Source organism: Pituophis catenifer, unplaced genomic scaffold (genome assembly GCF_029215685.1).
Source record: "Pituophis catenifer annectens isolate HBS135680 unplaced genomic scaffold, rPitCat1.0.hap2 SCAF_2, whole genome shotgun sequence".
Lineage (NCBI taxonomy): Eukaryota > Metazoa > Chordata > Lepidosauria > Squamata > Colubridae > Pituophis > Pituophis catenifer.
This window is the reverse complement of record NW_027256882.1, coordinates 201,213,340-201,357,518: the sequence shown is the minus strand read 5'-3', so window position 1 is coordinate 201,357,518 and position 144,179 is coordinate 201,213,340. Positions and strand designations below refer to the sequence as shown.

The 144,179-nt window shown below is 39.2% G+C and overlaps 1 protein-coding gene across 4 annotated transcripts; it reads right to left on the bottom strand.

Annotated features, from left to right (window-relative positions):
• Nucleotides 1-51,512: 51,512 nt before the first annotated feature.
• Nucleotides 51,513-127,790, bottom strand: PIGG (phosphatidylinositol glycan anchor biosynthesis class G (EMM blood group)). Of its 4 annotated transcripts, none has more exons than XM_070935452.1 (13): nt 127,637-127,790; nt 116,842-117,047; nt 115,794-116,003; nt 113,313-113,501; nt 111,717-111,861; nt 110,612-110,824; nt 108,738-108,955; nt 106,737-107,015; nt 95,519-95,976; nt 90,987-91,178; nt 83,473-83,782; nt 68,915-69,078; nt 51,513-51,865 (listed from the first exon to the last, which is right to left on the bottom strand). In XM_070935452.1, the coding sequence occupies exons 1-13, from the start codon at nt 127,788-127,790 to the stop codon at nt 51,649-51,651; spliced, it is 2,955 nt and encodes a 984-aa protein (XP_070791553.1). In that variant the 3' UTR covers nt 51,513-51,648. The 4 variants fall into 4 exon arrangements, with proteins under 4 accessions (XP_070791553.1, XP_070791554.1, XP_070791555.1 ...); XM_070935453.1 differs by having other exon boundaries at nt 51,513-51,867; nt 68,923-69,078; XM_070935454.1 differs by having other exon boundaries at nt 106,737-107,016; nt 108,763-108,955.
• Nucleotides 127,791-144,179: the final 16,389 nt, after the last annotated feature.

The window sequence follows — 144,179 nt, the reverse complement described above, 5'->3', positions numbered from 1 at the left end:
GAATCAAAACTGAACTAGGTCTCTGTAAATGGAAACGAAAGCCTGAAATAGTATGCTGCCTCTATTTTGAGTGATATTCAGCTTCTAACAAAAAAAGATCTCACATATATAATCTTTCTATATACAACACCACAGACGGATCTGATTTGGCATCGGAGGAAATATCGGAAAGATGTAAATTATTTCTGTGGAAGAGTTCTTGAAAATGGGTCAATTCATTCAGTTGATTCAAATTGACTTAATCTGTTCTCATAAAGGAGTTATTGTGGCTTTAAGTTCTGAGACACTCTTACTTAGGGAGGAAAATGTTTAGCAAACTATATATTTTAGGACATCTATGGAAATTCTGCTTCAAATCATGAATAAGAGCTTTTAAGATCAGAAGCTTTTCCAAAGTAGATGGATCCTCCTGGGTCTCTGACTCTTCACTGAAATCCAGAATTAAAACAGTTCTTTGAAGTTCCTCAAAGACTGAAATACTTACATCAGGATAGTTATAGTTGGTGTAGTTACTGTAGCTGCAGCAATTTCTTGATCTACATCATTTGAGGCAACAAAAAAAAATAATGCATTGGAGATTAATTCTTTAGTTTTTCAATGATTTAAAATCCATAATTCCTTCCAAACAGATGTGAGTTAAAAGTAACTAATATACAAGCTAATGACATTAACTACTTTCCAACTGATTTATGAAAACAATCCAATCTTAAGTGACAACTTCAAAGTCAGAGAGATCCTGGTATTGTAGACCAGGGAGCCATCATCCCAAACCATAAGTCCCTTGCCAACTCTTCTCATTAGTCAGAATATAAATTTTATTTTTTCTTCTTTGTCCTGGATACTCCGATACACTGCCTCTAGATTGATGGGAGGAATAGCATGGATAGACTAGCATGAGCATGTTTGAGATAATATGCTGTGGTTGCCCTTGTGGCACACTGGCCAAAATGTGCCAAAGCCTGAGTCAATGATATCTGAAGAAATGGAAAGGATTGTCTACATTGTTAATTTGGTTGTCTGTTTATTAGAAACAAATAGCCATCTGGTTTGTTAATTGTAGTGGAATACTGCTGGAATGTCAACCTCATTGAGAGAGGGATAGTACCTTCAACCTCCTTAAATGGTTGAGCTTGGACCAAACTGTTTTGGACAACTATTGTACTGTCACTAATCTTCCCTTTTGGAGGGAAGGTTGTCAAGAAAGTGGTGAGCCTGCAGTTGTAGAGTATCTTGGAGGAAGCGGATTATCTAGACCAGGGGTCAGCAATCTGAGGCTCTGGAGCCACATGTGGCTCTTTCATCCCTCTGCTGCGGCTCCCTTTCGCCAGCCAGCACCACAATTGATAGGGCTTTCAGTTAGGATAGGTAGAGGAAAAAGAACACCGCACTAGGAGGAGACTCTATGGTGGGGGAACCGGACTTCCGGTTGGCTCCAGAATTGAACAGGGGGCTTCCAGTTAGGGCCTTTGTGGCTCTTTGAGTGTTTAAGGGTGCCAACCCCTGATTTAGACCAGGGTTCCGCAATCCCCGGGCAGCAGATCAGTACTGGTCGGCAACATACCAGAAATAGGGCTGCACAAATGAGCAAAGCCCTATCCAGGCACACATGGGATGCAGACAGCATGTGAAACCACACTCTCCCAAGTCCACAGAAAGAACTCTCTCCACAGAACTGGTCCCTGGCGCCCAGAAGGTTGGGAGCCACTGATTTAGACCTATTTCAGTGAAATTCAGTACAGAGGCAGCTTTGGCGATGCTTGTTGATGACATGTAAAGGAGGCTGGATGGAGATGGTTCATCCATCCTTATGCTCCTTGATTTTTCAGCAGACTTCAATAATGTTGATCATACTCTTGATTCTCTTCCTTCCTCCATGCTGGTTCAAGTTGGTATTGTGTGTAAGAGGTCTAGAAACTGTCCCTTAGGGTTCAACACTCTCTCCCCTCATTTTACATAAGCATTTAGTGCTGAATAAAAGTTCATCCACCATTTAGGTTTGATATAATCAATCTGCTGAGGATACCCAATTATATCTTTTCATCATAGGTTGGCCAAGTTAGACTGTTTTGGTCCTGTCTCAATGCCTGGAGTCTGTGTGGACCTAGATGGAGAAGAACCAACTCCGATTCAATCCTACTTAAAAATCAATGGCTGTGAATATTAGGGCCCTCTGGACATGAAGATTTTTCATTTATACTCTTGGATGTGAGACCATCTGGCTGTCCTAGCTGTTGCTCAAGACGTCGTGGGCAAGGGAGACTTTGCGCAACATCTGCACCTTCCTATATCAAGAGTCCCTTCACACAGTCACCTTATCGTCTAGTCACCTCACAGCTCTGGTGCAATGGGTCCTACATGGGGCTGACCTTGAAAACCACTTAGAGGTTTCCACTAGTCCAGAATGCAGTAGTCTGAGCAGCAATGGGCAAACTTTAGTATGTCCATGTATCACCTCAACTCTGCAAGCTGCACTGGTGTAACTGGGCCAATTAAAGAAGATGGTCATCATGGCATAGGCCAGGTTATTTGAGGAACTACTTACCTACCATGGTTTCTGCCATATACAGAGGCGATACACAGAGGTTCCTTCAATTAAACTTTGATTAAACAGATCCATCTAGTGGAACCCAGGAGGGATGCCTTCTCTATTATGGTATCTTCTGAAATGAGATGCCCCTGAAAACCATATGGCTGCCACTCTGTTGAGAGTGTAAGAGCCTGAAGACTGATTGTTTTCCCAGGTCTTTGATTAGGAGGATCAGAGATCTTGTTGACTATGTTTTTGATTAGAGTGACTGGATCCCATCTTGTTTTTAATTCTGGTTTTATTGTTGATTAAGTTATGGGTGTCCCAGAGTCAGTTTCAAGTCATGCAGCACCTAAATTGAATTATATAATAATATATAAACTGATTGGTATTTCCCTTACCATTAGCAGAGAAAGCTGTATGTGGCATAAATGCAACTAAAGCCGGTAACCTCATTTATCTTGCTAAAACAGAAGATGCTGTCACAAATGGTAGGAAAGGCCAATACATACGAGCCCAGCAGTTATGGAAGACTGCAAATTGTGGTGTAAGAACCAGTGGTGAAATCCAATTTTTTTACTACCGGTTATGTGGCTTGATGGGTATGGTGTGGCTTAGTGGGCATGGCTTGGTGGGCGTGACAGGGGAAGGATATTATAAAATCTCCATTCCCACCCTACTCTGTGGCCAGTGAGAAGTGGCATTTACCGGTTCTCTGAACTACTCAAAATTTCCGCTACCGGTTCTCCAGAACCCTGTCAGAACCTGCTGGATTTCACCCCTGGTAAGAACAGTAAATAGTAGAGTGAATTAATATATCAAACCAAAGAAATTGCAACAGGTATATTAGTGTCTAAGAGAAGGAAGAATAAAAGTAAAGGAAGGTGGTCTGGGATAAAGTAAATTTCTAGAATATATGTTCTGAAGTGAAAGTAGGTTCACTTTCATAAAGGAAAGAGATAAATGTACTGGTATGTCAGAAAGCTCAATGAAGAAAATTAAGTGAAGGATTTAAAGTTACATAAAAGCGAAAAATTAGAATAAGTAGATGAATTATGTATTTTGATAGAATGTTTATTAAATATGGGGAAATTGGTATATATTTAAATATGGACAAGGGCTGAAAGAATGGTAAATAGTAATGTGTATAATTATTGTGGGAATAAAAGTCAAAAGAAGTGGAAAAAGGCTGTGTATACACATTTGCCTTTTTTGTTTTATGGGATTCAAAATTGGATATGTCAGGAGAAACATAAGGAAATTGAGTACAGTGAGAATAGAATATTTTGGGAGTGTGTTACATAAAACAAGAAATGTACAGGGCTGAATAAATGTGAGCTGAATACAAATGTGAGCAGCTTGTATGAAAAAAAAATCATTCAGTAGGTTGGGTCATGTAGAGAAAATGAATGAGGGTCAAAGTGCAAACCAAAAATAGGAAGGAAGAGTGCATGAATCAAGAAGAATATCAAGGATGCTGTATTTAGATGGAATTGATGAGATCCTAAAAAAGAGAGAGGTTTAAAAACAAGAGGTAACATTTAAAGGAATATTCAAATATTGAGGAGAAAAGGTTTTTTGTTTTTTTGTTAGAATGCAAAGGTACAGAGAAAATATGCTGAATAGAGTTGGTGTAAACTAGTTTTAGTTTTTTTATATATATTGTTCTTATTTTAGGCCTTTACTTTATTTGGATTGCTAAGTCTTCCTTTTTCTCTGGCTTTGCATACAGTTGCTTACCTCAGAAGGGAACAACAGGATGGATATGTATGTATGTATTTTAAAATGCTTTATACCAGGGGCATCAAACCAGGCCGGTGGGCCGGATCTGGCCCATAAGGTGCTTAAACCCTGGAAACAGGGAAGGACCGGCCCACAGTGCCTCTGCCAGCAAAAACAGAGTTCAGGAGGGCCCCATGCCCCTCCCTAGGCTCTGTTTTTGCTAGCAGAGGGCTAGCAAAACAAACTAAAAACAAAACAAACAGAGAAATGTTTCCCCTTTTGCATTTGTGCATCCAAGAAGGGACAGGACAGGAAAGGAGAAGGGGAAAGAGGAAGGACAAAGAAAAAGAAGGAAAGATGGGAAGAGAGCAAGGAAAGAAAAAGAAGAAAAGAGGGGAAGGAAGAAGAAAGGAGAAGGAAGGAAGGAAGGAAGGAAGGAAGGAAGGAAGGAAGGAAGGAAGGAAGGAAGGAAGGAGATTATAATGAGAGGGAGAGAGGGTCTGAGGGAAGTGCCTCAGTACTTGGCCATCACAGGTGCCCCCGACATGTGCCGTCAAGCTGGCCATGCCCCCCACCCCCATCCCAAGGTCAAACACAACCCTGATGGAGCCCTCAGTGAAATCAAGTTTGACGCTCCTGCTTTAGACCACTTCTCTAAACAAGCAAAGTAAGCCTGGATTTCTTGGTGTTTGAAATCAATTAGAACTAGCTGTATCATATGAAGACCTTGGCCACCAGACAATCAAAATCTAGTCACCTTAAGAGCTACAAGTACTGTAGAGTTCCATTGCTGGACGCACAGTAGGAAAACAAGTTCAGGCTAGTTGGGATTTTCTTGACTGATAATGTTCCATCAAGTCATTTTTTCACTCCTAGTGATCACGCAGATAGACTTTCTCCATGACAATCTATTCTTGATTTAGTCTTTCAGGTTTTCCAATGGTGAAGTCATCCCCCCTGTAACAGAGTCTATCCACCTGGCTGCCGGTCACTCTCTTTTTTCCTTTCCTTCCACCTTTCTCAGTATCAGAGACTTTTCCAGAGTACTGGGTGTTTACGTAATGTGTCCAAAACAGGATAATTTAAGCCTGGTCATTTCTGGCTTGCCTGAGAACTCTGGATTGGTGGGATTTTCTAGGCTACTGGGGGGAAAAAACTTAATAACTGTCTGACCCAGTTTTAAATATATTTGAGAAAATTTGGAGAACCAGTGAAGTGCCAGACAATCAAAAGAGGGCAAGGGTTGTTCCTATCTTCCCAAATAGGAAATATTAGAATCCAGGGAAGTACAGACCAATCAGATTGAGATCAATACCTAGGAAGATTTTGAAGCCAATTTTAAATGGAATAATCTGTACTTACTAAGAAATCAATGTGGTAATTATTGGAAGTCCAGATTAATTTTAGCCAAACAATCTCATTGTTTGATTGGATAATTACCTTAGTGCATTATGTGAGTGCTGTAGACATCTTAATTTCAATAAAGCATGGAAGGAGGAGGAGGAGGAGGAGGAGGAGGAGGAGGAGGAGGAGGAGGAGAAGAAGAAGAAGAAGAAGAAGAAGAAGAAGAAGAAGAAGAAGAAGAAGAAGAAGAAGAAGAAGAAGAAGAAGAAGAAGAAGAAGAAGAAGAAGAAGAAGAAGAAGAAGAAGAAGAAGAAGAAAGCATGTAGTGTTATTACTGTTATGCTTGGGTGGTTGATATCACAATGGTGAATACCCAGGTTGTTCAAAAATCATATTCAAGAAGAGTGTGAATAGTTGCCTCATCATAAGGCAATAAGGCACTGAGTGAAATGCCATGAAGTTCAGGTCTGAACCGTAGCATCAATAACTCTACTTTCTTAGATGGTGAAGAAATGAAGGAAATGCATATCAAATCTACAGAAGTCTTCCGACAAAAAAATGCTTTTAAAAGTAAAAAAAAAAAGCCTCTGATGATCGTGCGGCTCAGCTGGGATCGTCAGAGACTTTTCAAAGCATTTTTTCCTGCAACCTCTTGGCCAAAGAGGTGGTTTAAAAAATGCTTTGAAAAGTCTCTGACGATCCCAGATGAGTTGCCTGATTGGCAGAGGCTTTTCAAAGCATTAGAAAAAATGCTTTGAAAAGTTTAAAATAAAAAAGTTGGCCATGCCCACCCAGTAACATTACCCCTCCCTCATCAAGCCACACCCACAGAACCCGTAGTAACAAATTTTACATTTCACCCCTGGAATACTTGGCTTTTTAATAGTGCTTGTGAAAAGATCCTGGAATGGATTACAAACATCATGATGTGGATGTAAAGAATGCAATTTTAAATTGCATAAACAGAAATCTAATTTCTAAATCCTAAGAAAAGCTCTATTTGACACACCTTATTGTGTCCAGATAGTTCTGGTCATTGGAACAGGATTTATCCACACTATGTTATCAATTTAATTTGATTTTGATTTATTGTTTGGATTACAACATGTGCATGTGAATGTGTGTGATAATAAACAAGAATCAAAAGACAGTCTGGTGTAGCGGTTAAGGTGCTGAACCAGGAATGAGAGACCATGAATTCTAGTCCTGTTTTAGGCATGAGGCCAGTTGGGTCATCTAGGGTAGTCCCTAAGTGTTGAAGAAACCATCTCTGAAGCTGCCACGTTCCTGTAGTCACCCCCTAAAGCAGGGGTGTCAAACTGGCAGCCCGCAGGCCAGATGTGTCACGTGCAAGCCACACCCACCCCAACTCCACAAAAGCAAAGGATACGTCACGATATGTCATGTGATGTGATCGAGTTGGGGTCGACCCAGTGGTGGGTCACCATTGTCATGTTATTGACCTAGCTAGCATTCTTGTGGCTAGCACTTCCACTCTCTAGTAACTGCTGGCACCATTCTTCCCTCTATAACAGCATAACTTAAGATAACAGAAAAATATTTTCCTTGAATTACTGGAAAGTAAGAGACCGGTGTCAAGAAGTTTGTGTGATTTATATTCAGCATTTTTTCAACTCATTTTTTCCCCCTGCTTCTTCTGGTCTAATCACCAAGAAGGAAGTTCTTTGCATTATGAGAACTCTTCTACCCTACAGTAATAATTAGAAAGGTTTGGGTGAATTTCTTTAATGGTCAGACTGGCTCTGTCATTAAGCAGAGGGAGGCAGCACCCTTAGGCTGCAGATCTTGAAGCGTACAAATGATATTGCTGTATGTTGTAGAAGTTTGTTTTTGCCTCCAAAGGGAAGCAAAAGGGAAGTTGTTAGGGGTTGTAAAATCCAGGGCTCATCTAAATAGTTTCCTTGCTCCACCATAAACACACTCTACTTACTGTTGGCCAAGGACATTATCTTGTCAGCTTGGCTCTTTGCTGAACTAAGCTGAACCTGATCTGTTCTGGCAGGAAAGTAGAGCTTTCCTAGCTACCATTAGTAGACAACCTCCCAATGGAAAAGGGGCCTTTTGTCATGAAATCAAGTTGTGAATAGAAGTTATTATAATTCAGATAAGGTTATAAGTTAAGATAGAAATAGATAGTAGTAGAATTTGTGTATAGAAGTTAATTAGGATAGAGATACCAATGTAGAAAAGCTGTACTAGTGTTTAAATTTTGATGTGTTTGTTTTTGTTTGTTTGTTTTTGTTGTGTTATGGTTTTCTATTTTTTGGTTTTTTTCCATTTTTTGTACTGTGTATTTTAATGTGTGAAAATTTAATAAATATTATTTTTTTTAAAAAAAGGAAGAGGGGCCTTTGTAACTCATTAGTCCCTTTGGCTGTAATTGCAACTGGGGCAATTTGTAGGTGTCAGAAAGAATTCTTTCTCTTTCTCCCCCCTCACGCGAGGGCAGGGCGCACACATACACAGGAGGATTTTTTTTTAGAGTGAGAAGTTTGTCCAACGACACGTGATTTCTTTTGTTGTCATTGTGGACCTACAGATAAGGTCCTGAGCTGGCCACTTTAATTTCCTCCAACACAGTGTTAACTTTTGTGCTTTAGAATTTCAGTGCTTCTTATCCTACCAGAATAATTTTGACTTGGACCTGCCAGGAAAGTACATATTTAATTTAATACAAAGTATATGGATTCTTAATTTAAGGCAGAAATTTAAAGGTGGGGAGATACGAAAGATCAGAGGAAAACCTCAGACCAAAAAAAGGTGAATTATTGGTTTAATGTCATCATATTGGCTTTAGAAATCATCCGTTCTTTGGATTCAGTTGTAGAGTAGTATATGTCCATGTTGTCTGGAGAACACTCACATACAATCTCTCTCTTTGGCATGCTTCCTATGAAATCATTAAAAAGTGGTTCTGGGGAATCACTTCGCTCAAATCTGTATACAGATAAGCAGAGTCGTCTCCCCAAAAGCATCAGGATCTACAGAGAATACAAGGGCTAACAGGCAAAGTATCACAAGAGGAACAAACATGAGATTTGTGTCATGCATTAGGGAAATTAGGGAAATCCAGGCAGTTCAAATATGTGTAAGAATTTATTGTAAGGTTAAGCTCTCTACAAGAATCTGAACTACTAACCGTCAAGGCAAATTGGCAGTAGATAATAGTCAATGGAATTCAAGGAAAGAAGGATGGACTTATATCTCTTGTGGGCACAAAGGGACTCATGACTGATAATACGTTTGACTCGTCTCTTGGGCTCACCCTGGTCATCTCCTACAATTTGGAGACTAAGGAAAGAGAAGAGCAGAGAGGAAGTATTGTAACAGATTGTTTTCTACTGCACCTAAACTTTATTAAACCACAGAAATTGAGCCAGCATCTGTAGAAATGGAGTACTAATAGCTCAGGGACTCTGGTGCTCATGCACACATTTCTATTGTTCTTTTTGTTTTTTATTTTCCAACCAATATTTGGATTCAGTAGGGCTTCTACTTTTTCAACCTCAGATATATTATTATTATTATTTATTTGTCATATGGCGGATTCACATCACATGTCGATGAATACACAAGGGATAAAAATACAACATAGGAAATATAAAATCTATAATGTTATAAACACATGTCTATATTACAGATATAATTTCGTGCTTCATTTGTCACAGCCAGGAAATCAACAAATTCTTCAGTATAAGCTATATTTTGGCCCTAAATGTTGAATAGTTTGTTTTTCGGCCCCACAGTCACAATTCGGTGGTCGTATTCTGCCACACTTACAGAGGGCGTATGCACATCTATCCATGGCAAGTGGAATTCAGTTCAGTGTTGTCGATATTGCACTGAGCTGATCAAATCAGCCTCAGATAATTCATTCTTTTAAGAGGAACTCATTATGGTAACATCAATCGAGACCACTTCCACTACAACAGATATTACAGGGCTCTGATTCAGAGGTGGTATTCTGACGGTTTGTACCGGTTCGTGTGAACTGGTAGCAGCGACTGCGAGTGTAATGCCGTCCTATTTAGCTATATTTTTGAGGCCGGGCGCATGCGCGGAAAGCGCACATGTGAGCAAAGCGCATGCTTGGAAGGCGTGCATGCTCGCTAAGAGAGAGAGAGAGAGAGAGAGTGGCAAACCAATGGTAAGCATTTCTGAAACCCACCGCTGCTCTGATTGTACCCCAACATCCAACTCCAACAAGAAGACCAAAAAGAGGAGGAAACTGTGGGAGGATCAAAGTGTTACCAGGATGGTAACACTCATAATTAATTCTCTGGTTGCCTAGATAACCAATCACATGTCCCTGGTGCATTTTATAAAGCCTGGTTAGCAGCTTTACTTCACAGTGTGAATGAATCCATGAGCTCTACTAAAGCATGACAGGACAAAAATCCCTTTCTGTGGTAATTAGGTGAGGTGGCATTAGATTTAATTAATGAGAAGACAGGCAACATTGGTTAAGAGAGCTACAAGCAGAAGTTCTAGACGCATATTGTAAGGTTACTGGATAACAATCAGAAGCAGCAACATAATTATCTCTCTTCATAAAGACCTTGCAGGATAGGACAAGGAGATTATTCCTCTTGCAGAAGGTGAAATAGTGACTTGCTTAAATATGGCTGGTGAATCTTTAGCAGCAGAGATAATAAAATTTGAACCGGAGACCTCCACCATTTTAATTCCTGTTCTCAGCCTTGAATTAGCAATTGAGAAGCTGATTGATGCTGAAATTGGGAGCTTGGAGCAAATGTTTAACAGACCCAACCAATGCTTATTCAAAGAAATTAATTTCACTGCCATCTCCTTCCCTAAGACTTCCAGCCACGAACAAACAGCCATGTAACCTTTCAATTCAAATCCAACCAGTCTTCAATTTTTTTTTTTCCTTTTTTGTAAGTATTAAATTTTAAGTTTCGCATGAATGATGCGCTACTTTGGGTACACTCAGTTGTTGCTTTAGTGTTTATACCCTGCTGGTCATTGACTACAATTAAATACTTTTGGATAACTCAATTATTTATTTATTTATTTATTTATTTATTTATTTATTTATTTATTTATTTATTTATTTATTTATTTATTTATTGGTTTGTTTGTTTGTTTATTTGTTTATTTATTTATTTATTTATTTGTTTGTTTGTTTATTTATTTATTTATTTATTTATTTATTTATTTATTCCGGGGGGGGGTACCTTCTCTAAATTCCAAAGGAATAATTTTGCCAACTGGGGGAAGAATACTGCAAATTGGTTTTCAGCCCCAGACACATCTAGGGTAATATCCTGATACATGTTTGATATCCACAGTACGGATGGTTGCTCAGTTCCTGTTCACTTTTATAATTCCATTCACCATCCACAGCTAAATATCTATGGAGATTCTCAATCATCCAGGTCATGGTTGTCCCAAAAGTGCTTTTCCAAAAGGCAACTGGATTTGGATTTTTAAATTTATTATTATTATTTTATTATTATTAATTAAATTTCTATACCGCCCTTCTCCAAATAGGACTCAGGGCGGTGCACAGCCTAAGTAAAAACAGAACATACAAAATTTAAAAAACAGTATTAAAATAATTAAATATTTTGGCCGTAAATTAAAACAACCCAATTTAAAATCAATTTAAAATTTAGCTTTGAAAACGTTTTGAAAACGTTTCGCTTCTCATCCAAGAAGCTAAATCAATTCTTCTGCTAGAATTGAAGAAGCTTCTTGGAGGAGGAGGAGAGAAATGTTTTCAAACAAAAAAACCAAGACAGTCCCGTTGCCTTTTGGAAAAGCTCCTTTGGGACATTCACTGCTAAAGCAAGTTGCAAGAAATTAGCTCATCCCAGTGGTGAAATCCAAATTTTTTTACTACCGATTCTGTGGGCATAGCTTGGTGGGCATGGTGTGGCTTGGTGGGTGTGGCAGGAGAAGGATACTCCAAAATCTCCATTTCCACCCCACTCCAGGGGGAAGGATATTGCAAAATCTGCATTCCCACCCTACTCCTGGGCCAGCCAGAGATGGTATTTGCTGGTTCTCCGAACTACTCAAAATTTCCGCTACCGGTTCTCCAGAACCTGCTGGATTTCACCCCGGCTCATTCCATTATAAAATAGAACTATCAATCTCTTACTATTTGATAAACGTATCAGCCACCCTAATAAAGTTAGCAGAAGAAGCCTCCTCTATTACCTTTGCTTACAGCAGAATTATCCCATTCTTTTCTCATTTTCATTTCCAACATGAAAAATATGCATTTTAGACTTACGGTAAGTATAAACTTTTCCTCCTTATCACCACACTGTACCTCAAAACATAGCAGTAAGCATTGCAAGTGAAAAGATTTTCACACGATAAGGCTCTTATAGTGATAAAACAGACAGCTTTACAAAAACGCACAATTGCATCTTTTTCAATAAGAAAGCTTACAAAAGCTATGAATGTTTGATAAGTGTGATCTATAAGTAAATTATGTAGAATAATGCTTACTTTACGCAGTAGGTTGGCTTGGAAGCCAGATATAAAAATGATGAATGCTATATAATAAAAGTCTCTGACACAGCTATAATATTTATTGCTGAAAAGCAACAATTCTTAGAAAAACTGTAGATTAGTTATTGCTGCCTGAGTAGAATTGTTCAAGAGGGATGACTTTGGAAAAAATGACAAATTCCATTAGTGGCTTCTATTCATCGGTTTTTTTAAAAAAAATAGATTATTTTTATTTTATGAACTCTTCATTACTTCATCAATGTTGCTTATTTAGAGAAAGCACAGAAGCAATGTGGACATTAAGCAATCATCACTAAATCAGAAATTCAAGAGCAAAAAAACCCACATAGAAATGGTACACAATCCCTAACAGTTAGGTATAGATTGAAAAAGTTAATTCTGGCCAGATTAAGTATAAATCAAAACTAGCACTTGTTTAATCCCTCCCATCCCCAAATCATCTCTATCGTGCACATTCAACATTCCAAAAATGTGTTTTTGAACATTTCTGATTGGCACATCTACCCTCCATCAACTCTCTATTTTAGCAGTGATTTCCTGCTGCAAACATCATGCCCAATTGAGGGACAATGAAGGGATGGTTAAGGAATCCATGTGCCCTTAAGGGCATCATCAAAAATACAGCCCCGTTGTTTAATATATGGAAACAACCCCCCTTTGCTGGATTAATTCAGAGAAGGGACGCCATCGTCTCTTGCAATTTGGGGGGGTGGGGTTCGTTCCACCTTGTTTTTTGTGACTTTCTGCAGTATTAGATACATCTGCCACATTGAATAGTTTGGCAGGATATAAATAAAATAAATAAATGAAACTCAACCATTCAAAACCCAATGAAATTAAATGATTGGTTAGCAGAGGAACAAACGCAGGCACTTGGCCACACTGGACCCTGTATAGAATCTCTAATATCAACCCCAGGTGCCTCACTGATTTACAAGATCCAAGTCCTTATTGTACACCGACTGACATTTGCTATCAAGAACTTGGAGCCAAGGTCTGCAGTCATTCTAAGAATGAGGACACTAGGCAGGAAGTAGGGACCAACAACAAATGCTTGATCTCCCTTCTTTTGGAGTAGTCAACTTGGTGATTCCTGAAACTAGATTCTGCAAATCTCTTTCAATCCACCACAAGTGAACTATATCTGTCTTATCCCCTTCCTTCATATGAAAATTCCCTGATTGCACTCAGGCTTCCTAGTAATCTTAACATCCACAGAATGTCACTCAGATACCTAACTTTTCAATCCATCAATCTAGCACAGGGGTCTCCAACCTTGGCAACTTTAAGACTTGAGGACTTCAACTCCCAGAGTTCATCAGCCAGCTTTGCTTTGCTGGCTGAGGAATTCTGGGAGTTGAAGTCCACAAGTCTTAAAGTTGCCAAGGTTGGAGACCCCTGATCTAGCATATTAACTTTTCCACTACCTTCATCCATCCATCCCCAACTCTAGAAGGGAAGGGTCCTTTCTGTCAAGGCACACATCCCAATGATGCATCCTACTAGATTCCCCCCACCCCCTTGCTACAAGTCAGAGTTCAACTCAAGCCATCTCCCATACAAAACAGCCACTTCCCTGCCCTCTGCCTCATGGGTGGCATCATGACACCCTTGTGGAGCCAGTCTATAAATGGAATCCCCAGAGGAATCCATCCAACTGGCCCGCTGTGTCTTCAAATCCCAGGCCTCTGAAATCATTTTCAAATCTGTCAGAACCATGCAATCCAACCATGTGACCCTCTTTCCTAAATCCTCCAGCCAAAAGACAATGACCTGAAATTTCCCAAGAGTGGTCTCCACTCTCAACAATTTCTTGATCTCTGCCTGATTCATTGGGATGACTGGGACTTCATGCAATTTCATCCAAGGAGCCATTACTTTAATGTAATGGACTGTGAGAATAACCATGGGAGCAGGATGAAGAGGAGTTGCAGCCTAGGCAATGTTCAGGCAAGAGATATCTCAGCCCATAGGAGGAATGGAAGTGAAGAAAAAGCATCTCAGAAGGAACCCTCCCTAGTCCTCTGGAAAGTAAAGTCAAGGGAGGGGAGAAGTGCTTGTAGACTTGCAAGATTCATTTACTGTAACATTGCAATAAAAGTAGTAGTATATGATTTTGGTTTCTTGTCTGGACTACCTTGAAGAACTTCAGTCTAGAGCCCTCGCTTCTGCCCTTCCATCTTGGCCCAAGTGATAATAGTGGTTGCCACATCTGGGGGACTTCCAGCAGTTTGACTGCAGTCTGGCCAACCAAACATTCCTTCTGGTTGCTGATTGTTCTGTGGTTGCTCTGTCACCTGGACCAACTAACTCTGAAGGAAACCAGGTTCCACAAGGCTCCAATCAAACTCTGCCTGGTGAGGCATAATAAATCAGTTTCCCAACCTCTTCCTTCTTGGCCTCTTTCTTCCACATCCATCCAAGATGCTAGTCTTCCCAATGCAATCTCAGTTCATTCATGCCAGGAAACCATTCCATTATCTCCCTTTTTTTCTCCTAACTTTTACCCAAAGCCAAAACATTCAGCCCAACCTTTCACTTCCCTGTCATCTCAGCAACGGTCTAATCCACCTCCACCTCCTAACCGGCTCCCACAGTCACCACCATACAAATCCACCTTAACAGCAGCAGCAGCAATAGTGGCCAAGCACATTGCAAAGAGTCTCCAGATGTTCTCTCCGTTAGAAACGTTATTTGCACAGTCAGATACAGTAAGTAGAGTCAACTTCTTTCCCTATCGATTTCCTGTAAGCCTATTTGCACAAGATAAGAAGCGGGTAGCCTTGACTTTCCAACCAATTTTCTACTTTAACAGCTTGAAAGCCATCAGCGACTCGCTCCCTTCTGCATTTCTGTAGTAGAAGGTCAAATGTGAAGCTTAAGAGCTCTGCTCTGCCCTGCCTATTATTTTATTATTTTAATATGTTCTGCTCTGCCTTTTAAGGCTCATCCTCGGATGAAGGACAAAGGACTTGAGGAATTGCTTTGAAACCTGTACTTACTTTCGGCTTGCTCCTTTGAAACTTGTTCCTTGAGCTTATATCATTATCTGGTCTCTGCCTAATGGGAAATATACCCTTAAAAATATGTGTCTGGCTTTTCTGCTTTGATTTTCTAGGCAGCAATCTCATTTTTATATATATATTATTTTTTATTATACATTTTCCTTTATTATACATCACGTTTCCATTTCTGCAATGACAGTGTACTGTTTGTATCAAGTTTCTTTTAAGTATACATAGTGTTACACACCCTGATTATAACCATTGTTCTCATAATTATACAATGCAGTCTCTTTTAAATATACATAATCTTGTACATCCTAGTTATAATCATTATTCTCATAGTTATACCATAACATTCTATTCACTTGTCACTCTAAACACTTTAATCTATCTATAGTCAAGTACAAATGGTAATGTTACTTATAATATATATGCTTATATATATGCATTTATTTCTATTTTGTTAATCTTCTTTCATTATTAAATTGCTAATCTCTGCACCTGTTATCTAACCATTTGTATAATATGTCCCATGTTAAGTAATGCTCCATTTCCTCTTTATCCTTAATTTCCATTGTTAACCTTCCATTTCGGCGCATTCTAATATTTTCTTTATTACCTTTTCATCTATCGGTATACTTTCATTTTTCCAATTTTGTGCATATGTGATTCTCGCTGCTGTTATTACATGTAACGTTAAGTATGTAATTCTATTGTTGAATTTCCCCGGTAGTGTACCTAGTAAGAACAGTTCTGGTTTTAGATCTATTTGTTCTGCTGTCATCTCTTTTTATCTTTGACCAAAAATTTTTTGCCATTGGACAGGTCCACCACATATGGTAATAGAATCCTGGTACCTGTTTAGATTTCCAGCACTCTGGTGACATATTTTGGAACATTTTTGCCATTCTTGCTGGTGGCAAGTGCCATCTATAGAACATTTTGTACAGGTTTCCTTTGTATGCTGTTGACATCGTTAATTTGTTATTTCTTTCCCACAATTTTTGCCAATTGTCTAATTCTATGGTATACCCAAAATTTGTTGCCCATACTATTACATATTCTTCTTCCATTTTAAAGTTCAATAAGTAATTATAAATTTTCTTTATTAATTTATCATCTGTCCCTAGCCATATCCTGTCCAATTCTCGAGGTTCCTTATAAAATCCATATCTTTCTGCATCTTTCTTATGTTTCATTTGTATTTGGATATATGGTCACCAGTCCAAATCAATTCCTTGAGATTGGGCAGCAATCTCATAGGGGAGATTTTCCTCAGATTCCCTAATGCGGGAAGCAACTCTGAACTTTAAGCCAAGATGTACAAACATTGTCAGATATGCTTGCTATTTTTTATTTCAGATGGGTTCCGGGGCACTTGCTGAGGGGTGGAGGAAGAAGAGAGGTGACAAACACCAGCCCTGTCATACTACAGTATATTTGCCCTGTAAAATCACTCTGGAATCCCTCCATCTGAAATCCAGAACAACGGAAACATTCTAGCTTGTGCTCTGGCTCATAGCCAATCTGGAATAGTTTGGCAAATTATCCAGAATGTAGTGCATTTCTTCAGGTTTGAATCAAAACCACGTTTCCTTTCCCTGTGCACTTCTTTTAATAACAGCCCTAATAATTAATTCCAGCCAGCCGTTGGCTTCTGCCACTTGCCAAGTGCAGAGTCGTCAAAGGGAGAGGATGCTTTGTGTTCCAAAAGATTTGTTTAGACATATGCAAATCAGTGCAGGTTTTATCAATTAATTATAGGCACACGATTAATCAGTTCCGACTTCTCTAATTGGATGGGAACTCCAACATTTAGCATTGTTTCCCTTTTCCGACTATGCAAGTTTGGGGAGGAGATTTCTAGAGGCACAGATTGTTCTGAATCGGTGTCCTTCTGCAGAGAACTTGTTTTGATTTGATTTCTTATGCTTTGTAATGCCTCTGTTTGAACAAGAAAAACCAAGCAGATACCTGGGGAGGCTCTGCTAGGCTTTTGAAAGTATCAGCCTCAGGGCACAGCTGCAAAATTCATCCAGGATTCACCTTTGCCAGCTGTGGTCGTGCTAGAAGACATTGACTGAGCCATAGGAGCAGATGCCATGTGCTGTAAGCATCTTAAAATGTCTCAGTGGAATGGAATAACACCTCTTTTTATTTATTCGTTTTAAGATTTATAATGCCTCTTGACTCAGACAGTGTGACTCTGAGCTGCATACAGCCTAAACACAATAATAGTCGTAAAATATGAAGAAGCTAAAGTGCTGTGGAACCGATGGGCATCTGCCATATAACACCCCAGACTTAACAATTATTGATAAGAAAGACTAAAAAAAAGTCTGGATAATAGACATGGCAGCACCTGGAGACAGCAGAATAAAAGAGAAAGAACCGGACAAAATACAAAGACTTGCAAATAGAAATAGAACCACTGTGGCAAAAAAAAAAAAAGGCAAGGATCGTACCAATAGTAATAGGCCCTTGAGTGCAATCCCAAAATAACTGAAGCACCATCGGCATTGACCATGGGTGAAATGCTCCCGGTTCGGACCGGATCGCCCAATCCGGTAGCGATGGAAGTGGGTGGTTCGGAGAACCAGTAGCAAAAATCCCTGCCCCCCCCCATGCCCAGCTGAACCGCGTGATCATCAGAGGGTTTTTTTCTTTTAAATGGCTCTGACGATCCAAGCTCTGATGATCCCAGCAGAGTTGCCTGATCGGCAATCAGGCAACTCAGCTGGGATCGTCAGAACCATTTAAAAGAAAAAAAGTTTTTTTCTTTTAAATGCCTCTGACGATCCAAGCTCTGATGATCCAAGCTGAGTTGCCTGATCGGCAGAGGATTTTTTAAAAACCCTCTGATGATCAGGCAACTCAGCTGGGATCATCAGAGCCTTTTGAAAGCATTTTTTTTACAACCTTTCGCCGAAGAGGTTGTAGAAAAAATGGTTTTAAAAGTAAAAAAAAAAAAATTGGCCACGCCCACCCAGTCACATTAACCCCCCACCACCAAGCGACACCCACAGAACCGGTAGTAACAAATTTTACATTTCACCACTGGCATTGACCAATTCTCCATCAATCAATTGTAAAAGCAGTGGTGGGTTGCTCCCGGTTCACACCGGTTCGCAAGAACCAATAGTAAAAATTTGTAGTAGTTTGGAGAACCAGTAATAACATTGGCTGGCCACACCCCTGAACCGGTCCCCAGCCCGATCGCCGCTCGCTTACCCTGCCCACCTCATCAGAGGCTTTTTTTAAAAAAAACTTTTAAGAGCATTTTTTCTACAACCTCTTCGGCCAAAGAGATTGTAGGGAAAAAAATGCCTTTAAAAGCCTCTGGTGATCCCAGCTGAGTTGCCTGATCGTCAGAGGCTTCTAAAAGCATTTGTTTCTGCAACTTCTTAAGGTTGTAGAAAAAATGCTTTTAAAAGTTAAAAAAAAAAAGTTAGCCACGCCCACAGAACCGGTAGTAAAAAATAAACCCACCCCTGTGCAAAAGTTTCACTTGGAACAGCTTACAACCTGTGACAGTATTAGTAACACCATCAAACATCCACATCTACCTATCTGAGATCTATCTATCGATTAGATGGATAAAAATGCTAACTCCAGCCTGAACATCTATCTGGCTGACTGTGCAACAAACCATAACAACAACAACAACAACAACAACAACCAAACAATATATAAATATAAAAGTTAAAATGTAAAATGGCAACCAAGTACAGAACAGAGCAAACCACGGACTCCCACTCAAGTAACCTCTAATGCCTGAGGGAAGAGATAGGTCTTGAGGCTTTCCTAAAGGCAAAGAAAGTTGGGAGTTTTGTATATTGGAGGGGAGGGGTTGGTTAAGAAAGCAGGAGCAGCCACAAAAAATAGTCACCCTTCCTAGGTCCCATAAGATGACAAGATCTAAAAGAAAGAATCTGGAGCATGCTTTCTTTGTGGGAGAATGTGGAGCAGGCAGATGTCCATAGGAGAAGGCAGTCCCTCAGATGACCTGGTCCTATATCATATAGGGCTTTAAAGATAAACCACTGGCATCTTCAGTTGCACCCAGAGGTTTATCAGAAGCCAGCATAGCTTGCAGAGTAGCAGTGTTAAGTGTTTAAGTATTTAGGTGTTTACTCTGCTACTTGCAGAGTAGCAGTATTACGTGAGCATAACAACATGCACCAGTGGTGGGTTGCCCCCCGTTTGCCCCGGTTGTATAGAACCAATAGTAAAACCGGCGGGAGGCTCTGCCGACCGACCCCGACATCATCAGAACACTTCTGCGCATGTGCAGAAGCTTCTGCACTTGCGCGCGGCCCCGCTATAAATCGGTAGTAAAGATAAGTAGAACCCAGCCCTGACATGCACCCATAATTATCTGCACTGCTGCATTCTGGACCAACTGATGTTTCTAGATAGTTTTCAGGGACAGCCCTACATAAAACATGTTGCAATAGTCCAACTGGGAGGTGACCAAGGCATGAGTATCCATGAGCAGGACCAGGAATGGGCACAATTGATGCATAATACACAGTTATAGCAACTCCCAGATCTGGGGGACCAAAAACTCAGAGCCACTTAATCTTAGCAAGGTTGAGCCACAACCTGTTGATTGCGATTTCTAAATCTGCAGATTCCTTTGTATGTGTGTGCACATGTATAAGGAGACTGCATACATTCTTTTAGGCTGAAGGTCATTTTTTTTTAACTTTTAAAGGCCTGGTGGAGCAAGTAAAAAAGGTGAATAGGGTGCTCCCCAAACTATATTAGAATTAATTTAAGCTTGAGTTGATTATTAAATGAATGAAATTCAGTTAGTAGGAATTATTATCAATAGGTACTATCAAGTTGTTGTCTCTTAGCAATCACATAGATATTCTTCGTGAATAAGATTACTTTCTCTCTCTCTCTCTCCTCTCTCTCTCTCTCTCTCTCTCTCTCTGTGTGTGTGTGTGTGTGTGTGTGTGTGTGTGTGTGTGTGTACACACACACACAAATCTTTAAAAAAAACTAGAAAAAGTGGTAAAACATTAATTAAATAATACAGAGAAATACAAGTTATTTCAAGATTAACTAAATCTATCACAATATCTTGAATATTTAGATTAACTAAATCTATCACAAATCTATCACTTTTAGCTGACAAGTTAAATATTCATTAAGGCTGGCTTGAGGCACAGGTCATCATCTGCATATATGCACTATCTCTTTCTCATATCCAGAGACACCCTCATCCACACTTACCACTGTCCATCTCAACTGTCGAGCATTAGCTAGAGGGATGGAAGCCACCAAGGACCAAAAGTCCTTGCTTTTGTTGATTCACCAAACTGACAGTAATTCTTGCCTTGTTATTTTACAAGTCTGTTAGCTGTTGATGGGACTTAAGGACAAGGGAGAGTTTCGTGTACTCAGGCCCAACTTCCTTTGTCCGCTTCAAGTAACGTTTTTCTTCCTTTTGTTTCCTCAGCAGCTTGGTTCCTTCTTAACTACTTCCCCAAAGGGAATCTTTTAGACAAGATTACTGGCTTTTGTCCACTCTGCTTATGTGTCTGCTTCATCTTTAGCCATGGCAATTTCGGTCTAGTCTGACAGAGGCTGCAGCTCACATAGCCCCTAGGGATTCCGGTCGTGCAGCCTGGTACATCACATTTAAGAGATAGTTTGAAAACAGCATCTGAGGCTGGGATTTCTTTCAATTATTTTTTAGCGGCGTTTTGCTAAAAGGGCTTATACAGACAAGTGAATATTCAGCTATTACTAATACTTTCAGCCACTTCTTCTGGAAGACTAGAATGGCCAGTTCAAGGACATAGGCACATCAGTTTAGCCTCTTTGTTCATGTCATGCCCCCGTCAGAGCCCAAATCTGCGGAGGAGGACAGCCAGAGCTGGAGCTGATGGAGATTGAGGGGGTAGCTTCGTTGGCCTTGGAGGAATGTGGGGAGGAGCAGGATGAGGCAGTCCAGGTCCCCTCAGGATTGGGACAGCTTGTTAGCAGGGAGGAAGAGAGGGCAGGATGACCAAGAGAGGGCAAGCAGTGGAAATGAGGAGCAACGGAGCTCAGGCGATGAGCAAGGACCTCCTCCTCCTGATCCCCAAACACAGAGAGTGGAGAGAAGGCAGGAACAGCACAGGCTGACTCAAAGATTTCACAAGGTGTGCCTTGTAGGACTGAGATTTAAGGAGATGCTGTGGGAAGGGGTGTTTGTTGGGAACAAATGCTGAATTTATAGAGTTTTGTGTGCCATTGCAGGCTGTTTGCTTCTTCCTTGCTTCATGGACTCAGTGCCTTGTTCCTTACTTCGTGGATTCATTTCCCTGTTCCTTTGCTTTGCTGGACTGCTCGCAGCCAGACGCTGCTGTGTGCGCGCGCACACACATTGCTCTGGGACTTGCTAAGAACGTGGGAACATTTGGGGAAAATTTGGAGCATTAAAGGGGAGTTTGAACTCTCAGCTGGCCGTGTGGCCTTCATGCCTTGTCCCGGGTCATCACAGTTCATCCAAGAGTGTCTGTGGAGAAGGGAGTGACAAAACCTCAAGATGATGGTCATGACTGCGAGATCAAAATCCTACGCACTTTTTATACATAGCTGCTATCTTCCTTGCTGCTTTACTCCTCACCCCTCACTTGTATCCTGGGAAACTCAGGATCCAAATACAGATAGTCCTCGACTTACAACAGTTCATTTAGTGACTGTCTGAAGTTACAACAACACTGAAAAAAGTGACTTATGACCATTTTTCACACTTATGACCATTGCAGCATCCCCATGGTCACATGTGATCCCCCTTTATGTCCTTCTTTCAAGCAAAGTCAATAAGGAAGCCAGATTCACTTAACAGCCATGTTGCCATCTTAACAACTGCAGTGTTTCACTTAACAGCTGTGGCAAGAAAGCTCGTAAAATGGGGCAAAATTCACTTCTCAGTTGTCTCACTTAGCAACAGAAATTTTGGCCTCAATTGTGGTCATAAGTGGAGGACTATCTGTACCACTTAGGTTCCTGGAAAATTGTTTACTTGTAATAGAAACAATTTTAAAGTGACTACCACTGAAGTTTTAGCATTGTATGGAAATAACATTTGTACAGTATAGGACTAAAACTTTTGCCTCTATTTGATACTTTGTAAGTTTCAGGTGGGTTGAAGCTGCATAATGCAGCAAAACTTTGCCAACATAGATACCTCAATTGGGCTAACTTATAGAATGCCAGGATCATTACGCCTGAGGGAATGAAATTTGGGGAAATTGTAGCTGCTTCAGCTGCTGCTGCCCTGCTGTGGTCAAATGAGCCTAATTTTCAATGTTTCTTGACAGCTTCCTTGCCATTTGTGTAATTTCTTGCTCCTATGGAAGGGAAGGAGGGAGGCATTTACCTGCCTGATGGGAAGGGAGGAGAGCATAGAGGAGGGAAGAGAGAAGGAAGAGAGGGAGGGAGGGAGGGGGGAAGGAAGGAAGGAAGGAAGGAAGGAAGGAAGGAAGGAAGGAAGGAAGGAAGGAAGGAAGGAAGGAAGGAAGGAAGGAAGGAAGTCTATGACACCTCAGCCAGCTTACCACGGCCAACTTGCCATGGCCAAATTGCTGCAGCCAACTTGTGGGCAACTTACCACTGTCAGCTCACTGCAGGACAACTCACTGGGGGACAAGAGTTACACCAATATTGAAGAAATAGTGGAACAGAATCATTAAAGAAAGGATGTCAAAGGACGGACAAAATGAAATGTGAATGACAAAAATTAAAATAATGTTTTAATTATTTTAAATATTTAAATTGAATTGTTGAATTGTCCTGCAGAGAATTTTCCCATGGTGAGTTGGCCCTGGCACGTTGCCCCACAGCGAGTTGGCTGTGGTGAGTTGGCATGGTTAATTGGCCGTGGTGTGTTGACCGTAGCAAATTGGCCATGGCAGGTTGGCTGCAATGAGTTGTCCCATTCCAGGGGGAGGGAGGGAGGGAGGGAGGGAGGAAGGAAGATCCTTGACACCTACTGCCAGCTTCTCACAAGGAGATTCAATGGGGAAGCCAGCAGGAAGTCATCAGTTGCTCCCACTTCCACTGATTTTTTTGCCCACCTGAAGTCATTCGTTTTCTCTAGATAAGGAAATATCTCTATGACTAAGCAAAGCACAAACTGTTTGTTACAGTTGAAAATACCTAACTTGCTCTCTGTAAATATGTGTATTTGTATATACATTATTATGTGATGTCATTATGTCCCTTGCCATTGGTCCCTACTTACCTTTTGCCCCGCCTCCTCTGTATATAAGCCTTTGCTCCTGTCAGAACTCTCGCTCTCCAAATGTATTCCTGAGGAAGACAAGAAATAAATACCTTTGATATAAGAAAGTCTTCAGTCTATTATATTGGGCCTAACCAGAATAATCAAACTAGCAACAAATTGGTAGCAAGAGGATGGTTTGGTAGGCCCAACCAAACATAAAGATGCAAGAATCACAAAAAGACAAAAGAAGACCTGCCACTAGATATATAACAAAAAGAATGCAGCTCAACTGACTCCTGACAAAAAATACACTAATTGAAGACATGAAGAAACAAACACAATTACAAGAAAATGAACTGCTAACACAATACAAACAACCACTAGCTGGAGCAGAAGAAACTTTTTCAACTTCAAACAAAGAAGATGAAGTAAAAAGAAAAATACTAGAACTAATAGAAACAACTACAGTTGAATCAAATCTGCTTGTGAAAATCTGCAGCATGATAAACAACCACGGAACAGCAGCAGATAACGAAAATAATGAACAAGAAAAATCCAAGGTAGGAAAGTCAACCCCTGACTTTAAAAACGACACTGAAGATGGCGATAGTTTCCCGCTTTTTTCATGGCGGCCATCTTATCTATCTAATACTCCCAAAATGGCTGACCAATCACTAAAGGAATCCCAAACCTCAAACTACAAAGCGGGAAACAAACCCTACCAAGAAGATGCCTACCCGAATTCAGAAATAAATAAAAAACAACTATTTAAACAATACAACGCTCAACCTACTGAACTAGAAATAGACAATGCTATACAAGTATTAACTGCAGCATTTGGGACTAAACTAAAAATACCAAACAAACAATCAGAAAATGAAAAAGAAAATTCTAAACTATCACCCACCAAAAGTCAAAAAGAAATAAACTGTCTAAAAGAAGACCCAATCACCCAAGAAAAGACGCACTGGCAATCATACTTACCTGCCGAAGAACACCTCGCTGAGCGACCTGGCTTCACCACCAATGGCAGCCCGCTCCAAGCTCCGCTTCCTGACCGCTTCAAAGAAAATGGCCGACAAGCCTCCGGTGGCTTCTTCTTTGATCGCCGCGACCTCGGAGACTTCCCGATGAGCAGGACAGCATCCCGGGCATTCTTCAGTCACCAGAGGCCCTCCGGAAACAAAGCTGAAGAACAGAAGGCCGACTGGGACTTCATCCCGGGAGCTGCAAGCACAGGATCCTCCCTTGTCGACTGCTGGGGAAGAATGAGGACTGAGCATGCGCAGAACGAACCTGCAGAGAAGAAAAAAGAAGAAGACATAAATACAAGTCAGCACAGATCCAACCAGAACATAGAGATAAGTAAATACAGACATGCATCTACCATACCTAAACCTTATTGCGAGTATGCTAAGGTCTTAAACCATGGACAGCTCCTGAACATAAATAACACCTCACAACACTCAGGGACACTATCTTCAGACTTTATAAAGTTAAAATTAGATGGAAGCAACTTAATGGAATGGAGCCAGTGTTTACAAATTACATATTTGAAAGAAAATGTTTTATTTTTTATTGATAATCCACCAAACAAACCTTGGACTTATGAAATAGACTGCCTCCATCATAAAGCATATTATATATTAATTGCTTCTATTTCCCCAAGTATACTTCCCAGTATTGAACATAATCTAACCGTATCTGAAACATACCAAAAATTATTTAATTTGTTCTATAGCAAAAGTGTAGCCACAACCACTAAAATTTCAAGAGATTTCTATTCTACCAGACTAAAACATGATACATCTATGAGTGAACATATCCTGAATCTGAATGCAATCAGAGCAGATCTTATACAAAGGGGGGAAATTATTTCTGAAAACACTATGAAAAGCATTATAATCAATTCATTAGACCACAGCTGGGATAACTATATTACTTTAATCGATAACTTAAGTGTAGAACAAATTACCTTAGAAAACCTTACCAATAAACTTATTGCTGAAGACAGACTTAGAAAGGAACAATATGCACAACAAAGGGAAGGTAGAAATCAAAAAAGGACAGATTTTAGAGTCAGAGACAGATACCCACATGAATGTTCAATATGTGGATCTGAAAGACATCAAAAAAGAGATTGCCCCAAGAACACAGGATACAGTGATACATATCATCACAAAGATAGGAGAATACATTTCTTAGACAGAACTTCCCCTGACTACAGATATAAACGCAGGGAATCACCACATTCTAGAGAAAGACAAATGTACAGAAATAACCCTAGGGAAAACAAAAAAGGATCACTATATGGAATAAAAGACAGTGATACATTAACATCAGATTCAATCAACACTTGGCTCATCGATTCTGGGGCCACATGTCACACAACTTACAATAGAAAAATATTAAACAATTTCACTGAAAAGGAATATTACATAAAAGTAGCAAACCAAAATGAAGTCCTAGTAAGAGGAATAGGTGACACGCATATAAAAGGTATAGGAAAAATAGAGGGGGTGCTATTTGTACCCGAAATTCCAAATAACATATTAGCAACTCTAAAATTAAGCATAGATAATGAAGTAGAAACCACATTCAGAGGTGGAAAGGTATTTATGACTAAAAACAACAGAAACATTGGCAAACTATTCACAAATGAAGGACTAACATATCTACTACCACAAAGTAACGAATTAATCTACGCAAACTATCAATTAAAAAACAAAGACGCAAAGCAAGATAGTCATAAAACGGGTAATAATAATATACCAACTGCTGATACTAATATATCTGAAAGTTTACACAATGGAAAACCTATACAGGACAACTGTAGCCATTTACTCCACAGAAAGCTAGGACACGCAAGTTTTCCTGTCATACAAAAAATGTTAGAATGTTCCGAAGATTTAAAAATAAAAAATTGTAAAAATTATTTGGAATGCTCCGTGTGCAATTCATCCAAACTTAAAAATAAACCTAAACCCAAGAAAGCCACTCGCACCACACACTCAATTTTTCAGCTAGTTCATATGGATGTAGTAGGCCCAATGAAACCTTCAATTAAATATAGAAAAAGATACTTTCTGACCATAGTCGATGACTACAGTAGGTTTGGTTTTGTATACACCCTTAATCATAAAAGTGAAGTTTTCAAAAAATTTAAGGAATTCTTTAAAATGATAGAAACCCAACATAATATTAAAATTAAGCAAATAATGACCGACAGGGGGTCGGAATTTTTATCCAACGAATTTTCAAATTGGCTAAAATCACAAGGAATATTGCACTTTAAATCTTGTCCCTTCTCCCCTTTTCAAAATGGAGTATCTGAAAGAAAAAATGGTTTGCTACAAACCATGGTTAAATGTGTGTTAGACGATGCTGGTTTAAGCCAATCATTCTGGGCTGAAGCTCTTACTTATTCCAATTATACTCTAAACCGCTTATGGTCAAGTACACTCAACAAAACCCCATATGAGCTCATGTATGGAAGAAAACCAAAAATTGGGCATTTACACGTATTTGGTGTAACTGCTGATGTATATGTCCCCACACAATTGAGGTGCAAAGGAGAGAAAGTTTCCAAAAGACTAATATTTATGGGATACGAATCAGGAACCAAGGGATATCGCTTCATTGATAAAAATAACCATTTCATTGTATCCAGATCTGCCGTGTTTCATGAACACGCGAACTGGTCAAAAATACATCTCAACGAGATATATCCAGAATCAAAAAACACTACTCACACACACAGAACATTATTCAACAGATACCAACCCCAAAATTATAACAACAAACAAACTCAAATACCCAAAAATAATTAATGATGAATGGAAGAAAGGACATCCCACATTGAAAGTAGATCAATTAACTGAAAAAGAAACCAAATATATGCACAGCAATGAACAAACCCAAAATAGACCCATTAGATCTAATAGGGGCACAATTCCTAAGAGATTAGATGATTACGTACTGTCTATCCAAGCTAAATACCTGACTCCCAATACATATGATGACGTACTCAAGTTACCTCTAGAAGAAAAAAATAAGTGGGAGGAAGCAATGAAAAAAGAGATGGACAGTTTGAAAGAACTAAATGTATACTCACCAACAGATCTACCCACAGAAAAGTCCCCCATTGGCACCAAATGGATTTATAAAATCAAAGAGCTATAGGATGGTAAATTCCTATATAAAGCTAGGTTAGTAGCTCAAGGCTTTGCCCAAAGATTTCCAGATGACTATGAGGACACATACTCTCCAACCGTTAGATCAGAAAGTGTGAAGACAGCATTGGTATTAGCTTCCATCTTAAGTTTAGACGTATATCAGTTTGATGTACAGACTGCTTATCTACATGCTGATCTTGATAAAGAAATTTATGTAAAAGCACCACCAGGAAAGGATACAAAAAAGGGAGAGATTTGGCTATTGAATAAGAGTCTTTATGGATTGAAACAGTCTGGCAAACGGTGGTATGAATGTTTATCAAAAATACTTAATGATATGGGTTTTGTAGCTACTTCTTCTGATTTATGTTTTTTCACAAAAAAGGATAATAATTATATTGAATATGTTTTGATTTATGTTGATGACATATTATATTTTGGACGTGATAAGATTAAATGTGATGATTTTGCTGTACAATTGGGTAAACATTTCAACTTAAAAATATTAGGAAAGGTAAACAAATATTTAGGAGTCCAAATTGATAAAACAGATAAGGGTTTCAAATTGTCCCAGAAAGATAAAATTATAGAACTCATACAAAAGTGCAATATGATTAACTCAAAAATTTGTGAAACTCCCATGTCAACTGATTTTCATAGAAATGTACACAATGAGCATGAGCCATTCAAAGATAACACTTTATATCGATCAATTATTGGGTCCTTATTATACATATCCAATTGGACTAGACCTGATATCACCCTTGCCGTTAATTTGTTGTCAAGACATGTAAGCAATCCTAACTTATACCATTGGGAAGGAATCAAGAGAATTTTGAGATATCTGAAATCTAGCGTTGATGTATGTCTATACTTAGAACCATTCATTTCTGAAAAACCAAATTTGACCTGCTACGCTGATGCAGACTGGGCTGGTGATACAAAAAGCCGAAAAAGCACCTCTGGATATGTTTTTCTTATAAATGGCTGTACGGTGCATTGGTACACTGGCAAACAAAATTTAATTGCCACCTCTACAGCAGAAGCCGAGTACGTTTGTCTATCTAAAGCAGTCAATAACCTAACCTGGTTCGATGATTTGTTATCTAATATATGGGATGAACCTATTTATCCAATTATCATCAATGAAGATAATAAGGCAGCAATAGATATATCAGCTTCCGAAGCAATAGGCCAAAGATCTCGACATATCGATATCAAATACAAACATGTGAGACAATTATCAAGTATAGGATTTATTAAAGCTGTTCATTGCGATACTAATGAACAAATTGCTGACATTCTCACTAAGCCATTAGCAACCAAACAACATGTATATTTGACTTCTAAACTTAATGTACATATATAATATCAATAATTCACTATTGGTTAGGTATTTTAGAGGGGGATTTGTTACAGTTGAAAATACCTAACTTGCTCTCTGTAAATATGTGTATTTGTATATACATTATTATGTGATGTCATTATGTCCCTTGCCATTGGTCCCTACTTACCTTTTGCCCCGCCTCCTCTGTATATAAGCCTTTGCTCCTGTCAGAACTCTTGCTCTCCAAATGTATTCCTGAGGAAGACAAGAAATAAATACCTTTGATATAAGAAAGTCTTCAGTCTATTATATTGGGCCTAACCAGAATAATCAAACTAGCAACACTGTTTAATATTAAAACTGAGAAGATGGAAAAATAGATGGTCCACATGTCTAAATCTGTATTTGTTTGTTTAGTGTTTCTAGACCACAAATCTCCCTCAAGAAAACACGCGAGAGGATTGAGCTGGTTTGATATTAATATCTTTGGATGTATTTTTACTTTATACAAATCTCACTCTTGTGTTCGTTATTCTATACATTTTTCCTGATTTTATTGGCACTGCTTATATAATAGAGTTACTTTTTTTGTACTTTATCAATCTTTTTTTTTGGAACAAGTTTTATTAAATTTTTCTTTTACATACATTTACTTTATCAATCTTGTTGCTATATGTGTGTGTTTGTGTGTGATACAAATAAAAATTGCTAGACATTCCTTGACACTATTGTCTTTTTAATTATGCTCAGTTCTGATTAATTTGATCTACTTTTTTTAAAAAAAAAAATCTGTTTACACTGGTACACAGGTAAACAAAGAAGTTAGTTGTTTGAACCTTTCTTTTTTTAAAGAAAAAGTTCTGAGGGATTTGAAACATGTTTCCAGTGCTCTCAGTCCAACCAAGCGGAGTTTCTAGGAGCAGATAGCGGTTTGACTTCAAATGGCTCCTAGGAAGAAGCATTTGTGTAATCCGCTAATAAATTCATTACCAAAGTGTCATATTTCTCCTCTCATCAAGTGGGAGGGGAAAGGGGAGCATTCAGGAGTAGTGGAAGGAGGCAAAGTTTCTAGACAGCTCAAAAAACCAACAAAATCCACATTATTATGCCTTGATTAAACAGCTTTAGACATCAACTGAGCAAAAGTACAACTCGATTTGCATATTACACTCTTTTTGCACTGTGAAAAAAAAATTAAAATTTACATGATGAGCCTCTTTGATAGGCAGGTCAATTATATTTCCAAACATATGCACTGTAGTTCAGTGGTGGGTTTCAAAAATTTTTACTACCCGTTCTGTGGGTGTGGCTTCGTGTGTATGGCATGGCTTGGCAGGCGTGGCTTGGTAGGTGTGGCAGGGGAAGGATACTATAAAATCTCCATTCTGTCCCCAATCGAGGGAAAGGTTACTGCAAAATCCCCACTTCCTCCCGATCAGCTGGGACTTGGGAGGCAGAGAATAGATGGGGGCGGGGCCAGTCAGAATTTTTACTATCGGTTCTCCAAACTACTCAAATTTCTGCTACCGGTTCTCCAGAACTGATCAGAATCTGCTGAAACCCATCTCTGCAGTAGTTCACCACTTTGAGACAGAAAACAATTTAAAATTAGCTTAAGGTCCTTTCTTGAATCATTGTCACTGTCATCATTGCGAAGCTCTTTTTCAAATCGTTGAGGAAAGCAGGGGGGGGAAATCCTTTTGCTGCTCTTGTTGTGTGACTCTTCCAGCTGTTGGGGTGCTTTCCCCAAAAAATTTTTAAGGGCATCCCTCAGCTACCCAAAGATGGTCCATGCTTCTGCAAATGAAATATTGTGGCATTGCCCTTTAATTGGCAATTTATGGAACATATTGTTGTGCAGGCAACCTTCATTATTTTTATTGAGGATATTCATGACATGCCAGATCAACTGATATAAACAAGGAAATATCTATTTTTCTGCATCTGTGTTTGCACCATAATAATTCTATTTGACATTGAGAAAGCAGAATGAGATTTCTACTGCATGGCCAAACCACAAATTTATGATCCATATCAAGTCTGCCTCCACGCCTCCATTCATGTCGACAGGGATAATAAAAATGTAAAGATGCCATGTTGATGGCACAGACTTTGAATTACTCTGGCACCACAGATTGATTGATTTTATTAGTCTTTAGTGTTCTATTATAGTGAAATACCCAAAGTTAAATACTATTAACAATCACAAGGGAATGTTTTCAAACATTTTGGCCATCTGGTAGCTTTGATTATGTAGAGCAGTTTAAACCATAGTCTTACCCATTTCTAGTGTGAGTTGATCATTTCAGAATTAATCAGAAATTTGTCATGCAGAATATATGACTGAGTAGTTATTTCAGTTCTTACCCCCCAAAAAAACCTGTTTCTGTTTTTTTTTTTTTTTTTAAAGTATGTATCTTACCTTGAAGTATGTGGGAAAGAAGCTTATTAAAATGTCAGTCAGTAGAGACACAATTAATGAGAGGTTAAGTGGTTAAAAGAGAAACTTCAGCATCATCTGTAGTTCATGTTGTTTCCATAAACAATATTGATTTGCGCAAAGTATGACAGGAGTCAAACAATTTGCACACACTGTATCAGCCTCAGCATATTATCTTTCTTGATGCACAATTTGCTTTCGATGCATAATTTTAATTTATTTAGCTACAGCTGAGCAATAAGGAACAAATAGTTTTTTTAAAAAATGTGCACATTTTTGAATTCTCCACAACTTTTCATCAGGCTGGGGATCTGGAGAATCTGAGTGCCATTCGTATATGTTGTTGTTTTACTTAGGCTCTCAAAAAAAGATACTAACCAGGTGTGGACACTGGGGTATTTTATTCTTATGGATATGTGTGTTCACATTCTTATTATGCATGAGATGCACATATTTCTGATTATACTCCAGTGATCAAGCCCAGGTTCTGTGCAGACTTAAAATCCAATGTTCATTCAACACAGCTTTATAAAAAGACAGTTGCAGTGATGGGCAGAATAATGATATTTAACCTAAACATACCGCTTCCTAGGATTTCTATAAGTCTAGGAATATTCTTTTTTAAGCAAAGACTTCCTATTTTGTTGCTTACCTGTTGGTATTCACACCTCTAGAATCTGTATTGAGATGGTGGATGGATGGTGGATGCAGAAGCAATCCAGCTTTTGCATCATTGGCTATAGGCTATCTTTCCTTGGAAATAATTTCTTGGAGGGCTAAAATGTGTAGTGGACAAGCCAAGTGGATGCAGCTGGAACTTGCTAAAAAATCTTTTGCTTTTGTTTTCTATCTTGTTCTTACTCAATTAGATGAGAGAGAGCTTGCCTTAATAAGTTATTTTAAACATGGATCAATTATTTAGTGATGAGGTGGCCAAGGACTGAATGTGAATGTTCTGTCATTTGTTATAACATGATCTCTCCAGGGATGTACCAATTACCTGGCTTCCCTATATTTCAAATCAATCCTAAGGAATGATATCAACAAGGAACTTTTCTGATGGGACTTTTTTTTGGTCCCACATGAAGTGGGTGGAGAGGATTTTGGGTTTGAGCCAGTGTTGGAAAATGTCTCCCTCTCTTAAAAAAATCACACATCCGAATTCCGAATCCAAATTGGTCCGAACCGGATGAATACCACCTCTGATGCTGTGCAAAACAGAGGCTTTCTCCTGAAAGCAGTTTGTATTAATTCCCTGCTGTGGATTCGATAGCATACAAACAAATATATAAAGAAAATAGTTTGAGGTAGATTTTATAATCTTTTATAGTTTTAAAATCAAGAATGACATGAAGTCAGGTTGAAGGTAGATTATTGTCCAACTTTGCTTTGCATAAGAGAAACTTTTGAAATTCCAAAAACTTCAAGAACAAATCAGGGGAAGAGGAGGAAGCAAAGGAGAGAATGTTTCAGTGATATCTACATCAGATCTTGGAGCAATTTGCATCCATATATATTGATTCCTGTTGGGTGCAGAAGTACTGTATCATAGAGTCCAATATGGACTTTCCCAAATGGAGAGTCCCTCCACTCTATTTCTGAGCTAAGTGTGCATTCTTGCACTGCAGCCACAGAGGAACAAGTTGGAATGACTCATCTGGCATCCTTTAGGATATCCCTAGAGTCATGGAAGATATGGTATATGGAATAATTCACTCATTCACTCATTCAACCAATCATTTTTATCAAAGTCCTCTTCTATTGTTTTAAAATAATTTTTATTGACAGTTTTAATAATAGTAGTAAAAGAAACTTGTAGCAATATTTTCAGGATCAGACTCAATAAATTTAGTAAGAGTTAAAGGTTTAAATATTTCTCCTTTTATTTACATTAGGCATTCTATATTCACTGAATATTCACAGATAGAAGCAAGGAAAATGGGTGCATACAGCTCCTTATATATACAATGGGTGGAGCTAGATATGGGAGTGGTGAATTATGAATACATTAAGAAGTGAAGAATAAATTAACCCCTGATACCCCGTTCATATACTATTTACACATTAGAGAATAAGGCATTTACATCTGACAAATCCCCCTCTAAATGCCGATTCGTTATGCTACACCAATTACATTCAGATTCAGGACAGTACAAAACATATAACTTAGAAGTCAAGTATTTATGCTGCTTAGAAGGTAAAGGCTTTGTCAATATGTCAGCTAATTGTTCTGAAGTTTCACAATGCACTGCTTTAATAAATCCATCCTGAGATAATTGTCTCACATGTTTAAATTTTATATCTATGTGTCTGGACCTTTGCCCAATGGCGTCAGATCTAGATATTTCAATAGCTGCTTTATTGTCTTCATGCATAACAAAAGGTAAAGCAGGTTTTTTCCAAACATCTGAAATTAAATCATTAAACCATACAAGATTATTTGCAGCTTTAGATAAACAAACATATTCTGCTTCTGTCGTTGAAGTGGCCACTAATTCTTGTTTACCAGTGTACCAGTAAACTGGACAGTCATTTAAGAGGAATATATAACCAGATGTACTTTTTCTACATGAGGTGTCTCCAGCCCAATCCGCATCTGCGTAACATGTGAGCTTTGGTTCTTTATTATTGTTAGGTTCTAACATTAAACAAAAGTCTAATGTATTTTTCAGATATCTTAATATTCTTTTAACAGCTTCCCAGTGGTACATTGTTGGCTTGCTGACATGTCTGGATAATAAATTGAGGGGTAAAGCGATATCAGGTCTTGTCCAATTAGAGATATAAAGAAGTGAACCTATGACTGATCTATAAAACGTGTTATCTTTGAATTCAGGGGATGATTCATCAGCATTTCTTAGAAAGTCAGTCTGCATAGGAGTATCACAAGGTTTGGCATCACTTAGATTGCATTTGTTTAAGAGCTCTATGATCTTATCTCTCTGAGTAAGTTTGAATCCTCTTTTAGTCTTATTAATTTGAACACCAAGATACTTATTTACTTTGCCTAAAGATTTCAATGAGAAATGTTCATTTAGCTTAGTTACAAATGTTTCTCTTCTCTCTTTATGTTTTCCTATGTATAAAATGTCATCCACATAGATCAATACAAACTCTATGTAATCATCACCCTTTTTGACAAAGAAACAATTATCAGCGGTGGTGGCATTGAAGTCCATAGTTTTGAGTACTTTTACTAAACAATCATACCATCGTTTACCAGATTGTTTTAACCCGTATAAACTCTTGTTTAACAACCAAGTCTCATTCTTGTTTGTGTATTGACTGTGAGGTGCTCTTACATATATTTCCTTATCTAGTTTTGCGTGTAGATACGCAGTCTGTATGTCATATTGGAATACATCGAGATTGAGTGCTGATGCTACTACTAGAGCTGTTTTGACACTCTCAGTTCTTACTGTGGGGGAATATGTGTCAGTATAGTCCTCCGGATATTTCTGTGCATAACCTTGTGCAACTAGTCTAGCTTTGTATAGGGTATTGCCTCCCTCTAAGTTTTGGTACTCCATCTAGTACCAATAATTGTTTTATCTTTTGGTGCAATTGCAGGTGTAAATACGTTTAATCCTTGTAAACTTTCCATCTCCTTTTTCATTGCTAATTCCCATTTTTCTTTTTCTTTACGAGGAAGTTTTAACACTTCCTCATATGTATTAGGTGTAGTTGACTCACCATCCATATGCATTATGTAATCTTTGTATTTATTTGGCATCTGATTTCTGGTGTTTCTAATTGTTTTTTCAGGTTTACTATTATTATCATGCAAATATCTTGCTTCCTTTTTTGTTAGTGTATCTGTCTTTATTTTGTGTTGGCTATTTGTCCATGTTTTGGTTTTGTTTCTATGTTTGTTGATATTTTGCTTTTCTATAGTCCCTTTCTCTTGAGATTTTGTATCTTTGTTGTTACTTGGAAATATTTCATTAAGATGTATTTTAGACCAGTTGGCCTGCTCATGGAACACAGCTGTTCTGGAAACTATAAATTTGTTATTATTATCAATGAATCTGTACCCTTTAGTGCCTGTCTCATATCCCATAAATCTGAGTCTTCTGGACACGTTTTCTCCCTTTCTTCTTAATTGCTTAGGTATGTGTACGTCTGCAGTGACTCCAAATATGTGCATGTGTGCCAATTTTGGTTTCCTATTATACATCACTTCATATGGTGTCTTATTTACAATGCTGGACCAGGTTCTATTCTGTGTGTAATTGGAATAATGTAGGGCTTCTGACCAGAATTGTTTGCTTAAGCCAGCATCTTCCAATGTGCATCTAATCATGGTTTGTAATGTTGAGTTCTTCCTCTCTACAATTCCGTTCTGAAACGCAGAAAATGGACTAGATGTGTAATGTAACATTCCTTTGTCCTTCAACCATTGGGAGAATTCTTTAGACATGAAATCACATCCCCTATCTGTCATAATTTGTTTTATTTTGATATTGTGTTGTGTTTCTATGCGTTTATAAAATTCTTTAAATTTCTGAAAGGTTTCATCTTTGTGTTTTAATGTATAAACAAATCCATAGCGACTATAATCGTCCACTATGGTCAAGAAGTAACGTTTTCTATAAGTGATTGATGGAGTTAGTGGACCAACTAAGTCCATGTGCACTAAATCAAAAATTTTGTTGGTTGACCTAGTAGATTTTCTTGGCCTGGGGCTAGTTTTTAGTTTTGTAGATTTACATACTGAGCATTCCAAATAGTTTTCACAATTTTTTATTTTAACACCTTCTGCGTGTTCAGTCATTTTTTGTACTACAGGAAAACTGGCATGTCCTAACTTCCTATGTAAGATGTGAGCACACTCATCATGAATTGGCTTACCTATTTTTGGTTTTTTTTCATTATGTGCATCTTTGTGATCATGAGATATTTTACATTCATCATTGTCACTGTTGCTAATGTTTTCATCATCTACTTCAATACAATCTTCCATATTTGAATCAATGTTGTGCAACCATTTTTCCTTTGTTATTAGATAAGGTAGACCTCCTTTAATCATCACAGTGCCTATATCTATTTTATTTTTCTCCAAAGTCGCTTTTCCTTTAGAAAAAACAATGTTAATGTCAGAATCCCTGCTTAGTTTTATGGCACTTAGTATATTATGAGGTATTTCAGGTATTAGTAATACCCCCTCTATTTTTCCTAGGCCAGGTAAGGTTACATTCCCTCTACCTAATACTTGAACCTTTTCTTGGTTAGCTACCTTTATTACAAATTTATCTTCTATAAATGAAGATAATATATTTTTGTTATTAGTGGTGTGATTAGTTGCTCCAGAATCAATAAGCCAATTATTGTTCTCATTCTGCTGTATGTTAATGTTGTCTTGTTTATTTAACCCATTCAGTGAACCAGATTTTCTATCCTTTGAATTATCTCTGCCCCCTCTATTCTCTTTGTAATTTGGTGGGCTTCTATATCTATGTCTATCCATGGAAGGTTGTCTATAATTGTATTTGTTTCTATATTCTGACCTATGTCTTTCTTTTGAAATTTTGGGGCAATCTCTTCTATTGTGTTCCCTGGATCCGCAGTTGTGACATCTGAAAGTCTCATTATATTTTTCTTGAAAAGCTACTTTTCTATATGGTTTGTGTTCTATGTGATTGTTAGAACGATTCCTTCTTGAATTGTCTTCTGCTATTAACTTATTGGATAGACTTTCTATGGATAAGTATCCTAGATTGATTGTGTCTAAGTGTGACATATAATTATCCCATGATGGGTCAAGTGAGTTGATGATAACACTTTTCATTGTTTGGTCTGAAATCACCTCCCCCCTTAAATGCAGTTCAGCTCTTATTTTGTTTAAGGATATTAAGTGCTCACTTATGGAAATCCCTGGTTTTATCCTAGATGAAAAGAAATCTTTAGACATCCTTGTGGTAGTAGCTACACTGTCACTGTGAAACAAATTGAACATGCATTGAATAATTTCTGAAACAGTCAGATTTTGCTTAATGCTGTGATACATTGCAGGAGATACACTAGAAATTAATAAGAAAAATGCTCTATGGTGTAAACAGTCTAATTTTAGAGTCCAAGGTCTTTTTGGGGGACTAGTGATAAAAAACAGTAAGTTTTCTTTCATAAAGACAACCTGGAGCTGCTGATACCATTCTTGTAAATTAATGCCATCTATCCTCAGCTTTGGGAAGTCACTGGGTAAATTTCCGACATTATTAGGTCCATTACTTACAACCTGAGGTAGTCCGTGGTCTCGTAAATGCTGAAAGTTACAAAACGGCGTGGGGATGCTCGCAACGAGCCTGCACGGTCTTCTCAGCAATTCATGTCTTCCCGGACCGTCTGCGTAGTCTTGCGCATGCGCGTTGTCCATTTTGTCCCTGGAGTCGTCGTGAGAGGTTCTCGTCGTTGCGGCTCGCTCGTTCTGCTCCTCCTCAGACGAATCGATCTCTGGCTCGATCTTGGGAGTCCTGACGATGGTGGCTGCTCTTCCTCTTCTTTTGAGAGCGTTGGTGCTTGCTTCGGTCTGTGGCGTGGGGCGGTATCGGCAGGGCTCTCTGGGTTCGGGCGTCGGCGCTCTTGTAGTCAGGATGGGAGCAGGTAGGTCTTGAGGCACTGGCTTGCTCGCTCGCTTCTTAGTTAACTTTTTGTTAATTTTTAGTTTTGGCCCAAATGCAGCAAAAAGCGTTTTCATTGCTGATTTTATCTGATTATTTGTTGAATCACTTTCACTTTCCGATTCTGATTCTTCTGAGGTGTTTGAATCTTCTTTTTCGTTTTCGTTGTCTGATAATGTTTTTCGCGCCAGAAATTTTGAATTGAGTTTTCTAATTGGCTCTGCTTCGCTCACCCTGGAGGTCTGTTGAAACCAAGATGGCTGCCATTCAAAATTTCGCGCGGGATCACCGTTTTTCTTCTTCACAGTATTTTTTTGTGCAGTCATATCACTCACTATTTTTGGGTCTTTTGGTTTTTCATTAGTGATGTGCTTCTCTCTCGCTGCTCCGCTGTTCTTCAGCATATCTTGGAGGTTCGCGATGAGGCTTTCATCATTCTTCTGGCTCTTTAATAGTTTTAATATCTCTGACCTGAGTTCGTTGTTTTCTATTTCGATTTCCTCCCGATCATCATTTTCATCTATTATTTCTTCGTCTTCAGTGGTATATTCTTCAGATTCTCTCGAAATCGCGTTTGTGAATTCTTCGATTATTTCTTGGTCCGTTTCCATTTCTTTGCTGTATGCCCTGGTGTTGGGCCTATCTCTCTTAGACATTTTTAAATTTTTTTTATTGAGTCAATTAACCATCCTCTGCTACCAGATTGTAGCAATATTTTCAGGATCAGACTCAATAAATTTAGTAAGAGTTAAAGGTTTAAATATTTCTCCTTTTATTTACATTAGGCATTCTATATTCACTGAATATTCACAGATAGAAGCAAGGAAAATGGGTGCATACAGCTCCTTATATATACAATGGGTGGAGCTAGATATGGGAGTGGTGAATTATGAATACATTAAGAAGTGAAGAATAAATTAACCCCTGATACCCCGTTCATATACTATTTACACATTAGAGAATAAGGCATTTACATCTGACAAAACTAATTAATTAATTGGGCCTGGCTTCTTTTTCCACTACAACAGTTTATCCCTAGATATGTGAATGGTCCTCAGGTTGCTAAGATTTCAGAAAAACATTAAGAATGGCCTATTCCTGGCCTTTGAGTGAATGATATAAAATCCCCTAGGAAAGAGTGGCTACAGTAATTCCTGCTGTTTGCTGAATGCTGTGGGGTGTGTGTGTGTCTTCATCTTTTTTATCCTTCTTTTAATATTTTTTATAAATAATTCAAGGGGGTGAACGTATTTAATACTCCTTCCTCCTTCTATTTTCCTCACTGTAAGTTGAGTTGGCCTGAATAAGAGACTAGCTCAAGGTCAACCCAGCTCGCTTTTTGCTAAGGCTGGACTAGAACTCAAAAGTTTCCTGGTTTCTAGCCTTAACCACTAGACCTAACTAGTCTATCTTTTTTTAAAAAGCCAACAAAATATTTTCAATTTTTTAAAAGTTGAATAGAAGATATAGAATTTTAAATTGCTCATGGTCTTTTTTAACTGGCATATTCATTGGCAAACAAGGGTTAATTTGTTCAGGGACAGGAAACCAGACTGGACTATGCTTAGTAACCCTCCTGCCTTTAAACATTTTATAGATTTGTGATGAAATGTGGAGGGGCCCCATCAATAGAAATGATTTTCTATTATCAAATTACTTCTAGTGCAAAAAAACGTCAAGCTGTCAGTATTTCTCAACATCGGGGTGGGGAACTATGGCTCAGGAATTCTGGGAATCGAAGTTCACGTATCATAAAAGAGCCATAATTCCCCACCCCTGCTCTACATGAAGGGGCTGTTTAATCCTTACATCCAGTAAAATCTCTGCCCTGGAAACATAGGGATGAAACATTGGATTCCAAGTATGGGTAATGAAAGGAACTAGAGGAACCTCAAAGGCATCTGCTGAGCATATTGAAGTAGGAAAAATGATGAGGTGGATTTATAATTGACATAGTGATCCATTTCTAGGCATAATTCTAAAAGCATGATGTAATATTAACTTGAAAGATATCCTCATCCATCTTTGAGAGATGTGGAAGGAAATGAAATAAGGGTTAAAGCAGGGGTGAAATTCAGCAAGTTCTGACAGGTTCTGGAGAACCGGTAGCGGAAATCTTAAGTAGTTCAGAGAACTGGCAAATGCCACCTCTGGCTGGCCCCAGAGTGGGATGGGAAATGAGATTTTGCAATATCCTTCCCCCAGGAGTGGGGTGGGAATGGGGATTTTGCAGTATCCTTCCCCTGCCATGCCCACCAAGCCACATCACGCCCACCAAGCCACGCCCACAGAACCGGTAGTAAAAAAATTTGAATTTCACCACTGAGTTAAAGTCTACGTCTTTGCACCGGGAATATTTCAGAACAAGCAAGTTTTATCCGCCCCTCCCTTTTTCAGCGGCAGAAGAGGCCAAGAAAACACATGCACATAAAGGCCTCCTGATTGCACAACACACAGAAGAAAATTAGCAATTAAAAGCAATTACATTATAGTGTGAAGCTAGAGGAGGTTTCAGTAAGAGCAATTTGGCAATTTCCATATCAGTTCATGGCATTCATTAAGACTGTAAAAATGCCTTTTCAGAAAAGCTCAAGAGACCCTAATGATTCAGCCTCATTCTAACAATCACCATCAAGGAGGTGTGACTGTGCCATTATTAGCAAACTAAAATTAACACAGAGGTCCCGAGGTCTACCATGGCATTAGAAAGATGGCTCATTATCATATTCCAGTAACCCATGAAATGATACAGGGGAAGGTTCTAGATCTGCTGGTTGCAAAGACAGCTTGATTTTGGACTTCCATGCAGTGGTGGAATTCAGCTGGTGAACCGGTAGTTTAATTGCTGGCTGGCTCCGCCCCTCCCTGCCCCTTCCAGGAATCCCCACGCACCCCATTTTATTTATTTATTTATTTATTTATTTGTTTGTTTAAATTTCTATACCGCCCTTCTCCAAATAGGACTCAGGGCGGTGCACAGCCTAAGTAAAAACAAAGCATACAAAATTTAAAAAACAGTATTAAAATAATTAGATATTCTGGCCGTAAATTAAAACAACCCAATTTAAAACCAATTTAAAATTTAGCTCAAGCCAGCCCAGCTAGTTGAAATAAATAAGTTTTCAGGGCCCGACGAAAAATTTTGGCTCCCACGTAAGTGCAGGGAGGCCTCCTAGGCCCAAAACAGGGCGCAGGGGGGCAGTATATCCCCCTAAAGCCCGTTTTCACTCCCAGGTGGCTTCAAGGAGGCCTCCTAGGCCCAAAATGGGGCACAGGGATGGCATGACACACACACCCCCTGCAGCCCATTTTTGCTCTCAGGGGGTGCAGGAAGCCGAGTGCTGCCTGTCACATCCCCTGGCCACACCGACCATGGCCCCGCCTACCCAGCTGATCATTAGGGCAGAGAACCGGTTGTTAAATTATTTGAATCCAACCACTGCTTCCATGCGTATACTTAATGGTGGCTACCAACAAAGTTAGGCGCTGAGGAGTGGTATTTACAAACACTGAACCACATATCAGTTGTTCATCCTCTACCATTTATCATACTATGAAATGATGACTTGAATGTGGGAATGAACTAGAATAGAATAGAATAGAATAGAATAGAATAGAATAGAATAGAATAGAATAGAATAGAATAGAATAGAATAGAATAGAATAGAATAGAAATTTTATTGGCCAAGTGTGATTGGACACACAAGGAATTTGTCTTGGTGCATATGCTCTCAGTGTACATAAAGAGAAAAGATACATTTGTCAAGAATCATAAGGTTCAACACTTAATGATAGTCATAGGGTACAAATAAGCAATCAGGAAATAATATCAATATAAATTGTAAGCAACAAAATTACAGTCATACAGTCATAAGTGGAAGGAGATGGGTGGTGGGAATGATGAGAAGATTAATAGTAGTGCAGTCTTACTAAATAGTTTGACAGTGTTGAGAGAATTATTTGTTTAGCAGAGTGATGGCAATCAGGAAAAAACTGTTCTTGTGTCTAGTTGTTCTGGTGTGCAGTGCTCTATAGCGTCGTTTTGAGGGTAGGTTTAACATCACGGAAAGAATGTTCCTATCACGCAACTTCATGTCAATTGCAATACTGATCAAGACACTCAAGATGTAACTCACCAATAATGAGGACTCCAACAGTGTAAATACAATTTGGCTGGCAAGTAAAAAGTTCAACTTGCCGGTCAAATTCAGCTTGGGGAATTATTGCATGGTATGCCTGTGGTTATTTTAACATTACATTTATGTAATATATATATTGCCATTATGTACCATGATAATCACCATAATGGCAGTCTGGAGAAAAAATTGTGAAATGGCAGAAACAGAAAGCGAGATTTTGAAAGCTGCCTACGGGGAAATGTAGTACAGAGAAAAGAGACAGTGGAGTTTGGAATCTCTGGTAGGCGGGAAGGTGGACTCCCTCCTAGCAATTCAGATTATGTGTATCATGTAGTTCTCCAGATAGCTGCTGTAATCTGGCAAGATTCTATCTATAAGCCAACAATAAAGTACTGCTTAGAAGTAACTCCACATGTTCTTGGTTCTGTGGGCCCCACACTACTAGATCAGAGGTGGGTTTCAGCAGGTTCTTACCAGTTCTGGAGAACCGGTAGCGGAAATTTTGAGTGGTTCGAAGAACCGGTAGTAAAAATTCTGATTGGTCCCACCCCTATCTATTCTCTGCCGCCCAGGTCTCAGCTGACCAGGAGGAAATGGGGATTTTGCAGTAACCTTCCCCTGGATTGGGGAGGGAATGGAGATTTTACAGTATCCTTCTTCTGGAGTGGGGTAGGAATTGAGATTTTACAGTATCCTTTCCCTGTCATGACCACCAAGCCACGCCCACCAAGCCATGCCATGCCTACTAAGCCACACCCACAGAACTGGTAGTAAAAAAATTTTGAAACCCACCACTGTACTAGATATGTTCTGGAAAACTTTCCTAAGGTAAATGAAACATTGGAGTAGTGAAACTGGCTGTTCCAGAACCGCTTAAGATGTATATTTATTTCACACATTTTTTTTGAATTTGATTTATATTATGTACACGAATATACTACTTTGGATTATTTCTTTACTGTACTGAAATAAAGGGCAAAATATAAATCTAATCAATAATAAACAATAAAGCTTCTTTAATGTACAGGATCTCTTTTTTTCTTTCAGCCTAGCATATGTGAAAGAAAAGGTTAGCAAAACAACCAAACTTTTTTTTTTAAACCCTACCCTCGTTTCTTGATGTTAGAATGTATAGCTAATTGAAAGTACACTTAAATGATTTTTTTACACAGTACATAATAAATTGGTGGAATTTAAAGCTATCATATGATGGGTGCCAGGCATTAAGAGAGAAATACAGACAATCATCAGAGTTGCCACTGGGGATAGGAGGGAATATGACCAGTCATGGCAACAGGTTAGAAATAAAAATAAGGCACTCCCAATTAACTGAATTTATATTGATAGAATATACAGAGAAAAGAGAGTTCAATAATCCATAGTGCAATTATCAACATTAGAATATATATATAACGTCCACAAATATGCAAATGCTAATGATAATTTGGCACAGTATTAGAAATACCAAGCTTTCAATCCAATATGGATATCAACTTACATAAAGTAAGCCCATCGGTATGGAAATGTGTCAATGGTTGAAAGAGATCATCGGTATGGAAATGTGTCAATGGTTGAAAGAGATCCTAAAGTTCACCAATTAGTGTCAAGTAATACTGACACACAAAACAGCAGAGGAAAATAAATACAGATAGTTCTCGCCTTACAACAATTTCGTTAGTGACTGTTTGGAGTTACAAAAATGTAAGTCTGAAAAACGGTCATAAGTCTGTGCTGAAAAAAGGGACTTATGACCGTTTTTCAGACTTATGACCCTTGCAGCATCCCCCATGGTCATGTGATCCAAATTCAGACCCTTGGCAACTGACTCATATTTATGACGGTTGCAAGTCCCTGAGGTCATGTGACCACTTTTTGCGACCTTCTGACAAGCAAAGTCAATGGGGAATCCAGGTTTACTTAACGACCATGTTACTAACTTAACAATTGCAGTGATTCACTGCAGTTGTTCAACTGTGGCAAGAAAGATCATAAAATGGGACAAAGCTCACCGTCTTGCTTAGTAGTAGAAATGTTGGGCTCAATTGTGGTCATAAATTGAGGATTACCTGTATTCCCTATAACAAATCAAGAGGTAATGAATGCTACAAAGCTGCAGAATTCTGGTGGTGGTGACATTAGTCTAAGCTTCTAAGATTAAAAAGAATTGTTCCATTAAAAACCAGTGGCCAACCTATATTGAGAAATAGGCATTTGCACAAGATTTAATTTTGAAGGGGGGAAATGTAATTGTCAGGCTGCATGGATAATCTTGGTGCACAAGTATAGGAATACTATATATATGCAACATTTATACATTAACTGGACTGGTCTTTCTAAACCTGAGGTACACTGAATGAAGTCATCCATGAGACAACTTTAAAATTAATGACACATTCTGCTCACAACTGGTTTTTCTTTTTTAAGAATACAATAGAATTCTTTATTGGCCAAATGTGATTGGACACACAAGGAATATGTCTTTGGTGCATACGCTCTCACTGTACATAAAGAAAAATAAAATACATTCATCAAGAATCATGTTACAATACTGAGTGATAGTCATAGGATACTAATAAGCAATCAAATCATACCAGGAAACAAATAAAATAATATAAATTGGAAATATACAAACAACATGGTTGAAGTCATAAGTGGGAGGTGATAGGTAATAGGAGGGAGGAGAATAATAATAGTAATACAGTCTTAATAAATAATTTGACAGAATTGTGGGAATTAGTTGTTTAGCAGAATGATGGCTTTCGGGGGAAAACTGTCCTTGTGTCTAGTTGTTCTGGTGTACAGTGCTCTATAGTGTAGTTTTGATGGTAGAAGTTGAAACAATTTATGTCCAGAATATGAGGGGTCTGTAGATATTTTCCCAGCCCTCTTTTTGACTCGTGCAGTATACAGGTCCTCAATGGAAGGCAGGTTAGTAGCAATTGTTTTTTCTGTAGTTCTAATTATCCTTTGAAGTCTGTGTCTGTCTTCTTTGGTTGCAGAGCCAAACTAGGCAGTTATAGAGGTGCAGATGACAGACTCAGTAATTCCTCTGTAGAACTGAATCAGCAGCTCTTTGGGCAGTTTCTGAGTTGGTGCAGAAAGAACATTCTTTGTTGTGCTTTTTTTAATGACATTTTTGATGCTAGGTGTCCATTTTAAGTCTTGAGATAAAATTGAACCTAGAAACTTGAAGGTCTCTACTGTTAATACTGTGTTGTCTAGTATTTTAAGAGGTGGTCATATAGGAGGGTTTCTCCTAAAATCTTCCACCATTTCTAGTTTTGAGTGTGTTCAGTTCCAGATTGTCCTGGTCACACCACAAGGCTAGTTGTTCAACCTCCCATCTGTATGCAGATTCATCGTTGTCTCAATTGAGACCAATTGCTGTTGTATCATCTGCAAATTTCAGTACTTTTAAGAGAGGGATCCTTTGAGATGTAGCCTTTGTTGTATAGAGAGAAGTGGAGAGAGCACACAGCCCTGGGGGCTTCCTGTGTTAATTGTACAGGTATCTTATGTGATTTTGCCTAGCTTCATCTACTGCTTCCTATCTGTTAGGAAGCTTATGATCCATTTAAAAGTGTGGTCAGGTACAGCTAGATGATTTAGTTTAGTTAGAAGAATATCTGGAATGATGGTGTTGAATGCTGAGCTGAAGTCTACAAAGAAAAAGTTTTTTGTATGAATATGAGTAATCCACAGCACATTAGTGATCCAGGGTTTTAGCATAATTTACTCAGTATGCCATCTGCACTGTTGTTATTGAGCAACAGTATATTCAAAGAGTTTGGCTTAGTTTTTACTAATCTTGTGCGTGTAATGCCATATTTGGGCATCTGTGCTCACATTTTTTAATTCAGTCTTCTGTAACTGTTCATCAGCACCCTAAACTGTTTTTTCAAATAATTTCTATCCCTGCTTTTTAATAGTCTAGCAGAATTTCTACTCCCTGCTTCATATTGTAGGATGGATTTCATGAGTGTCACTTAGATCTTCAGATGAAGGGCCAAATAAGGTTCTTCCACATCCCGTTAACTGCCTTTCTTATGTCAAGTTTCAAGGTCGTCTCAAATAAATTGCATTTCAAACGAAGTCTTTGAAAGAAAACTCCTATTTATTAAGCATGACATTCTGGACCCGACTCCATCGAAGCCAACACTGACTTCCAGACCCAAAACCCTCCCTTTCCGTTCCCCACTCCCCTGCACTCATTGGCCATTTTACAAGTCATTCTACCCCTAATCTACTGCTCCAACTCAAAGGAATTTCCCCCCTCCCATCCCATCTCCTAGGGGATATTATCTCCAGGGAAAATAAGTAGGTGAAAAGTCAAACGTCCCTTTCCAGATGCCTCCACTTCTCCTTCTTACGTCAGCACTAGAGTAAATGCAGCTTGAAGTCCTCACACTTTACTTAAATCCTCCATTCCATTTATTCCACAAATTCTGTTCTGTTTCATCAAGTCTGGGCTATGACTGCTGAATTTCTGTTGGCTTACATCTCCTTGGCTGCCTCCTTCATTGTGAATAGTCTCCAGCTCTTGAGATCTCCTCACTTCAGTCCTTTCATGAGATAAACCAACATTGGGGGGGGCTTTTATTTTGGTCCTTGTTAGTTTAAATAGGTAACAGCACCTGGCCAACCAATTCTGGCTTCAGAAACTAAGCAGTCAGAACTGGTAAATATTTACATGGGAAGCCTCCAAGAAATAACAGGATGGTGGACTACATTTAGAAGCTGGAAAAAACAACCTGGAAGGAAGCAAGGCAAACCATGTCTATACTGTTGCCAAGGAAAATATTTGGCTACCTTCTTTGAGATCCCAGGGACTGAGCATGATCAAAAGGATTTTTAAAAAACTTTTTAGACTCTGGAATAATGAGACACCTTCCACATTGTCTGTGACTTAAAAGCAAGATACATTTTTGTGAAATGAGAGCTGACAAAGATCCAAGTTAATTAATAAGAAACTTTATTTAAAAAGAACAAATTTATCCAAGAAACTGCCCAGCAAAAGAAAATATGAATTAGAGAAAACTAAGTTGGGGGAATCTTTGTAGCAGTCCCCTTCCTTCTAACTTCCAAGATGGAAGATAAAGTTCTAAGGAAAGCTCACTCTCTATGATGAGAGCATAGACATCCACAACCCCAATCACAACTGAGGACAGACAGGAGAAAGGGAAGGTTGACACAATTTATTTTCTCCAAATCCTGCTACGGTGGCAGCAGCAAGCCAGAGGCCCAGAAGCATGTCATCCAATATATTTCTTCTGCTCTCCTACTTGACTTTAAACTTAAAAGAGGACAGTGTTCCCTTCTCCCCTTTCTTTTCAGAAGACACCCCGCCTCGTAACTTTAAAGCCTTTTCTGGCACGCCAGTTCCAGACTACAAAAACGCTGAAGACCACAGAGTTCAGCTGTTCAATGTGACAAGCTGACTTGGGAGGGGAGATGCAGCAGTGCCAGTGGTTCCATTATGAGACAGCTGGGAAAGGTTCAGGCAAAGAAAGCTTGCAGAATTTGAATGAAAAAATTAAAAAACCATATGCAGACTTTGTTACTGCTTGCATTTCTTAGTTATGGCTCAGTTATATCAAAATCTCTTACTGGTTAAAAGCTTACTGTAAATCAAAATATGAAACCATGGATTGATGTGAGTTTGCACAGTCATTAAAATAATGTATCTACACCAGGGCCCCCAACCCCCAGGCTGTGGCCCATTCAGAACCAGGCCATACAAGCAGCGGGCAAGTACGCAAGCGCATGCAGCTCCACTTTGTGTGAGTGGCAGGTGCACACGCTTGTGTGCGGTGCTGCATTTGTGCAAGTGGCAGACACCTGCTGCTTGTGCAGAGCCATTCTCTCTCCCCCCCCCTCCCCGGGCCATGAAGCCAGAAAGGTTGAGGAACACTGATCTACATAATGCAGATTGTGATAAAGCAGGTTTGTCCAATTTTCCAACCTTCATACCAAGTAACAGAACAAACCATTTCTGCACCTCTAGGCTAACGTGGATAATTAAATCATAGTTTCATTTTAGGTCACTTTAGATGCTTAACAAAATCAACACAAACCCCTCCCCCCAAACTACACACATTTAGTAAGGGAGGTCATTGTCTGTTGCTGAATTAGAATTTAAAAAAGAAAAAAAAACCCTAAAATGAATAGACAAGTCAATTCTTTCATTGACAGTCATGATTATTACAGTACTTAACATTTGTCTTCTAGAGGGGAAAAAATCTTCTCCTGGCCAAAGAGAAATACAGTTTTGATGACTTTTAATATAACTGAAATAAATACAAAGCTTTTATCTACCTAGGCAAAACTGTATGTGTGTGTTTATTTCCCAAGAAATATAAAAATTACTCTCATTCCAGCCATATTTGTGTGTGTGTAAAGAGTATTGATTTCTACAAACTCAAATGCAAGAGATTATTGTTAATATTCAAAACAAATAGCTTCCCTTCATTCAAATTACCTGCAACGAATGCCGCAAGGAGTGGCAATCATCTCAAAGTATTGATCCAACTGGAAACTCTTCCAACTGTTGCCACTTGGTAAAATTATGTTGACAAGTCAAGAGTTGCTTAGCCGAAAGCTTCAGATGTGACCTCCTAAATTTTCTGACTTAGCACTACTTTGGCCTTGGATAATTTTGTTGCGTTTCTGCACCACTGTATTTCGACTCTTCTGTCATTCTTAAAAGCAGAATTTCACATCTTCAGAGGCTCATTGTAACCCTGTGTGACTCAGCGTTCTATGCTTACCTCCCTCCTATCAGGAATCATACCTGAATAAAAAGTATTTTGGAAAGACAAAGTTCCTTCTGGAAAAAAATAATGCCCTTGAAATATAATGGGGGAAATAACATGACTGTAATTGCCAGAGACACATTATTTGTTTGTCACCGCTTACTGTTCCAACCATTTTCAATAACATGTAAACAATCAAATGCTTTCTGAGCAGTTTTAAACAATGAAACATACAGCTGCAAATACACAGATGCTTCAAAAATCATTGTTAGCCCTTTCTGTATAGCTTTTAATTCTATCTTTGGAGAAAGGCATAAAAAGATCCTGTAAATCACAACCGTTTCAAGCATTTACTTTCTAAAGCATATCCCAAGCATTAAAGTCTTATACACTTCTCTTGAACATAAAAGAACCCCAATTTAACAGTGTGCTCATTTGGACATGATTTGAGAGTGTGATCAGTATGCTATTTAAATTTAGTCTTTCCTCTCTCACATACACATAAAATCAAGCTTTATCCGGGCAGAGTTTAACTATAAGTGCGGGATGGATATCCCTATGATGTCTCCCTTCACTCCCCGCAACCTGGATCACGACATTGGTACTGAGCAAACTGCAGTTCAAACATTAAGCAAAAAATTCAAGACTAGCTCGTATCAGCTTGTATGACGTTGGCTGGCGTAGCTGAAGAAATTAGCTTAGAGAGAAGCTTAAAAGACATCCTTGAATCAAGTTTGACTCCTGTGATTATATCCATGAAGTTTTCTTGGCAAAATTACAGAAGTGTCTTTCCACTAGCTTTTTCCAGGATGTTCTTATTTAAACTTTCCACTGTTCCAATAGCCCTGGAATTCTCAAGCAGTTCTCCATCCAAAACTAACCAGGTTTCAGCCTGTTTATCTTCCCAAAAATCAACCATATTCATCTATGCATAAATTTGTAACCATGAAAAATACTAATATCAAGAATACTCTGGAGATATTACCACAGTAATATATGGTAACTCTGTATAAGCTGCATATAAATATAACTCTTTTTTAAAAAAAAAATCTGGACATTATAATTCTCATTTTACACAAAGCTAATCGTCAGCTGCAGGTCTACCCATATTCTTTGACAAGAAGGTAATAATATATAATAACACAACATTTTCATTCCAAGTTTCAACTACAAAAATAATGAAATTTGGTGCATTTTGCTTCAAAACTTTCCATTAATGCTCATAAAAAATTGCATACACAAGGTTCTATATGACAGCAGTCGTGCCTTGTTAGACCTCTTTCAGATTCTTGAACTACTGTTTGAGGAAAAATATAATCAAAGCAAACTACAGGCAATTCTTTAAGCTACATTTATATAAGTGCTAGGTGTATATTACACATATATATGAGAGAGAGAAAGAGAGAGAAAGGGAGGCAGGGAGTGAGAGAGAGAAAGAGAGAGGGAGGGAGAGAGAAAGAGAGAGAGGGAGGAAGAGAGAGAGAAAGAAAGGGAGGCAGGGAGGGAGGGAGAGAGAGGGAGGGAGAGAGAGAGAGAGAAAAAAGAGAGGGAGGGAGGGAGGAAAGAGAGAGAGAACTCATAAAGGTTTGAAAGATGTGCTTTCAGCAGAAACAACAGCAATACAAAGAACAGAAAACAAGAGACACATTTTTGTTCTAACATTCAAAGATACGTTGATCTAGATGACACTAAGGCCTATCTCCATTCCAGTTAAGAGTGGGCTGTTGTCTTGTCCCATTCTACTATTTTATTTAACCATGATGAACTGTCAGCAATGGTGTAGTACAGGTAGTTCTCAACCTACGACCACAATTGAGTCCAAAATTTATGTTGCTAAGTGAGACATTTGTTAAGTGAGTTTTGCTCCATTTTATGACCTTTCTTGCCATAGTTGTTAAGTGAATCATAGCAGCTGTTAAGTTAGTAACACGATTGTTAAGTGAAATCTGGTTTACCCACTGACTTTGCTCGTCAGAAGATTGCAAAGGAGGACACTGTAACAGTCATAAATATGAGTCAGTTTCCTGTTCACTGTTGTCAGTTCACTGTCTGAATTTTGATCATGTGACCATGAGGATGCGGCAATGGTCGTAAGTGTGAAAAATGGTCATAAGTCACTTCTTTCAGTGATGTTGTAACTTTGAATGGTCACTAAATGAACTGTTGTAAACCGAGGATTACCTGTAGTTAAGTGTTGCTCTAGAAGCAGAAAGACCCAGATTTAATCCTTACTTAGACATGGAAACTTGCTGGTTGATTTTGAACGTAATCCTAACTTTCCCAGACCTGATCATGGTCAGGCTCTGTGACAAGCTGGAGTGATAAACAAAAACTCTTATTGCATTGATAGCTTCACTGGAACTAGGCAAAACAATGCAAAAAACAAGCAGACCCTGTAATTATTTGGGATTAACACTAAGAACCACTACACCTTTATTCATACGGAAGTGGTCAGCAGGGGTTTTAATTGTAGTTAAACCTAGTTACATTCCAGCATACTCCGAAATTCAACCTGCTTCAAATCCCAGCATAAGGATTCCAAATTTGGAAAGGCACTATATCTGACACTGGAAAGGGAAGTAGGTGATTGTACAACATTCATACAACCAAGCTAATCCAGTCACTCACTTTCCCAGCCATCTACATTCAAGTGCCACTTCAGGATGGTTTTGTCACTCCCACAGCCAAGACATGAAATGAGTTTGCCAAGAAAAACAGGAAAAAAACTCAAAGACTAATTTCCAGAGTTCATTGGGAGTCTAGCAGCAAGAATTCTCATTCCGTTGTAAAACTTCAGTCCGTGGTTAGAAAACAAGTATGGTAAAATTCTGCCTGACTAGTGACTTCAGTCTTTGCGCTGCTGGTGATCCACCACTGTAAAGAAAGCACACACAGCTGCTGTGATGAAAGTATGGACTCCCTCATAGAGGAGTTTTGGTGAAAAGACGCTCCAGATAAAGAGGTGGTATCGCAGTCCTGTGATCAGAATAATATATACCGCAACTGGGATGGAGCGCAACAGTGCATAACAGAAACAGCCATGCCCGATCGCTGCAGGATTCCTGTGGTGTTTAAAAAAAAAAAAGAGCACAAAACACAATTTGTTCATATTTGAGTCCTCATTTAAAAATTATTGGTTCAATCACATTATCATTATCATCTTTGTAACAATTTAATATTGAGACTTAGTTCTTACACCAAACACATCCTTATATGAATTAATAAATTTCTGTTAACATATTCTGTTCCTCTAATATTCTAACTTCCCTCTGTGATTGAACATGAAAAAGTAATGTATAGATGGATGGTAAAAAAAAAAAAGTGATTATGCTGGGATAAGCAGCAAACTAAGGTGATTATGCTGGGATAGACAAAGATGATTATACTGGGTATAACAGTAAAAATAAAGATAATTATGCTGGGATTGACAGTAAAATAAGATGATTATACTGAGTATAACAGTAAAATTAAAGAAGACTATGATGAGATTAACAACCAAAAGAAGATGATTAAAATGAAGATTATATACTGGGATAAACAGTTAAAATAAAGATGACTATACTGGAATTAATATTAATAATGAAATGATTATGTTGTGATTAAGAGTGAAAACAAAGGTGACTATGCTGAGATAAATAGTAAAATGAAGATGATAAATGTTAACAGTTAAAATACTGTGTACATATCTTGATGATTTATCATCATCAATGATGATTTATTTTAAGATATATCCAGCCAAGCTAAAAGAAAAAGAAATTGAAATGATATTGGGTTAAGGATTTTAAGATTTAAGAAATGGGTTTTAAGACATTTTTAATTAGATAGAATTTATGGCAATAATGGTATAGAATATTAAATTGTATTATTTGAAAATTAAGATTTGAGGTGAAATAATAGAAAGGTAAATTGATTCATGTAAATTAATATAAGTTAGACTTTTTTTGCTTTTTTTTTTTTTTAAAAAAAGATGGTATTTAGTGGGAATTTGGAAAAAGCTTTTGTTAAAGAGGAATTGGTAATTGTACCTATTTATGACTGGATCAATGGCTCATTCTGAAAAGATGTATTGTATGTTTGTGTTTTAAAAAAATAAAAAAAAATTGGGAAAAAATTATTGGTTGAAAAGAAAACAAAAGATGAAACTGCATTTTAGATTACTGCAATGCGCTCTATAGAGGGCTGCCCTTGAAGAGTATTCGGAAAGGAAGGAAGGCAAATATACGTGTCCCAGGATAATAATGTTGCAGGATCCAATCGGGGTCACCGGGATCAGAGATTTATTCTTCCAAGTTTTCGGATTCGTATTGGAACCTGTCCTCAGGGAACTTCTCTCTCCCCAGAATGTGTGAGAGAGAAGTTCCCTGAGGATGGGCTCCAGGACGTGTCCGAAAGCTCAGAAGACTAAACCTCTGTTCACAGTGACTGACCCAGATTGGATCCTGTAGAATTCGGAAACTTCAACTGGTGAAGAATGCAGCTGTGCCAGTAGTAAATGATATCAGATACCCAGCGTATGTAACACTACTACTACGTGAGCTGTATTGGTTACCGGTCTGTTTCTGGGTACTAGTCAAGGTGCTAGTTGTCAGCTTTAAAGTCCTACATATCTTAGGACTGAGTTACCTGAGGAACCATCTTTTTCCAAGAAGTCCATTCAATTCAGTCCATTCAATTCAAAAGATTGGGGATGCTGAAGATCCCCAATCAGCTAAAGAGGGTCAGCTGGCAGGAACTAGAAGGTAAGCCTTTTCTGCTACAGTATGTGGAATATTCTCCGCTCTGAGATTAGAATAGCCCCAATCCTGTTGGCCTTTTGTAAGGCGTTAAAAAATTGGTCATGTATCTAGGCCTGGGGGCTCAAAATGTGTTAAGAGGACTCATTTACTTTCTTTATTATTAGTCGGTTAAGTATCTTGGCTGCTGTATTGTATTTATTCTTTGGATATTTTTATTATTTTATTGTTTTTAATTTTGGGGGGGAGGGGAGGGGGGTTAGAATTGTAAGCTGCCCAGAAATTGAATAAAGGCTATAGTGATTAAATGAATAAATAAAAATAAAAACTACCTATTCTCCTGTATTCTTGAAAAGCCAAGATACAGCAATAAGTAGCAAGACATTGTGTGTGTGTGTGTGTGTGTGTGTGTGTGTGTGTGTGTGTGTGTGTGTGTCTTTAATTTTTTCACTGTCTCAGACAAGTTTGCAAAGTACCAAATCTGACATCTCAGCATAGGGACAGAACTCTACCCTAGCCGATTATCTTTCCTTCAAGAGCTGGGTGTCGAATAAGGATGGACCTGCGATGAATTTTCTCTCTCCATAAAACTATGCTGCATGCACCTCAAAACTACCGGTTTCATGTGTATTCACCAATAAAAGATAAAGATACGTTACATTGATCTTGATTCCTGATTACTACGTTCATAAAGTATTCCTGGCAGTATTATAAAGGCAGTTTGCCACAACCTTCTTCCAAAATGTTTTCCTGCCCCAGCTTCTCAATTTTGCAAACAATTTTTGAATTCCAAGTCCATCTTCTATCTGAATAGTAACTTGGGCCAACCATGCTTAGTCATTATGACAGCTAAAGTCAGCTACGTGCTACTACCGGTACTAGTATTATAGGATTAGATGGGGGGATTTGAGACCAGAGCTTTCCTGACCACAGGAAAGTCATACACTGCATTACACTGCTTCTGAAAACAATTGGTAGCATTGAAGAAGCGTAGTCAATATCTGAGGTAATTAAAATGAGGACCTAGATTGTTGGGGGCAATATGCTGACTCTGTGAACTGCTTAGAGCCGTGATGGCGAACCTATAGCACACGTGCCCGAAGTGGCATGCGGAGCCACGTCGCCTGGTACGTGCGGTGTGGCCTGTTCCTCTTCCGGGTTTCTGGCATGCATATGCGCGTGATGATCAGCTGGCCTTGGTGCATGTGGCAGTGCTGAAACTGGAAGAGCTGGTCTTCCATTTTCCTGCGTGATCATGTGCACCGGCCAGCTGATCGTCGCACACACATGCGGCCAGTAACCCAGAAGACTAGCTGGCTGGTACGCATGCACATGCTGGAAACCAGAAGTTCATTTTTGGGCACGGACATATGCCCTGGGCAGCTCCTCTTCTGGGTTGCGACCCAGACTAGCACCCACATGTGCACTCCCTTTTCGGCACGCCATCACTGGCTTAGAGAGAGCTGTATAGCACTGAAAAGCGATATATAAATCTAAGTGCTACCCTGTTTTCCAGAAAATAAGACCCAACTGGAAAATAAGTCCTAGCATGATTTTTCAGGTTGCTCGTAATATAAGCCCTACCCCCCCAAAATAAGCCCGTTAAGATTGTCAGCCAGATGGATGCATTTAGTACCGTTATTTCTCAAAAAATAAGGCCTAACCAGAAAATAAGCCTGTCAGTGTAATGCAAATTTAAAGCTGACCAGCCATTGTAAGGATGTGAGCCACCATATCTAGATCCGTTCCAGTCGGGTTTCAGACCTGGGTACAGCATGGAAACGGCATTGGTCGCGTTGGTGGATGATCTCTGGAGGGCTCGGGACAGGGGTTGCTCCTCTGTCTTGGTCCTGTTAGATCTCTCAGCGGCTTTTGATACCATCGACCATGGTATCATGCTGCACCGGTTGGAAGAGTTGGGGGTGGGAGGCACCGTATTATGGTGGTTCTCCTCCTTTCTCTCCGACCGGTCGCAGTCTGTGTTGACAGGGGGGCAGAGGTCGACCCCGAGGCCCCTCATATGTGGGGTGCCGCAGGGATCGGTCCTCTCGCCCCTTTTGTTCAACATTTATGTAAAGCCGCTGGGCGAGATCATCCATGGTTTCGGGGTGAAGTACCACCAGTATGCTGACGACACCCAGCTGTACATCTCCACCCCGGACCACCTTAACGATGCCCTTGAAGTGATGTCCCGGTGCCTGGAGGCAGTACGGATCTGGATGGGGAGGATCAGGCTCAACCCATCCAAGACCGAGTGGCTGTGGTTTCCGACGTCCCGATATAGTCAGCTGGTGCCATCACTGACTATTGGGGGTGAATCATTGGCCCCCACAGAAAGGGCTTGCAACTTGGGTGTCCTCCTGGATTCATGGCTGTCTTTAGAAGAGCACTTGACGGCCGTGACCGGGAGGATTTTTCATCAGGCTCGCCTGATCCGCCAGTTGCGTCCCTTTCTAGATCGGGACTCCCTACACACAGTCACTCATGCCCTCGTCACCTCTCGTCTGGACTATTGTAACACTCTCTACATGGGGCTCCCCATGAGGTGCACTCGGAGGCTCCAACTGGCGCAGAGTGCGGCCGCGCGGGTGGTTATGGGAGCAACATGGAGCTCCCATGTAACACCTCTCCTGCGCGAGCTGCACTGGCTCCCGGTGGTCTTCCGAGTGCGCTTCAAGGTTTTGGTTACCACCTTTAAAGCGCTCCATGGCTTAGGACCTGGTTATCTACGGGACCGCCTGCTACCACCAATAGCCTCCCAGCGGCCAGTACGCTCCCATAGAGAGGGGCTCCTCCGGGTGCCGTCTGCCAAACAATGTCGACTGGCGGCCCCTAGGGGGAGAGCCTTCTCTGTGGGGGCACCTACAATCTGGAACGAGCTCCCCCCGGAGATACGGAGGATCCCGGATCTTCGCACCTTCCGTCGCACGCTTAAAACATTTTTATTTCATCAAGCTGGCCTGGCCTAAATCTTCTCCTCTTTTAAATTTTAAACATAAATTTTAATCTGTTTAATTATGGGGTATTTTAAAATTCAGCCTAAATTATTTAATTCGTTTTAATTTATTTTAAATTTTGTATTTCTGTGTTTTTTTTTGTTTTTTTTTAAATAAACTTTATTGAGGTTTTTTACAAAACAAAAAACAAAAAAAAATATAAAAAATAGAAAAAAGAAAAGAGGAAAAACAAACATTCAAACAGAAACATAAAACATAAAACACATAAGTATGATAACATTTTCAATTAGTATCGGATGTGCAGTGTTTTAACTATTTACATAAATAGTATTTGGTGACATTTCAACTCACTTTTAACCAATATTTAACACACCTTTAGATCTTTCTTTCATTTTATCATGCAACCACTTGTACCACCTTTCCCATACCATATAGTAAACTGACTTCTCATCATTTAATTCATAAGTTAATTTAGTCATCTCTGCGCACTCGAGTATTTTCTTAATTGTAAGCTCTTCTGGTGGTTGAGTTTTCTCTTTCCAGTACTGTGCATATGCCAATCTAGCGGCTGTAATTATGTGGATCATTAAATGTATCATTTCCTTTCTATATGGTTTCTTTATTATTCCCAGGAGGAAAATCTCTGGTGTTAGTTCAATATCTTCGTCAATTATTTCTTGTAACCACCTCCTAATTTTATTCCAGTATCCTTTCGCTTCCGGGCATGTCCACCACATGTGAAAGAAGGTGCCTTGACCATGGCCATATTTCCAACAGTTGGGATGTATATTGGAATATATCTTTGCTAGTCTGGCCGGGGCTAGGTACCATCTATGCAACATTTTGTAATGGTTTTCCTTATATGCCACCGCTCTAGTAAGTTTAAGATTTCTGTTCCATGCCTCCTCCCATTCCCCAAAATTTATATCACGCCCTATATTTTTCTCCCATGCAATTATTTGGTTCTTTGTGACATCTTCGAACTTACCCTCGCCTAATAAATAATTGTATAGTTTTGCCAGAATCTTTTTATTTGTTCCCATCAGGACTTTATCCAATCCATTTGGTCCAAGTTCTAAACCGTATTGTTCTTTATCTCTCTGATATCTGGATTTTATTTGTGAATAGGTCCACCAATCTAGGGTTATTCCTTGCTCTCGTAAGGTGTCATTTGGTTTAAGCCTCCCTCCTTCGTCCAAAATATCTTTGTATCTGCCCATTTTCTCCCTCTCCCACCTATTTGGGTGGGTCAGGGCCTCCATCGTTGAGAGCCAATTTGGAATTTTTTTGTAATATTTCTGCCTAATCTGAGTCCATGTTTGAACCAAGGAGTCTCTAATTTTATGTCTGTGGAAATGTGTCTTCCTTTTCTTCTCCGTGTCCCAAATGTGGGCGTGCCAGCCTTTTTGCAAGTCATGGCCTTCTAAAGTGAGAATCCTCTCATTTTCCAGGGTGATCCAGTCTCTTAACCAAACTAGCTTAGCTGCCCTGTAGTATGTTTCCCAATCCGGGAGTCCAAATCCGCCTATATCTCTTTTGCCCCTTAAAATTTTAATGGAAAATCTCGGTTTTTTTCCCTCCCATATAAATTTTCTAATGATTTGGTCTAATTCTAAAAAAAATTTTTTGTTTAGATTTGTCGGTATATTTTGGAATAAGAATAATATTCTGGGGAGGATGTTCATCTTAATTGTGGCTATCTTGCCCAAAAGTGATAGTTTTATTTTTTTCCAGCTATCTAGGTCTTGTTTCATTTTTCTAATTAGGGGAATATAATTATCGTCTTTCAAGGTCGAACATCTAGATGTAATCCAAATTCCTAAGTATTTAATTTTTTTGGCAACCTGTAATCCTAATACTTCTTCTATCTCGTTCTTCTGGCTCTCAGTTGTATTCTTGATCAATACTTTGGTTTTAGTTTTGTTCAGTATAAAGCCTGCCACCTCTCCATATTTACTTAATTCCTCTAATACTTTAGGTCCCGATTCTATGGGGTCTTCAAGGATTAAAGCTACGTCGTCCGCAAATGCTTGCGTCTTGTAGGTCTCCTTCCTGATCTTCAAACCTTTTATTTCCTCGTTAGATCTAATTTTCCGGAGAAGAACTTCTAGGGCCAAAATAAACAATAAGGGGGATAGGGGACAACCTTGCCTTACTCCCTTACTAATTTGGAATGTTTTGGTCCTATCCCCATTCACCAGGATGCTCGCCTTTTGGTTATTATATATAGATTTAATCATCATTTCAAAATTTGTTCCGAATTTCATAATCTCAATTTGTTTAATCATAAATTTCCAATTTAGATTGTCGAATGCTTTTTGAGCATCAACAAAGATCAGAGCCATCTGTTTTCCGGGGTGTTCTTCATAATACTCTAGTGTGTCTAGCACGATTCTCAAATTATCCCTAATTTGTCTCCCCGGTAAAAATCCGTTCTGGTCTTTGTATATCCAATTATTTAAAATCTTTTTCATTCTTTCTGCCATTATACCCATGAATAATTTGTAGTCAGTATTTAGGAGCGAAATTGGTCTGTAATTTTGAATTTGTTTTAGGTCGGCACCTTCTTTCGGCACAAGTGTAACATGCGCCTCTTTCCATGACTCTGGGATTTTTTGATCTAACAATACATCATTAAAAATTTCTACTAATTTTGGTTGGAGTATTTCTTCTAATTTTTTATATATTTCCCCTGGGAATCCGTCAGGTCCTGGAGCTTTATTATTTTTCAATTTGGAGAGGGCTGTTTTTAATTCTTCAATTGTAATCTTTCTGTTGAGCATTTCTTTCTCATCTTCAGTTATTTGTGGGAGCTCTGCTTTTATCAAATATTGTTCTATTTTGTCATCCGGTATCTCCTCTTCTTTGTATAGGGATTCGTAGTATTCTCTCACCCTATCCCGTTTTCCTTCCTCGTTAGTCAATAATTCGCCCTTAGAGTCTTCTAAGGTATGAATTATTCCCCTTTCATTTTCCTTTTTTAATTTATAAGCCAGCCACCTGCCCAATTTGTTAGTATTCTCAAAAAGATATTGTTTCGTTCTTTTCATTCTTTGTGCCAGCTCTTCTTGCTCCATAATATTTACTTTATGCTTCCACATCATCCAATTTTCTTTGGCAGCTTCATCTTCTGGGTTATCTTGGAGTTTTCTTTCTGATTCTCCTATGTGATTTAAATGGTCTTCCAGAATCTTCCTTTCTTCTTTATTTTTATGTGCAGTATATGAAATCGCGACTCCTCTCAGATAGGCCTTCATTGTATCCCATACTATTGCGCGAGATGTGCCTTTGTTTTCATTTTCCTTAAAAAAGAAGTTTATTTCTTCTTTGAATTTTTGTATACAGTCTTTGTCGCCCAATAATTTAGCATTTAACCTCCACCTCCGTTGGTATTTCCTCTGAACAAGCTTCCATCTAATTTCTAGCGGATTATGATCTGCCCAATCATTTGGGTTAATTACTGCTGTTCCGATTTCTAACCCCAAATTTCTACTAACCCATGCCATGTCAATCCTGGACCACGACTTTTGTGCATTTGAAAAGAAGGTATATTGCCTATCGTTTGGATGCAAGGTACGCCAAATGTCAATTAAATCTAATTCATCGACTAACTCGAAAAAAGCTCTCGGTAGATTTGTCCTTTTATTTTTTTTTTCTTTATTGCTCTTGTGATCCTTCTCCGGGTCCACAATACCATTGAAATCCCCTATCATACAGATTTCGTTATATGCCATTTTCACTAATTGTTCATGGAGTTTCTTAAAAAATTCTCCCTGTTTTTTATTTGGGGCATAAATGCCCACTAATAATACCTTGGAATTCCCTCTCTTAATTTCAATCATGAGAATTCTACCTTTTGTATCTTTGAATTTCAATTCTGCTTCAATTCCTTTTTTTACGTAAATTACCACCCCCCTTTTCTTTTTCTCTGCCAGTGAATCGAATGTTTGACCGAATTTTTTATATTCTAAACATTTACTCTCTTCTTTTTTTATGTGTACCTCCTGTAAACACATTATATCAACATTTTGTTTACCTAATTTTGTTAAAATTCTTTTCCTCTTTTTGTAATCATTTAGTCCATTGACATTTACAGATATTAGCTTCAAGTCATTCATCTCTATACCTCTATCTGATTATTGGTTCTTGTTTGTTTCTTACAGCCCTTACTGGTCTTGTTTTCTTCTCTTTGGCTTCTTCTTCTTCTTCTGTCTTCCCCTCTGCAGTTGCTTCGTTCGTATTCTGTTGGTGTAGGGCTTCCTCCTCCACTACTGCTGTTTCTAGTTCTTCCTTGCTACCCTGCTCTTCTTCCACACCTCTCAACTGGTCAAGGAAATCTTGTGCTGTACTCAGGCTTTCTATTTTGATTTTTCTTCCTTGCCAGGTTATTAGCATCCCTTCTGGGAGAAGCCACCTGAATAGTATCTTTCTTTTGTTCAACTGTATGGCCAAAAATCTGTATCCCTTCCTCATCTCCCGGACTCTTCTTGGTATCTGTTTTAGGATTATTATTTCTTTTCCTCGATATGTTATCTGTTCGTCTCTTGCCATGTTATATAGAATATCTTTAACTTTTTTCCGTGCGAAGCGGATATGTACTTCTCTAGGAAGCTTGTTCCTTCTTGCGTAGTTAGTCTGGACCCTGTATACGTCGTCCAGCTCCCTAATTATCGCCTGTTTGTCTTGATGAAGTGCATCAGCTATCAGCTCCGCCATCTTTTCACCTAGGTCTTCCTCTTTGTCCTCGACAACATTCTGAAATCGCAAGTAGAAGGAAGCCTGGTCCATCTCCAATTGGATTATTGAGTCTTCTAACTCTTTATTTTGACTTGTTAATGTTTGATCCACAATATCCAATTTCTTTTCAGTTTGGTCAATTCTAGTTTCAGCTTTTTGAATTTGTTGTTCATTATTAACTATTGATGTTTGGATTTCATTCATTTTCTGGTCCAATGCATGTATGTCTGATTTTAATTCGACATGGTTATTTAACAGTTTTTCCTGCATTGCCATCATTGTTTCTTGGATCAGGGTTAATGATGCTTGCAGAGTTTGCATTGCCAGGCTTTCTGTTGATTTTTGTGTCGCCGGAGAGGTTGTCGTTATAGTGGGATTAGAGGGAGTCTTTTTTCCTGTTTTCCCCGCTGTGAATGACATGCTTGTCATTTCTTTCAAAATTTTCTTTTGCTCTCTAATTATCCTATCAATGTTACTCCAAATTCTCATTCGCCAGTTAGCGCCTCTATTATCTTTTTTTTTTAATATATATCTATATATATATATATGGATTAGACAATTCAATACTATACAATCAATATATCAATTAATCAACAAGTCACAATCAATATATCACTATAGCAATTAATTTGGCTAAATATTGTACTTTTAAATGCTTAAAGTACTATAAATGCTGTAAATGGGAATTTTTGAATACTTGATTTTAAATACAATTACAGTTTTAAATATTATAAAAATACTAATAAATACTATATAAATAAATAAATACTATAAATGCTAAGCAGCGGAATATATATAGAAGATTTAAAATATCATAGCTTGAGAGTATATTATGTATATCTAAACCAAGAAAATACTGTAATTCTTATATTACTAAATATTAATAAGTTGATATATAAAATATGCAGAATTACTATAGATAGAAGTGAGTATCCTTAAATAATTAATTAAATGCGTGCAGATCAAATAACACTGTATAATAGTATATCTTATAGGCAAATAAAAACAAGACTTAAACAGCCTAAAAATTAACAGTTCTTATTAATAACACTATTACTATGTAGAGGGTCAGGGGGTTAAGGACAGCGTTATAAAGAGTAAAAAGAATAAAGAGGAAAGCTATCAAGATACAATAAGGGACAAATGGTATTTTCCACAAAGAGGAAGTTTTTTGATTTTGATTTTTTTTTTTCACTCAGTCAGCAATCTCCTCCAATCTCCTCCAATTCTTCCTTAGCCACAGCCGAAGCTCTATGGTAAATCTCGCAGCTAGATTGTCTCTATGCCTGTCCTTTTCAGCTTTTGCTCTGTCAGGCTTCTTTAATGGCTGCACTTCCTGTTCTCCGATACAGGCAAGTAAAATCCGATCTTCAGCTTAATTCACCTTCCCGCTATGGCCAGCAAATGAGGAACAAAATTTTCTGAGTTCTTATGTGTTCCTTGCTCCACCAAACCTCTTTTAACGCAGACAGTTTCAGCGCCCTCAGACTTTCCTTTTCTGCGCCGGCTAGACGAGCTCTGTGCCTTGGCAAACTGCTCTTTGATCTCCAGCGCCGCTCGGTTCCACTCTGAGCCCCTCGATCTCGTCTACGCCGACCCCTTTTTGATGTTTAAATCCACATAGGCAGGGAAAGTAGGTTTCAATCACGCCACTGCCACCTCTGATCTTCCTTGCTTCCTTCTAGTTGTCAGCTCCCCACAGCTTCAAGTCAGCCATTAAAAGGCTGACACACTCACGCTGGTTTGACAGAGCCGCCCGGATTTGCGAGAAGTGCTTGCGCTTCACTTTCTCGCTCGCCAGACTCCCTCTATTGTCCGCGGGGCTCTCCAGGTCCCGCGCCCCCGAAGGGATCCCCAAAACGTGGTGACAGGCGGTGTTGAGGAGTAGCGATCACTCACTCAGCACCATATCGCCGCAGCTCACCAACCGGAAGTCCATTCCTCTGTATTTCTGTGTTTTATCTTCTGGCTGTTCACCGCCCTGAGTCCTTCGGGAGAAGGGCGGTATAGAAATTTAATAAAATAAATAAATAAAAAATAAATATGCGTGCTTGCCCACCACTTGCACAAATGGAGCTGTTTGCGTGCCTGCCCGCCATTCACACGGAACCATCCCCTCTCCTCCCCCACCGGTCTGCAAAGCTGGAAATGTTGGGGAATTCTGATCTACAGAACCAACAGTGCTGGAACCTCCAGGTTTTGTCTTAGCCTCTTCACTCTTCAGGTTGTCTTGGTCTGGCACTCCTTCAAATATATTTTGCTATACAAAAAAACCCCACTTTTAGGGATGGTGCAAGGCAAGTTAACATTTATGAAGCCATTTTGATTATTTGCATAAAAAGTCAGATGCACATTTTCCCCCCTCACCTAAGCCCTTTAAATAAAGCAGCACTGGAATTTAAACTTCAAAGCTATGGTGAATCGTGTTATTCTGCACATACCACCAGGGAGATTTTGTGCAAGGTTACTGGATAAGATTTTTAATTAATACTCAAGGCCAATCTGGGAAAGTTGAAAAAGACCAAAAGAACTTCAAGAAGGTCATGAGAGCAAAAACCCTCAGTAGAATTGGCAAAGATACATCCATCCTATTTCCTTAATGAAGGCTAACTCATCAGGATCTTGACCATCTAAGCTGGCACAAAGCTTTCCCTATTCAGCTTCCACTGTTTGATTCTTTGCTGGGCTCTGGTCTGCTGCCAACTGGCTCTTCAAGAGTTGAGAACATATAAGCTGTTCATACTCTTCCCTCATGGTGATCCTGCTCTGCCGTCAATATACTCTGAATGAACAGTTCATAAAAACAAGGATTTCAGCCCTTCAATTCTCACCTACATTTGTAGAGCTGATCACCATTTATCAGCTGCAAAACACACTAGGACAGGGGTTTCAAACTTAAGGTGCTTAGATCTAGCCCGCAGGGCTGATCTGGAAAAAGCGAAGGACCGGCCTGCAGTGTGTCTGCCAGCAAAAACATAGCTCCATTTTTGCTGGCAGAGGGTTGCAAGAGGCCGTCGCAGCCAAAAACGGAGCTTGGAAGCCTGTTTTCGCTAGCAGAGCGCTTGGGCCACCACAGGCGCCCCCGACACGAGTGATGTCGAGCTGGCCACACCACCTCCCCCAAGGTCAAACGCAACCCTGATGCGGTCCTCAATGAAATAGCGTTTGACACCCCTGCACTAGGAGGTCCACTCAGTTTACAGTATAATTAATACACGTGTTAAGTAGCACAAAGGCATCTGAATATAGATGTGTGTTACAAACTAGGCAGAGATAACAAGTATGTGCAGCAGTGCATGGAAAGAGGGAAGGAGGGAAGGAGGGAGAGAGAGAGAGATGCTGTGATTTGATACCTGAAACAAAGAATTTTCAAGACTGTTTTCAAGTTTACTCTCCTGAGAATTTTAGCCTAGTGCTGAACTTAAGTGAGCTAATGAGATCCTGCACATGCTCATCTATATGAGAAGCACTGACACCATCATGAATAAATATTTCGTGATTCCATGGTGGTGACTGCTATGGGACTGTGACACCACAGCTTCTGGCAGGACATTTATATGCAGGCTTTGCAGCTAAAACTGGAATTGAACACTGCCCAGAAAATAGCTTATTAAATTTAACAAAAGGCTGGAGGAGGGGGAGAGAATGCTGCAGGTTTTGTAATGCAAAACAGTATTACAGGCACATAGGCAATCTTTCTGATGCACAGTAGGCGTCCAATACGTATGCAAAGATAAAATACCAAGGGGGCTCGGTAAACCAAATTGTGTATCGCTAGATGTACAAGCCATGAGATTTAATGGGAACCATATGAACAGGAAAAAGTTGCTGTAAGCCTAAAATAAAATTTATTTCCTATCAGCCATAAAGTGAAAATTCTAAGGGGTTTTTTTTTTTTGGGGGGGGGGGGGTGTTCAGGTATTATAAGAAAAAAGGGAGCCATTTTAATCTGCAGTAATTCAAGTGAAATATTACACTCTTGTTGTCAACCCTGAAGCGAACCTGGCTGGGGCCATCTTTGAGGCTTTAAGGTTGCCACTAGATGGGATGGGGAGGGAAATAGTTAACTGAGGCTTTGCAATCAAAACAAAAGGTTTTCTTGTGGGAATCAAGGTCACTCCAACAGGTGGCTGGGAGAGGAGGAGCAGAGTAACCAAGCAACTGGCCAGCATTTCTATTGGACAATGTGACTGATGACTTGGAGAAAGGGGAAAAACTTTCTTTTAATTAGGTGAAAACCACGGGAACTTTCAGAGTCGGTTTTCACCAGTTGTGCCAATATAATGTATCCAATAAATTTGTTCTTTGAAGAATCTACCTGCCTCAGAGTTCTGCTTTCTATGGGTGCATTACTTGAACCGCTGACACTTGTTTTTTGAAAGTAGAAAATAAAACCAATAGATATAGCTATTATATGACTAACACAGGGGGTTGTTTACAAGGTTATCCAAGGCCTTTTTCACTCATAAAAATTGCATCAATTCTGGATCCCCATGATACCATTGGTCTTGGGGAAGTCTGAATGTGAACTTCCAGTTCAGGTACTACTCCAGAGGCAACCATTTAAAACTATATTCCAGTGTTTTGTCCAAAGCTATGGAATAGTGGATAGTTTCCCATGAATGGAATTCACCCTGATTTGCTTCATGTACCCGGCATTCTTATAGGCAAGGCTCTGTTCTCCTATCTTCTTTGCTGGTGGGTGTGAGGAGTTTTGCCCTTTCGTTTCCTTGTAGTAAGACAACAACAAAAGAGGGAGGATTTTTGCAGGCTCCATTAGCCAGCTAGAGAAAACAGAAGGGCATGTTGGCTAAACTCTCAACATCAACAGTGAGGGCATGAGTACAACTCCAAGGATCTGGAGATTTAAAATGTTATTGGTGTGGAAGTGTCCTACACATTTCAGTCTGGATTGTAGCCTGGATCCGAAAACAAGTTGCCCTTGGTTGCCATGAGGGATGCCCCCTTCCAAGCAAAAGGGAAAAGACAACCCTGTACATTCTATAGGATTTTTCAACAGCGTTCAATATGGTGCAACTTTTGTAGGGGGAACTTATTATTTATTTAATTCTGTTTCAGGGGGATTCCGACTTCGCAACCAGTTTGGAGAGTTTACAGTTAAAAGAGAATTTAGAACAGCATATAGCAAAGAAAAGAATATAACCACTAGAAGACCAACTCCATAATATGAAAAGACCAAAAGAAAATTCTAACCCTCCTAACCCAAGGCCTGAGAGAACAATCAGGTCTTTAACCATTTGCAAATATCTGTTAATCTAATCGAATTGAATCAAATATAATCAAATCTAATCATCTATTGAATGGGAGCAAAATAGATCTGGGGGGGGGGCTATCACCGGGAAACCACATTTCCTGTCATTGCTCAATTCAACCTCCAGAAAGTAGCAATAGCGCTTAAGATGTATGTACCACTCATAGAGTTTTACAGCCCTCTCTCAGTGGTTTACAGAGTCAGCATATTTCCCCCAACCATCTGGGTCCTCATTTTACTGACTTTGGAAGGATGGAAGACTGAGTCAATCTTGAGCCGGTCAGGACTGAACTCTTGGCAGTGGGCAGAGTCAGCCTGCAATACTACATTCCAACCACTGCACCACCACAATACTAATTGTAGAGAACAAGCAGCTGCTTCTCCCTGTGCAATTTTTAACAGTTTAATAGTTCCTTCAGTCAGGAAATGTGGTTCTACAGATGGCCTAGCACCATGCCATTTTATAGATCAACACCAGCACTTTAAAGTTCATCCAAAAGCTACTGGCAACCAATGTAGAGCTTACATTACACCTTAGAGATATCATGCTCCTAGCGATAACTGCTGGCGAGTATCTGGTTTGCTGTATTCTGTACCAGTTGAAACCTCAGATGGCTATTAAAGGCAGCCCCATGTGAAGAGCACTGCAGTAATCAAGATAGATGGCAATGAAAGCATGAGTTACTATCACAAGATCTTCTCATTCAAGAAAAAGCATAGGTGACACACCAAGTGAAGCTAGGCGAAGTATTACTACTTTAGTAGTACACTTTGTAGAATGTCTTCCCAGAAAGACTTGCCTGATAGATAGTGTGATTACCATAATTTAGACATCAAGCATAACACCTCCACAGTGGCTCAGATTTTTCAGATCTGCAAGTTTTTGAAAAACATTATATAATGAAATAAGAACTGCTTTCTTTGTTACTTATTAGGATTTGATTTTTTTTAAAATGTTCTTTTAGAACCTTTATTGCTTCTGACTAGTTGGATAGCTGCACTGGAAATTTAAATTTATGCTGAAAGTGCATATATAAATTATGTAAATAACTTCACTTTCTACTCAAATGGAAATCTCAAGAAATACAGTACATTCTGCTGAATACAGTAAGTCAGAAAAGTAGGTGCAAGATTGCACCGCATTCGTGCCACATGCTGTGCAGAAGAACAGCGTTATCTTCAAATAAATAGGTCTGGTATTGTACCACTTCAAGAGCAAAGATAAAAAAATATTTTAAAATTGTATAAGTACACACCCCTTTCGTTCATCATAGTAAAGATATCCCTGGTCTCAGGCTGAAATACAATCAATATCTTTTCTTTCTCTTAATACAGCCAATTTTTATTTGGTTTATATGCACACCTTTTCCCTTCCCCGAATAAAAGAACGTAAAGCAAAATATTTTTGATGAGAAGGCTTTGACATCAGCAATCAATATTATCAAACTTAGATTTAGCTGTAAATCCTTCGTATCTGTATCTATCTGAATTGAATGTGAAAAATTATAGCTGATGCCACTGCAGTATCTCCATTTCCCATTGCTTTTCCAGAGGCAAGCAGCCAAGGGAATAGAATAGCTAACTGGGCCCCATTGCTTGAAAGACTCTGGCAAATTGATATAGAGCTTAAATATCCCCTGATTCCTTCTATTGAGTCCTCCTCCTTTGCCATCAGCAAGTTATTTGGGAAGCTAAGATAGGGGCCTGAGAGAACATTTCAAGGAACAGAATCAATAAGCACGAATATTCCCCTGCCAACCTTCTACACAAATTCCCATTTCCTCAAATCATTTGTCTGGAAGAGTCTTTCCTGGACAGATTCTTTTTTTTTTTTTAAAGAAAGAAATCAATGGGCAGAGTCTTCCTGTTTATTGCCAGTTCTTCTCCCCAAGCCACCAATTTATTTATTTTTATTAAACAAGGTTGTATAGCCGCCCAACTCACACCATGACTCTTGTGACTTATTATCTCATCCAAAACATGGTTGAGATCAGGCACGTAACAACCTATCTTTTAAGGCACCTCTTAACTGGCTAGCTCATAGCAACATGGACCTGTTAACTCTCAGTATTCAGAAATGGTAGGATTTAATATACGGGCCTATGTATTGTATAAGCCATCTTTATAAGCCCTTGACCTGTTAGTCTTTTGAAAGGTGGTGAAACCTGGCTCCTTCATACAGGTTTCGCAGGAGGGCAGAAGTGAGCCCAGCAAATGTAAAAGCATGGGGAGTCTATGTGATGTTAGGTACTGCATTTGGGATACGCGATGTCGTCATGGGGTTGGATAAGTTTTATTCATTCTGCTTTTATTTAATGTTACTGAGAGCCATCGAGGATTATCTTGCTTAAAATAGGCGGCCATATGAATATAAATAAATAAATAAATAAAATGATGGCATAAAAAGTTTACCTGTCCATTTCAGAACTCAAATAACACAGCAAATGAATGGCCCATAGCAGAGGCCCCGAGTATGTTGCAAGTGCAGTAAGAAAAATGGCAGGAATTTCTACATAGTCGGTTAGTCCAACAAAGCCAGCTGAAACATCCACAGAAGCAATGCCGTTTGAATTACCCTGGAAAAGATAAGGGAGACAGTGAACAAAAGAGAAATCAATCAATATACTGTAGAGTTCAACAGCCCAATATGGTAAAAGCATCTACAATCATTTATGGGAAGGGAAAAGGACAGGAAAATGGAAGTGGGGGAACTCAATCAGGCCCTAATTCCAATAAAACCTTCAACCACTGGGCTCTATTTTTTTAATTTATATAGTTACTTTCTTTAACTCTCTGACCTCCAGAGACCTCTGTTAACAAAGATTGCTTGGGAGGTGGGGGTGTAGGAATTAAAATAGGCAAAAGACTTATTCCTATTAGTTTATATACAATGAAAGGCAAAATCCAATAGAACTGTTAAAAAAGCAAATGAAGAGTACAAGAATCAGACAATTAATACAATGAATAATAAAATAGGACTAAACAGGAAAAAGTCAACAAATAAACATTTCCAGTGTTCCAACAGAGCCTTCTTACAACATTCACAAATGCACAAAATGGGCCAACTTTATATATTTATTTATTTATTTTATTCAATTTATATCCCGCTCTTCTCCTAGCGGACTCAGGGCGGTGCACAGCCAGAACTAAAGATAGATACCGTATTTTTTGGTGTATAAGATGCACCTTTTTACACCCAAAAAGGGGGTGAAAATCTGGGTGCATCTTATACGCCGAATGTAGCCCGGCCACCCGCCGGCCCCCATCCTTCGGACATTTTCGGCCAGTTCCAGGCAGCAGGGATCTGGGTCGGGGCACAGCCTGAGGAACAACCCTCCCTCTTTGGGACGGTGGGGGGGGGGGGGAAGAATCTGCCCAGCAGCTTTGGGGAACAAGGCGGGTGCCATGATTTGCGGCTGGTCACCCCTCTGGCCGCACTGACTTCACTCCCCAGCAATGTGAGCTGCCACCGCCGCTGCCTAAGCCCTCTCTGCGCCCAGGAGCCAAGCCGAGCTGAATGGGAGCCCCTAAAGGGAAACGTTCCTCCTTTCCAGCCATCGCTGCCCAGATTCTCCAATGCAAATCTCAAGAGTCGCGCTTCAGGTGTCGGGCAGTTCCCCTGCAATGTGCAGCAGGGAACTGGGAAGTGCTTTGGATTCGGGGAGGAGATTGTAGCGCTGCCGCCTGAAAGTGTTTTTCTGCATATTGCAGAGCCACGCGCCCCCGTCCTCCTTCTCAGCAGACTCAACTTCTCTTTCCTCCTGGCCAGATCCGCCGCCTGAAACACAGTGCACTTTTTTTTTGTCTCTGCACAACCCATGTTTGGAATCGGGAAGGGGATCACGGGTTCGGGCGGTAGACCCGCAATCCCCTTCCCAATTCAGGCGGTAGGGCTACAATCTCCTCCCCAAATCCAAAGCACTTCCCAGTTCCCCGCTGCACATTGCGGTGGAACTGCCCGACACCTGAAGCGCAACTCTTGAGATTTGCATTGGGGAATCCAGGCAGCGATGGCTGGAAAGGAGGAACATTTCCCTTTAGAGACTCCTATTCAGCTCGGCTTGGCTCCTGGGCACAGAGAGGGCTTAGGCAGCGGCGGCAGCGGCTCCTCACATTGCTGAGGAGTGAAATCAGCGCGGCCAGAGGGGTGACCAGCCGCAAATCGTGGCACCCGCCTTATTCCCCGAAGCTGTAGGGCAGATCCCTGCCCCCAGACCATCCCGAAGAAGTTTGTTCCTCAGGCTGTGCTCTGTCCCTCCCCCCAGAGCATGCGAGGGGTCTCTTTGGGGGAAAGCGAGTAGTCCCTGCACCTCTCGCTTGCAGGAGGAGGAGGAGGGCAGCGCCATCTTAAATACTGGTAGGCAGAGGTAAAATATTTTTTTCCTTGTTTTCCTCCCCCAAAATTAAGGTCTTATACTCTGGTGCGTCTTATACACCGAAAAATACGGTAGATTCCATAATAAAAAGAAAGCATTCAACTCTTCTGGATGAGCTAAAAAGTGAGCCAGCAAGAGACTTATTAATTCAGACTCAATGCAGAGGGTAGTACAGCAACATATACAGTATGCAGCACTTGTCTTAACTGTTTCATTGGGAGGTGCTGGGAACCTTCAAACCGAATATTATTAAATATTATCTCTAGAACCAAGGATGGCAGACAACTAGCCAGTGAGAAAGTTCTTTCATACGAGACAAAGAGGAAGTCATTAAAGTAGCTAGATGTTAAAACTGAACCGCTGGAGCCACCATTATAATAATAAGAAGCTTACTTTTTTATTCCTCTGGTCAATCCTTTATCTCTAAGGTGGCTCTCTCAAACCCCAGGATCACCAAGAACTGGGATTAGATACCACAACAATATAAGGCCACGATTGTGCCTTTCTTTTGAGATGAAACAATTTTATCATCTAGGATTAGGTGGGCCAACGTTCCTTCTCAAAAGATTAATTTCACTCAGTACTTTAATTTGCAAACCTCATATGATCCCCTAAGGGGTGGGGGGAAGGTAGGTTCCAAAAGTTGAAGTGAATTTGATGCATTCTAGGGAATGCAAAGCATAATTGTTAAGATTTGGATTCAATTAGCTAAAGAGTCTTTGTATTACTGTTGATGTTAAGTACCGGACTGTAATCCTCAGGGTAAAAGACTCACTTCATAATCATGCATAATTTTACTGCAGCCAGAACAAAATTATTGCCACCAAGATATGCATTAGAGCAAGGGTGTCAAACTCAAGGCCGGATTCGGCCCATGGGGTACTTAGATCTGGCTGGCGGGACTGCCCTGGAAACAGCGAAGGACCGGCCCACGGTGTCTCTGCCAGCGAAAATGGGCTCCCAATCTCTGTTTTTGGCTGGGATGGCCTCCTGCAACCCTCTGCCAGCACCCTCCCGAGCTCTGTTTTCGCTGGCAGAGGGTTGAGGAGGCCGTCCCAGCCGAAAACAGAGATTGGGAGCCTGTTTTCACTGGCAAAGCACTCGGGTCATCACAGGTGCCTCTGATACGAGTGATGTCAAGTTGGCCATGCCTACCCTGGCCACGCCCACCCCCGCTCCCAGAGGTTAAATACAACCCTCATGCGGCCCTCAATGAAATTGAGTTTGACATCTCTGCATTAGAGGGAGTTTGAGCTCAACAATTACATATTTTGTTTTGTTTCTTCCTAGCTATAAGATGATTACGGGGGAAAAAAAGCCCCTATATTTTTAAAGTCCTTAACAATATCATTAGTACAGATGCCATTTATATGCTAATTGTGAGAGCAGGTAGCATACCTTTTATTAGAACCTTTGTTATTCCGATACTTGACCTTTTTTTTTTTTTTGGCTGCAAAATGCTGCCAGGACCATTCCTCCAAAGTGTTGCCCCTAGTCTCGAAAAAGTTGCCCACCCCAGAGTTATGGATTCAATAAACAACAGTTCGGAGGTATTAAGAGAATTTGGTTCCAAACTGATGTCATGTCTATCTCAACCTTCAACAATTATTCTCTTCATTTCTATTGCAACTGGCTCACAACATGGAAGATTATAGGTAAAGACACAACAGAGAATCCTAAGGATGATTGTGGAGCTGTTCATGCTTAGTACTACAGGATGGCAAAGGAAACTATGAAAATAACTCTTCAATCGTTAGCTCACTCTCTGTGGAAAACCAGCCATCAACGAAGACAGAGAACAATATTAGATATCAATGTGGGTTTTTTTATTATTTTAAGGGAAACAATTCTGTTTAGTATTAAATAAAAGCCAATGTATATTTTATGCATTTCATTTTATTTAAAGACTGGAAATGTTTAAATTAGAAGAAGGAAGTTTTAGTTCTCCATTTGATTTCGCAGAAAGGCTTGAGGGTAAATGATATATTGTTCAGATATTACATTTTAAATATTAAAGCTACACCATGCCAATTCCATTTCCAGGAACATATCAGCCTTCTACCCTATGAACTGAGGAACACGCACAAATCTTGTCTTCAGAAAAGATAAACTATCAGGAGGACAGGAGTAACTGCACAGAACCAGCTGTCACAGAAAATCGATCTCCTATAACCATCACTTGTATCTTCTATCAGAGTGGGCCTAAGTGGATGGATGCTTTCTTTAATGCATTATATATTTTTGAACATGCATGGGGGGGGGGGGAAGCAGAACATTAATTTTTAACGAAGAAATGGTTCCGTATCAGTAGAAATAGAAAAATACAGTACATGACATTTTGGTAAAACAGCATTCTGTTTTTCTTCCTGTTACTTTGAGAACTATATTCACAAATCACCCCCCCCAAGGATCTGGCCTCTATGCTACCTGGATTGTATACACACATAGAAAAACACACATAGGGAGACTCACAGCTTGACAGAAAGATAGTACAAAACCTCCTTGAGGCTTTAAGAATCATGCACCCCTTTCTTTGCAAGATACCAGCTTAAGATAACAATCTGTGTCACATTTTTGTCTTCATGGAGGAAATAAAGTACAAGCCACAACACCTACAGCATAAACAGGGCAGCGATGTGTGTTTAGAAAAACCCAGAGAGCATATGCTTTTCACATATCAGTTTCTAGCTACAATTTAGAAAGGACTTGATAATATACATACAGTACATATCCGTACACATATTCTCCTTCAGGGTGAAAATGTTACGCAAAGCATAAAAAGAAACTTAAGAAATAGCAAGGCAAAGAAATTAAAGATACAAGATAAGGAAGAAATAGCTAGCCCAAAGGTGCTTTTCCAAAAGGCAATTGGACTTTTTTTTTCTTTGAAAATGTTTTGCTTCTCATCCCAAAAAAAAAAAAAAAACTTCAGTCACTGAAGAAGCTACTTGGATGAACAGAAAAAATGTTTTCAAAGAAGAAAAAAAAAACCCAAGCACATCCAGTTGCCTTTTGGAAAAACACCTTTGGGACAAACATGACCTGGATGATTAAGAATCTCCACAGGCATCTCTACAGCTACTTCACACCAAGACCGTTTATTTTTATTTATGTACTAGCTGTACCCGGCCACGCGTTGCTGTGGCTCAGTCTTGTGGATATACAATATTTTTTGACTGAGTGCCAATAATTTCCCTCTGTAGCTCAGGTCACAGCTACTTTGCCTCCGTCCCAGTTTGCTGCGGGTGTAAGAGCTGGTTTCCCGGCTTGCCAGTATAACCGCCTTCACCTTCACAGCTCTCTGCACCACAGGCGGCATCGGGGTCCCTGCCAAAGGTACGACATACTCCGTTAGTCGGGAGGATGCTTCGCGGCGGTTGACATTTCCCGCCATTTTGCTTGTGGGTTTGGCGACGGCAGCGCTGAGGGGAAAAGACCCGGCTCGCGCCTGCCATTGTGATGCTGCGATGTTAAAGTCCAAAAAGATAGTGTAGCGTGTGTTGCTTTTACGTCCAACAGATGGCACTGTTTTTCAAAAAAGCATGTTTTTACCTGTCACAGGTGTGGCATCCATATAATATAGGTATATAAAAACACGCGCGTATTCAAATGCAACGTTGTGTCAAAATTTCAAAGCAATTGGTGAAGAACTTTCGGAGATTTACGATTTTGAACAAACGAACATTTACATTTTTATTTATATAGATTTAGAAAATTTATATTACCGCCTATTCACACATGGTGACTAACTTACATATTGTTCCACAGCTTTTTCTTCTTCCACTATATTCAAACACCATTTCGCATCACCCTGTTAAGCTTGCATCTCCGTTTCTCAGGAAATTATCTCCTTGATGCTCTCAGAACTTTCCAGCCTTTCTCTTATTTATGATTCTCGTGTTTCTTTTACATATTTATTTTGAAATTCAACACTCATATGACCAACCCACATGAATTTATTTCATGCTGGTTGCTTACCTTTTTATTCAGCTTACATTTTTTGAGCACTCATTCATCCTTAATCCTATCCATCCATTTTTTCCCCATTTGCAGTAAGCTTTCTGCTAATAAACACAAATATGACTATCTAGCCTAGGTTTTTTGCTATTTATGTATATCATTTAAAATCCTTCACTCTACATCTGTGTAAAACATAATTATGTTCATATTTGAAACATTAAATTTCAGATCTCCTCATTGCATTATACTGTGGTGGTAAATGGTATCACCCCATAAACATGTATAAAACTCCAAGATGTGCTCTCCCCTCAAAAGATTATGGACTGCTTAAAATACCTTTGTAAGAAAACTTTATAAAAAACTTTTTAAAAACACAGTGGCTCAGTGGCTAAGATGCTGAGCTTGTCGATTGAGAGGTCAGCAGTTGAGCGGTTCGAATCCCTAGTGCTGCGTAATGGGGTGAGCTCCCGTTACTTTTCCCAGCTTCTATCAACCTAGCAGTTCAAAACCACATAAAAAATGCAAGTAGAAAAATAGGGACCACCTTTGGTGGGAAGGTAACAGCGTTCTGTGTGCCTTTGGCGTTTAGTCATGCCGGCCACATGACCACGGAGACGCTTTCGGACAGTGTTGGCTCTTCGGCTTTGAAACAGAGATGAACACCACCCCCTAGAGTTGGAAACGACTAACACATATGTGTGAGGGGAACCTTTACTTTTTAAGAAAATTCTTCAACAAGCTGAACTGATCCTGAGTGAAACAGGCTCACTCCTGAATCTAAGGTCCAGTAAACCAAATTCACTGACCGTATCTCAAAGATAGTGTGGCAAGCAAGCTGATCTAGTAGGAAGGGATAAATATATTATAAGGTCACATGTATAGGTTTAGCTAAATATTCTTATATCATGCTGTAATTTCCACTATGTCTGCCTTGTTTTTTTTGTCTTGCCTTTGCAACCTAAGATGCCAAACATATACAAGCCCAGGTTCAGCTGTTGCTCATGGCTGCTCAGCAAAGTGTCAAAGCTTTGTTGGGAGTCCAGAATGCCCTGTATTATTGATGGCATGGAGATAAAATTATGTTGTATCTTCTAAATGATTTCGTAGCTTTGGGTGACCCAGTTTTTAGCTACAGTAGTTGGGGGCCATGACTCGGATCAGAGGCCTGAGAGGAGAGATGGTCCAATCACTCATAATCTGCACTTCCCACTTTGCAGGATTGTAGTTTCACCTCTCTTTTGCTTCTCTGATTCCGAACCCATTTGAAGGTATGCTTGGAGGAATTTTAATTTGGTCAGGGAAGTTTTTATATTGGGAGAACCCTGCAAAGTAAGGTGTCCAGTGATTAAGGCACCACACGAGGCTCTGAGGGTGTGAGATGCACTGCTGAGAGCCCACTGAAGGTGGGAATGGATCTCAGACAATTTCTGCTGGAGATGAGGTTGAGAAATATGGGTTGAATTGGACAGGTGATTATGCAGAAGGGTGAATGACTTGCAATTCAAGGTCTAATCCTGTTACCTGATTCTGAAGCAGGGTGAATACCAGACAGGTCAGGGAAGGATTTCAAATATTTGTAAATATTTGCTTATGTAGATTAATGTGCTTATTTGTTGAAGGAAATGGGTGACATGCTGATTGTGTCATCTTAACAAAGACACAGCCATAAAGATGATTTAGGATGCAAGTAAAGCTTTCATGATATTTTATACAACATAATAGTGAACTAGCGAACTTAAAAAGAAGAGGCAAGAGAAAATACAAGCTATTTGGGATGAGATAAAAAGAAAAATTAAAGACGCTTTAAGTATTACCCAACGAAGTAAGCTTCTACAGTGACAATTGTCTATGATAAGAGTAAGCAAAATGGAAATAAAAATGAATTATGCAAAACAAAAATAAATGAGTCTGCAAACAAACTGGCATATAAATTACAAAAACAAAATGATATTAAAATTACAAGTAATAACACATGATGTGAACGTGCAAAAAATATTTTATCAATATTACTCTAATTTATACAAAGGACAAGAAATTTCCCTGGAGAATATGAATGAATATTTAAAGAAATAAAATTTACCAAATGCTATAGAGACATAAAATCAGACCATGAAGTCTGTGAATTTGGAAAAAAACCTAAAAAATGCCTGGACCAGAAGGTTTACAACTTCTTATTACAAATGTTTTGAGGATTAACTCTTACAACATTTACAAAATATGATGAATTCTATTTCACCTAGGAGAAAGATGCTGGACAGCTGGAAAGAAGCTAATATAGCATTAATACTTAAAGAGGGCCAAGATATGATTTCAACAAACTATCCACTTATATCATTGTTGAATAATGATCACAAATTGTTTTTCAATGATTTTGGCTGATAGGTTGAAAATCCTTTTGAAGAATGTATTCACAATGAAGATCAATGGGGTGTTTTACCTAAAAGACAGTTGAGGGTTAATGCTAGAAATGTGTTGGAATGTTGTAATATTTGTAGCAACACAATGAAAAACAAGCTACAGCAATTTCCTTAGAGGCAGATAAGGCCTCTGACAATTTGAATTGTTTTGAAGAGAATATTTTTGGAGATATTATTATTATTAAATGGGTAAGATCAAAAGGATCTGACAGACTCGAGCACTATACAACAAGAAGCTAAAAAAACTAAAATCCTCCCCCTAGATAGGAAAAACTAGAGGCACCAGTACAGGATAGGCCCGTGATGGCAAACCTATGGCAGGCGTGCCACAGGTGGCACACAGAGCCATGTCACCTGGCATGCCAGCTCAGCTCCGGGGCGCATACACACACTGGCCAGCTGATTTTTGGGCCTTCTGGGTCCACCAGAAGTAGGGAAACAGACTGTTTCCTGCCTCCGGAGGGCCGGGGCCGGGGGAGGCCCATTTTTCTTTCTCACCTGGCTCCAGATCCTCTCTATACATCTGGGGAGGGCGAAAACAGCCTTCCCCACCCCCTCAGAGGCCCTCCAGAGGCCTGAAACAGCCCGTTTTCCAACTTTCGGTTGGACAGGAAGTGACGTTTTTTGCTGTCCCCAGCCTCCAGAGACTCCTAGAGAGGCTTCCTGCCCAACTGAAAGTTGGAAAACGGGCCATTTCGGGGCTCCGAGGGGGTGGGGAAGGCTGTTTTTGCCCTCCCCAGATGGATAGAGAGGATTTGGAGCCAGGTGAGAAAGAAAATGGCATGTGTTTTAGTTCTGGCTGTGCACCGCCCTGAGTCCACTAGAAGGGCGGTATACAAATTGAATAAAATAAAATAAATAATAAATAAAAACGGGCCTACAAGGCCATCGCATGCCAGGAGCGGGGGGGGAGGGGGGTCACATGCACGGGACGGTGCACATAGAATTATAGGTTTGGGCATGCATGTGCGTGAACCTCCCCCGCCCCCCCCCCTTCCTGGCACATGATGGCAAAAAGGTTAGCCATCACTGGGATAGGCAGTATCTGGTTCCACAGTAATTCCAAAGAGAGCAATCTAGATGTCCTTGTGCACCACCACTTAAGTTCGAGTCAGCAGTGTGCCACAGGTTCCAAAAAAAGCCAATGCTGTCCTAGACTGAATTAAGAGAGGAATAGCATCAAAATCATGGCAAATGATAGTATTGCTCTGACATGCACTGTTGGAATTAATACAAGACAAGATGAGAGAATTTCAAGATGGAGTAAATATTACAAGAGAAATTTACAAGCATCTGCTGAAGGTGACTTTGAAAAGATATTAATGGAAAATTAAATTTGTTTTGTATGCTAGAAGTTTTTAAAATTAATAAATGAGACGAAAAAGATGTTAACAAAAGCAATGAAAGCAAAGAGTCAGATAGAACTGAAGAAGAAAACTGAAGGTTTTAAGATTGAGAAAAAAATATTTGCTTATCACTATGGCAAATATGAATTGTATGTTATTTCAAAACAATTATGCTAAGTCGTGAAATGAAAGTCAAAAGGACATGCTAAAATGGGAAAAACTACAATTGTCACTGGATCTCTGCGATAAAAATGAATGTTTTGCCTAGAATGTTTTTGTTTTATACAATAACTGTTTTGACAACTGGTATACCATTTAAACAATGACCAAAAAAAAGGTCTATCTAAATTTGTATGGCAAGAGAAAAGGCATGAGTCAAATATGTTACAAGGTGCAAAGGAAAGAGGAAGACTGGGTCTATCTGATCCGAAATTGTATTTTGCAGCTCATTGTTTGGTTTCGATGAAAGAATGGGAGTTGCTGAGAAATAAAAGTCTTTTAGAGTTAGAAAAACATGACCTGAAATTTGGATGGCATGAATACTTGTGGTACAATAAAGTTAAGGTTGCAAAGATCATTGTATTAGACACCAAGGATATGGAAAGATACAATCCAGGCAGTACCTGAAAACATCTTTTTGGCTCTCAGCCCAAAAAGCATTTTATAGACAAGAAATAACAAAGATTCACCGATAGAACAATGCGGAAACACTGTAGGTGGTTGAAAGGATTGAAATGTACATTATGTTACAATCTTAAAGAGAATTTTATACTTTTGATATATGACACCAGAAAAATTATCTAGAATGTGTGAAAGCACATCAAATTGATGTTGGAAATGTGAACAAGAATGGTCATTTATCATACTTGGTGGATGTGGAAAAAAGCTATAAAATTTTGGGCACAAATACATACGGTGATTCAGAGGTTTTGAATCTCTGAATCAATCAATATTCATCCAAAATCAATCAATATTCATCTGAATCAATCAATATTCAACTGAAAGCAGAACTTGTCCTCCTGGGATAAACAGTTAGAAAGTAGTTGTGGAACACTATTTTTATATATAACTGCAACGAGATTATTGTATGCCAACAATGGAAAGATTTGGCAATAAAGGAACGATTGGCGAAGATGACAAAACCTGCTGAATAGCTAAACTGTCTTGTTTGATTACAGAAAATATATTGTCTACATTTATTAATGCCTGGAAATCCCTTATGGACTTTTTGCATAAAAAAGAAGAAAATGAACTTGTGATTTATGCTCCTGATGATTAAATAGGATTATAAAGAGTTGTGATGTAATCCTAGAGACAGAGGTTAAAAAAATAATATTGTACTTATATCCGCCATAAAGAAGATAGGAAACCACTTCTTTATATATTCCTTTTCATACATTTCTTCTTTCTTTACCTACCTCTTAGTTTTCTTTTGCACTTTTAGCTCTTTCTTTTATCTCTCCTTTTTTTCCTTCTCCTTTCTTGCTCTATTTTAATTTGTATTAGTTCTTATTGTTACTTCAATTTTTAAAAAAATCTCACATAGAAAATACTATGTAAATATTTCAAACACAATTGTGCGAGATTAGGTTGCAGAACATCTGTAACTAACCTCAGTGGGTTTGTATGCACCCAAGTTCTTTTATGTTAAGAAGAGCCATTCTGGATGCCTTGCCGGATAACCTTTGTCATAGCAGGAAAGTCACTGCTAGATTATCACAGAGTGGAACCCTTCACATCAACATTCTGATCATAAACAAGAATACTTTTTGCCAAAATTCCCCTGCATGTAGAGCTGTGATGTGTTCCACTTACCTTCACTACCTGTTTGCAACTGTGACCACGTGCGTGCAGCACTTCTGCGCATGTGCAGACTGTATGTGATGACGTGCGGGTGGGCGGAGCCTCCCGCCCCCGCCGCTACTAGTTCGCAGGAACCGGGGCGAACCGGTAGAAACCCACCACTGATGTAGAGGCAATAAGCCTGATGGAAAGCTTCATGCTAAGCACTGAAATTTTATGAGGCTAGAACTTGATATCAAAGAATTACAGATTGCAGCATGTTAATGGTAGTAAAATAAGGGAAGTATTAGACAAAACTAAAGGCTCAGAAGAGACTAGCAACACACTAATTGGACTACTCCCCACCATTTTTCTCTTCCTCTTTGCCATCCATGTTTCTTTCCTTTAACCTACATTAATTAAGTTGGTATGTCTCATACAATTTTAACACTATAGATTTTTATCCCTTAAGTGGAGAAAATAGGAAGGAAAGGATATAAACAATGCTTTTTAATTAGTTAGATATGTTCATCTTCACCTCTAAAGAGATTCTTATTTGCCACCAAAACAGATCTGGTTCATTAATTAGGTCCCCCAAGGAAAGATACGGAGAAGTCAGTAATAGATTAGGTTATTAAATACCATATGATAATATGTCTGTATAGATTAATGTATCAAATAAAAGGTGTTGATAACTGCAGGCAGACACAAAATATAAGTGGTTCAAAATTGTTTAGGTCCTTTTTATTTCTAGACAAAAGCTAAGGATAACCGATTCTGACAATATTCTGAAAACATGACCCCTCAATTTAAAACTGAACAAGACTGACAGCATGAAAATTTTCCTAAAACTGTCAGATTATCCTGAAATATCATTGCAATCCAATCATAAATGAAGAGAACTATGTTTTAAATACATGCAGCTAATATAAAATATAAAGGGATTCCTTCATTTGATGGAGAGGTAGACAGTATAAAATTGTGTTTTAGTTTTAAATTTTTAACTAGTGAAACTAGCAAAGCATTATCTAGAAACAATTTAGTTATATATTCCAAAGATATCATCACATTTTGAAATTTTCTACTGCAGAAAAGGATTTTCTTCATTTTAGGATTTCCTAATGCAAACATTTCTTAAATTCTGATAGCTGGGAAAAAAATAGTAAATGTTAGTCAATCTAAGTGGCAAAGACTTTTTTTTAAGCTTCAATAAAAACACTTCTTGCCTAAAATCCCAGGGCTGATATAGTACTGCTCTGATCATCCAATAATTTGTATTTACAGCCTGTCTTCAGTCTTCATTTAGATATAAATTTAGACAATGCTGGAAATTAAATATAAACACAGACTATGTGGAAAGGCGCTACTGTATGAGAAATAATAATTTCAACCTAAAGACAAAAGCTTTTTAAATAGCATAACAGCAGTAGCTAATGGATTGTCTTTCCATCCTCTTTTAGTTAGAGCAGTACTTTCTCTAAAGACCAGATTTTTCCATGCCCTAATTATTTCTCTGATTACTATAACATAATCCATGTGTTATTAGCTTTGAAAGACATTACACCCTGAAGCAAAATATAGCACTGAAAATGGTTTTTCTGATGTAAAACAATAAATAACCAATCTTTATACACCATCACCAAGTCTTTGGTGGTTTACAATAGAAAGAAGAGAGCCTTAAAATTATAAATTCAAGTTAAAAGCCAGAATATTAACAATGAATTAAAGGGATCAACTATTAAGGGACTGTCTAAAAAGATGCATTTTCGACATTTTTTTTTAAAGCAAAGAGAACAATTATGCCTCTCAATTCAGCAAGGGATGCACTCAAAAATGTTGGAGCAGTTAATGTAAAAACTGTTTTAAGTTGTCATGAGTCATGCCTGTAGCAATAACAGGTGAACTTTCTTACCAGGCCTCAGTGAGGGATAGAAGGAATCAGAGACCATTCTCAAAATCCAAGGCACCTATGGCTTTAAAGGCAATTAACAATTCTCTCTATCTCAGATGAAAGAAACTGACACGAGGATAAAATGCCTTTTTTTCGTTCTTTTCTTTTTTACCCTTAGAAACTGGTCTGGCTGCAAAGTTCTGTATAATTGACATTTCTGGACTAGATACAAAAACAGCCCTCCGAAACACATTTCAGTCATTAGCTCGAAGATCATCCATGTAGGTGCTCCAGTTTTAAAATCATTTTCTTTCAAGAACTGTTGGTTTCTCAAGTGAACCTGATTTTAAAAAATGCTCTGTCTGTTTCTGTACTTTAGGAAACAAAAGAGAGGTCTACATTTCATAGTCAACACCACTTCAGAAGGACTGTGATCTCATCCCAAATAGGTAAATCTGTTATTTCTCTGAACGATGACCCTCAAATTAATTTATTTATTAAATTTATAAGCTGCCCATCTCACTGTCTGAGGTAAGTCTGGTTGGCTTACAATACAGTAAAAAATAAAGACATTAAAACAATTATAAATATAAAAATGGATTGAAATTGTAAAAGAGTAAATACCAGACTACAGAATATAGAAATGAATATTTTTGCCCTGTTTATAATTCCTTCGCTACCTTCTAGACCACTAAATCAGACCAACTATTCTGGCTTTAACTGGTTCCTGGGCACAATTTAAAGTGCTACATATTTTAAGCATGGCCTTCCCCAATAAAAATTCATCTAAAACACTTTATCTTCATCAAAAGCTTTGTTATTTTATTTAGAATATTTAGATGTGAAACTTCATTAGAGATTAGTTAAAGAAAGAAAACAGTATCTGAAGCCTCATGGTTTATATGCTTTTGAGAGAATAGACAAGATATAAAAATGATTGAAATAAACTACAACTATTAGAGGTAATAAAACATCTTGCCAAGGATATTGAAATGTGAAGAGAATGACTATTGTAACAGTTGGATCTACTACCTTTTGTTCAACTCTTTTCTCCAAAATAAGTGTTTTGGTAATATTAGCTGTTGACAAAGATCTAAAGTCTTACAATCATTATCTGAACTGATATTAGAAACTAGCTCCTTAATTCGCTTATACGTGACTGTGTGTTCTTTCTAAAGAGTTGCAATTCCTGGCTTACCTGGAAAAAGAAAAATGCTTGTCCAAACCAATAATGCATTATAGTAACTTGAGCTGCATCAAACTCCAGTGGCTTCCAGATGTAGTTTCTCATCATGGTTTGAATGAATAGACACAAGACCAACACTGGTAAATTATGAGGTCTGAGCAACAGAGCTGATAGCAGAACCAGCCCACCGTAGATTTCCCATAAACCTGTAAATTTGATCTTAGTATCCATTGAAAAAAATAAAGATTTGAATAAATCTTTTGTGCCTGTGAAGATGATGCCCAGAACAAAGATGTAAACAAAACGTGCTTCAATTGTGCCCCTAAAAAGAGACAATAAAAAAACATAGTTAAATCAACTTCTGATGAGTTGAAACATTTGTTTTGGGAAATAATTTGCTAAAACGCAGAGAAGGCATTAGCTCAAAACAAGTAGTGGGCTTGTGCCATTAGTGATAGTAAAACTGATCATGATCGCATTATGCATCGCAACAAACAGAATTATACAATAATTTAAATGAAACAGAATGATCAAAGTAGGAAAGTATCTTAAACCAGCACTCTGAAAAGAATGAGATTAACTCCATATATATTTATCTGAAATGAATGCAGTTAAAGCTTATTGTGTTATACTGTAAACTTGGCCAAAAAAATACACAGCACTGTCAAATAAATATGTATGAAATTAGTTTCAGAAAGCTGATCGATAGTTGAAAGCTCTGCTGAATTTCTCTCAGGAATAGTGGGAGGGGGAAAGAATTCTGTTAAAAGGTTTAAAAAGTAAAATATGAATCATTCTTAAGCATGCAACAGCAACATCTGCCTTCACAACATTAATGTTCTTTCACATATACTGTATGTATATTCAAAATCCCAATCCAAAAAATAAAACATTATCTATATAATTTGGCATGTGAATACACTTAGGTGGGGAACGGGTGAGGATTTGAACTGGGGATTTGCTGTCCCAAAGCTCAGATTCAGACATTTAGATACTTTAATATTCCCTGAAACAAAGTTTTCTCCCACAGCAAAGAAATGGGTAGACCATTCCCTATATGAAACTGTTGCCATCATAGCTATAGAGTTGTTCCCACTGCAACACAATTTAACACAATTTAATGGTCCACTTGAATGCACATTTATTGAGGAACAATTTCTACTGAACTCCATAGAACTTATTTCCAAATAAATACTTCAGTCAGCTGCAAGGCATCAAGAGCATGAGTACTTATAATCAGAAATCTGAACTAATCTGTTACACACAATTTGGGGTTCTTAAAATCCATAAAAATCACATAATCCAAACCATACAGTATTAATAATTAATCCTATCACTTTAAAGATTTAAATAAGCCATTGTTAACAACTGTATTTTGCAGCCCAAGAGTTTCTATCATTCTTTAGAGGGGTTAGACTAAATGATATAATGAGGATCATAAGCGGTTGCATAAAATCTACTCCTACTTGCTGGTTTCCCGTCTTGAGTCACATTGCACCACCAGCCCTACGAAGGCAGGAAGCCTTAGTGAAGGAGAACAACAACATTATGAGAAACCCATTTCTTCCTGTGCACACTGATCTTCCTCATCTATCAATCGGCAGGCTTAAATCCAGGAAGCCCTCTCTGGCACACACTCAACAGCTGTCTAACAACTTTGACATCAACACACAGTGGAAGGCCAAATGGGCTGCTGAATGCCCAGATACAGGCAGTTACATAGATGACCCTACACAAAAGGTGCCAGGTTTTGACCTTCCTCGCCAGCATTGGTCAACTCTGAACAGGATCTGTACCAGGGGTGAAATGCTCCCGGTTCAGACTGGATCGCCCATCCAGTCCGTAGCGATGGAGGCGGATGGTTCGGAGAACCGGTAGCAAAAATCCCTGCCCCCTCGCCCCCATGCCCAGCTGAGCCGCACAATCATCAGAGGCTTTTTTTTTTAACTTTTAAAAGCATTTTTTCTACAACCTCTTCGGCCGAAAAAATGCTTTTAAAAGTAAAAAAAAAAAAAAAAGCCTCTGATGATCATGCAGTTCAGCTGGGATCATCAAAGGCTTTTAAAAGCATTTTTTCTACAACCTCTTCAGAAGTTGTAGAAAAAATGCTTTTAAAAGCCTCTGACCATCCCAGCTGAGTTGCCTGATCGGCAGAGGCTTTTTTCTTTTAAATGCCTCTGACGATCCAGAGGCATTTAAAAGAAAAAAAGCCTCTGCTGATCAGGCAACTCAGCTGGGATCGTCAAAGCCTTTTGAAAGCATTTTTTTACAACCTCTTCGCCGACCAAGCCACGCCCACAGAACCGGTAATAATAAATTTTAGATTTCACCCTGATCCATACCCAATATGGCATCTGCCAGGACTCATTGTTTAAGTGGGGTCTTGTCTCTACCCCTCAGTGTGACTGTGGTGCTCCTCGACTAAATATCCATCACACTGTGTCCAAATGTCCATCAAGAGCTTACACCGGCCCAATGTCTGATTTTTTCAACATAAACCACCCTGTCCTTGAATGGCTGGATGGACTAGATATTAACATTTTTTTTTTTTTTGCTTTAATTTATATGCCGCCCTTCTCCGGAGACTCAGGGCGGCTTACAATGCGTTAAGCAATAGCCTTCATACTTTTGTATATTTATACAAAGTCAGCTTATTGCCCCCACAATCTGGGTCCTAATTTTACCTACCTTAGAAAGGATGGAAGGCTGAGTCAACCTTGAGCCTGGTGAGATTTGAACTTGCAGTAATTGCAAGCAGCAGATGTTAATAACAGTGCTTTAGTCCACTGTGGTACAGGCTCTTTTTGAACCACTATAAATCCATGTATTTGCCATATGCTAAATAAATAAATACATTCTTCAGAGGTAAACCCCCAGTATGTGAAATAGTGTAACATCATCATCCAAGTATCTTTAACTACAAGTAACTGAAAGAAGCCATTCGAGATGCGAATATATAAGTAAAAAATATTTTACATCTGAGGTGCCCAGTTTATTCATGTGTGCTATTATCTTCCCAATAACGAGCAGAAAGATCTTCATTTCCCACATTCAACAATTTTTTCTGATCAGCCCTTTCTACAAGAGTATGGCTGTATAAGTCAATCAAAAATTGCAGTAGATTCCTTCAAACACCTCAAAAGGGGTCAAAAGAACTTAAAATAAAAGGAGAATGTGGTAGACTAATTTCCCCTATTCACTGGCCTTTGAGCAGAATGGGGGATTTGCATGCAACAAGGATGCATCAAAGACTTGAGTTGGAGACCTCAATCTTGAATGAAAGAACAACATAATATGCACAATTGACTGCTCCCAAAATCTTGGCAAGAAATATTAGGAACTCCAAAACAAAACAAAAAAACCCCAAACCTACTAAGTTCTTAAATAGCAATTTTAAATGTTCTGGAAAATCCTAAGAGCAACTACACTTTCTTCTCTGCTGTATCTTCCCTACCATGATAAGAAAAGCAAGATAGAAATTGAGATTTATATGTTTACAATTTAAAGTCTTTTACTTGTATGTCACTAAATGCATATACTCCACTATTCCCTCAATTTATGTGAACATTCCTCTTGTGATAATTAACTTCCTACCTATCCATCACTTAAGCATCAATGATGTGATGGACATGTGTGAAACTGCCACCCAGAGACATGAAGAGTCTAAAATGGGTGGCAATATAAATCTTTTAAATAAATGAGTAAATCAAAATAAACGGCTGTTTTTACATCCAAATGTTTCTCTGTTACCAACTTACATTCTCTGTGCTGTTTTTTATCATTGTGTTCTTTTTTCTTAAATCAGTGGTTTTATACTCTCCTCTATCGATGTTTTAATGGATGCCACTAATCAGGAATAGTGTAACACTAGATTTTCTGCATTGAAGTTAATTCAGTGAAGAATTTAAAGACAGAATCGCTGCAAGAAAAATAGTCTTGGCCAAATCCATCCAACATCAATCATCACTTAAAAGCAGATCTCCAATTCGCTATTTTTTTTTCTTTTCATGCACAACCCTCATAAAATAATTAACTGCCCTAAATCTCATCAGCTTCAAACTGACACTCTGCCTAGAGATCACCATAATTGCTTATGGCATAAACTCTTATTGGATTAGAGTCGCCTTCATTAAATGCAAGGAACAGACTCTAGTAAATCTTAATGACTTAATCTCAGATGCTGGTAAAACTTTAAATCATTATCATCACCATTATCCTCATCATCTTCATCATATCACCATCAATTTCCTTTCCTTACCTACATCTTTACCTTAATCCAGCTCATTTAAACAGCACAATTGGAATTTCATTTCAGAATTCTGAGCTGGGGGGATGGAAAATAAAACTCTATACAACTACTGCTGCAGCCCAAATTATATGATTGTTACACAAGGAGAATGGAGATATTTATTAACAGTTGCAGTCTATGTCCATATGTGTCCCAAGTACAAATTTACTCATTAAGTACATCGCTAAAGAATCTTGCAGTGAAGCCATATGTTACAAGAAAAATGTTATAACCTGAAAGTTAACAGATTTGTTACAGGCCAATAGTGGCCTATACAAGAATTGACACCACGAGTTTTCTAATCTTGGCTTCTCTTCAAACACCAACCTGGTTGCCAAAGATAATTAATAATCCTCTGAATAGAACACAGTGACCCAACAATGTTTTTTTTTTTTTTTATCCTGACTGGTGGTGATTTTCTAAGATCATCAGGAAATGTCTTAAATATCTCAACAATCTGAAATGTATGTATATGTATTTTTAAGAAGAAAACTTAAAAACTACCCCTTAATCGAAGAACAGCAATTTAAATGACTCAAAATATTCAGAAAATAGAAGTGGGATGTTTTTTGAGATTTTATATGTTCCATGGCAATATCTGGGATGAGACCTCTGATCCTACATGAACTTGTTGGAAGAAATATCCTTCTGGGTTCTGCTCCAAGTGGGGAAAAAGACTGGAAACATGGAGGCTGCTTGGAAAGATGGTTTAATGGTGGACAGGATCACATGGCTTGAGTTCCTGAACAGAAAAGGGAGGAATACAGCGAGTCCATGGGTTTTTATACTCTTTCTGGCTTTGCATTTCTTGGGGCCCCGAAAGAGTATCCTGATTGGTTGTCAGACTCCCAGGGGGTGGGGGTCTTAGCTAGCCTTGCTGGCTGATGGTCACATGTGCTTCCCAGGTCACATGCTTCCCAGGTCATATGTGGTGAGTTTCTGCTGCTATTGTGTAGAGGGCTAATCCTATCTTTGTTGGATCTTTGGCAATTCCTACTATGGCTCTGCCTGAAGGAGGTAGATCTTTGTTATGTAGAATAGACTGGCCCAGGCCTTAATGGCCCATTGACAAAGGGTGGGGGCAGGAAGATGGGAGCTGCTTCAAAACATGCTTATCCATTTCTCATCCAGGGAAATATAATATTCTGCCTTTTTAATATTTCCCAAAATATTTCACTCTTCCAGGAAAGGGGTGGGTGCTAACTTCCTACAAACTGTACTATAGAAATCGATGTGTATAATATACAGCTGTCAGATGGTTAGACACCTGGAAGCCTCTTGCAGGCCACATCTTTCAAAAGTGTAGAGTGACAGTAATTTCCCACGCTTTCTTGGTAAGTGCTGCTTACAATGCATTTACAATGCAGCAGGTCCACTGATGAACAGGCATCATTAAAAATTATGAACAAGTCACATACACAGTGCACATCTCACATTCTTTCTGTACAACCTCCCATTTGGGCCACAGGCACTGGAGCAAAACTATGCCAGCTTTGCATATCAAGCAAGGATTAGAAAGAAAAAGATTTGCTATTTAAATTTCATTACAGTACTTTACAAAGCACAGGCTGAGAAAAGTATTCTTCAGCTGGCGCCATAAATCAAGCAACCATAAATTACAATTTCAGGATAAATATCTACTCTATTTTTATTCTAAAAAGGTACTAGGAATCTAACCCATTGCTATGCTCAAGAACACTTCCAGCCTGAAATCACAAATAGCAATTGCTTTGATGAACTTTAAGAAGGCATATTATTGTGTCAGCCCAGAAACCTTAAACTATGTGCGTCTATGAATTACTATACAGGCAATGGAAATATTATGCTAGCAGTTATTAAGGACGAAAGAGTCATATTGAGAGATGCTTTTATAAATATCAACAGATATTTAATTCCCGCCAATCATTTCTTACAGAACAGTTAGCTGTAAACTCATGAAAACTTTAGGAAAATGTTTTCCCAAACTTTTTTTCCCAGGTATACCTACCATTGCCCTCTAACATTTAATTAGTTGCCTATAACAAACAACAAATGGGTGGGTATTTATGCATGTTTAAAGGCAAAATTCTCTACTGTTTCTCAACTTTTTTTCACCTGGGTCCCCTTCTGACCTTGTTTTTCTCCTGTGGGACCCCTGTCCAGGTTACTGGATATGAACATGGGATAGGAATTGTGTTTTGGGGCATCCATGGGACAGTATTTGCAATATAATAGAACTGGTGCTGTAGAACCTGAGGACAAATGATAGACGAATGTTGCTGACTTGATCGCATAAGTTCTCAAAAATATTTGGCCACTGGTGGGAACAGCATGCTTGAATTGATCCATAAGGTCCATCGCAATTTTAGCTGCTTAAATGCAGCATTCCCTGTCTTCTATCCTGCCCATTTTGATCTACGATTGAATGAGGGAAGAATGATAACAGATTTTTTTTTTGTATTGTTAATTTATTTATTTGTTATAATAATTCATAGTGCAATTTTGTAGTGTTGTTTGGATTGGAGGGGTTATAATAGGAAAATGAAGTAAAGAGAGTATTAAAGTAGAAGTGGAGAATTTGTATCTGAACTGGGATGGGGTGATCTCGCTAAGGTAACTTATGCTCTTGTCATATCAGGCACAAACAACCTGACCCATAGGTGAATAGTTTTTTTCTCACCCAAGGGAATTTAAGACGCAGCACTTATGGTATAAAACCTACCCCTTACAATGTTCCCCCCACATTCTCCTTGGAAATAGAATCTAAAAAATTCTGCCATGTCCACTCTGGGGATGTTTGATCTCTATCCAGGTCCTCTGCAGCCCACAGGATTGACGCAACAAAAAGTGTATTGGTAGCCAAGAAAGAAAAGGTTTTGTGAGCCACCCAGAGGCAGCGTCTAAATCCATTAAGTGAATATATAATTGCAGCAGCATAAGAAATCTCTCTGGCTTGCCTAAAATAAACTGCTAAAATGAGGAAAAACCTGAGTTACCAGGAACAGAAGGACTGTTCTATTGCAATATGCAAAACAAATTCCTAAGATCAAAACTCTCTAATTTTAAGCGCGTGTCTTTTGCATCGACACCTCATCGGCAGATTCCAGGGTTCTTGTCAAAACAGTGTAAACCCCTCAAACCTAAAATCTGCCCACAACTCTTAGAAAACACGTGCACAAACCCACATAGTACTTATTTGTGATATTTCTTTTAGACCTCAAGGTGTTAAGTACATTTACATAGCTGCTAATGAACTTACTTTGAAATATCTTTTCTGTCTCGTTGCCATGGAAATTCCACATTTCCTATCGCTGCCCGGTAACTGTACACTCCCAAGAGTCCAAGTGCCATTGCTATTTTCGAAACCAAAGAACAACTTTGATGAACAAGTATAAAGATCATAAGTAGAGACACTGATGCCAGAAGAGAAAGTTCAGTTTTATGTTCGGAGCTGTAAAACCAACAACAAATTCAATTAGATTTTTAAAAAATAAGATTCACTTACAAGTTCTTTTTTCTTTCTCTTTCTTAACAAGCTTCACTTCATTCATCAATCAATCAGAAAACCAATAGTCTTTTCTCAACACAAAACTCTTTGTAAACTCTTTATGTAGTATATATTCTGCACCAAAATATCAGACATTTTACAATCTTACACATGGCATCAAATAATTTTCTCTGATACCACTCTAGAGCCTTGATATCCTTCCTAAAGACCTTTGACTGAATGGTGCGATGATTTCATTTCATTTTCTTTTTGCAGGAGGTCTTTCAAGCTTCTCATTTTCACTGAGCATTTTCCATATTGCTTTTGACTGTCAGAAGCCTACAGAGTCCATAATTAGAATATTTCCTTTCAAAAGAATTGGGATCCATGTCTTTCAGGAAAAGCCTTCTCCATCCATCCATTTGCTCATATAATAAAATTGGCTTTGGGAGCCACCTTCATTAAAGTTAATCAGATTATCATCTGATTAACAGGAAGCTGTACAGGAAGCTGTACAAGTGTGGCCTGTGGGCCACACTTGTTGAATTCTCCCAGGTATATGCAGTGCTCTTTTAAGTGCTAGGCAGAGCTTAAATAAATTTGAAGTCACTGATATACCTTTCTATATCACTGCGTGGTGGCACAGTGGTTAGAATGCAGTACTGCAAGGCTAGCTCACTGCTCACTACAAGAGTTCAATTCTGAGCGCCTCAAGGTTGGCTCAGCCTTCCATCAGGGGTGGGCTGCTGAGGGTTTGCAGGGGTTCGGGAGAACCTCTAGCTAAGTTTCTGTGCAGTTCAGAGAACCGCCAAATCCCACTTCTCGCTGGCCCCGCCCATCCCAGGAGTCCCCACACGGCATTTTGGATGCAGATAAATGCAAGGCGTGCGCAGAGGCTCGGGGAGGGCGAAAAACGGGCCTACCGGAAGATCGGGAAGGCTGGAAAAGGAGTCTGGGGAAGCTGTTTTTGCCCTCCCGGAGGCTCAAACAAAGCCTCCGGAGCCCGGGCAGGGCGAAACCACCACCACCACCACCCCACCGTGGTGCATGAGGCCGACTAGGCCACGCTCACCATGGCTATGCCCACCCAGCAACCGGGCAGAGAACCCCTTGCTAAAATTTTTGAAGCCCACCCCTGCCTTCCATCCTTCCGAAGTCAATAAAATGAGGAGCCAGATTGTTGGGGGTGGCAATATGCTGACTCTGTAAACTGTTTAGAGCAGTAAAGCACTGTGAAGCGGTATATAAGTCTAAGTGCTATTGCTATTTCTGCAAGCAAATCTGATTGCCTCTATTAGTTACACTTGTTATAATAATCACTTTTATAATTCTGGGGGGGAAATGCAGACATTTTCCCATTCTGGAAAAAATATTAAAGAGAAAATTGGCATAAAAATCTTTTAGCCTAAGTAGATCAGTAATATGGAATCAATTGCATTGTGTAAAGGATTATGGGGCATATTGTAGGATGCACAATGCCCAGACTTATGATACTATACCACTATGGTCTAGTAAAATACCTAAAAGTGTGGTTGCAGTTTCAGGTGGGTGAAGAAGGTTCATAAATGGCAGGGAAATTGTCTTTCAAGAAATTTTCCCCACCATTCTCAATCTCACTGAGGAATTCCTGGCAAAGGGAAAATGCTATACCCCTGCATTCTAAGGTAACTGTTGATATGAAAGAGCACAATAGAAATAATTTCCCTAAAAACCTTAGATGAAAATTTAGTGTAAAAAGGGGGAATATCCTTCTATCTATAAAATGGGATTTTCTACTGATCCCTGATATATACTGGGACCAGAAAAAGCAGGTCCAGTAGTACTTTCCTTGGCAGACCTTGGCAGAAAATTTAGTAGGTATTTTAATAGAACCATTCTCCTGAAACCATAGCATCAATCTTCTCTTCAACGTGGCAATCATATCATGCAATTTCCTGCTTCTCAGAAAAACATTGATTACTTTCTTAACAAGCCTAAACCTGATACGTTAACACAAACCTGTATTTTTCAGGATTCCGTATATAACACAACCAGGCGACAAGCTTAACACTGTCTCAGCTTCCAAAAAATCTCACATTTAACCTTTTTTTGGAGGGGGATCTGTTTTTTTTTTTTAATGCCTTTCAAGGCATTATAATTGCCAAAATGTGTGATCAATATCTGCCAAAATCTAGGAAGACAGTTTCAGCTCCTGGCTCCTTTCAATAAGCATCAGCAGTGCAAATAAAGCAAAACAATGCAAAAGGATTCTTTAAAAGGCAGTTTATAAAAAGCAACATAATTTTGCTTTTTGCGTCATAGCAGTTGGGTTGCCTTGGTGCTTGGTTCCCGTTTTATTTTTAGCACAGAGCACACACAGTTTTGAGTCATGGGGGTTCTAGCAATACCTCTCCCTTTCTCGCCACAGACACACAAACACACACACACACATACACAACAAGGTCCACAGGAAACACAGACTTATCTAACCCATTGGTGGGTTTCCACACATGGCTAGCAGCATCCTCAAGTTAGTAAATCACGTTTGCTCTAAAAAGCACATTGTGCCACCAGAACAATGTGCAGCTGAAACATTCTGGTTAAGGACCTGGAATCTTATGTCACACTCGAATATCCCTGCAGCTTCCCTCTGTGGTGAAAAGACACATAATCAGGTAGAAAAGGAAGCTTTAGCAAGATGCAAAGATTCATTAGTTCACGTTATCGGGCTAAGAAATGAAAAAGTTTTAACTGATCCTGAGCCAAACCCCAATTCATCTACTTCTCCTCCACGGAGGTTCTTTTAGGACCTGCTGGTAGATAGAAATAGTAGGAAAAAAGAGGGAGAGGCCAGAATAATCTTATACATTGAGTAAGAAAGCAACTGCTTCTTGGGTTAAGCTTCCCTTCCAAAAGAAAAATTTGCTTGCATTTCAGCCTCAGAACAAGTGAAACAGTGTACTAGCCAATCCCTATGGTGCTGGGGGTGATGGGTTTGGGTGATGGGTATTTTAGTCTGACCCATATCTAGAAGGCATTCAGTTGAGGAAAGCCAAATTCATTTTAAGTCATTGCTCAGCTGGATGGTTATCATCCTCTACTGGTGATTCTTTTCCTCCTCCCTTCAAATGCTAATAACCCAAAACACAGTGCAAGGAAGCAGACAGGGAGGGGGGAAAAAAAGCAGATGCAATATTCATACGTGCAAATCTTGTTCAAGATTTTCAGGCTAAAGCAGAATATGCCAAATAAATAAATAAATCCTATTTTTTATTTAAGAAACAAGGGAAGGAATATACCAAAGCACAGTATAATTAATACACGTTGCAAATACTTTTTTAAAAAACCCTTTTAACCAGAGAATTAAGAACTCTGCTAGCCAGATCTTGTAGTTAAAATTACTAAAAGTTTAAAGTCGTGCTTTCTCTTCCCTCTTATTTGAAAGATTTCTATAGTTTGCTATAGGAACTGATTTTTTTGTTAAATGATTATAATGTATCATGGATGGATGGAGGATGGATGGATGGATGGATGGATAATTATAGATATAGATATTGCCTGATATTCATAGATGATTGATAGCTATAGGAACTACTGATTTTTTTTGTTAAATCATTATAATATATCATTGATAGATTCATAGATATATGATAGATAGATAGATGATAGATGATAGATAGATAGATAGATAGATAGATAGATAGATAGATAGATAGATAGACAGATAGATATTGATTGGTATTCATAGATGATTGATAGCTATAGAAACTACTGATTTTTTAAAAAAAATCATTATAATATATCATGGATGGATGGATGGACGGACGGACAAGCAGACAGACACTTTGCTGCTGAAACCTAAAGACATGGATGAATTCTGATGTTGGACAGAAACCTGCCTAACCTCTGGTGAAATGAGAGTCCATAACTAAAGCAGCACAACTAAGAAAGCCCTTTCTTACATCACTTCACTGGTGAGATATACAGAAAAAATCCCCTCAGTATATCTCATTTATCAAATGTATATGGTCCCCCACCTCACAAAAAAGGGACTCTGGGCCATATACAAGAAGGCTAAAACTCAATTAATATCTACTATATATAAAACACAATTATTATTAAAAGCATTTTAAAATGTTTAAGAACGCAAGGGTAAAAGAGATCGAATATTAGGCAAGGAGCAGATGTCTATAGCAAGGGAGCCTCTTCAGTATCTCACCAGTCCTCTGAGGTCCCCAGGTCTGATGGGACCATTGTTTTTTGAGGGACTGTGTACTTATGTAATAACCTTACGCAATCTAAATAACAAAAAATCAAATAGGTACCTTGTCAGCCAATGTCCAAAATCTGGCCTATGGGCCCACTGGACTCCAGTTTGATTCAGTGAACGAAGCACTCTACAAATGATAAGAATGAGCCACGGAGTCGCTAAGGCCATCCACTTCTCAAAGGTATTCACGCTTACAGGGTTGTCCCCTCTGCCCATCTTCAGCTCATCCTCTGTTATTTCAATATCACTTCTGTAGTGGGAAGGAGTTTCTTTCATTTCTTCTGCTTTTGCCTTGCCCGTGGTGGGGATCTGCAGATCACCGTCCTTGGTCAAGAAATAGTGCCTGCAGATTTTTTGGCAGAGGGCAAGGCAAAGGGTATTGATCAGGAAGTACCAGGTTTGGTGTTCTTCTTCAATAAAGCTGCTGGCACCCAGACTTGAAATATGGCCAATGGTACCTGCCAGGATCAGCACATCTAATTCAGACCAGCTGGAAGGAGCAGCAGGTGGATTCTGCAAAGAGAAATATATATATATATATTTTTCTTGGGGATATAATTTGGAAGAATCCAACATATCATTAAAATCAGCTGGGTATAGTTCCTTCTTCAGTGACAACTGTATTTTTGTGGTATTTTATGTAACTCCTCTTCAATCCTGATCTAAAGCAAGGTTAATTCAGCATTGCTGTCAACACTGTTAATTGTGCCACTGAAACTACAGTACGTTCTCTTTCAAGGGCTGTGATGCAGCTTCCTGCAATGACTTATGAAACATTTTTAAGGTAGATTAATTTTATATCATGACAACAAACAAATCACATGAAAATGAGAAAACTTTTAGCAAAATAGATAAGTCAGGATCTCTTCTTGCCTGTCCACTTTCCAACATATTTGAAAGTTTGAAGAAAAAAATTACATCTCTCCCATGGAGGGATGGGTACACTGCTGAAATTGAGTAACAAAGTGGACATTCCAAAGGTGCTTTTCCAAAAGGCAACTGGACTTTCTTGGGTTTTTTTCTTTTCCTTGCATAAGTTTCACTTCTCATCCAAGAAGCTTCTTCAGCTGTGAAGAACCGAAGAAGCTTCTTGGATGTGAAGCGAAACATTTTCAAGGAAAAAGATAAGAAAATCCAATTGCCTTTTGGAAAAGCACCTTTGGGACAATAATGACCTGGATCATTGAGAATCTCCACAGAAAACAGAAATGGACATTTTTTAATGACACATATCTTGTTTGTGGTTGGATGTTTGGGGATATCTTAAGGCTAAAAGCAAAATATTTCCATTTGGGGACTTAACCTCAAGTCCCCAAAATGAGCAAAACAATAGGCTAGAAAATTCTCAGCCTCTTCCAATGCCATTAGCATATCCCTGGAAAGCTAGGACAATAAGCTGCAACTCCCACCTCAGAAGAAGTTGATCATCTTGACGTAGATTAACAGCAATCATAAAAAGAATGGTGATGTGCAAGTTATTATCTTGCCCCTCCCGAAAGTGTGGCTTTATTTCAAACAAAAGTGTTGTGCAAGGTTGCCGCAAGAAATATACATTTTATATGCTAATCACTCTAGAGCATTGAACACACAGATAATTTAAAAAAAGCTAACCCCTTCAAAAAATCCTTGGCGCACCGTCTTCAACAAATTGAAATACACTTTGTTGCACAAAAAACATGACGACTCAGGTAAAAGGCAATCAAGTAAAGGAAAAATGCAATCAAGTAAGTTACAAGCAATGGCATGTGTAGAATAATATGTTTCAAAATGTAAAGATAATCAGAAACGATCCGGAAAGAGTATTTTGTCAATTCAAACATCAGCATTATTCCACAGAAAATCAGGCAGCTCATTTCACGAAGATTTAATTATATCAAAGCACCTTGATGTAGATATTGAAAATAGAAGGTTTGGAGGATAAACCAATCAGGTGCTACTCACCAGTGGTGGGATTCAAATAATTTAACAACCAGTTAATGACTGGTTGGGTGGGCGTGGCCATGGCCAGGGGATGTGACAGGCAGCACTTGGCCTCCTGCACCCCCGGGGGCAAAAACAGGCCGTGGGGGGGCACCATCACCCCCCCGAGCCCTGTTTTGGGCCTAGTAGGCCTCCCTGCAGCCTCCTGGGAGCAACTGGAGTGGCTAAAGTAGCATAGGATGAGACAGGATGGAAATAAAGAGAAAGCAGGATGCTTTTAAGGCAGGTCAAATTTTTCAACTTTCAACTTCCAAGTATTAGGGGTGCTCAAAAGTTGCAGCATGTCTTGGGGATTGTAAATATATTTTGGTTACCGTATTTTCCGGCGTATAAGACGACTGGGAGTATAAGACGACCCCCGACTTTTCCTGTTAAAATATAGGGTTTGGGCTATACTCACCGTATAAGACTACCCCTCTTCCAACGCACACCAAATAAAAATTAAAAAACATCAACTGGCTCACAATGTGAAAGCAGCTGTGCTAGATCCAAAATGGCCCCTGCAACAAGCAGGAACCTCACACAGCCACAAAAAGCCCAAAAAAAACAACTTTCACACTTTACACACATAAAATTCCACATACAGCTTTGTGAGATTTTGTGTGTTTGTGTAGTTAGAGTGAAACACTACAGAAACACACTAAATCTCAGAAAGCTGCACAAATATTATTTTATTTTTATTTTTATATGAAAACTAAATTTAAAACTTCCTAAACTTTAAATGGCTAGGTCTAAAAAAGAACTAAAAAAAAACCCAATTAACTATTTTTTTTTAAAGCTCCCAAAGGGGAAAAAAACTTACCCAATAGAACAGGGGTCTCCAACCTTGGCAACTTTAAGACTTGTAGACTTCAACTCCCAGAATTCCTCAGCCAGCCTTGTTTTGCTGGCTGAGGAATTCTGGGAGTTGAAATCCACAACTCCTGCCTGCTTGATTGCAGGCAGGGAGTGGCTTGCTGATGGAATGGATTCAGGCAAGCGAAGCAAGGCAAGTGTTGCGATTAGCAGCTAAGGTAAGCAAGCTGGAGGGGGAAAACTTTTTTCCTTTTACATGGCTCTGGCATCTCAGCTGAGTTGCCTGATTAGCAGGCAAAGCTGGGATCGTCAGAGCCATTTAAGGCTCGTCAGAGTCTTTCGGGCTGGTCTGCCTGGTTACAGGAGAACGACACCCGGCGTATAAGACGACCCCCGACTTTTGAGAAGATTTTCATGTGTTAAAAAGTCATCTTATACGCCGGAAAATACGGTACTTTAATATAATTTAGATGTGCTTGGTAAGTAACTACATAAATATAACTTTTTAACATTTTGTTTGCTTTATTTATACAGGTCACATGTGAGACAGAAAACAAGTTCCTTATCGAACAACAATTGTATGGCGTCAAAAGCGCCTTGTTTTTGTTTGTTGAGACTTTCTAAGATAGCTGGAAACCTATGGATTGGTTCAGCAATCACACACTCAGTTGTGCCTTTAACATTGTTTGTTTCCAAAATATCTTCTTTGAGAGCTCTAATGAAGTATCTGAGATGCAGGAATGCTTTGATCCTCATCTTAAGTCCTGATGTCAAACTCAAGCTCATTAATTCTTTTGTACCATGTTTGTCCTACACAGAATCCACAATAGCACTTCTGTCAGATTGTGACACATACAGTATCACATTAGCGGAAGGACGTGTGAAGGTGCCTCTAATTTTGTGCGTAAAGTTGTTAAGCCTATGATAATGCTGTTGATGTAAATGTGAGGGTAGCATAGATATCTTGGTTTGGTTTCCATGTTAGAATCATTGTCTGTTGTTGCTTGTGAGAATCTGCTTCAAGTTGAGTGATAGTCTGTGTTAAAGTATTGGGCTGCAACCTACCTAAGAAAGCAGTGTGTCTTTATCTAATATGGGCTGTAGCTTCTTCATAATGTATTTTGTGACCTGTGGTCTATAAGTGACTATCAATGGTATTCTTTTGTCCTGTTTCTATGATCTGTCTTTTAATAGACAATTTCCACCTCTCTGGAAAGTGATCTAGCTCTGCTTATTTTCTATTGATATCGTGAATTGGCAATTTAGATTCCTGAATTCCATCAGTTGATCATCTGTGTTAAGTGAGATAGAACAAATGCATTTGTAGCCTAGAGCCTACCTATATATATGGCAGATTTGATATATCTGGATGGAAGTTGGAAGCATGTAGGTAAGCATGGTGATCTGGAGGTGGTGTGGCCTCAGAGCTACCCTCCAAGATGCTGGTGGATCATGTCCCACTGGTACCACACCTGATGATTCAACAGCCGCTGAATCCAATACCGATATCTGCTCAGGCCAACACTGGTGCCAACAAGCAGGGAAAACATCCCTGGACTAAGAATCGTACACTTCAGCAAAGTAAGCGCCTCACAATCAAGTGGCAAGATGCTGACTCTACAAGCAAAAGCAATGCCTCATTATTATCAACTGCTGAGTAGGGAAATGCTCTCATGCGATTCATTTCCTTGGGTCCAGATGCTAAAAGTGTCATCAATGAATCCCAGATAATGGAGTATTTTCAACGGCTAGGAGTTGAGAAAATGTTTTAAGTGACTCATGAAGATACTTGCATATTTATGGAACCACTTGTGTATCCATGGCAGTGCCACTGATTTGCAGGTGTGTTATTGCCAGCAGTGACTAAATTATGGATGAATACAAAGTCATGCAGTCTGTGACAAGGCCTGTTACACTGAAATTACTGATGGTATCTGGATGGCTTGAAGCCCATGTCTATGAAGGATGGGGGTATATTATGCCATAACATCTGTGATGGGTAGAATGGTATTGTTAAGAAGATTGCCAATAGATTTCAAACTTCTTAGGAAGCCTGTGGTGTCTCTTATGCAGCTGACAGCATTTGCTGAATAAATTCTCAATATTGTATAGAATTCATGAAACCCAATATTCCAAGCCATAATGATTCCACTGCTTAGGATTGGGAATGGAATCGCATGTATGGCATAGCTTGTGTATCTTGGGAAGTAGGTACAAGATACTTAGATGCTCCAGGGGTGTCTCCATGTAGATATGGTCTTCTATCACTGTTCACTGCAGTATTACTGTAGCTATGTCCAACCTATCAATTCTATTGTTATATACACCCACAAGTATCTAGAAGAAACCAGTTCATAATTTCTAATATATATCAATGCAAGTTTGTTTGCTCATTGCTTGTCAATGAACTTTTGAGGGATTCTGTCAGAGAAACACTATTTAAGATGTTCCCCAGAATTAACAAAGCAGAAATCATATATATATCCTTTTCTGCTGCTTCAAATCTTATTGGCAGCTTGTGCCCACATTTGGAAAAAATCTGTTTTTCCCAAACCTTTTTATAGAAGATCTGGAAATGAAAGCTAAAACCTCATGTTTTCTTCACTGGTACTTCTAAAGATGATCCAAATGATCTAAGGGGGATAGTTGAAGTTTTAATTATACAGTATATGGGGCAGGTGATTAACTGCTATAGTGCCAAATGCTAACCAACTGCACTTAATGTCAAGCCTGAATTTGATTGGGATGTGGGATTGTTTATATCCTTGGTTACTCTGACATGAATTCAGTTTGACACAGTTTGGAGCTGAAGGCGAAAGAGCCGAGGAGGATAGAGTCTTCAGCCAAAACAACATAACTAGCTGATGAGTCAAGTACATTCTAACAGCTGGCTGGCCAGAGGAGGAGGAGAGAAGTTGCCAAGCAACCAACTCTCATCTTGGTTGGACAATGTGACAGATTGTTTTGGAAAATTGAGAAACTCTTACTTATTCTGGGGTGGAAAGCATGGGAATTTTCAGTACTGGCTTTCCACCAGTTTGTGCCAAGATGATGTATCTAAATGAATTTGTTCTTTGAGGAAACGAAATGCCTTGGTGTTGTGGTCCGTCAGCAGCTTGCGGAGTTGGCAGCGGAGTCGGACAGTGAGGAGGCAGGGGAGGACAATGGGCCAGTCCTGGAGTCAGGGGAAGGTCTGGATGAGGGCTTTGCGTCGGAGGTAGAGATGGGGCCAGGGCCATCTGGAAGCAATGTATGGACTCCAGAGCCTCCAGAGGCAGATAGCAGAGAGGAAGAGGAACAGGAGGAGCCTGTTCCTAGTGCACGCATGCGAAGAGCTGCCAGAAGGCAAGGGCAGCTAAAGCAAAAAGGACAACTCGGGAGTAAGGCCAGGAGATGATGGCCCCTCCCAGAAGGCTTAAAAGAGCAGCAACGGCTCTTGGGATCTTTGTAGGAAAGCAATGTTGTTTCTTGTCGGCGTCTCTTGCTTCTGAACTTCGTGGGGTATTTTTTTGCCAAGAAAAGACTTTGGCAGAGTGCCAAAGAATACAAAGGTTGGTGATAAGGCCAAAGGACTGTTTATGAAGAATTTGTTTTGGAATTAATTTGGACTAAGCTGAGAATGAAGTAATTCTCAGCTGTTCTAATAAAATATGTTTGTTTAGGATTGATTGTATCTGGTAATAACTATCATATTTTTCGGAGTATAAGACATATCTTTTTCCCCCCTAAAAGGGGGTGAAAATTTAGGTGGGTCTTATACACTGAATGTAGCCCCACTCACCCACTGGCCCCCATCCTTTAGCCTCTGCCTCGCAGCAGTTACCTCCTTGCAAGCAAACAGCAAGAAAAAACAGCTTTCAGCTTCAGCACAGCCTAATTAGCACAAGTTGATTTGATCGGTCTCCCGACTCTCACCTGATTTGCTCTCAACTGTTTTGGGCAGGGCTCTGCTGCTTGCTGCAAAGAGGTAAATTGCTGGAACAGTTTTTTTTTTTCCTTGTGCTAATCAAGCTATGCTGAAAATAAAAATGAAAGTAAACCAGGCTGTTTGCTGCAACGAGGCAAAATTGCTCAGAGACAGAGGGAGATTTCTTTTTCTTCTTTTTCTCACCAAAAAAAGTAGGTGTGTCTTATACTCCAGTGCGTCTTATACTTCAAAAAATATGGTACTTGGGCCTAGGTCACAACACTTGGAGTTCGATTTGTGATGGATGCATTACTTGGAACCTGACACTTAGTGGGTAGCCCTCAATGAAACTACATCTACATTAAGAAAAGCATTAAGTGGGATACCTCAATGTCCTGTCTTGGGCCCAAGGGGTGTCAAACTCAAGGCCCCTAGGCTGGATTCGGCCTGTGGGGTGCTTAGATCTGGTCCATGGGACTGGCCTGGAAATAGAAAAGGACTGGCCCGTGGAGCCTCTGCTAGTGAAAATGGGGTACGGGAGGACCACATGTGGTCCCCTGAGCCCCGTTTTCAGCCTGGACAGCCTCCTGCAGCACTCTGCCAGCGAAAACGGGACAGCAGTGTGTTGAAGCTGCCAAAAAGTCAGTGCAGTCCTAGGCTACATCAACACAGGGAGAGCATCAAAATCATGAGACATGATAATACTACTCTGTATTGTACTGGTGGAGCAATAGTTGGAAACGTCATCCAATTCTAGTCATAATACAAAAAAGATGCTGGGACTCTAGAATGAGTGCAGAGAAAAGCAAGAAAGATAAAGAGGTTTGACTCGTATGATGAACAGTTAAGAGAACTAGGTATATTTAGTCTAATGAAGAGAAGGATTAGGGGTGACATGATGATTGTCTTTTGGTACATGAGGGGGAAATCACAGAGATTAAATGGTTGAAATACTCTAAAACACCTGACAGCAGAACAAGAAGCAATGGGTGAAAGCTCATTAAAGAGACATCCTACTTGGAACTAAGGAGAAATTTCCTGATAGTGAGAGCAATTAACCAATGGAATAAATTGCCTTCTAGAATTGTGAGTGCTCCATCACTGGAGGTTTTCAAGAAAAGATTGGACATCCATTTGTTAAAGACAGTATAAGGACTCCTGCCTTGGGTTAGCAGACCTCCAAAGTTCCTTCCAGCCCTGTGATTCCAACCCATCCCATTCCATTCCATCCTGTCCCATCACGTCTCATCTCGTCCTGTCCCGTCCCATCCTATCTCATCCTGTCCCACCCCATCTCATCCCATTCCATTCCGTTGGATTTCCCTACTCCACTCCCTATTCCATTCTCTATTCTATTTCCTATTCTTATTCCTTGAAGGTAGGTAGATAGGTAGGTAGGTACATAAATAGATAGATAGACAGACAGACGATAGAGGTGTGTATGTGAGACAGAGAGAGAGAGAGAGAAAGAGAGAAGTTTAAGTATTGCATGAGCTAAAAACAAAAAGAATCACTCATCTAGTTCAAAGGAAAAAAACTATATTATTCTATATTCAGTTACTAATACATAAATGCATTTTAAAATAAAAACTACTTTTAAAAGTCGTTTGCTCAATTTCTCATTAATTTGAAGTCTAATTTATATGACAGCTACTTAGTTTCCATGCCTTTTCCCACATAGATAAGAACTGCTGAAAAGCAGGCTCAAAATTTAAGATCTTGTATTTCTTTTCCCCTTTCCCTTATTACAGATTTTTGTAACATATTGCTTTTATATGAAATTATCTTCGAGGCAGTTTGCCATAAACTGCTTGTTAAAACAGTTACATTTCATCCAGTTAAGCTACAATCTGAGAAATGCCACTTCAAAACTTATTATTTGCTCCATTATAAAATTGGATAACATGGATTAGTGGAAAAAATAGTTTCATGCAGTGATCCCCCCCCCCGCAAAAAAAAAAAGATTAAAAGATGCCCCTTGAAGCTCTGTGCAGCAGTCACACCAGCAGCATCCTGAAACTAATCTTCCTGACCTAGGCTTAGATAATTTAATCATTAAAACTAACCACATCTTACCCTTTAGGCAGCAAGCCTTCCTAGCTATAACAAATCAAAATTCAAAATTAGTTAAGTTCAGAATATCTTTAACTTCCACCGGACTGCAACCTCATTCACAAGCAGACATGTCCAAAAAATTGTTAAATTTATGCAGGCAAATAAGCAGGATTTGTCAATGCACAAATTCAGCTTAGGATGTAAGAACCACCACCAAATGGCCATCCTGAATTTACAATGTATACTATACATTGTAGAGCATCCTTTCAACATACTATATATACACTACATTGGAAAGGTATCTAGAACTGGGCGTTATGGATTCTGAAAGAAAAGAAGGTAATACAGGTTGGCCTCGACATACAACCATGATTGAGCCCAAAATTTATGTTGCTAAGTGAAACATTTGTTAAGTGAGTTTTGCCCCATTTTACGAGCTTTCTTGCCATTGTTAAGTGAATCACTGCAGTTGTTAAGTTGATTCACAGATGTTAAGTTATGAATATGGTTGTTAAGTGAAACTGGCTTCCCCACTGACTTTGCTTGTCAGAAGCTCGCAAAAGTGACATGACCCCGGGGCATTGCAACCATGATAAATATGAACTAGTTGCCAAGCATCCAAATCTTGATGATGTGTCCAATGGGGTGCTGCAATGGTCATTAGTGTGAAAAATGGTCATAAGTCACTTTTTTCAGTGCCATTTTAACTTTGAATGATCACTAAATTAACTGTTGTAAGTCAAGGACTGCCTATACACATGGCCTTTCCTATATGCTAGACTGGATGAATGTTTTGTGTAATTCAGAATGGTCCTTTTGATTGTTCTTACTGTAACAAACTAGGCCTCATCAATCACTGCAGCACACCAGATTGTCAAGGAAGAATATAGATCATACTGGAAAAGAATGAGTGAGTTACAAAATGGATACAAGCATGCTTTCAAAACAAGTCTTCGCATTAGAGCTTAAGACTAAGGCCTTACTCAAATAATGGGAGTAACTTTAGAACTTAACTCACCTTTGAATCCTTACTGAAATCTATACTTTCACAGAAACAACTTGGTAGGACATCTTAATTATCCAACAACACAATAACTATATCTTCAAGATTATTTTGCCACCTTCTTTAAAGAGACCAACCATTCTGAGAGATACAGAAGTTGTAGGAAATTCCATAATAATGTTTGCAACATTACTGGGATTGGATTCACACAAATCATATTAACAGCAAGCCCATTAAATGAAGCTAAATGTAATTTAGTGAGGAATTAATTCACAATTGATTTCAGTAGTTCTGTTCTACTATACTATGTTGCATATAGTATGCCATGATAGAAAATCAAGAAGAGCACAAACAGTTCAAAATCAATGTGATCAATTGGACACACTTGGCTTTGCTTGTTTTTGTAGCAACCTGCCAATCAAATCTGCAAGATGGCTGAGGAGATCTTTCCTTGAGCAAAAATAGGAGTATGATTACTAAAACAGTTCTATTATTGAGGCTGTAAGTGGGATTGACATTTTATGCAGGATATGCAGGTATTCTATTATACATTAATTAATAAACATGAAGGGTCACAGATTATAGAGGAATCAAGGTATAATTCAGATCAGATTTCAATTCCAGAGAAAGCCTTGGCTGTTTTTATTTTAAATGTATACATGGCAATTAACATTTCACTAGCAAGAAAGAATGCCTACTATCCACAATTGCAAGTTGACTGATGAGGTCACATAACATAAGGATTATGTACAAAAATATTTTTTAAGGAAAAAGGTGATTATATTAGATTGTATGGCTCAATATTAATATTCTAATTGCTACCGTTTGCCAGGAGTTACTTTTCCCACAATTTAGAAAGAAGCCGAACTCCTTATGATTCTGCAACAACTTAAACTGGACTTAAATCTACTTAAATTTAAATCAACTTAAATCTACATACGTATTGTTTGATCTGTTGTGGTCCGCCAGCAGCCTGCAGTGCGGTCAGACAGTGAGGAGGCTGGGGAGGACAATGGGCCAGTCAGGGGAAGGCCCAGACGAGAGCTCTGCATCTGAGGTAGAGATGGGGCCAGGGCCGTCTGGGAGCATTGCATGGACTCCGGAGCCTCCAGAGGCGGACAGCAGAGAAACAGGAGAAGCCTGTTCCTAGTGCACGCATGAAAAGAGCTGCCAGAAGGCAAGAGCAGCTGAAGCCTTACTCCGACTCGGGAGTAAGGCCAGAAGATGATTGGCCACTCTCATAAGGCTTAAAAGAGCAGCAACGAGAAACTGTTGGGAAACTGAAAACCAGGGAAGCAGGAAAAATGTGACTTAGACTTTGCCCTGTTCAAACTTTCTCCAGCTTCTTTGTGAGAAAAAAAGTGCCTGTGTTTTCTCCTTTATAAAAGAGTAAGGGAACATTGAAAAAGATACTGTGACTGACAGCAGGCAAAATGGCACAAGGAAAAAGGAATAGTGCGTAGATCCTCCCTAGAAATATAAATGAGCAACTGGTAAGAAATTATTTATTACATTCCAGTATTTTTTTTTTACCTTCAATGGTTGTCTTGAATTTATAACCCGCATTTCCAGAAAGGAAATTATGACCCAAAAAAGCCCCGAAGTCAGCATGATAATTCCAGTTGCCATAATCCAGGGAATTCTGCAAAAATAGCATAAGCTTTCCGTGGAGGTGCACACAACTACATGAATGGCACTCCATAAAAGGCACATCAAGTAGAACATCAGAGAATAGAAAGATGAGTTTGGCATCTCAAATTTAGCTCTGCTGCTCAGGGCTTTTGGAAGGCTCAGTAAGAGTAAGAACAGCACCTATGTGGGGGACAAAGAGAAACACAGTCAAAATCTAGTCTACAACCCAACAAGAGGCAGAAATTACACACTATCTCATATTACAGCTAGGGTGCAGCCTGACTCAGTCATTTCTCTAACCATCCAGCAAATCAAGCAGACCCATTAACATGTAACACTGTGTATTGTCAAGTTTTTTACATACCTCTGTAATACCTTGCAACAAGCAAATACAGGTAGCCCTCGACTTACGGCCACAAATCAGCCCAAGATTTCTGTTGCTAAGTGAAATAGTCATTTAAGTGAATTTTGTCCCATTTTACAACCTTTCCTGCCACAGTTGTTAAGTGAATCACTGCACTTGTTAAATTAGTAACAAGTTTGTTAAGTGAGTCTGGCCTCCCCATTGACTTTGCTTGTCAGAAGGTTGCAAAAGGGGATCACAGGGCCCCAGGTCACCACAACCATCATAAATATGAGTCACTTGCCAAGCATCTGAATTTTGATTGCATGATCATGAAGATGTAGTAACACCCTTAGGTATGAAAAATGGTCATACGTCACTTCTTTTTCAATGCTGCTGGATGGTCATTAAATGAACTGTTTTAAATTGTGGGTTATCTGGTCCGCAGAGTGCTTAGATCTGGCCCACGGGGCTGCCCTGGAAACAGCGAAGGAATGGCCCCCAGTGCCTCTGCCAGCGAGACCAGAGCTTTGGACCTGTTTTCACTGGCAGAGCGCTCAGCCCACCACAAGCACTCTGACACGAGTGGCTCCCCCACCCTGGCCACACCCACCCTGGTCCACAAGGTCGAACACAACCCTGATGCAGCCTTCAATGAAACTGAGTTTGACACCCCTGATCTACATGGACAGGTCAATTGTGGTAGCTAATACTTTGTCCTTTGGTGACTGTGAGGTTCTGGAAACTGAACCTTGCCCTTTTTGTGGTCCCTGTTACTGTTCCTTTCTCTCTCTCTCTGTCTCCTGGTATGATTATATAGAATAATGTCTTTTCTCATACCTCCTTGTGAATCCTGGTACTGTTTGAACTCTAAGTAAAGTTTATGCTTGTTTGTATGAGGGTTCCTTAAGAGGGGAAAATGACTCAAGAAGGGAGGAAGAAAGGAGAAAAATGAAGATAAAAAGATAAAAAGGAGAGAGGAGACCAGTTACTGTAAAAGTAATCACAAGACCATCTGATAATTTCTATTCTTTACCAGGTTTTTTGTTGCAGAGAGTAACTCACACCACACAATGATTCCTTGCCAAGTTCACAGACAAAAAGTTATCTACAACAACTTTTGGGAATCTGGATAAAATGTCCCACCCTAAATCTAATCAGAAAGCCTTGTGTCGAGTTAGGTTTGGCTCAGAGCATCCACCAAGTATAAACACTACAGAACTATGCAAATTAAGTAACAGGTCGAATGTGCTGCTTTATCAAAGTAAGGCTTGGTTATCATCCCCACAAGAGATCCATACAATTCTCATACTCCAGCTCTTCTGCAAATCTCTGAAAAACTGGTTCTGCTTCCAGGCCTGGGATTATGATGGCTGGCAATCATGTTAGTTTTCTTTTGAGACGCTGGTTCTTTGTTCCAATACTCCTTTTTTTTCTTTCATTTTACGCTTTCCTATCTTTGGATATGGAAGCCATTCAGAAACTCAGGGAGTTGGGTGGCTTTTAAAACCAATAAATAATAAATAAACAAGTAAGTAAGTAAAAAAATCAGTCCATACCTCCAGAATAATCATGGTTCCTATTATCATTGAATATATGTCATACTGGGCCACTTGCTTGCTTAAAGAAGAGCTCAGGATCTTGAGAGCTTCCAAATATTGTTTTATGATTTTTTTGCTCAAATTTGTGACAACTTGTGTATTACTGTTGTTCACATAGTATTGAATCCAATTCCCATGAGCTTTTTCTGCCTTCGTAAACATTTCAAATCCAGGATCTAATAATAAGAGATGAAAATGCAGATAGAACATTGTATTTTAATATAGAGTTTAAACTAAAGCTTTCCCCGTAATGTTTAATCAGTTATTTTTCTCAATGTATGGCTAGTAGAATGAACAACAGTGGACTAGATCACCCACGGCTCCAAATACTTATTCAGGTAGTCTTTACTTACCAATGGTAATTGGGACTGGGTACTCCATCACTAAGCAATGTGTTCCCGTTAGAATGGTAATTTCAGCAATTTCAGTTGCCTTTCTTAGGTGAATCCTGCATGTTCACAGTGTCCCATTATCATGAGATCACCATTTGCAATCTTTTGCTGGCTATCTCACTGGCTTTCTTTGTCGAAAGCCAGAACTGAAGGTTGCAAACAGCAATTACATAATTGCGAGACATTGCAATGTCATAACTGTGAGGCATAAACAAGCATCTGATTGTAATTATGTGATCTCAATGACATGATGGCTTACAGCATCATAAATCTCCTTGTTCCAACACTGCTGAATGACGAATAGTTATTGAATAACTGTTCAACATTAAATTTAGGCGCCTGGTTTAGCTCAACAGACAGAAGCACTGTAATTTAACACCAGCTGTCTGCAATTAAAGAAAGATCGAATCTCGCCAGACTCAAGGTTGACTCAGCCTTCCATCCTTTCTAAGGTAGGTAAATTGAGGACCCAGTTTGTGGGGGCAATAAGCTGACTTTGTATAAATATACAAAAGTATGAAGGCTATTGCTTAACGCACTGTAAGCCGCCTTGAGTCTCCGGAGAAGGGCGGCATATAAATCAAATTAAAAAAAAAAAAATGGGGACTAACTATACTGCATAATTTTGTGTGACAAAGGACATAATAAATACTAAAAAAAAAGCAAAACAGTATTGGGGGCAAATCCAACAAGCAAAGCCCCATGCACAGGAAGCAGGCAACATGCAAAACCACGCCTCCTCCCCCCCCCCCCCGAATCCATGGAAAAACCTTTCTCCATGGAACCAGTCCCTGGTGCCCAAAAGGTTGGAGGCCGCTGGTTAAGAGGATAATTACTCACTATAAAGAAGGGCAGGAGGCAATCATTTTACATTTTTTCTTTTTTTATTCCTTTTTTTTTTCTTTTTGTTTATTTTTATACTACAATTTCCTGGCTACCGCTTAGGGATGCCATATTGTAAACCTGAGTCATACTGGGTGCGTTCACACTCTTGCAACTAAACATGACAGCTTCGCGTAACTTGAAAACAAAGTTCGCTTTTCATAAGGAAGACACGTTAACTACATGCCCACTCTATTTATGACTAACGTTGACAGGAGGTTTTTACATCCAAGCTGAATTTCAGTTTTTTAAAATTATGATAAATGTGTAAATAATGTTATACCTTCAGATTTACATTACCGATATAAGACATATCTTCAGTGTGCCGTCTTATCCTAGAAGCATGACTTAAAAGGTTTCACTTATAATTGACATAAACATCTAATTAGCTATAAAGCCAATTCTTACTTTTGTTTTTCTTTTCCTTTCATTCACTTATAAGCAAGCTGCTTGTTAAATTTTCAAAATGTTACTTTCTTTCTTCATACCGTAATATATGATTGTTCATGGGAAAAAATAAAAACATCCTAATTACCAGAACGTATTGAACTTACTTGCCTTTCTCATACGTAGGGACATTCTCTTGAAGAAGTCTACTGAGTTGGAAACCATTCAAATGCAACAGCCGTAGCTGTTCTCTAGCTGTCTTCCACTCTATTACAGGGGACAGAAGCTTCCCAACGCTGTTTCTTGAAATCGGCAAGCCAAGTCCTAATGCTAAGGTGACAGCCAGATCAGTCTGTTGGATAAGTTCTGGATATTTTCGGGGACCTAAAGAGAGGAAGAAAATATTGATTAAAGCTTATCTATTCCTCATTCCCCAAAAGATAATTTCTTGACCAGAAGAAATGTTGTACCATAAGCATTTTTCTCCTGTCTGTACTGCATCCAAAGTAACAGCTGTTTCTCCTCATTGTTTTTCTTTCCCCCACAGGAAGATTCAGCAAATACTCACAGGACCTCAAGTACTGTGAAATTCAAACTCTCCCTTGCCACCTTTATGCTACTTCACATAAATTTCAAAAGTTACTACTGTTTCTAAGTAATTGAATTGATGACATAAGCAGGGGGCTACTGGGAACCCAGAAAGTATCCAGGATGCGTATTTCTTTTAAAACATTTGAATATATATTTCTGTGTTCCAATTCTTTTGAGAAAGAACTGACTCACTTAGCTTTAATAATGTCACTGAATGGTGTGCTATTCTTTTGACACTACTTTCTGCCTTTAGCCATAAAAACAGGCAAGTCCACTTTGCATTAAAATATTAATATACTGATTGCTTCTGGAGTTATTAAGAGCCCATTTAGCAGATACATTAAGACACTTACAATTTCTCCAGATAAAAATACCTCAGGCCAAATTTTCACCACACAACTTGTTTCTGGAACGTAGTATTTCTGATAATTTGGGACTACATAGAAGATTGAATTTTTTAAAAAAAAAACCCACCACAGAAAAGGGACAAGGCTTTTGAGATAAATGTCTCTCCAACATTTAGGATTGGTTTTTAAACAAAAAACAAAAATGAGAAAATGGATTTTCATGGAGTTATGGAAGATTCTGCCACGTAAACTACCACCACCCTTGCAATCTGAAATAGTGCAGCCAGACATTTCTTTATTCAACCCATCATGTTATTAAGAGAGAAGTCAGTTCTTACCACCTGTTCTTTGAAAAGCAGAGCTGACAAAAAGCAAAGGGGTACGAATTTCACTTTCTGAGGAACCACCATGATTTCCTGTTTCCGACATGCCATGGTCACCACAAACAACAAGTAAATTGGGCAATGTTCCTTTCTCCAGTTCCTGAAACAGAAGCAATTTTCAAAGTTTTAATGGAATAGTTTAATATTTCACTATCAAATCTGTTCCCTCACCTCGCAGATTTGAGCCAAAAGGATTAGGATTCTCAAGAACAATTGCCACACACCCAAGTAAACTGGTAAAAGATATCGCAGCAACAACCTCTCCCAATCCTTGTTAGGAATATATTATTAGGATTTCTCACAGCACCATTTATTTCAATAAGAAACGGGATCCTACCTGGCTAGTACTTTCATAACCTTTAAGCTGGCTAAGCATAATGCATTGCAAATATATCAAGTTCCTACATGCAAATATGCATTCAGAAATCTGTTTATGCATTACATCAATACAAAACTTGAGAGCCTATCATAGTGATGGCTACCCTTTTTGCCATTGTGTGCCGGGGGAGGTCGCACGGGGGGGTCGCGCGCACCTGCTCACACCCATAATTCTATGCGCCATGCCCCGCACATGCGCGCACGACCCCCTCCCCGCTCCCAGTACGTGATGGCCTGGTCAGCCCGGTAGGCCCGTTTTTCTCTCTCCCCAGGCTCCAGAGCCTTTCTAGGAGTCTGGGGAGAATGAAAACGGCTTTCCCCACCCCCCTGGAGGCCCTCTGGAGGCCAAAAATGGTCCATTTGCAAACTTCCAATAGGACCGGAAGGCCCATTTTTTGCTCTCCCCAGGCTCCAGAGCCTTTCTAGGAACCTGGAGAGAGCGAAAACGGCCATCCCCACCCCTCAGAGGCCCTCCAGAGGCCGAAAATGGTCTGTTTGCCAATTTCTGGTCCCACCGGCCTCCGGAAGCCCTCCGGGGGGAAGAGGGGTGAAGGCCGTTTTCACCCTCCCCAGGTTCCTAGAAAGGCTCTGGAGCCTGGGGAAAGAGAAAAACGGGCCTTCCCCCCCCCAGGCCCTCCAGAGGCAGGAAACAGCCTCTTTCCCTACTTCTGGTGGGCCCAGAAGGCCTGAAAATCAGCTGGCCGGCATCCACTGATATGGCTACGCATGCCACCTGTGGCACATGTGCCATAGGTTCGCCATCCTGGGCCTATCAGGTCCCCAAAGTTTCCTACATTTCAATTTTTTAACAGGTTAAAAATGAAACATTCAAGTCATTACCAATTTTGTTCTGTGCTGAAATAAAGCCAACGTGCAATGATCGAACAGAACATTTCGGAGATTGAAATAAAATTTGTTTCCATCTCCTGCACATCTTATGGCCAATGGTATTAAAAACCCCAATATCAATGCATTTCACTTAGTTGACAATTCCAAGTGCCTGGGACTAAAAATTGGAAATGTGCCCCAATGAACACAATGAGACTTGGTCTCAATTGATCATTTACTTGGTCAGTCTGTAAAATAAAATGTATCTGTAGATTGAAGTGGGATACTTCAAATCCTCTTCCTGTTTTCCTGATCAAATGCATCTTCAAAACTTAAGCATCTCACCTTGGAGAGCAGAGACTTATGAATCTTCGAGATAATGTTATCCATTTCAGAAAGCTTTGGTCCTATCAAAGGACTGTTTGGTCCACTCAGATGACCAATATGATCCAATCCTAAATAGTGAAGAATGAGCATATCCCAGTCTTCTCTTTTCAATACATTATTCAAATGTCTAGTAACATTGTTGTCAACCTTAGTGAAAAAGAAAAGCAGATATATATTAAGCCATCACCTATTTTGCTCATATGGTATGCAGAATTAATTAACAGCTCTTCTAAAAATAACCATCTGATGGAAAGGAGTGTATACAATGTAATGATATCCTGTTTAGCTCAAAGCTTCCTAAAACATTAAGGAAGCAAGTTCAGAGAGACGGCTACGCTGAATATTTCTCAGATATGCTACACTGCATACCATTCAATATGTTGCCTTTCAATTATCATTCTTGAAGGTTCCAATTCTCTGAAATCAGAACACAATCTACAACCTATGAGTTTAGGATGTTAATCCTCATGGTATTATATGCTAACTTGGATACATGCCCCTATGTTTCATTATTTTGACTCTATAATTTTGTTTCTAATGTAGCAATTGAACAGATCTTGTTAATCTCATCACAATTACGGTATTAAGTCATCTAAGTCATCTATTAAATTTCCCAATATTGGGCAATTATTATTTTAGTTACTAAAATCAGATAGAAACTAAGCTTATTTTTTAAGCTTTAAGTTTGGTCCTGTAAATAAGTAAATGAGTAAGCCTTACCCTGCGAGCATTCAATTCTTTGTTCAGTGATACTTATCTCCTTAAAAATTTTACATCCAAAGTGAACAGCTTTATTGCATTACCATCACTAATAAAAAAAATAACTTTTTTTTCTACACTTCTAACATTTGGAACAGGAGTAGGTTCTAAAATATTTTACTACAGGTTCTGTGGGCGTGGCTTATTTTGTGGGCATGGCTTGGTGGGGGGTAATGTGACTGGGTGGGCGTGGCTAACTTTTTTTTTTTTTACTTTTAAAAGCATTGTTTCTACAACCTTAGAAGGTTGCAGAAAAAAATGCTTTTAGAAGCCTCTGACGATCAGGCAAGTCAGCTGGGATCGCCAGAGGCTTTTAAAGGCATTTATTTTTCTACAACCTCTCAGCTGAAGAGGTTATAGAAAAAATGCTTTTAAAAGTTTTTTTAAAAAAAGCCTATGATGAGGTGGGCGGGGTAAGTGAGCAGCAACCTGGCCGGGGACTGGTTCGGGGATGTGACCAGCCAATGTTATTACCGGTTCTCCGAACTACTACGGATTTTTACTATCGGTTCTTGCGAACCGGTGCAAACCGGGAACAACCCACCACTGATTTGGAAGAATAATTTTGATATATATGTGACAATCTAACTGAAGTCAAGGGCCAGTGATACATAATCTTCCTCTGCAGTTCTTACTGTCAAGGCTCCAACTAAGGAAGCAAATCAGGACTCCAAGGCTAGGATCTCCCACAAAGAACTTCTTTATTGGGTACATCATATTGGCACGCTTAAATGTACCCAATAAAGAAGTTCTTTGAGGCAGACCCTAACCTTGGAGTCCTGATTTGCTTGGGTTCCTTAGTCGGAGCCTTGATACTTACATTGAGGCTCAGGTGAATCTACTCACTTTGAACAATTTCTATCAATGTATCTACCATATAGGGGGAGAACATACCAAGAACAGGTTCATAAACTTCCTTTAAAGCATGGGGTGAATGCCCTATTTCCACTGGTGAAATCCAAATTTTTTTACTACCAGTTCTGTGGGCGTGGTTTGGTTGGCGTGGTGTGGCTTGGTGGGTGTGGCTTGGTGGGCATGGCAGGGGAAGGATACTGCAAAATCTCCATTCCCACCCCACTCTGGGGCCAGCTAGAGGTGGCATTTGCCGGTTTTCTGAACTACTCAAAGTTTCCGCTACCAGTTCTCCGAACTACTCGAAATTTCCGCTACCGGTTCTCTAGAACCTGTCAGAACCTGCTGGATTTCACACCTGCCTATTTCCATCTGCAATAATATCCTATAATTTTTTTCTCTTTGGTTTGTTCTAAGTAGTTAAGTATTAAATTCTCAAAATTGATAAGATAACATGGGTCCAACATTCTAAGGCTATTAACCATGCTGTTTGGCACTCTATTGCTAATCTCTAATTTAGAGTTAATGTTGGTAGGGAGATAGTGGTTTATTATTGTGACAATTTAAAAAACCTGAGACATGAGAAGGATTTTTAAAAAGACATATATTTTATGTAACCTGTATAATTTAGGTAACTAGGTGAAATGAACATTTTGTAAAGTAAAGAAAAAAGTAATGGTTCTGAAAATAACCAACAAGTGTGACATTTTATAAAAATACATACATCTGAGCAGCATATAATATATGCAATAAAACATTTGCATCAGTGGTTATATGGACAGAAACACACATATATATTCTTACAGCCACTCCCAGACTGTGATTTACCTCAGTGTAGTCTGAGACAAAAAACGATGTTGTCCCATCATATTCAACAAAATGCTTTGGAAACAGCTTAACCCAGGTATCATCACCATAGAAAATTATTCTTTTCCCAGCAATTTTGGCCTGCCATATTAAGTTGTCTTCCATCAAGGCTGGAGAGTTAAGGTTCATGATTACATCAACGAAACCTGGGATGCTACCAGTCATAAGTGCCTGCAAAGGGATCCACCAAAAGGAAAGGAGAGATGGATCAAGCATTAGATGAAGTTTAAGTAGAACCTAAAATCTGACACTGGATAAGGACTCACTTCTACATGTATATATATTGCAGACAGTTAATGCCTTTAAGCAAATGGCTACCCATAATTCAGTACACATAGTCCTCAACTTACAACAGCTCATTCAGTGATTGTTCAAAGTTACAACAGCACTGAAAAAAGTGACTTATGACTGTTTTTCACAGTTACGACCTTTGCAGCATCCCCATGATCATGTGATCAAAATTCAGATGCTTGGCAACTGGTTCATACTTATGACCATTGTTCTATCCCAAGGTCATGTGGTCACCTTTTGCAACCTTCTGGCAAGCAAAGTCAATGGGGAAGCCATATTCACTTAACCGGGTTATTGCGATGATTCGTTTAACAACTGTGACAAGAAAGGTTGTAAAATGAGGCAAAACTCACTTAACAAATTTCTCACTTAATAACAGAAATGTTGGGCTCAATTGTGGTCAAGGACTACCTGTATAGGTGGCAGGACTACAAGTATTGAGTTCAGGACTATGGTACTGAATGTAATGCCCTTAGTAAGGGGTAACTTGAGTACTCCAGGAAGCTGGTGAATTTTTTTTCCCACTGTTTTACTCACCTCAAACATCATAGCAGAATGTACCATCACATTCTGAGGAAAAACTCATGTTGTCAAAAAAGAACACATTTCTGCAGTAAGCATTAAGCGTACTGCTTTATGAAATGTACAATGTATAGATTTAATAGAAGACAACTGTCACTTGTCAAGAAATATTTATTTCCAAAGTATCAGAACTTACTTTAATTCGAGGCATAGTGACGGTAGGTGCCTTGGCTTCTGAGATAAAAACTTGTGTCGTTCCTTTTTCCACCAGCTCTGTTGTATAGGGCATGAATTTTAAACCTTTTGAACCAAAAACAAAGTCATCTCTCAAGGCATCAATCAACACTATAACTACTTTGTTAAAAATAGGTGGGATCTTCTTGGTCCAGTCTGATGTCAATTCTAAAAAAAGAAAAGAAAAAGAAAAACCCACATGAGACGCTAATCCAAGCCAACGCTTAGTCTTCACGCGTTACTGACCTCAACGTCCCACATTTTCTACAAATATCTTTAGAGGCAGGAATCAACAAGCCATAACGGATGGTCATAATTTTAATTCTGACAGCTGTACTTTGTCTTGTTTCCAACAAAAAAGTTTTTATTACCGTTTATGGTGTCAATATTGGTTTCTGAACACCTTAAATCACATGAGAAAAACAAGAGAAGAATGGCAAGTGGGGAAAAACTATAAGAAAGGTAGTGAACTGTGAACAAGATATTGTAGAAACTCAGTATGTGATCCATAAATAACATCTGTACTTTTCTTCTTTATTTGTTGGCAGGAAGTTTCAGCCTCTCTGGACCTTCTAGAAGTTGCATGAGAGGGCTCTGCTCTCCTGGGACCTCTGGAACCTCTGGAACCTCAGAAAATTGTGCAAGAATGCTGATGTGATTTTCTCAAAGGCTGCATGAGAGCCAGTCCTTCTTCTAACTTCCAGAGGGTCCAGAGGCATGGTGTGTCACCAAAAATCTAATGTCGCATCACCAATGACACATGTCATAGGTCTGCATCACTGCACTAGGACCTGGGTACTTACGAGACCGCCTTCTGCCACCGGTAGCCTCTCACTGGCCAGTACGCTCCCACAGAGAGGGGCTCCTCAGGGTGCCGTCGGCCAAACAGTGTCGACTGGCGGCCCCCAGGGGGAAAGCCTTCTCTGTGGGGGCACCTGCCCTTTGGAACAAGCTCCCCCCGGAGATACGGAGGATCCCGGATTTACGCACTTTCCGCCATGCCCTCAAGACTTTTTTATTCCAACAAGCGGGGCTGGCCTAACTCTTTTTAATTGTTTAATTTTAATTTTAATTGGTTTTTAAAAACAGAGGTGTTTTAATTAGTTTGGGCCAAATTTATTTAATATGTTTTTAAATTGTTTTTTAAATTTTATATTGTATCTGTTTTATCTTTGGCTGTTCACCGCCCTGAATCCTTCGGGACTAGGGCGGTATATAAATCTAAATAAACTCAAACTGCACTAGATACATGATCAGATGAACATCTAGCATCTTCTTCCTGAGGCTACTAGGAACTAATATTTGACAACAATTTATAGAGCCCACGAAAAGAAAAATGAGTTTCATAGGTTGCAAGAATGTACAAATCAACATAATGAAATGTTTTTTAAACAACCCACAGAATTAGGAGACACATGGAAAGGATGAATACAGCACCAATAAGAGCCAAAGCACTGTAAAAAAACAGGTCTATGAACACACCCATGGCTGTCTGCAAGTAAACTCCAGTTTGTTGCAGAATTTCTACCGTGTTTTCGCGAAAATAAGACCCTGTCTTATATTTTTTTGAACCCTGAAATAAGCCCTTGGCCTTATTGCCATGCATTCAAAAGCCCAATTGGGCTTATTATCAGGGTATGTCTTATTTTGGGGGAAACAGGGTACAAGTACATTTCAGCTAGTGAAATGGCACTGTTTTTTTATTTACTGTATTTGGGTAACAAAGGTGATGGAAAGGGAAGAATCAAAAATGACAAATTAATCTAAACACATCTGGCAAATGTCCCAACTAACTAAAATAATTGTCCACAATAAATCTCAGAAATTTTACTATTTATTGTTGTTGAACCAATAATTTTCCAAATTATTTATTTATTTTTATTTTTTATTTTACTTCAAATTTATATACCGCCCTTCTTCCTGGGAACTCAGGGCGGTGTACAGCCAGATAAAAACACATAATACAAACATTAAGAACAGATTAAAAGGAAATATCTCAATTTGGCCCGAAATTTAAAAGACATACGAATTTAAAATCATTTAAAAGGATTTGTTAGGCCAGCCCGGCTTGTTGGAAAAGGAAAGTTTTAAGGGCACGGCGGTCTTAGATTCTCCTTATCTCTGGGGGCAGCTGATTCCAGAGGGTGGGTGCCCCCACAGAGAAGGCCCTCCCCCTGGGGGTCACCAGCCTGCATTGCTTGGCTGATGGCACCCCGAGGAGGCCCTCTCTGTGGGAGCACACGGGTCGATGGGAGGTCGTCGGTGGCAGAAGGCGGTCTCGGAGATAACTAGGTCCTATGCCATGGAGCACTTTAAAGGTGGTAACCAACACCTTGAAGCGCACCCGGAAGACCACTGGGAGCCAGTGCAGCTCGCGCAGGCGCAATAAATATTGTTTACAACATTTAAATTCCTTTGGAACATTTCGTTGATTTGCAACAATCTCTTGCCAACTTTGTTCTACCTGCATTGCCAGTAGACATGATCGTAAACAAATACATTTCAACAAAGGTGACAAGCATTGTTCTGCAGAATTGTTACCATCCCAGAAAAGCATAATGGGTACTGGGTATTTGCATAATGGGTACTGTCAATTTGCAGGAAGCCTCAAAGCCTATACCTGGGGGGAAAGTATACAAACTTAGAACTGTATAGTAAGGAAAATATCCATAGAGTTCCTTAAAAATTTTGGGAACCTTTTTGAATTTTCAGTGTTTCTGTATAAATAGAACCCTAAAGCATGATCTGTTCTCGGATCAGGTCCTAAAATTAGATTAAAAATACTTGATTAAACAAATGACAAAAAAGCATTATATTTCCTCATTTATTTGAGGAAAATAATCCAGTGTTACATATTTGTGTATGGCAAACGTATGTGAACCTGTAGGATTATTAGTTTATTTGAAAGTTTGAAATTAGAGTCAAGTTTTTCAGATTTAGTGTGGGAGATCCTGCATTATTTACAGAACATAATTTTGGTTATTTACTATCAAAGTCTGATCTGTACAACCCAGGTATGTGGAAATGTGTTATGGCTCAAACAAGGAGATTTCTGAGGGCCTCCAAAAAACAGACGCTGATGTTCTGGAAAAGGCTACAAAACTATTTCCAAAGAGATTAGACTCTACCAAACTCCACTTAACAAAAGGAGTCAATTCAACACTATTGTTGAACTGGAGCGGCTGAGCAACCAAGATCACACCAAAAAGCCAGGGGTGTAATACTCTAGGAATCTTAAAGAATTCCGGGATAATGTCTAAGGCTAAAAGCCTTTCTTGCATTGGTGAATGCCAGTGTTCATGACCCCACTATCAAAAACATTGAACAGCAACTCTTGCAGGGTTGCAAGGAGAAAGACATTTCTCCCCAAAAAGGACATTGCTGCCTATCTACTGTTTGTGAAAGACCACTTAGATAAGCCAGAATTTTATGGAAGGATGTTCTGTCGATTGATGAGATCATAATAGAACTTTTCAGCTTGAATGAAAAGTGTTCCACTTCACAAAAAGCAAAACATTGCATTTCAGCTTAAGAAGTTTATTCCCTCAGCAAAAAGTGACAGCGGCAATATCATCGTTTGGGCTTGCTCTGTCCTTCTGGACAAATATAGCGTACCTTCATTGATGTAACTATGAATTCTGAATTGTACCACTAAATTCCACAAGAAAATGTCAGGGTATTTATCCCTGAACTGAAGCTCAAGAGAAAATAAATGGGTCATGCAGCAAGATAGTAATCCCAAATTGCATAACCACATGATTAAAGTGGAAGAAAGTTAACGTTTTGGATTGGCAAGTCAAAGTCCTGACCTGAATCCTATAGGAATTTTATGAAAGGACATAAAGTGAGCTGTTTATGCGAGGAAGCCCACCAACATCCCTCAGTATGAATATCAAGTTTTACAACTTGAACAAGTCATGTTTTAGGTCATACACTGTATATGCAGAAATATTGAAAATTCAAGAGAGTTCAGAAACTTTTTTTTTTATTGGAGAAGTTTTACAAATACAAATTTTCCCCCTTTCCCCCCCCTTTCCCCCCCTTTCCCTCCCTTACCCTCCCCTCCCCCCATGGCTTCCCCAGGGTGAAATCCAAATCCAAATCGCATTATATAATACTTTATCGCCCATCTACTCTACCCCCTGTGTAATATACATTTCGTCCTGACATTTTAGTATTCTTTCCCCTATATACTATACATTTCTACACAACATTCAACTAAAAGTTATTTAATACTTCCTAATTTAATATTTATTCTGCACATAATCTATCCATTTCCTCTACTCCCATACATAAATCTCTTGGGTCCAGTCTTTAATGTATGCTAATATCTTCGCCTTTTCTACAAAACTGGCCACTTTCAGAATCCATTCTTCTATAATAAACATAACATCCCTTTTCCAATATTGAACAATCAGTAATCTCGCCTATCACCATATACCACATCAATTTTGTTTCATCCACTTTCCCGCAGCATATATAATAATTTGTGACATCTAAAATATTACATCAAATCCTTCGTCCAACAGTGTGTTTAATGTCTTTAGTTGCCATCTGCTCCCATCATTGAAGAGTACTTCTATATACAAAAACCCCCCGAGTGACTTTATATTTATATTTATATTCATATTCCATATAATATCTTCTGTAAAGTCTTTCATCTAGATTATTAGTTCCATCGACCATGTTAGGGTAACAACCAGATCAACTGCAAGTGCCCTTACTCCATAATCCTCTTGCCTCATAGCTATTTCCTTCAACGTACACATAATCCATTTTTCTTAAAGTCTGTAATAGAAAGTTCCAAGTCACTCGCTTACAGGCCTTCTCCGCAACCTAAAACACCAGCACTGCAGGGATCTGTTTATTCTTCTCAAGATAGTCCAATAAATCTATAATTTGCCTCACATTATTTTTCATGTGTCTGTCTTCTATAAATCCTGCTTAATCATGAATCAACTCTTAGATAACTGGCAATAGTCTGTTGGCTAATAGTTTTGCAAAAAAAAATTTTTTATAATCCATCTTCAAAAGAAATATTCTAAAAAAATTTAGTTTTGTAAAACCTGCTTTTCTTGCCTTGTGCTGGCTTAGACCTCTGCTGTTGTTGTTTTTCTGGAATTTGTTTGTAGACTGATTGGGTTATACGCTGATCTTTAACTTTGTAAGACATCAGATCAAGATCCAAAAGCCACTTCTCTTGTATTTTTAGGTGATTCACCTTTAACTTTTAAAGGAAGATCCGGGAACAACTCATCCAAAGAGCCCCCTGTAGCTCCTTGTATGTCCATTGCCTCCGTCTCCATCTGCTTCCACTGGACTTCAATCTCTTGTTCATTTTGCTTTTCTTTGTCACCCTCCTGTATTAACACCAAAGATGTACGTGGAGATGCTGGACCAGTTTTAAAAACATTGAGATAAAATTCTTCCGCTTTTTGGACAGTATTTAATCGATATCTTTCTCCTTGATACCTCAATATTATACCAATTGGAGCATCCCATCTGAATGGAATTTGTTGTTTCTTTAGTTCAGTTGTCAAGAATGCAAAATCCTTTCTATCTTTTAGCATCTTAGGCGGCAGCTCTTTGTAAATCCCAATCTCCCTTCCATCCACTTGTAAAGTAGAAACAAAAGACTTGCAAGATGTCATTTCTTATTCTTCTGTCTGTAAAGTATATCACTACATCTCTTGGCAATTGCCTTTGCCTTGCTACCCAAGAATTCACTCTGTAAGTCTTGTCAATCTTAGACAAGACCTCTTCAGGGCTAACCTTTAACATCTCAGCCAAAGCCTCAGCACAAATCCTTCTCAAATCTCTGTTTTTTTCCTTTATCCCCCTCAGTCTTACAGCAAACTCCATAAATTTGAATTGCATCATTGTCACTTCATTTTCAATCCTTTGCGTTTTATTATCCACATTATCAATCTTATAATCAACTTCCTTCATTTTAGACTCTATTTCTAAATTAATTTCTTGCACTTTTTTATCAATTTGGACAATTACTTCTGACAAGCCAGTCAAAACTGTCAGAATATCTCGCTTCATCTTGTCATACTTTTCTTGAACCATCTCCTTAGTTTCCTGTTGAAATTTTTCAAACTTCTGGTTCACCCTAACCTCATCTTGTTTCATCAGAGCCGTAATAATAAATTCCTTCAAGTCTCTAAAATCAATCTCCTGTCTCCTGTCTCTGGCTCTGGGTCTGCAAGCTTAGAAACTGCGCTTGTGACTTATGAGTGGGGAACCCCCCCCCCAGCTTTGTTGTCTAGCTTTGAAGCCATGTCTGCCACGCAGACAATCTCTCTTTTTTTTTTTTAAGAAGGAAATCTTCTCTCCCTTTTCACCAGCACAAAAACCTCTCAGAATTAATCAAATCTCTAAGGGAGAAGGAACATAGAAACACTTTGTAAAAAAAAAAACTTTTCCCTTCTCTTCCAGCCAGCGCTATTGCTCTAAATACTTTGTAGCGTGTTGAAACAGTCAGGCAAATCCACTTTCGCTTTCAGCTTTTTTTTTCAAGACACTAAAACCGGACACCATTTTAAACTTTCACTCTTTCTCCGTTCTTAAATTCACTCACAGGGCTATCATAAATACTTGCAGTTTTAAGTTCCAGATCCAGATTTCACCATTTATTTTTAATAAATCTTTTGACTTTCGCTGTTTACGTTGGTCGCGTCGTCTGGCTCTGCTACATGCAGAGTTCCCCCATCGTCCGGAGCCACGGCGAGCTGAATAGGGAGCCTCATCCTGCTTGCTCCCCAGAAGCAAAAAAAACAATCTGGGGACTTCACAGGGGGCTCTACCTGACCTTGCCGGCTCTGCTCACATTTCCTCGAAGAAACAGAGTTTTTCGAGCCACCTCTCAGCTGTGGGGGCGGCTCTTTACGGGCGGCGGGGCTGGCGGTCTTGAAGGACTGTCTGGCGATGGCGGCGGCACCAACCGGAAGCCCCAAGAGAGTTAAGATACTTTTAAGCACTGCTGTATATGAACTTTGTCACTTAGCAGTAAGGACTATTAAGATTTACCTAAATGGCAAAAATAAACCAATATCCAAAACAATCCAGAGGATTATTTTCCCTATCTAGATGGTTAATATGCAGTTTTTGTGTGAAAAGGAACAAAAGGCCAGAATTAAATTATCTGTCCAAGATTCTGCTGTTATTTAATGACATGAGAAATTAAAATGTAGCCAATTCAGTAATTAATTCAGTGAAAGCTAAACACTTTGATTAATTGTTTTCTTACTTATTTTACTCTGAATTCCAAAGTCTCTTGAGGCAGAACTAGTATACCTTTGACTGTAGCACTGGGAATATGCTGAAACAGTATTATTAGTGGTTTATTCCCAGAGGTATTTCAAACATTTTCATTCTTCGACAGCTGCTGAAGCTCCATCATCTTTATGGAATTGTTGTTGATATGCAGTAGCTCTTGAAAAGTGTGAGTTCCCACATGACCCAACCCCACAGGACACACAGCATAGGAGAGTGATGCCTTTTACTCAGCTAAAAAGCAAGTTGTGATTGTCAGAAACAGCCAATGCTTCCAATTGCTTCCACCTGCTTATCTCCTCTGCCCCTTGTACCATACAATAATAAGGAACAGGTCCCTCTATCTAGAAGATAACAGGTGAGTGAATAAATGCTACCACCTCACTTTTGTTCTGTTGATAACAGATAACTGTTGCCATGTAAAAGCTGCATTCTGGGTAGCGTAGTGATCCAAACTTCTAGAAATAATACAATGGAAGAGAGAGGAAATAGAAGAACTGGCATTAGCAAGACAGTAGTTCATTACAAAGGAAAGTTAAGAGCTATTTCTTCCTCCAGAACATGTCACATTTTGGGGAACAGCTCTAGCTCCCGCCCTCAAAACCTGGTCTTACTTACAATTTCTTTATTAAGTGGATTGCAATTTACAATTAGAAAACCTAAGAAGGATGGCTAATACTTGGGAAAGGGGGAAAAATTACTTAGGCCACAATAGACAAAACCTCACAGAATGAAATTTAACAGGAAGAAACATAAAGTCACACATCTAGGTAAGACAAATGGGAAAAAAATGTGTACATAATGAAGAAAGTCTGCCTCAAAAGCAGCATGTGTGAGAAGGATTTCAATGTACTACCTGTATGTTACAAGCTCAACATGTCCCAACAGAGACATGCAGAGAAGGCCAATGACATCTTGAAGGGAATCAAGAGGAACATGGTGTCCAGATCACAGGACACCATGCTTCTCTTGATTTCCTTCACCCTACTCTGCCCTGGTCAGGCTTGGAGTACTACATTCAGTTCTGTACACCCCAGTTAAAAAAAATACACTCATAAATTCAGAGAAGGCCTACCAAGACATTGAAAAGACTGGTAACCAAGTCCTACAAGCAGAGGTGGGCATCACATACTGTAACAACCAGTTCGCCCAGAACTGAAAATGTGAGTGTGCGCGGCATCAAAAAACCAGCAATTATATAGGACTGGATAGCATCAGGTTGGGTGGGTGGGCCCACCTGTTGGTTGGAATTACCGGTTTGCCCAAACCAGTCTGAACCAGCAGCAGCCAACCTCTGCCTCCAAGGAACAGTTACAGTAAATGAAATATATTTAGCTTGAAGATTCAGAGAGAACATGATAGCTGTCTTTAAATCTGAACAGAAATCACAATGTAGAGATTCAGATGTATTACCACTTGCTGCAGTGGGTAAGTCTAGAATTTAAGAAATGAAACTTCAAGAATGTAGGTACAGATTACACATTAGAAGATATTTTTATAAGAGCTGTCAATCAGTGAAATGGGTTAGTGCAGAGCTGTTTCTGCCCCTTCGCTGGATAGACTGGATAGGTTTCTACTAGGAATAGTGTAGTGAACTTTGCAATATATAGAGTTGGACTTGATGACTTCATAGGATCCTTCCAACTCTGTAATTCTATTATATCCCACCAACATGAAAAGTTATTTTTTTAAAAAATCAATTTATTTCAGGACCAATTGGTTTATAATTTGACACTTATTATCCATTTTCTGAATTGTTTTAAGACTTCATTCTTGAACCATTAGCAATTCTTGTTGGGAAATATTGAGATATCAATTTTGTATTGGTTAATTCTGAGTATCATTTATTTTTATCTGCTGATATTTTGACATTAGAACATTGATTCAAGACATCTAGTGTCTTTCAGTGACTGAAGGTGGATTAGAACCGGAATATCCCTATTCCTAATCCAACAATTTTACCACTACACCACATTTTTTTCATTCTTAAACTTTTCTTTAAAAGATTTCATTTCAAAAGCAAATATACAGCAATTGAACATAATGATATATATAACAATATGCCACTTGGTAATATAGGAGTGAGCAATGAATTAACAGACCCAGCAACCAATTTTTCCCCTAAAGTATAAAGATAAAAAATGAATCAATGAATAAAGAAATTGAGGTGATCCAGTATAATTTAAAAAGTGGTATGATTGTTTTCCTTGCATATCATGACAAAATATTTCAAAAAATTAATTCCTACTGAATTCTTAATAATTTCCCAATAGGTATATGTTTGGTCATTCCTTTTCCATGAAAATTAATCTGAATTAAAATTGATAAATTGCTTTTTATGATATAGTTGTGTGTGTGTGTGTGTGTGTGTGTGTGTGTGTGTGTGTGTGTGTGTGTGTGTTTAACATTTAAGTGTACCTGGATGCTGCTGTTATATTTTTTGCTTTGTAAATCACTTAAGATTGAACTGATTGGTGTTGTATAAAAGCATTTTCAATAAATACGCTTCCAAAACAAAGTCTTAGTACAGGTATTGAAGAGCATATATTCAGCCTATTTCAAACAAGATGCGCTTTTATTAGAAATGATTGTTATAGAAACTTCCAGGCTAGTGAATAAATTATAATCAAAATCTTTAAATTAAGCTTTTCTGACTAGAGACTTAAATTAAATACATCCTGCAGCAGATAGCACTGACTAGTTTTAGCATGGCTTCTGAGAGGCCTACATGGCTGCAACCGCATTCACCAGTCTAATAGACAACTTTTGCTCACAATCAAAAGAGAAAGTTTGAATTAGCAATACTTTATCTCTTTGCAGATTGTTTTTCAATAACTATATAGTCCTCGACTTACAACAGTTCATTTAGTGACCATTCAAAGTTACTACACTGACAAAGGTGACTTATGACCATTTTTTACACTTATGACCTTTGCAGCATCCCCATGGTCAGATGATCAAAATTCAGATGTTTGGCAACTGACTCAAGTTGAGTTGCCCAAGAAAAGAAGGAAGACATTCTTGCCAGAGAAAAGAGCAAACAAACCACCCAACTTTTTGTTCTGGCAAAAGCCACCCTTTGTCCAACTGTTCATTTCACCTGCCGGGCAGGCAGTTTTTCTGATGCCTTTTCCTTTCTGAACAGCATAGCAACCAAGACTGGGTTGCTCGTAGCCCAACCTGCAAAAGGAGTTGGAGAGGAGGCAGAGATTGCTCCCTGCAAGTGCAAATGTCTCAAAACCCCTTGCAAAAAAGCTGGGCGCTTCCTTTCTGAATTGCTAAACACCCACAAATAAAAGTTCCAAGTTTGTTAAAGCATCTCACTCGCCCCGCTCTGCCTTGCTTGGCAGGCTGGAGGGGCGATATGCCATGGAGACCACCCCACACTTTGAAAGGATCTCCTCTAGGCGATCCGGCACACCTGGCCTTTTCAGGCGAGATTCCAGGAAAACACGAGCGAGGGAGAGGCGCTGCTGTACCTGTCCGAGGAGGCTCTGCAGGCACCTGGCCGAAGGTCCCGCTGGGAAGCAGCGATCTGACCGGCACGGGGAAGAAGCCCCTAAGGAAAAGCCCCACGCCCAAGGCCTGCACCAACAGGCAGAAAGACGCAAAGACCCCGGAGCGCAGCCGCATCCTTCAACTCCAGCGCGGGCAGGCAGGTGAATCCGGAAGGAAGGTAAGCAGGAGAAGGACACACCTGCGCAGCGGCGGCGGCGGCCGCAGCACCTCCCTCCGGCGGGCCAAGCAGGCGGCAAATAAGGATAGAATTGAAAAGCCAAGCAATCATAATAGGCCCAAACCGGTTTGCTTGCACACTGATTGGTCAGCGGTTGACCAATCCGCGGGAAGTAGCCGCTCGAGAACCGCGCCGAGGGAAGAACGCTTTGAAAAGAGGGAAGTATGAGCGGACTACATCTCCCAGAAAGCCTTTGCGGCATCGCCTTGGCGATCGATGGAAGCCAGTCGGTCGGTGGACTGTAAAGCCGTCAATTTCCAGTTGGATATTTATAGGTAGAGTTACAATTGCTTGGCTTTTTGTCATGCATGCGGGTCTTTAGAAGTCAGGTATTCCACTTAGACTTAGAATAACTTTATTGTGACTTTGAATGTACGCTAATCGGCATACATTAAAATGAAATTTCGTTGCATGCAGTTCTCAAAGGGTCTCCACCTCTAAAATACACAACATATACATACAGAGGGACGCGGTGGCTCAGTGGCTAAGATGCTGAGCTTGTCGATTGAAAGGTCGGCAGTTCAGTGGTTCGAATCCCTAATGCTGCGTAAGGGGGGGAGCTCCCATTACTTATCCCACCTTCTGCCAACCTAGCAGTTTGAAAGCACGTAAAAAATGCAAGTAGAAAAATAGGGACCACCTTTGGTGGGAAGGTAACAGCATTCCGTGCGCCTTTGGCATTTAGTCATGCCGGCCACATGACCACAGAGACGTGTGCAAGGGGAACCTTTATCATAAACCCACCTATATTATATGACACAGAGAAACAACACAGTTTAGTTTGGATGTATACACGCTCTTTCTTTGGGATTTGTTTCCAGCGGAAAATAGATAGCTCATGGGGAGAGATGATTATTGAAATGGAATGAGTAAAGCGGATTAAGACTATGGTTCAGAGTTTATCATAAAGACGTTTATAGAGTCGGAAAAATAAAGAATAATTCTGTATGTACTTGCAGCTGCTGATCAAAGTCAAGGTTCTGTCATTATAATTTTTGTGTAAATATTTGGATTGGATTTGTAATTATTGTTAGTGTCTAAAGCAGTGTTTCTCAACCTTGGCAACTTTAAGACGCATGGGCTTCAACTCCCAGAATTCTCCAGCCAACATGGCTGGCTGGGGAGTTCTAGGAGTTGAAGTCCACATGTTTGCCAAGGTTGAGAAACATTGCTCTAATGATATTCTTTTTGTTCCAATATTTGTAGTGAAATAGTTTTACAGGTAGTCTTCAGCTTATGACCGCAATTGAGCTCAAAATTTCTGTTGTTAAGTGAGACATTTGTTAAGTCAATTTTGCCCCATTTTACGACCTTTCTTGCCAAAGTTGTTTAAGTGAAACATTGCAGTTGATAAATTAGTAATCCAATTGTTAAGTGAATCTTACTTCCTCATTGACTTTGCTTGTCAGAAGATCGCAAAAGGGGATCGCATGATCTTGGGACACAATGACAATCATAAACATGAACCAATTGCCAACCATCTGAATTTTGATCACATGGTCATGGGGATGCTGCAAAAGTCATAACTTTGAAAGGTGATAAGTCACATTTTTTAGTGCTCTTGTAACTTTGGTCACTAAATGAACTGTTGTAAGTTGAGGACTACCAGTATTTTTTTTTCTTTATTTTGGGGGCAAAATAATATGGCATGTTTATATGTGGGCAGAGGTCAGAAGTTTATAGCTATTTTTGGTATTGGTATTTTAACAATTTTAACCATTTTTAACAATTTTTGCTACTGCTAAAGTATACTATACTGCAACCCGTTTTCGCCAAAAACAGGTGAGTTTTTCGCAAAAAGAGAGTGCACAGAGGGTTTGGGAGGCCTGTAGAGTGCTCCTGGGGGCTGGGGAGGGCAAAAATGTGCGGAGGGTTTGGAAGGCCAAAAATAGGCCTGTTTTTTGCAAAAACGGGGCATGAAGAGGGTTTGGGAGGCCTGCAGAGTGCTCCTGGGGATTGGGGAGGGCAAAAACGTGATGTGGGGGGAAGGGGATTTGGGAAAGATTTTCAGGAACAGCTATCGACTTGTGAATATCAAATGGCACCACAGCCCACTGCCCTAGCTTTACAAAGAGAGAAAGTGAATTCGGTAGAATTTGGACCGAGAAGAATAGAAAAGTTACCTTTTAGGATGCGAAATAATATTTGGAGGGGTTTTCAATCAGTCAATCAGAATATAGCTGGACGGGACCTTGGAGATCTTCATAATCCAATCCCCTCCTTAAGCAGGAGACTCTATCTTTTCTTAAAAACCTCCAGTGATGAAGGCACAACAACCCACAACTTCTGAAGGCAAGATGTTCCATTGGTTAATTTTCTTACTATTAGAAAGTTTCTCCTTAATTCCAGGTTGCTTCTCTGCTTGATCAATTTCCATCCATTATTTCTTGTCTTGCCTTCTGGTGCTTTAAAAAATAAGTTGACCCCCTCTTCTTTGTGGCAGCCCCTCAAATACTGGAATACTTTTCTTTTTTTTTTCTTTCTTGCTCTTATATTTCGCTTACTTGGTGATAAAGTGTGGAAAGGCAATTCATAAGGGAATAACTGTAAAGTTACCTGTTGAATTTTTGCAAATACCGTATTTTCCGGCGTATAAGACGACTTTTTAACACATGAAAATCTTCTCAAAAGTCGGGGGTCGTCTTATACGCCGGGTGTCGTTCTCCTGTAACCAGGCAGACCAGCCCGAAAGGCTCTGATGAGCCTTAAATGGCTCTGCCGATCCAAGCTCTGATGATCTGCTAATCAGGCAACGCAGCTGGGATCGCCAGAGCCATGGAGAAGGAAAAAAATTTTCCCCCTCCAGCTTGCTTACCTTAGCTGCTTGCCTTGCTTTGCTTGCCTTGCTTCGCTTGCCTGAATCCATTCCATCAGCAAGCAACTCCCTGCCTGCAATCAAGCAGGCAGGGAGTTGTGGACTTCAACTCCCAGAATTCCTCAGCCAGCAAAACAAAGCTGACTGAGGAATTCTGGGAGTTGAAGTCTACAAGTCTTAAAGTTGCCAAGGTTGGAGACCCCTGTTCTATTGGGTAAGTTTTTTTCCCCTTTGGGATCTTTAAAAAAAATAGTTAATTGGGGATTTTTTTAGTTGTTCTTTTTTAGACCTAGCCATTTAAAGTTTAGGAAGTTTTAAATTTAGCTTTCATATAAAAATAAAAATAAAATAAAATAATATTTGTGCAGCTTTCTGAGATTTAGTGTGTTTCTGTAGTGTTTCACTCTAACTACACAAACACACAAAATCTCACAAAGCTGTATGTGGAATTTTGTGTGTGTAAAGTGTGAAAGTTGGGTTTTTGGGCTTTTTGTGGCTGTGTGAGGTTCCTGCTTGTTGCAGGGGACATTTTGGGTCTAGCACAGCTGCTTTTACATTGTGGGTAAGCCAGTTGATGTTTTTTAATTTTTATTTGGTGTGTGTTGGAAGACGGGTAGTCCTATATGACGAGTATAGCCCAAACCCTATATTTTAACAGGAAAATTCGGAGGTCGTCTTATACGCCCAGTCGTCTTATACGCCGGAAAATATGGTAGATATAGTATGATACGAAACCAGACATTTTCTGGGTGGCTCTTGATGAAAGCACTCTGCTATTTGACGCTTTATAAGAGGTTTTAAGGTGTAGGCTAAAGATAGATTATTGACTACAATGAAAGGGGTTGATCACTGAGATACAAAAAGAAAATGATCTAATCTGATGTATGTTCTCAGAACTGGCTGAGGATGCCAAATAGTTTCTTGCACATACATTATGAAGTTTCACTTCTGTTGTAGCATCTATTCTTGCTTTTGTTTCCCTAAATTTTTTCATCTCCGGTAGCTTGCTTAGATCTAATATATCTGGGTTGCATCCATGTTTAAAACCACTAGAAGGCACCAAAGAGTTAAACATTTTTCTTATTACCATCTAATTGGCCTTCAGTTATGATGTGATATGATAATACACCAAATTCCTATATGGTAGGGCTAGCAAGTAAGCTGAATTATGCCTAACTATGGTTCATTGAATAACATAAATAGATTGGGTGAACGGCCAAACAATATGGAAATCTATCAGCTTCTCTAAAAGCAGCACTTAATACATTTTGTAATTGCTGTCATTTAACGCCAACGAAAATAGTGCAAATATATCAATAACTATGTGTTATCACATATTGTAGAGATCTGTAATCTCTTTTAGCATCCTGGAGTTCCGCAGGCTACAGGGATGTGCCAAATTGCCATGACCATTGAGAAGGAATCCAGGAAAGATCCTTAGAGAACACACAGTCACTGCCAACATTTGAGTAAAGATGGAGACAAGAAGAAAAACATCAGACAACGAAGATTTAAAAAATGAGGGTGGGGTGAAATCACACACATATACCTATTGGCAAAATCTCAGTCCTGATGCATTCTGCTTCAGGGGACTGTGTTTAAGAAAAACAATGTATTAATGAACAATGAAATAATTGCAAACATCACAATTTATGAACCCCACATTAACCTTTGTTAACCAGTGCAATTATAAATAAATGGAAAACATTTCACATATAACAAGAATTTGACTGAAAAGACTCTCAAAAAATGAAAGCCCGATACCAAGTTAATTGAAACATCTATAAATAGAGCCCATTGACAATAAATGCAATTAAACACAGTTTGTATAATTAACCAAAAATGAAAAAGTTGCATCCTGCATTCAACCTCCTATCGCTTCTGATTACACGTGGTACACAAGGACATAATTATGTGCCAAAGATGAAAAGCATAACATTACCAAGATAAACCACTATTATATATATTTTTAAAAATCTTCATACTGTTACTGCACAAGAAACATGTGGAGCATATGCCTACATTCAAATAGTTAGCAATAGTTAAAAAAAGAAAACTCCATAAACAAACAAATCCCCCCCCAAAATCAATTACATATGGAGGAGGAAAACTGCAGGTGCAGAATGCTTAAAACTCAACAACTGTGTGAGTGAAAAGGCATTTAAAGCTTAAGTGCTGCACTTAATGGTACATGTACTTGAAAATCCAACCACCAGATTCTAAATACCAAATATAAACATTGTGTCTAAAACTCAAACATATCCTAATCACAAAAACATGGAATAACAAAGTAATTGGAGTGATACACTAAAGTGAAGAACTTCACTAAGATCTTTACAGGCCATTTATTTTAATCTTATTATCTCATCTAGCCTCTATTTAAAGAAGAATCTTATCTTTATAAACTGGGATGTACTTTAAATCTGCCAAGGAAGGTTCTAAAATAGTCAGGTATAACCACTTAGGAAGCTTCTACATTCACAAGCACCCATTCCTAACCATCAATGGGACAAAGTTGTGAAATGTATGGCATGGCATTGCAATGCAAGTTCTATCTTTTCTAGTTGCATGTCATCACTTGCTCCCTCCTCCAGAAGAAGGACTGAGGGTGACAGGATAGCAGTCTTGAGGGGCTGCCACAAAGAAGAAGGGGTCAATCTATTTTCCAAAGCACCCAAAGGCAAGACGAGACAGAATGGATTAGAAACTAATATAGGAGAGAAGCAACCTACAACTAAGGAGAAATTTCCTGTCAGTGAAAACAATAAACCAGTGGATTGGCTTGCTTTCAGAAGTTGTGGGTGCTTCATCACTGGAGACTTTTAAGAAAAGACTGGACAACCATTTGTCTGAAATGTTATAGAGTTGTGATGGCAAACCAATGGCACGTGTGCCACAGGTGGCATGCGGAGCCATATCTGTGGGCACAAAAGTGTTGTCCTAGCTCAGCTCCAGTGTGCATGCGCCTGCCGGCCAGCTGATTTTCAGGCTTTCCGGTCCCACCGGAAGTCAGGAAACGAGCCGTTTCCAGCCTCCAGAGGGCCTCCGGGGCGTGGGGAAGGCAGGTTTTGCCCTCCCCAGGTTCCTAGAATGCCTCTGGAGCTTGTGGAGGGTGAAAAACGGGCCTACCAGGTCCACCGTGCCAAAAGTGGGGGGAGTGCGGGGGGTACCACATGCATGTACAGGGGTGGGGCTCATTGAATTATGGGTGTGGGCACGCATGTGCGTGATCCCCCCGTGTTCTCCCCACTTTTGGCACGCGAAAGTTTAGCCATCACTGTTATAGAGTATCCTGCTCAAACAAGGAGTTAGACTAGAAGACATCCGAGGTCCCTTCCAAATCTCTTGTAATAATAATAACCTTAATTGTCACTGCACGACATATGTACAATGAGATTGGTGGAGCTCCCTCAGTGCACCCCCCTGAACACAATACAACTCACAGTGGAAACAGAAAATCCCATACCCAATAAATCATATTAACAAACACCCAGTCCTATTACACCAGTGTGAGCATGTTACACGTTTTGCTGGCCCTGCAAGTCAATCGTACTACATAGTTACGATGTTATTTCGCATTTAGGAGTCTGTTCTGTTATTTCTTATATCTACCGTAATATTCCACAAACATTTGCCAATTCTTTTAGATTTTCCAGTGGGATACAGAAAATGATATGGATGCTTCCAGATAGTCCTTAGTTAATGATCACTCATTCAGCTATTGTTGTAAGTTGTGACGGTGCTGAATGAGTGGTGCTTACCACTGGTCCTCAGTTGCAATTTTGCAGCACCTCTACAGTCATACAGACACAATTTAGACATTTAGCAACCGGCTCACACTTAATGAGAGTTGCAGTGTCCTGTGGTCACATGATCACCATTCGTGACCTTCCCTGCTGGCTTCCCACAAGTGAAGTCAATGGGGAAGTCAGCAAGTAAGGTTGTAAGTCTCTCCCGCTCCTGCCCTTTACAGAGTATGAGCACATGCCCACACACAGCACCTCCCCTGTTCACACTCCATATCACAGGCCTGTCTAGCCACAATTGCAGTATATCATAGCACTCACTCGCTGCCCTTCTACACTCCATGGTACTCATTTATCTGCCAGCATGCTTGCAAGCTGCCCTAGAAAAAGCTGTGCTTGTCATCACTGTGACATGCAACTTCCTGCTGGCTTCCCCATTGACTTTGTTTGTTGGAAGCTGACAGGAAGTTTCAAGTTGTGGTTGCTGGTCCTTACTTAACAACAGCATCAGGGATGGCCATCACTAATCCACGTGATCATGTGACATTGCACTTTGCTTAGCGACAAATTCCAGTTCCAATTAAGTGAGAACTACCTACCTATGATTATATAGATCAGGGGTTTATAAAACTTTTTGAGGCCACAGAATCTGTGAGTTAAACCTCTGATCAAGAGGCAAAACACTAATGATAGGAAATTGGTGTTAAAATGAAAAGTAAACTGTTAATTGTAAATGCCCAATTAATATTTCTCATATACAAAAAATAAAAATTGAAATTTATGTTTTAACCACACCAATTCACACCTTGGGCATTTTTCTTGTTGTTATACACAGCTATCTGAAATCCCATTTTTCTTCTCATGAAAGTTCTGCACATTTTCCTTTGAAACACCCAGGATGTTTATTGTTCAGGTTGAGATGTTTGGTTTCCAGATATCTTAATAATTCTGCAGAACTCATGTTGTTATCCATCATTCACATCCAGCACACAGTGCATTTTATTTGTTTTTGTTACCAGTCCATGTAATACCAAAGTTGATAAAGTTCTGATCATACAGTTTCCCCATTTCTTAACTTCTGCTTCACTTCTTAACTACCATTAGAAGCAGTAGCAACACAACTGGGATTTGTTTTGATTTTTCTGCTTTCCCCTTTTTCCGTAACATCTACAGTTGTACCCAGTTGATAACTGATTATCCCTATTTGGGGAAATATTAATGCTAATCAAAAACCATATGCATGTGCAGAAAGGTATATACCTAGAGTTTATTTATTTGTGTCAGAAGCATCACAATTAAAATAAGGCATACTATGACATAAAGTTTAAAATATAAAATACAAGATTAAAATATGTGCAATACCTAGAGTGAGCGTATTAATTGCCCCACAACCTAGTGAGATTGACTCTTAGTAAGCATGCACAGCATGCCTCCTTGATTTTCGGAAGAATTCTTGAGGATAGAATAGAATAACAGAGTTGGAAGGGACCTTGGAGGTCTTCTAGTCCAAACCCCATCTTAGGCAGGAAACACTACACCACTTCAGATAATAGTTATCTAATCTCTTCTTTAAAATTTCCAGTGTTGAAGCATTTACAACTTCTGGAAGCAAGTTGTTCCACTGATTAATTGTTCTGTCAGGAAATTTTTCCTTAGTTCTAAGTTGCTTCTCTCCTTGATTAGTTTTCACTCATTGCTTCTTATTCTACCCTCAGGTGCTTTGGAGAATAGTTTGACTCCTTCTTCTTTGTGGCAACCTCTGAGATATCGGAACACTATCATGTCACTATCATAAGACTAGACATATCCAGTTCCAGCAACCATTCTTTATATGTTTTATCCTCAAGTCCCTTAATCATATTTGTTGATCTTCTCTTTACTCTTTCTAGTGCAGATAGACATATGCCTACAAATGTTGTCAGGAAAAAGAATGTGTCAAAATGGAGGGAAAGACTCACCACAGAGCTAAAAGAGATTTTACAAATTTGGGGGTAGGCAGCGTGTCAGGTTTTGTGCACATGTACAGGTAATCCTCAATTTACAACCACAACTGAAACCAAAATTTCTGTTACTAACCGAGACAATTGTTAAGTGAGTTTTGCCCCATTTTACAACTTTTATTGCCTCAGCGATTAAGTGAATCATTGAAGTTAAGTTAATAACATGGTTGTTAAGTGAATTCCCCATTGAGTGTGAAAAATGGTCATAAGTCACTTTTTTAATGCCATTGTAACTTCGCATGGTCACTAAATGAACTGTTGTAGGTCAAGGACTATCTGTGTATGATGAAGGGAAAACTAAATTGAGGCAGCCGCAGATGGCAGAATGTGTCTGAGGGGTTTCTCCTCACTCGTCCTTCCCTGTTAATCCCTTGTGGAACCCAGTTTGAAGGCCCCAAACACAGATTATCAATGTAGAAGATCAAAGTTAGAAAAGAGGACCTATCAACTGATCTACGGGTAGATAACTTCCATGAGCTTCAAAGGGTAAAGACAATAAACCTGTTTACAGGGAACATGACCTTGAAGGGGGACTTTATCCAAATACAGAAACGATGTGTTCCATGAGAACAGAAGGTTTTTTACAACCCAATGTAAGAAATATTCTTAGTGCAGCTGAAAGCAATTATCAATTTGAATTAGGCACCTAGGAATATTCTGAACCAAATCCCAGTATTTGAAAATAACTTCAATGAACCTAGTAATTCTGTGATTACATGGTAAACTGAATATTACTTTATGATGTATGCCTGGACTTGATTGCTTCTTTAGTACTATCTCCCACTGCTGATTACCAGTTTTAGCTCTTAACAGACGAGGGATACCTTCTGCATATTAAGTCCCTCTGTAACTTGTCTAATTCTGCCACTTAGAAGACCAGTGCCTCAAGGGGTCAGGGAAAGATTTCACTGCATTTTGACAGTAGTGGTTTAAGAGTTAATCCAGCGACTCCATCAAATGAGTTTGAGGACTGCTTTCACCTTGGGACATCAAGTTGCTCAAAATACTCAAGTAGTGTTTGGAACATTGCAGCAGTCCTCTAAAATACAGAGAAGAAACACAACTTAATTTAGAAATGTGTCTGATTATCTGGGCCTGTTTGAAATCAGCCTTCTCCCCCACTTCATCCCACTCCTTGCCTTTCACTCTGTAACCATGCTGAAATTATCTGAATGTTCTGTACTAAAATAAGCACCTTCCCAAGCCTTGTGCTGGCTTAATATGAAACAGAAGAAACTTACAGATCAACCAAAACCATAATAAAAAAAAATGAGTGGGTTGTGAGGTAAACTATCATTTAGATAGCATTTTGGATTTTGTCAAATTTATGTGTGGTGGTTGTAGGGCTAGCAAGAGCCAAAGATGTCAGAATGCTCTGCCAGGCAACATTTCACATCAAGGAAGCTGTCACTGACTACTCTCATTTCCAAGCTGTTTGTGACACACCTGGAACACTCCATGAGCAGATAATAACTTTATTTCTGGAATGGAGATGCAGCAATTACCTGCAAACACAATTTCTCCTGGGGCATCGACTGAGAGCACAGAAAACAATAATGCCAGCTGGATTTTTTTTTAATGAAATTTGGAGTACTTGCAACTTCAGTGCTTGTTGATATCAGCAAAATTACAGTTCAAAGGCTGGGTTCAAACATTGCACTAAGCCATTGTCTCATGAATAACGTTAAACTGGCTGGGTTTGCATGTTGTGCTAAAGTTATAAAGCCTGATCTATAGACTACACTTGCTGGATTCACACTATATAGTAAGGCAAAACCAAACAAATTATATTATGGTTTACATCTATGAAGCCAGCTGATGGTTAACCCAACCCAGCCATGTGCTGATTTATGCATTACATCATTGTTTCATCTCTATTTCTTCTCTCTCACACACACACACACACAAACATCTTGTTTCAATGGAAATAAAAATTCACAGATTGCTGCAAAATAAATGTTGACATTATTAAAGTTATATTACTGTTATTTTTGCTGTTGTGGCTGAATTTATTTTGGTTCAGGTGATCAGCAAAGGGCATTGTACTCCTACTTTTTTCTGCCTTGAAGAGTATCTTGAAATTTCAGCTGGTGCAAAATTCACTGGGTGTGAATGCAGCAGCACGAGCAGTTATGTGTCTCTCTGGTAGAACACATGTTATATCTTTGCTCCATTGATTGCCAGTTTATTTCTGGGCCCAATTCAAGATGCTGGTATTATTAAATATAGATGGGAATGTTTATAATTACTTATAGGCCTGTTATGTAAGGGGAGGAGAATGCATCTGATATTTCCAATATATTTTTCAACATTCAACCAGGGTGGATTTTTTATGTTTAATGTCGGCATGAATGAGACATTCATCATTTGTTATAATATTTTTTGTACACATTATTTTTTATTTTTATTATTAGCATCTGGTGGTTGTTAGCTTGTTTCTTCTTCTATATTTTAACTTAAATAAAATAAAATAAAATAAAAAATTTTAAAAGGTCCTGGTGTTGACCCTGAAGGCCTCATATGACATAGGATTAGGTTATTTGAGGTACTGCTTCTCCCAGATTTCATCAATTTATTCCACCTGATCTAATAGAATGGGCATGTTAGGGGTTCTGTTATCTAGGAAGCTACATTTGGTGGGCCCTAGATAGCAGGCTGCCTCTGCTGTGGGCACGCGCTGTGGAATTTCTTCTCCTCAAGGTGAAGATGGCCTCATCACTTCCAAGCTTCCAAAGGTCCCTCAAGACCAGTAGTGGGTTTCAAATTTTTTTACTACCGGTTCTGTGGGTGTGGTTTGGTGGGCGTGGCATAGCTTGGTGGGCGTGGGTTGGTGGGCATGGCAGGGGAAGGATACTGTAAAATCTCCATTCCCTCCCCACTCCAGGGGAGGGTTACTGCAAAATCCCCATTTCCTCCTGATCAGCTGGGACTAAGGAGGCAGAGAATAGATGGGGCTGGGGCCAGTCAGAATTTTTACTACCAGTTCTCTGAACTACTCAAAATTTCCGCTACCGGTTCTCCAGAACTGGTCAGGACCTGCTGAAACCCCACCTCTGCTCAAGACCTGATTATACCATCAGGCCTGGGGATCCCAAGGGATGGGTGAACTGATGAGGTGGTTCCATTACTATCATATTAACATCCCTTTGTTTAGTATTCTTGTTTTAGCTGTTTTTATGCTTCCTTCATGTTTTTAATATTTTTCAGTGATAATTATTTTAGATATTGTTTTAATCTTGCTGTACGCCAGCCAGAATTGCCTGCTTGTGAGATGGGTTGCTATATAAATTAGATAAATAGATAAATAAAACTTTTTCAGGTTTTGTTTTGTTTTTCAAAAAAAGAGATCATACCTAAGAGTTCCTTAGATAGTGAGATGGGCAGAATACAAATGTAATAAATAAATCATTATCATTTGTATTGTGCCATTTTTTTAAAAAAATGTGATTAATGAAGTAATATCTATTTCATTCAATGATAGCCCTAATTACAATATTAATAACACAGGACATTCAAGGAATGGTCACATTTCAAATTAATACACAACTGTTATATCCTAGGAATTGTAACTTGGGAAATGTATTCTTCAAATTATAATGAAAATTGCATTACAGGAACTACAGTTCCCAGGAAAACCTAGAGTATTGGTTTGCCTACCTGTGGTGCAAAAATATGTACTGTACATTATTTTGAGTTTCATGAATTCAAACCTCTAGGTTCTGAATTGAATATGTAATTATTTCAACCCTAGGACAAAAGCATAAATCTGTAAATCCCCGGCTGTCTTGATGAAAGATGTTTCATTTTTCCAACACATCCTAAGATCCGTATCATTTTGTCATTTCCATTTCATTTCTATTGAAACTGTGGACACACTTGGAAACGATTGCTTTGTAAACAGTTTGACAGCAGATTTCAGGATAATGTAGAACAAGCTCTTCCTGTTCACTGCCACCCAGTTTTGGTCTACAGATGGCAATGCAGTTTTTACTGCATTTCTGAAAGAATGGAAAGTCCTTTGAATAATGGAGGCTCACACACTCTCCCATGGTGCTATCCTTGTGATTGACAGGTTTCTCAAAAAAATGATTCTCTGCAGTGCAAAGTAGAAGCTGTTTATAGAAAGGGCAAGGCAGTTGAGCTAATTGGAGAATTGCACTAAAATGCTTGGTTTTGATATTGAAATCCTCCCCCTCTGGGTTTAATCCAGTCATCCCAAAGGTGCTTTTTCAAGAGGCAACTAGACCTTCCTTCCTTCCTTCCTTCCTTCCTTCCTTCCTTCCTTCCTTCCTTCCTTCCTTCCTTCCTTCCTTCCTTCCTTCCTTCCTTCCTGTGGTAGTGGGGAAATTAAGACACATTTTGACTGGAGGAAAAGTTATGATGAAGGCAACCATGACAAGAACAATGTTGTCCAATGGATATCATGCAAAGATGACTTTCTACCTTTCAGTTTGAAGGGACACAATAATAATAGAATAGGTAGAATTAGTTGGACGTAATAGTAGAGTCAGTAGAATTGGTTTGACTTGCTGTTTTGCTTCTGTAAGAATTGCTTTGCTAAGAATTGGAATTGCCTCTGCCATTTGCTTCTACCATTTGCTTCTATCATTTCTGGTATCTTGTTTTTGTGTTCAGCTCAGAGCCTGGTGTGGGTTATGTCATGGCTTGGCAGGGTTACATTGGGCAAATACCTGTGTTGCTAAGCACTCAGCCCCCCTGTTCCTTGCTGCACAGCCAATGCAGGGCTACAAGGAAGGCATAGGCCATGGAGCCAGAATTGGGTACTAAGCTGATGTCTATGAAGGTACAAAAGGATGCCATACCTTCCCCAAGGTGTGGTCTTCCTTACATGCACTTTGTATATTCATGGAATGGTCTACCCAGCCTTTTGCTTTGATCAAAATAAACACTGATTCTTTCTGAAGTCTCTGCTTAAGTTCTTCTTTTGGCTCATTGTTGACTTAAGAGTATCGCCGAACCTTACAAGTTTTATAAGAGTCATTCCTCTGGCATGCTGGCTGGGGAATTCTAGGAGCTGAAGTCCACACATGTTAAAGTTGCCAAGTTTGAAAAACACTGGTTTATAGTATGTATCAGCTTAGCCTCATTGATATGTATAGCTGTTTATTTCTCAAGGTACAATCTGTTCTCCTTTGCAGTCCACATGTATATGTTAGCATGCAACTGGACATAGTAGGGTAGCAGCAAGAAGAAAACTAGCAAACCTTGTGGCTTCTGTCCCTTATTCAGGTGTTTGCTGTGGGCTAATAGAGTCCTTGAGTTTACATATCACAGCTAAGCCCTAAAATGGCTTGTTTGGTTTGGGTGTAGCATATTATTGTAAACCAACCCTAGTTAGGTTAAAAAAAAATAACGTTAAGCAAACTGAAGCTTCATGCTATGTGCAAACTAGGCCATTGCATTGAAGTGATAGTATGACCTTCCAGAGTTGAATTCTTTTGCAGTGCTGTATAACAGAAAACCATAATGGATGAGAATTGTTGACCTTTTGAAGACTTTGGTGTCTTTCAAAAATTCCCAGAAATAACATTTGCACTGAAATTAAAAACAATTGCTTTTCTCCTCTGTCTGCTAGACCCAACACATTATCCTTGATATCAAGAGAATTCATTTCCAAGGCATGGCTAATTGTGTTTACTGACGGTTTTAATGAGTTTTAGATCAATTCAGCCATTAAATGCTGAAAAGAAGGGACCGGACATCCGAGTCAACTGTTAACCCTTTTATTCCTCAATATCACCCATACCCACTAACAAATACATAACTCTGCTTAACCTGGTTTACTGGTTTTTATGTGACAATTTTGTTTTCAGTTGATACAGTCTCCTGACTAATCAGTAAAAACTTACATCTGCTACCTCAACCAAATAGCATAAGTTGTGGCTAAATGACAGCAGCAATGTTTTTCTTTCAGAAATAGTCTAACTCCTCTTGGCGAACAAGTAAAAAACAGCACCACTCAGAGGATGCTTGAATGTAGCATATTTTATTATCAAATTCACCATTTCACTGATTGCTTACTGTCTCCCAGATCTATCAGTCTAAAATGGGTTTAGCAGCCATATAACATCTAGGCCAAACAAAAACAAAAACTAAGAGTAGAAATTTGTGAGTTATAGATGACTACTAAAAGAAAACTACCTCCTGATAAGTGTTCATGTAATGTTCATGTTATGTATCATGTAATCCTATGCAGATTTACTCAGAAGTCAGACTTTCCAATTCAAGGAGACACCTCCACATGAATATGCATTCATATGCATTCACCTAACTCTAAAGTCAGCTGTCCTGCAGCCAGAAGCACCACTGAGGTAGTTTTTGTGATCTTCGAATGAAAGCTGGTCAGGACTTGGTTGTTTTTGGATTGGAGGTTACCAAATCTTGGGGGTGGAGACTAGACTGGGAAGCTGAGAAGACAATCCCAAAAAATGACAATAGCAAGCCATGTCCCCATTGCTATCAAAAAAACTCAACAGGGATCTCCCCACAAAGCTGTTGGAATGAGATTTACCTTTAAGCAGGGATGAAATCTACTTACCTTCCCTACCGGTTTGGAAGTGCACACGAGCAGAGCAAGCACGCACGCGCGCACGCATCACATGCACACGTGGACCCTCCGCACATACACAAACCCTTCTGCCCATGCGCAGAGGGTAAAAAACAGGTAATGATGACCGGGTGGGTGGGCGGAGCCTCATGCTGCTAGCGCTACCAGTTCTACAAACCACCCGCCGAACCAGGCCGAACTGGTAGCATTTCACCCCTGCCTTTAAGTAAGGTGAATAGATAGCAGATGCAATTTAATTACAATGTAAGGCACACTGTGGTTAAAAAAAAAAATCACATATATTCTGATCAGCTCTGAGCTCTTGGTGATTGAGCAGAAAAAAATAGACCTGAGGTTAATACTGGGTAGCCCACTGAAATGTCAGCTTTGCTACGAGAAATGCAAATTTTGTATTAATTATGGAAGAGGTGAAAAATAAACTGAACAGAATGGCCTCAGACAAATGAATGGGACAGCTATAACTTGAATGCCGTGTGCAGTTCTAGTTATGCCTTCTGTAGGAAGGGTAATTAAAATAATCAGGGATAGAAGCAAACTGAACAGACAAAAACAGACAATGCATAGTTAAACTGTGGGATTGGAAGATGTAGGACAGCTGCTGATTTGGACAGCTTGAAATGGACTTGGACAAATTCATGGCAGACAAAGCTATCGATGGTTACAAGTCATGGTGTCTATCCATACCTCAGATCAGAAGTATCCTTTCTCTTAACAGTCATAATAGAATTTTATACAGCCTTCTCCTGAGTCAATCAAGCCATCATTATTTTCTCTTTTAATAATTTGAAGATTTCTGCTAGGGTGGTATTGCTTATGATGTTACAGCTTTATTGGTTTTATACTTTATACAAGCTGCTGTTTATCTCTGTATTACAACATCTGGCAATATACAACACACAAGATTTGATGACAAGGTGTACTTCTTCAAAATCTCTGGAAAGACAGGAGTTGCTATTTTTGTTTTCATCTTGATGTTTACAACTTGACCTTATATTTCACAATTAAAATATGTTAAGTGTTCTTTTCCTGGTAAGGTTTTTCTGGGTATAAAATTATTTGCTTGAACATTAGCTTTTATGCAGCTATGCTGGAGTTGTTTTGTCTGAGGATTTTGTTCACCTCCTGCCAGCGGGTTT

Excerpts from the sequence above, each read along its gene's own strand:
- PIGG (XM_070935452.1), bottom strand. The coding sequence starts at position 127,790 with ATGCGGCTGCGCTCCGGGGTCTTTGCGTCTTTCTGCCTGTTGGTGCAG. Across the intron at positions 111,862-113,312 it reads ATAAGTCTCTGCTCTCCAAG|GAACTGGAGAAAGGAACATT; the intron begins GTGAGATGCTTA and ends CTTCTGTTTCAG. Across the intron at positions 69,079-83,472 it reads AAGCATTTTTCTTTTTCCAG|GGTAATTCAAACGGCATTGC; the intron begins GTAAGCCAGGAA and ends TATCTTTTCCAG.